Here is a 144,179-nt window from a genome sequence, read left to right as displayed (position 1 = left end):
CCTAAGGAAAAGTGTGTGGCATTTGGTAGGAAGGGAGCTGGGGAAGCAAGAGAAACCAATCTCATATATTGATTTACACTAACTAGGCGAATTGTTGACTTCAGGCCTCTAGCCAGATTAGTTGTAAAGCTGGATTCATCATCTGCCCTGAGGCTGTATCAAGGATGAGTTTGTAGGTCCAAGTGAAACACTCAGTTTGTACATGATCATTTGACCCACCTCCAGACACACATTGAAATGTGATCTACTCAAATAAACACACTCCAAACAACAAATAAACAAATAAAGAGATGGTCTCCCTGATCAGCCTCCAGACACCTTCAGTTCTCCTCAAGTACAGTCTGCCATGATTGACATTTCTATTAGCTCAGTAAGAAAAGCTTCCAACAAGATACAGAACTGTGTTTTTTTTTGTTTTTTTTCTCTGCTTTTCCAAACATAATATTTGCTCTTGCCATTTGAATAAAAAAGACTTCCTTGAAAAGAAGCCATGTTGTTTTAGTTTTTATAGTTAGGTCTTGTGCTAAATATGAACTATACTAGTAAATATTTCACACTTTTTCAGTCTTCAGAGAATTACCTTGATCTAGTTGTTATTATTCTTTACCTTTTTTCGGTTATATATTTATTACATTCCTCTCCAACCCGTTGCACTAGTTTTTCGTTTTTTTCATAGTAGTAGCCAGATAAAAAAGATGTTAACAATAATTTAGGCTGCAATTCTCAGAATACTTTCCTGAGAGTAAACTCCACTGAACAAAAGAGGTCTTACTTCCAAGTACTTCTGGTTATAATTGCTCCTTACAATGCACAAGATTTCAAAAAAGCTGGGAGGTGTTCTCTGAAAATAAATCAAAATCTTTGCTAGGATTAGTTGCTCTTGCAATATCCCCTTGTTGCTGTTTTCCATTACAATAGAGTTTGTCCTACTTCTCAGTTTACTGAGGAGTTAGAGACATTTAACTGGATAAGCAGACAGCTTGGGTAAAAGAGGAGGAAAACTCAGTGTGAGTACAAGTGAACACAAGTATTCATGAGACCCCAGCACTAAAAACAGGGCTTTCTGTCTTATGGAACCTCAGGACTCATGGACACACTGTATAGGTTGATGGTATAGGTTGTATAGGTTGATGAGAGCATAGCCTTTACGACCACCATGACCAGCCTGGCCACTGTACACTGCTGTGCCTTCTGGCACATGGCACGGAGCAGATCTCTGCCTTGGGACGTGCCACCCAAATTAAGTTGTTGACTCTGATTTGCTGAAATGACTTGTTTGGCCCTGCTTGGGAATGTGTGAGAGCCCTCATGGCCCAGGGTATCCTTACAAGAGGGAACTAGCAGAGGGCCTACCTGGAGTGGGGGCCATCATACAGGCAGTGAGACCACCCATGGTTGTTGGCACCAGCAGCATTGAGGTGTTGTGCAGTGAAAGGAGCCTGTCACCCCTCATCCCTGAAGGAGAGGCCACTCTGTCTGCTGGTCCAGGGATTGGGCCAGAGGTGACCTCAGCAGCATGGGTGGGCTGCTAGGAGATGCAGCTGCTGCTGAGCAGAGGACACCCGCAACTGCACAAACTATCCTTGACATCACCCCATGCCCCTGCCGGGGTGAGGACAACCTTTACACAATGTGGTGAGACAGCAAGGTAGACTTCCCCTGACTATGGAAGATCCACTGATTTAGCAATTGGTAATAATCTCTTTTCCTTTCTGTAAATGTATTGGGAATAGCTTGTTGCTGGGCAGGATATCTCTCTGTGTGTATGTCTGTGTGCTAAGGAATTGGGGCAAGAGTCATGGAGGGTTACAGTAAACCATAACTAGAACTGGGTGAAACTGTTACTCTACTGCTGCCTTGATGTCTGGAGTGCTATCAGCCTACCCTGAATGTTGATGGGTTGTCATATCTTGAATTTGGATAAATATCTCTCCCTCAGTACAATCAGAGAAATCTCTCCCTCAGAGATTTCTGCCCATTAGGGCCTCTGAGTCAGCAACTGCAAATAAACTGTTTTTTTGAAATAACGATCTCAGGTCTCTCTCTCCCTCCACGAACCCTTGTTTACCACATCATTTCTGGTGCCGTGACCCGTGAAGGGGGGAGAGAAGGGGTGTTGCCCCCCTCTTACCCACCCGACTCGGGGTGCTGGGTCAGGGTGCCTTTGAGTCCTTTCTGCCAGCACGACCTTTTTGGTTGAGTTACGCATGGACACCCTGGCCTCACTCACCCTGGTAGGGTGTCGTTGGAACCCAACAGGATCGCAAGAACCAGCCCAGCACCTCCGGAGGAGATCACAGTAGGCAGGCGAGAATCAGGAAAGGGGTTTTAGTTCAGTTCTGGTGCCCTCTGCAATCAGAGGAAGAAAAGTCTGATCAACTTTTACGGTCCTGCCCTATTACAGCCATCAGGTTTGGCTAGAAACCACAGAGACCTCTGTCAGGAAAAGGTTTGGAAATGGTGGGTGGCGTGTGAGAGTGAGTGAGTGATTTTGTGTTTGATTGAAGGGGTGGATTGATTGTGTGAGAGACTGTTGTGGAACACTTTTGCATACATTTGTACACATTTTGGGAGGAATGGGTGGAAAGAAAGCTCTGTAGTGACACCTCCGTGGGTGCCACGCAACTTTCCAAAAGTCTATCAGAATGTGGCCCTTCGTATATTTTGTGAACTGGACTGTGTTGCATATAGGGTCGGCTGGTCCAAAGGTAGTGGGTTATAGTTATTTCAACTGATTGTTCTCAGTCACAGACTGAGGGCATACCAATAACTGTCTTGTGTGATTTGCATTGTACAATAGTGGTGTAAAGCAATTGGTAAATGTCAGAAGTGTTGAGCTTGGTATTTACTGGGGAAGGGTTTCTCCGTTTGAATCAGGTCCCGTATATTGATGAATGGAGTGACTCTGTTACAAGAAAGTTGCCAAAATCTGCTTTTCGGGCTCATGAGAATTAGTGCCATGTCATGGTTTCATGACTCTCTTCGTCGTGCCTGAGTAAAAACAAACAAACCCAATCCTCCAAAGCCGGCTGGAGGAAAAGCAAGTCCCACGCCATGCGGCCCCTGCTATCCCTATCTCCGGGCGGCGTCCATATGCCTCCCCAAAGCCGCATCAGCCCTGTCCGTGCAGCTAGTTCCGGCTCTCCACGCCGTGCCAATGCTGTCTGTGCCTCCAGAATAAGCCCTCTCCTACCCGTTTAACATACGGGAGAGGAAGAATGTCTATTAAGCCTGTACCCAGCCGGCACATCAGTCAGGAATTTTGTTAGATCAGCCGTGCCCAAAAAGGTTGCTCTGACGCTCCGGTTTTAAAAAGTCAATTCTCAAAAGCCCCAGCAAGAAGAAGCAGATTCTTCCACTCAAGGGAAGAAAGAAAGCCTCAGAATGGTAGCTGAAAAACCTCCCCCTTTCTCCCGCCAGTCCAAGAAGCCAGCACCGTGTTTGCATACCAGAGAATGGGGAGGGGGGAGGCTGGAGGAAGAGACACAGAGAGAGAGAGAAGTAGAAAATGCCAAGTCTCAGTTTTCACAGAGACATAAAGGGTTTTCCGAGGCAGGAAAGGGAAGATGTTCACCTTCCCACCCCACAACACAGACAATTGTCTTTGTACACAAGCATCCTGAAAGTGGCAAATCTCTGCTTCTCCAAAGCAGCAGCCAAAATGCATACTGTAATCAGCAGTCCCACAGCCTGTAACTTTTCCGGGACATGCTCACTATACGATCACAGGCATCTGGGAAAGTGAAACGTAGGAACTTGAGATAAAACTCTGCCTGAGAGACATTACTCCTCCGGCTCCCACATGTACCAGGAGCAGCCTAGCCGACCAGTCTTTTCTGGAAAAGCAGATCTCCCTTCAGTCCTCCTAAGCAGCCTCCTCCGAGCCTCCGTGTGAAAGCAGGATCAGTCTCACCGGCCCGAGCTCTCCACAGACTCTTCCCATGATAGCAGCATCTCCAGTCCAGGGGGGGGGGCTACAAGAAGCCGCTCTTTTCTCTGCAGCTGAAGGCCAGGTTGGAGCTTTGTTCCCCGTGCTGCTGTCTGAAGGGGAGCCACAGGTATTCCAGTGCAGAAAGAAAAGTGTTTGAGCAGCACTCCTCCATCTAGAGGGACAAGCCCCTAAGTGTACAGGCAAATGCTGGGCAATGGGCAGACCAGATGTTCCCAGATAGGATCCATGGCAGGAAAGCCAGAAGAAGAAAGGCAGGAGCACCCTTGGGGGGAGGGGCCTTCCTGTGGACACTGACTGCCTCTCCGTAATTAGCTGGCAGAGTCACGGTTTGGGATATTGCGCTTACTACAAGGAAGAATGCCTGTCAACCAGCTGGCCCCCTCAAGTCAGGAGCTGAAAAAAGGAATGGGGCAGCCCAGATAAACTGATCCCTCTGTCTTAAGACTGAAGCTGACCCTAAGGGAAATAAACTTCCCACTGAAGATCTGCATTACTCCCCAGCTGTGCGTACCTCAGCTCCAACAGCCCCTGCTGCTTCTGGGCTAAAGTTCCACAGCCCAGTATTTCTCAGCTCAGTGCATCCATGCTTTCTGCAGCTGACAGGCACTAACCCTTGCCTGGCTTCCAGCTTCTGTAATTACCTGCCCGGTGGCCTCCCCAGTAACCACAGCGCAAAGGAATCCAGGCAGCCTGATACTGAGCTACCCACCACAAGAAGTCAGCTTTGCCTGGAGCTTAAAATGACTGAGGCTGCCCCTGGCTGCATGAATTTTAAGAAAAGTACATCCCACCCTGATAGACTGAGTGCCTACCGATGTTCCAGAGTTAACTGTACTCAGGATGCCCTGAGTAAAAGCCATCCCGACTGCGGCCGGACCTCTCTGAAATCCTCCGAAGCAGCCAACTGCTCCGTTCCAGACATTGCATCCAGCCCTGCAGTGGCCCAGCTCAACTGAAGATCAGTCCATCTTCCCCCTCTTCTAAGTCTCAACAGGTCCCCTCCAACAGCCGTTCCAAAGTTACTTTTCATCAGCTAGAGTGCCCAGCACTCAGATGTGGGAAAAATTCTGATGCAGCAAGGACAGTGGGTCAAGAACTTGGCAACGCAGATGCACGTTCAAGCCCAGCCAGTGCCAGAGAGTTTGCCCTGCATCTAGTTCAACTGTTTTCAGATACACAAGTAAAGTACTGCAGGACTTCTTCCCGGATGCAGGTTTCCTCAATTTGTGACTCTGATAGCCCCTGGAGGTGAAAACTCTGCTCAGGGACCTCCAGAGGTCATGATGACATTGCTTTTTGTCTCAGAACTTTGATTGCCACTCTCTCTGACATGGACAGCAACACGGTTGCATTAAAGGGGGGGGGGCTCTGACTTTACATACTTTTCTGACTATGGTCTAAAGGGGAAAAAAACCCTTCTGGTCCAGCTTGGAATATTTCACCGGCTGCAATTGCTTCCAAAACCCAGGGCACAGCCTATATATATCATCAGGGAATCCAGAAATACCTGAACTGTCTCTTGCTATATGCCAATCTACTTGAAATAAGTATGAAAACCAGGCTCTCGCATTTAGGACAGAATGTTATTTGTTATATAGAACTGAGTAGAACATCGACAGAAAGCTCAGATTCAAGAGAAGCATCTGGAATTTCAGATGACAAGGGGAGGAAGGTTACTGTCTGTCCCATACCCTGAACACAGGAGAATTCAAGAGTTGTTGGGAAACAGCTGGAGTCTGTTGTATGTGGATCCTGGATTTTACCCTTCCAGCTAAACCCAGCCACTTGTGGTGAAGAGAAAGCCTTTTTTTAAAAAAATGGACATGTTGTTATTGCCTAATGGATGTTAAAGAAATTATGGACTTTGAAAAATTATTGAAAGAACTGTTGTGTGAAAAATCTACTCTCCCTTGTGACCTGCAAAATTTTCCCCAGCTGCCTGTTTTACAGATGGAAAGTAAATGCTGTTGTGATTTGCAAGCGACAGGTTGAAGCACAGAAAAGCTGTCAACATTTGCACTGACCCCACGGATCCAAGAGGGAAAATTCTGACCTACTGAACTGAAATCCTGGTCAAGTTTCAATAAGGGAAAATACTGGACATTGCACCTCAGACAGCTGAGAATGCAGGGAAAGGGGGGCTGGAATAAAACACCAGCCCTGCTAAGGATGAAGAAATGAGCACAGAATTGGCATCATCAGATACAGCTGTGATTCTACAGACCCATCCATACTCATCTGGAGCCTGACAACAGGAGAAGACGCCTAAAAGAACCAGCTTACCCTGCTTGGAACAAGACAGATCCAACTGTTGCACAAAGACTGTATGCAGCAGCCCCCAGGTATTCCAAAGTGATTTGAAACAGAGCCTGAAGTATTTCAAAATGGACTGTCTGTGTTTTTATTGAAGCCGCCCACAGAGGGAAAGCAGCCTCTATTGGCTGCCTCAGCCCAGGTGGTGTGTCTGCAGTGTGTAACCTGAGTTGAGTTTAAACAGTTCAGCAAAGGACCTCGGGAGCTGCTGTGTAGAGATTGGCTTCGATAAGATGACTAGGGCACAAGAAAAGCAGTGGCTGCCGGCTTCTTTACAAAATGCAACTTGTACTGAAATGAAAAAATCTGTCAAAAATACTGCTGAAATGGATCCAGACTTTAGTTCCAGCTCTGTCTACATCACATCACTGGCCCTCTTTTGCTCCCTTCCATTGGGGTCTGTCTCTGTTTGAACTGATATATGTCTGGCCACCCCCGTTATCCAGGGCCAAAAGGGGGGATTTACAGCTTTAACCCCTACCGTCGACCAGGAGAAGCCTGAGCCCCCCTCCATCATTCAGTCCCGCTTCAATGGCTTCTAAAGGAAATTAATCAGCTTGGCTCTCCCTCTGGAAATGCTCCTGTTATGTCACAAACCCCAGGGCCCAGACGTTTGGCATCTTCCTGATGCAGACGGGAAAAGAAAAACAAAATGAAGGGAGAAAGACTGCCGCAGCTATCCAGAGGTGAGTGACAGGCACTGAATGGAAGAAAGTGAAAAAGGGGGTCCAGCCAGGAAAATCAGTGCCAGGAACAAGGGACAAGAGGGCTGAAGACAACTTTCCTAGCATCAAAGCCAGTTGTTGGAAGGTCCAGCCAGACAAAGGGGTCTTGACAGCTGCCTTCCATCCACCGATTCTGAAATGTGCAATACAGATGACCCTGGCCTTACCAGGTATGCAGTCCTGGCAACCTTTCATCTAGTTGAGCTGTTTCCAGATGCACAAAGATTGCAGACACACAAACACCCCTGCTTGGAAGCGGGCTTCCCCATTTTTCACTACAGCCTGCCAGTTTTCGGGATGGGGTCTGCCACCATCTATGCCTTCCTTGCCCCTGGTGTGAACCTAGTTTTCGTGACTTTCATTGGAGGTTTGGGAAAATGAAACTTCTGCTTGTGGACCTTCTAGATGACCTTTGGGTCCAGCTGTTTTTTGGGTCAGAACTTTGCTTGCAGTTTGTTCTGGTCTGTGCAGCACCTGGAATGTGCTTGAAAAAGGAGGAGAACACCCGTTTGAGGCTGAGGGCCTGCTTGGGGTCCCCAAAGAAGGGGAATTGCTGGGAGCTCTTGCCAACTCTGTCAGCTGCCCAGGGACTTGTGACAGGACTCAGTCCCTTTAAGGGGGTGTGCTGTGTGCTGCAGACTCTGAGCCAGCATCCCTGGCCACACCCCTTCTTGTCACTGGGCTGTGACATGCACTGGGGTAGGTGCTTCCAGGCCTACTAGCCCCTGATTGGTTGTCCCTGATCTGTCTGTCCCAGCCCAACCATTGCAACATGACACTCATATGGGACATTGCAGTGTGGTTGCTGGGGATGCTGATGCTGATGCAGCCTCAAAAATCCAGCTACGAACTCTTTTTCCTGCTGGCCACTCACTAACCAAACCTTTGAGGGAGATGATTAGTGGCTACACTAATAATTGTAATGTTTTGTTGATGTATAATTTTATTTGTTATGTGATGTGTTAATGTCCTTGGTTCTGTGAAGGGAAGGCACATAGAAAGTGCCTTGAGAGAAGGCACCCACAGTGCCTTGAGAGAAAGACGCAACGCTGTCTTGATTTGCTAAAGATTGCTCTCTCGTATATCGAGCAATCTCCCAGTTTTATTAAGCATCAGACAAAGAGAACCAAAGTTAATGAACAATAAGACAATGAGGTATTCTATTCTTATGACAGAGTTTACAGGAAAACACTCTCTGGTAAAAGGATTAGCTTAGGCAAGGACAATTATTCACAGTACTACGTGACCAGTATCCAAAGTGGACTTTGACCAGGATCCTTCCAGAGGTAAGATGCAGAGAGCTGTTGTAAGCAATGCCCTTGTGATCTGGGCGTGCCCACCAATCACGCAGTGCCTACAAGAACTCCTACATCTCACCTTTTTCTTTTTTATATTGCGAAAGCAATTTATATGCATATGGTAGGTGGTCCCTGGTCAGGTAGAGGACCTGTGGAGCAGGAAAAAATAACTGCTTGCCTTGCTGGAATAAAGCAGGTATACATTGTAGAAAACAGCAGAAGGTCACGCAAAGAAATAAGAAACAAAGGCTATGCATTAAAAGTGTGCGAATCCAGCCTCCACTGGGCAACCAGGACCATAGAGCATTCCACCAAGAAGGAAGCACATTCTGTTGAATGGGCAAGGTTATGCAACTGGGTAAGCTGATTCTTAATTAATGGCTGTTGTCTGTGAGATTAAAGCAACACATATTTTTTATTGATGATGCCTAGATGATGCCTAAGAAGTAGATAACACACTTTCCTTCTTGTTATTTTATTGTGGTGGAATTTCCACCTTATTCTGTATAGTTGCTATGGCTTTTTTTTTTTGCTAATGCAATAAAGACTTGATGATGATGATGTTATTGTTGTTATGGTTTAAGCCACCTTGAACATCTGGGAAAACAGAGTATAAATTGGTTAAATAAATTCAAAATGACAGTTAATTCAGTGTCTGATGTGAAAGGCAATCTGCACTTTAAGTTATTTTAATGAGACAACATAAGCAAACAAAAAATTTACTTGAACTTTTAAAAAATCAATTATTTGCAATTTCAATGGATGTGGCATCAAAGCACTGATGAAAATGTGACCATTAATTTATGCTAGGGACAAAAATAGTTATACTACTTTGAGCAGTGTTCACCATAATATGAAATTAGACGGATAGCTTAACATATACGTGTGTTGGCATGGTTGCTAACAACTCCTTGGATGCTCCCATCATCATCTCAGCGCTTGTAAAAATTCTGTCGATGTGGTACTTCCTAGGAATGATGTGCCTTCTACCACAAGGTGGAGGAAGTTCTTCCAGCCTAAGGGAATTTGCTCCAATTTAAGTGCCTCTTCCACCAATGGACCCCTTCAGATATAGTTAATTTATATGTTACACAAATGCATCATCAGAAAGATCCAATGTGAGTAAAAATCTGTCCATGTACCCAGACTGTCAAGGTTGCAATCATAGATGTAGTGGGAACAGCCATGTCAAGACAGCATTCTGCAAGTCTAAACATAAATAGGAAATATTATGCTCCATCAGACATCTTGTATTGAAGTCATTTAGAAGAATTACATTGTTTTTTCAAATTTATAAACAGGAGAAGCTTTCTTTTAATGGCTTGGACCTTCAAAAGCATTTGAAAACATGGCAGAAACAGCTAAATAACCTATTTATTACATACCTTAGACCAGGGATGGGGAGAATTTTAAATGTACCGACCTTTTCAGACTTGTCGGCAATCGCCTGGCAATATAAAGATCACTCCGGAGGCATAGAGTCGGTGGCTGCTGTGTAGGGACTGAATGGGAGATACAGCATTTGCTGAGGGCAGGCAGACACTGGGGCTCCTTCCACCCCCCCTCCCATTGCTAACCTAGTAGCAAAATCTCAGTTGCAGGACTTGGGCGACCCTAATGGTGTTATTTATGTTGATGGGACTTAATAAAAGCGAGTTGAAGGCTCCATAAATAACTGCAGGGTGGGGGAAATGATGGGGAAAGCAAGCTGATTTCCTGCCCCCTCTTTCTTCTCCCTTTATTTGTTTAGGTGGCTCTCAAAAGAAATCTCAATCGTTCTGTTGATATTTGGCTCTGTTGACTAATGTGTTTGCTGACCACTGCACTGGGTTATACCATACTGCCTTACCTCTCATAAGGCCCTACCCAAACTAATTTAATTGAGGTCTGGTGGTTAAGTTAATTTGATCAAGCTCCCTAAAATATCACAGGATAGGGAGAAGTAACCAAACCAGTCATTTTGATCTTTCAGACCCAAATGCCTGGGGAGGGAACTCTATCAGTGCTGAACATCAGTTACTGAACCTCTAATAGTGTCCTGCATTGGGGAATCATCTCAATGTACAGCACTTCTCAGAACAGTTTGGTGTGCAAGCAAGGATAAATAAAGAGTAGGTATGTTGTCACTCTATGCTTGGAACCAGTGTGGGATTGCCCTAATGCTGGCAAACTCATTGAGGAGCATGTTAAGGTGCCCTCACGAAAGGGGAAGTAAAGAGTGTCCCAGAAGCAGTTCAGCTGTAAAAAAATCAATAATCTCTTAGTTTAATCCAAATGTGTGTCTTGATTGTGGCAACAGAGGAGCAATATTCCTTTTGGACCACTGAATTTTAATTTTTAAGTTTAAGACTTTACTGAAGAGAAAATTACCCAACCCCTTGTCTTTATTTCCCTTGTAAATAAACAGCAATAGTGATAAAAATGAAAGTAATGCAAGGAGGAATATCTCCTCCCAGTATATTTTCCACTAAATCCTTATTCAATGTGTACAATCTTTGTAAAATAAAAATGCTGAGAAACTCTGAATGATTCTGTCCTTTAGGATTCATTAGCTGATAAACATCAATTCTGTTGAGAATTATTACAACATAGAGATAGCAAGAAATCATTTATTTTCCTTTCTGCAGAGGGTAATTTCAGCTCTAAACTTTGTTCTCTGAAATGCATTCACCAACATGAAGTAGGCGTTATTTGTTTGCTTTTTTATTTTACTCCAGGTATGCCTCGCTGTCAGGCCTGTGTCTCAGTTAGATTCGTTTTCTCACCAACTTGCCTTCAAGGATTGTTTTGCATTCTTAGTCCCTTTGAAGCCGAGTGAAATCCGTGGGAACTCTGTACCGTTTGTAATCTGTAATCTCTGAAGCTGGACTGTTGAGTGCTTTTTTCAATGCTTTTATATTATCAAGTGCAAGCTAGTTTCCCCCATTGCTGTCTTGGGTTCTTTGTGCTCTGTTTACCTATGCGACCATTAAACCAGCTTCTTTGGACAACCTCGTCTCCTGCTGTGGTTAGTGGTTCTCAATAGGGCAAGTGCTTACATTAAGACAGCAACCATCTTTTATTTCACCTGTCAGGCTGGAGCCCCGGAGGGTTCGCCTGCCACTCGGATGGGAGCAAAGGCAGTGCTCTCCGAGTGATTTTCCCGTGGCTGGAGCCCCGTGTGGTTCGCCCCGGGCCCGGCGGATCTGATCCCCGGGGGGCAGGTTCCTGCTAGGAGCCCTGGAAGGCTTCCATCCGTGGTCCCTTCCGCTGGGAACACCGACTGACGACCCTGAACTTGTACGGGACATTATAGCTGAGCTACATCGAACCGATGCTGAAGTCAATCGCTTGACTGGACTTGTTCGGGCTCATTGGCATTCCCTAGCTGCAACGGTCCCCTGGACCTCTGACATTGCGGATACCAGCGCCTGCCAAGACCTCCAGACCCTTGACCGGTTGGTGGATGATGCTCGATTGGCAGCTGAGAATTTACAACTATTGACTAGCCTTTTGGCTGGACTCACTACTTGCGATACGCAACTGACTTTGACTGCGGTCCCAATCCGTTCTGTCGACATGGCGACTCCGGTCACACCACCCCCCGAGCTCTGCCAAACGGATGCAAAAGCGGTAGCCACACGGGTGACTGCCCTCTTCCAGGGCCACACTCCGGCCACTATTTCAGTGGCGGAACTTACGAAACATCTCACCCCCGACTTCGGTGCAAATGCGGCAGCCTTGGCTGTACAGATCCAACCGCTGTTGGAACTGCCAGATCGCGCTGAGCTCCTCTACATTTTGGAACAGGAGTCCTTTCCACTCATTACCACGGCGCTGACCACCAAACTGGCATATGACCAGGTTCTGGCTGAGCACAAAAAAGCAGAGGAGCAAGCGCGGGCAGCGGCTGAAGCCACGGCAAAAGCTCGGGCAGAACAGGAGGAGAAGGAACGCTTAGCCGTCGAATGGGTGCGGAGCGGCGTGCACCCTCGACAGCCCGGGGGTTATGAATTACCCCCGTTCTCCCCGTGTTTCGTCCCGTCTCGTAGCGTTCAATGCTCCCGCATGTTGGCGGGGACTTTGCCCAAGAGACCAGGCAATTCCAACGAGGAGGACTTATATGGTGGGGAATCTCTCTGGGCCACTGATTTACGGGTCAGCCAGTCCCGCTGGACTGGTGGCACTGGCGACAAGATGTTTTTGCTATGTAACCAAAATCTGGATCTTATGGAGCAGGTAGCACGCTTGCAGGATCAACTGACCTTAGTGCTCAGGGACAACAACCAGTTACAATGGGCTCAAGCTGCACCCGTTGCCCCTGCTCCCGTGACACCGCAACAGCCTCCGCAATAACCAGCTGCTCCGGCGGTTCCTCCCGGCAGAGGCCCTGCAGCTCCTGGCGGGGGTTCCATTGCGCCGGGTGGAGGACCCGTAGTTCCAGGTGGAGGTCCTGCAGTTTTTGGTGGGGGTCCTATCGCTCCTGGCCCCACAGCGCCTGGGGGAGTGCCTGTTTCACCTGCCTTACCGGGTGCACCCTTACCAGGGGCCCCAGTTCTTGGATACCCGCCGGTGCCCCCGATGCCAGGGAAGCCACTGAAACTGAAGGTTACTTATGACGGCTCAGTTGAAACCTTACCCCGTTTGTTGGATCATGTGGAGTTATATGAGGGAGCAAAGACAATTCTTCCCTACCGAAGATAGCCGCATCCGTTTCGTCGTCTCTCTGTTAACGGAAAGTGCGGCCGACTGGATGATTCTCCAGTTTGATACGCGGTCCCGCTCCATTCATTCCCTCTACAATTTTATGTTCGCCTTGTGACAGCACTTTGAAGATCCCTTCATGGGAGAGAGAGTCAAAGCGGAACTTTTACAACTCAGGTAAGGCTCCTCTCCAGTTCGGGAATTTGCAGATGAATTCCAACGACTGTGAGCTCTTGACCCAAAGAACCAGAAATCACCACAGAGACAATTGGAATCCAAGCAGATGGCTTTTACTGGTCAAATAGGCAATACAGTGCATTGAGGATAAGATGACAGCTATGAGTGACTTGCTCGTTAGTTGGCAATATAAAGCCTGAAAACAGTGGGAGATTACAAAGCACACAAAGCATAAACAGAGCACACTTTCCCAGGAGTAGCGTTCCCAGGCTTTGGTATGTGGAGCCGTCCTTGAAGTCTGGACGGTTCAGCAGAGGAACAGAGGCAACATAGAAACCGAGATAACAGCCTGACATCCTGCTCCCCTTAAGGCCCCCTCCCATCCTGCAAGGGGGCTGGTCTGTCTGGATAGGCAAAGTGAAAGGCGTTGATGAGTTTGGGGGCGGAGACATCTCGTGCGCGAACCCATTCGTCATAGGCAGGGGGGAAGTGTTTCCAGCGGACCAAGTATTGCAAGACCCCACGGTGAATACGGGAGTCTAGGATTTTGGAGACCTCGAAATGTTCTCCCCCCCCCACCATTATGGGCTGTTCAGGAGGCAGTTCTGGATGCCATTGCTGAGAAGCAAAATGGGGTTTAAGGAGGCTGATGTGGAAAACGGGGTGCACACGCCTTAAGGTTTTTGGGAGAGATAGTTCCACCGTGACAGGATTTATGATGCGAACGATGGGGAATGGGCCAATGTACTTAGCATTGAGCTTATGGCACAGACGGGTGGAACGCAGGTTTTTAGTGGATAGGTATACCAGGTTACCCACTTGTAGATCTCCACCGGGGGACCGATGTTTATCAGCCTGAGCTTTGTATTTGCGCTTGACTCGGTCAAGGTTGCTAATCAGTTAGGGCCATGTGGTGCGGAGGGTGTGTGCCCAAGAGGCAATGTCGGTATCCCCCTCCCCCTCCAAATCTTCTACTGGGGTGATAGGACCGAAGTCCTGTCCATATATTGCATAAAACGGGCTGAAACCAGTGGACTGATGCACAGCATTATTGTAAGCATATTCTGCAAAAGGCAACAGTTCTACCCAGTTATCTTGGTGGTAATTGACATAACAGCGCAAATAACATTCAAGTACAGCATTAACACGTTCGGTTTGGCCATCCGTTTGGGGATAGTACGCACTAGACAATCCCTGCTCCACCCCCACCAATTTGAGAAAAGCTTTCCAAAACTTTGCAACAAAACTACTGCCGCGGTCGCAGATTATCTTGCGCGGAAACGAATGTAGTTTAAAGACATGTGACACGAAGAGGCGGGCCAATTTCTGAGCGGAGGGGATCCCCGCACATGGAACCAAATGTATTTGCTTTAAAATAAGTCAGTGATAACCCATAAAACAGTTTTCCCCCCGCTGAGAGGGAGATCCGTCATAAAATCCATAGCAATCACTTCCCAGGGTCTGGAGGGTGTTTCAAGTGGTTGCAGTAGTCCTGGGGGCTTGCCTTGAGACCGCTTGACCATGGCGCAAATAGGGCAGCTGCGAATAAAAGAGTCAATATCAGAACGCATCCCCCCCACCAAAATTGTCTGCGCAACAGGTGAAGGGTCTTTAGGAACCCAAAGTGTCCAGTGGTCTTTACTCCATGGGCCGAGTGTAAGACGTCTTTTCGGAGAGCTTTGGGTACATACAATTTCGAGTCTTTGTACCAAGAGCCTCCTTGTTCGATTACACCAGGAGGCAGGGTTTGATTAGAGTGTACCATAAGGCAGTGTTCCCGAAGGGACTTTAAGAAAGAATCGGAGACAGGAACCCCCCCCTTGTTTAAAGTGGCAGTAGGAGCAGTTAGGGGGGTTGACGAGGGGGAAGCGCTTACGTGCTGCGGTGCGCAGACTTCAGGCGGCTGGGCGGCCAGCTGGGTTGGAGGAGCTGGAGCGTCGGTCATTGTGGTTTTCCGTTGCGGAGGCAGCTGGGCAGCCGGTAGGGTTGGAGGAGTTTGCACACTGGTGACTGTGTGTTGTCGCTGGGGCAGCGTTTGGGATCGAGTTTGTACAGCCAATACGGGTAGGGCTTCCCGTTGTACGGGCGTAAATAAAGAGTCTGTTGGCCGATCGAGTTTCGTCGGGTATTGAGGCAATCGGGAGAGAGCATCCGCGAGAACGTTTTGTTTTCCTGGAACATGCTTCAGGACAAAACGAAACTGAGCAAAGAATTCCGCCCAACGCTGTTGTTTCGCGGATAACTTATGGGTCCCTGTGACGGCGGCTAGATTCTTGTGATCGGTCCAAACTTCGAAGGGGACTTTAGACCCTTCCAGGAATTGTCGCCATAGAGTAAGTGCATGGTGAACAGCTGAGGCTTCTTTCTCCCAAATGGGCCAGTTCAATTGGGAGTGCGCAAATTTCTTGGAGAAGTAAGCGCAGGGGTGAAGGAGACCATCTGGTCCTCTTTGCAGTAGGGCCCCCCCATAGCTACGTCGGAGGCATCGACTTGTACAATGAACATTCGGTTAGGGTCTGGGTGCCACAGCACAGGTTCCGATGTGAAAAGGCGTTTGAGGGCTACAAAGGCGCTCTGGCATTGATCAGTCCACAGTATTTTAGCGGAGGGCAATGTGGCAGAGTTTTCTTTACCTTTGGTTTTCAGAAGGTCGGTGATGGGCAGTGCTATTTGGGCGAAGTTAGGAATAAATCCGCGGTAGAAATTAGCAAAGCCTAGAAACTGTTGTACTTGCTTGCGATTGGAGGGAGGTGTCCAATCGAGGACGGAACGGACCTTTGCCGGGTCCATGCTAAGGCCATGGTGGGAGATTATATATCCCAAGAAAGTTATTTTGCTCTGGTGAAATTCGCACTTAGCCAGTTTTGCAAAGAGTTGGTGGTTGCGTAGGCGGTGTAGAACTTCTCGGACCAATGCGACGTGCTCGTCCATGGTTTTTGAATAAATAAGAATGTCGTCTAAATAAACTACCACCCCGCGGTATAGTAAATCATGAAGGATTTCATTGATGAGTTGCATGAAGACCCCCAGGGCCCCTTTTAATCCGAAGGGCATCACAAGGAATTCAAACATTCCAAAGCAGCTAGAGAAGGCAGTGAGGGGTTCGTCCCCCTCGCGGATACGGACGCGGTAGTAGGCTTCTACTAGGTCCAATTTAGAGAAAATACGTCCCTCTTGCAGTTGTCCCAAAATATCTGATATTAGTGGTATAGGATAGGCGTTGGCTTGAGTAACTGCATTGAGTTTTCTGAAGTCAATGCAGAGACGTAGGTCGCCCTCCTTTTTCCGGACGAAAAACGCGGGGGCCGAGTTGGGAGCATTCGATGGGCGAATGAACCCTCTGGCAAGGTTTTTGTCTAAAAAGTCCCGTAGTACGGTGCGCTTGGAAGCGCTCATAGGGTAGATTTTACTCTTGGTTAATGTGCAGTCCTTCACCACTTCAATTGCACAGTCAGTGGTCCGGGGGGGGGGGGTAAGGCATCACATTCTTTAATGTTGAAGACATCCGCAAAGTCCTGGTATACAGGAGGGAGGGATGGCGGTGATGGGACATCGGAGATTAATGCTGGCGCGGGTGGAGATAGCAGCGCAACTTGCTGCCGGTGCTGGTCGCATTTTGGATTGGCAAAGGAGATCGTGTTCGTCTCCCAGTCTATACTGGGACTATGACCTTTAATCCAGTTAATTCCCAGAACCACTTCAAATCGGATAGGGGCTATGGTAAAGTCTATTTGCTCCCAGTGGGAGCCAATTCCCATCGCCACCCCTATGGTGCGATGATCAACGGGGGCCCCCTTGAAATGGCTCCCGTCCATTTGGGCAAATTGGACGGGGGCTGGTAAAGCCTCGGACTCGACTTTGAGTGCTGCAAATGTGGCTTCGTTTATGAGAGTGCGACTGCAACCGGAGTCAATGAGTGCCTTAACGGGTAGTTGGGGACCACCTTCATGGTGTTGTAAAATTGCGTCCACATAAACGGTGGTTTCTACTTCCTTTACTTTAGTGGGAGCATTCGGTTTAGCAGGAGAAACTGCAGAGGTCTGTGGAGACGCTCCACTCACCACAGACCGGAGCCGTTTTTTGACAAATCAAGGGGGGATTCCAGGTTTAAAGCCGGAGAATTCCATGGGTTCTCTTCATCAGAAGAGGGAAAGTTGTCCCCCAATGGGGCACTTGTAATCCGAGACCCGGCGGGGTCATTCGATGTAGGCAGGATGGCTGAGTCTTTAGCATGAAGTGCAGAGGGTGTGGGTCTTCCCGGCGCTGCGCTGCGGGTGGCCGCGGTGCCTCTGCGTTGTGGTCGTCCTCTGGCTCTGGTTGTCGTGCTGGGACGAAAGGGTTCAGGGCGGTATGGGCAGACTGCCGCAAAGTGACCCATTTCCCCACAAATGAGGCAGGCACCTCTTTGAAATCGGGTTTCGCGATCCTGGGGTGGACGCGCAGGTTTCCGTGGAGTGGGGGGTGGTGCCTTGGGCTGGGGCTTTTGGACGCTTTTCTCCTTGTGTTTTTGCCGGACAAGGGAAATAAAGCGTCGGCGGCTTTCCACCTCTTCGGCTAATAGAATCCAATCCTCAAGAGTTTCGGGATCACCCCGCATGTACGACCAGTTCAGAACGTCAGGGTGTAAGGCTTCCCTGAAATGGTGAATTAGGGTGGCTTCGGGCCAGCCCACAATCTTGCTTGCCAGTCTTTGAAATTCATCGGCAAATTCTCGAACTGGAGTAGAGCCTTGTCTTAGTTGTAACAGTTCCGCTTTGGCTCGTTCCCCCAAAAAGGGGTCCTCAAACCTCCTCCGTAGAGCAGTCATGAAATTGTTGAGGGAACGGATAGAGCGGGATCGGGTGTCGAATTGGAGGACCATCCAGTCGGCTGCTTTACCTGTCAAAAGGGAAGCCACATAGCGCACCCGGCTGTCCTCTGTAGGGAAAAACTGTCCTTGTTCTCGCATATAGCTGTCCACTTGATGCAAGAAACAGGGTAGGGTTTCGAGAGATCCATCGTACGTAGTTTTCAATTTGAGTTGTTTCCAAGGACCGGGCATAGGCTGACCCGGTTGCACGGGTGGCCCGGGTGCAGGTAAAACGGGACCTCCGGGAGGCGGAGGTGGCGCAGGTACATTAGCGGGTGGTTTGACTGGTACCCCCTGGCCCGGTATTGGGACGGGCTGTGCCTGGGCTATCAGGGCTTGCTGTAACTGCCTGTTGTCCTGAAGCATACGTTCCATTAACTCTTGGAGCTGATCAACACGGTTGGATAGCTCTCGATTTTGGGCTCGTAAGAGGTGAACATCTTCTCCTGGGCCACCAGTACGATGAGGTTTACTTGTCCGAAAACTCGTGGCCCATTGAGAACTGTCCCCATATAGGTCCTCTTCCTCAGACTCTCCGGAGTCTTGGCGTCGGTCTGCAAGGTGGCGTGCGCGTTGGGTCGTGCGCGACGGGGCAAATACCGGGGAAAAAGACAGACCTAACGGATGGCCGCTCCTTACAGTGTCCTTGGGGCGACCGCCTGTCCGCGCCCGAACCGCAGCCAACTGTAACTCCTTATCCCTTGCGGCTTGAGCCTCGGCTGCCGCCTTAGCTGCTTCAGCAGCTTCTTTATCCGCGAGAACCTTTTCGTTTTCAAGTCTCAGGGCTGCAGCTGCGGTAACATGCGGTAAAAGTTCCGTTTCCAGGAGTGTGAGTATGGGGTCGGGTTCCCCGCCCAGCAATGGTTGTATTCAAACTGCAATCGCGGGTGCATCGGCCCCAAACATCGAGGCCAAATGTTGGGCCAAGGTGGCTACCGTGGTATCCTTTGTACAATCTGCAAAACGGAGAGCCGTATGGATAGCGACCCGCTTGGCTTCAGCTTGACAGCTAGCTGCATCGGGTATCAGGGAAAAACCTTCCGGCGCGGCTCCTGCCATGGTACCTTTTCCCAGGGTAATAGGACGCGTTAGAGCCGTGGATGGGAGAGTCTCCCGGGCAATAAGTTTGTCCAATAATCCGGTTAGTACTTGTAAGTCCTCAGTTGCCAGCCGGGCATCATCCAGCAACTGATCAAAATCTTGGAGGTCTAAACGAGTATTAGTATCCTCCGACGTTAACATCCAGAGAACTCTCACTAGAGATTGCCACTGTGTCTGTACCAGTCCCCTCAAGCGGCAAACCTCTAGGTTAGTCCGAAAGAGTTCAGCGACTATGTCCTGTAGAAGAGTAGGATCCTCAAATGAGGACTCCAGGGTTCCAAGAAGTAGTAGTCACGGTTCACTCGGAGAGCGACCTCCTAGCTCCCATCCGGGTGGCAGGCGAACCCTCCAGGGCTCCAACCTGACTAGGGAATCGTTGAAGAAGAGTTGTAAAAGGGATAGCTGTCATAATGTGAGCTCTTGACCCAAAGAACCAGAAATCACCACAGAGACAATTGGAATCCAAGCAGATGGCTTTTACTGGTCAAATAGGCAATACAGTGCATTGAGGATAAGATGACAGCTATGAGTGACTTGCTCGTTAGTTGGCAATATAAAGCATGAAAACGGCGGGAGATTACAAAGCACACAAAGCATAAACAGAGCACACTTTCCCAGGAGTAGCGTTCCCAGGCTTTGGTACGTGGAGCCGTCCTTGAAGTCTGGACGGTTCAGCAGAGGAACAGAGGCAACATAGAAACCGAGATAACAGCCTGACAACGACTCGCGAGTAAGGTAGTGGACTGGCCTGAAGCTACCCTTATCCACTACTTTCGTGAGGCATTGCACCCAGACATTTTGAACTGGTCTTATATGCGGGGTGATCCAGATACTTTTGAAGATTGGATTTTACTGGCTGAGGAGGTTGAAAGCCGCCGGCGATTCGTTTCGCTCATCCGGAATAGAGCCAAGGAGAAGGGCGGACAAAAGCCGCCCACCAAACCTTCGACTCCCAACACGCGGAGACCCGGCTCCCGACTCCCTCTGGATTGCGATACTCGATTCCAAAGAGAAGCCTGTCTCGTTTGCGGTGGAATGGGACACTTTGCAGCGGCTTGCCCTCAACACCCGGAACCCGCTCTCCCAAGCATACCGCCTCGAGCTCGAGGACGACCTCAATGCAGAGGCACCGCAGCCACCCGCAGCACAGCGCCGGGACGACCCACACCCTCTGCACTTCACGTCGGAGTATCGTCTAACCTTCCTGCACCAATCGACCCAGTAGGGTCCCAGATTACAAGTGTCCCATTGGGAGACAGCTCTCCTTCTTCTGATGAGGATGATCAATGGAATTCCCCAGCTCTAAATCTGGAATCCCCTCTTGACTTGTCAAAAAACAGATACGGTCTGTGGTGAGTGGAGCGTCCCCACAGACCTTTGCGGAATCTCCTGCAAAACCCAAGGCTCCTGTCATGGTGAGTGAAGTTGAAAACACTGTTTATGTGGACGTAGTGCTACAACAGTATAAAAAGGGCCCCTAATTACGTGTCAAGGCGCTCATAGACTCCGGCTGCGGGCGCACTTTAATCAATGAGGCCACGTTCGCAGCCCTAAAAGTCAAGTCCGAAGACCTACCGGCCCCCGTCTAATTCGCCCAAATGGACGTTAGCCATTTTAGAGGGGGGCCAGTCAACCATCACACATGGGGGGTGGCGATGGATATCGGTTCCCATTGGGAACAAATAGACTTTACCATAGCTCCCATCCGGTACGAAGTTGTTTTGGGATCAATTGGCTCAAGGGTCACAGTCCCTACATAGACTGGGAAGCTGACACGATTACTTTTACCAACCCTAGATGTGAACATCATCAGCATGAGATCGCTGTCGTATCTCCACCCGCTCCAGCCTTAACCTCTGATACTTTATTGCTGGCGCCATTACCCGAGGTGTACCAAGACTTTGCAGATGTGTTTGATATAAAAGAATGCGATGCCTTGCCCCCCCCCCCACGGACTGTGCAATTGAAGTGGTAAAAGACTGTACGATGGCTAAAAGCAAGATTTACCCTATGAGCGTTTCTGAACGTGCTGTGTTGCGAGACTTTTTGGATAAAAATCTTGCTTGAGGGTTCATTCGGCCATCAACCGCCCCCAACTCAGCCCCTGCTTTCTTTGTCCGTAAAAAGGAGGGTGACTTACGTTTGTGTATTGACTTCCGGAAACTCAACGCAGTTACCCAAACCGCCTACCCCATACCGTTGATCTCAGACATTTTGGGGCAATTACAAGAGGGGCGCATTTTCACCAAATTGGACTTGGTCGAGGCTTATTACCGGATCCGGATTCGTGATGGAGACGAACCCCTCACAGCCTTCTCTAGCTGTTTCGGAATGTATGAATTTCTTGTGATGCCTTTCAGATTAAAAGGGGCCCCGGGGGTCTTCATGCAACTCATTAACGAGATTCTCCATGATTTGTTATATCGCGGCGTAGTGGTTTATCTTGATGATATTCTTATTTATTCTAAATCCATGGACGAACACATTTCTCTGGTCAGAGAAGTATTGCAACGGCTATGCAATCATCAGCTCTATGCAAAGTTGTCTAAGTGCGAGTTTCACCAGGAACAATTAACTTTCTTGGGATACATAATTTCCCATCGGGGCCTCAGCATGGACCCTGCTAAGGTTCAAGCGGTACTTGATTGGACTCCTCCCTCCACCTGTAAACAAGTTCAACAGTTTCTAGGCTTTGCCAATTTCTACCGCGGTTTCATTCACAACTTTGCTCAAGTGGCGTTACCAATCACCGACCTTCTTAAAACGAAGGGTAAAGGAGTCTCTGCTACATTGCCTACTGCCAAAGTGCCTTGGACTGATCAATGTCAAACTGCTTTTGTAACCCTCAAGCAGCTTTTCACTTCTGAACCTATACTGCAACATCCCGACCCAAACCAAATGTTTGTTGTGCAAGTTGATGTGTCTGATATGGCCATGGGGGGGGGGCTCTTCTGCAGAGGGGGTCTGACGGTCTTCTTCATCCCTGTGCTTATTTTTCTAAAAAATTTGCGCACGCTCAACTGAACTGGCCAATTTGGGAAAAGGAGGCGGCAGCCGTCCATCATGCCCTCACTCTTTGGAGGCACTTTTTGGAGGGGTCTGGGGTCCCCTTTGAAGTCTGGACCAATCACAAAAATCTAGAAGCCCTCACGGGGACCCACAAACTGTCTGCAAAACAACAGCGTTGGGCTGACTTCTTTGCTCAATTCCGTTTTGTACTTAAACATGTGCCTGGGAAGCAAAACGTGCTTGCTGATGCTCTTTCCAGGTTACCCCACTATCCAGTAAAGATCGACCGTCCTACGGACTCTTTGTTCACCCCAGCGCATAGAGGAGCTCTGCCCGTGCTAGCTGTAAAGACTCGGTCCCAAACTCTGCTCCAGTCCCAGACCCAAGCAGTGAACAACGGAGCGCCGGGCACAAAAGAGCCGACTCCCTCACCCGCGCCACCTGTCACCAGCGCCCCACATCAACCAGTTCCCCCCCACTCCGTCGCCACCACCGACAACTCTGGATTCGCCCTCTTTGGCAAGGGGGGGGGTGATACTGTCCGACTCCTTCCTGAACTCCCTTCGTACTCAATGCCTAGCCGAACGCACCGCTCAGACTCTACCCCAAGGCTTGCTCGAACGAGGAGGTTGTTGGTACAAAGACTCAAAATTGTACGTGCCTAAAATACTTCAGAGAGAGATCCTGCAATTGGCCCATGGAGCTAAGACAGCAGGGCACTTTGTCTTCCTGAAAACCCTTCACTTGTTACGCAGGCAATTTTGGTGGGTGGGCATGCGTACAGATGTGGATTCCTTTGTTCGCAGCTGTCCCATTTGTGCCACTGTCAAACAATCCCAAGGCAAGCCCCCGGGACTGTTACAACCTCTGGAAGTTCCCAGCAGACCCTGGGAAGTAATTGCCATGGATTTCATGACCGATCCCCCACTTAGCGAGGGAAAAACTGTACTGTGGGTTGTTACTGATTTGTTTTCCAAACAGGTACATTTGGTTCCATGTGCGGGTATCCCCTCTGCCCCCAAGTTGGCCCGCCTTTTTTGTGTCACATGTTTTCCGTCTACATTCCTTTCCGCGTAAGATAATTTGCGACCGCGGAAGTACCTACATAGCTAAATTTTTGGAAGACGTTTCTCAAGTTGGTGGGGGTGGAACAGGGGTTATCTAGCGCTTATCACCCCCAAACGGATGGGCAAACTGAACGTGTCAATGCTGTATTGGAATGTTATTTACATTGTTATGTAAATTATCACCAAGATGATTGGGTTGAAGTATTGCCTTTTGCTGAATATGCTTACAACAATGCTGTACATCAATCCACAGGCTTTAGTCCTTTCTACGCTGTGTATGGTCAGGATTTCGGTCCTATTGGTCATGTCGATGTAACAGGGGAGGAGGGGAATGTCGATGTAGCCTCTTAGACTCAAGCTATCCACACCACCTGGCCCTGGGTAGTAAAAAATCTGGATAGAGCCAAACGTAAATATAAAGCTCAAGCTGATAAGCATCGCTCTCCCAGCAAAGACTTTCAGATTGGTGACTTAGTGTACCTTTCCACCAGGAACCTGCAGTCCACCCAACCTTGCCATAAGCTCAGTGCCAAGTATGTGGGGCCATATCCCATTGCCCGGATAATTAACCCCGTCACTGTGGAACTGACTCTCCCGAAGACCTTGAGGCATATACACCCTGTCTTACATGTCAGTCTCCTCTAGCCTCATGTCGCCTCCTCAGATTAGCACCCAGAATCGCCTCCTGAGCAGCCTGTGATGGTAGGGGGGAGGAGCATTTGGAAGTGTCAAAGATTTTGGACTCTCGTGTACGTCACGGCTCTCTGCAGTATCTGGTTCATTGGAAACACTTCCCCCTGCCTACGATGAATGTGTATGTGCACGGGATGTCTCTGCCCCACACTTGGTGCACGCCTTCCACACTGCCTACCCCGATAAACCATCCCCCTTGCAGAACGGGAGGGGGCCCTAAGGGGAGCAGAATGTCAGGCCTGTGTCTCAGATTCTGGTTCTCTGCAATATCTGGTTCATTGGAAACACTTCCCCCCTGCCTACAATGAATGGGTGTGGGCACGAGATGTCTCCGCCCCACACTTGGTGCACGCCTTCCACACCGCCTACCCTGATAAACCATCCCCCTTGCAGAATGGGAGGGGGCCCTAAGGGGAGCAGAATGTCAGGCCTGTGTCTCAGTTAGATTCTGGTTCTCTGCAATATCTGGTTTGTTGGAAACACTTCCCCCTGCCTATGATGAATGGGTGCGTGCACGAGATGTCTCTGCCCCACACTTGGTGCACGCCTTCCACACTGCCTACACCAATAAACCATCCCCCTTGCAGAACGGGAGGAGGCCCTAAGGGGAGCAGAATGTCAGGCCTGTATTTCAGTTAGTTTCGTTTGCTCATCAACTTGCCTTCAAGGATTGTTTTGCATTCTTGGTCTCTTTGAAGCCGACAGAGGTCCATGGGAACAGCGGCGCCTCTGTACTGCTTGTAATCTGTAATCTCCTGAAACTGTACTGTACTGTTGAGTGCTTTTTTCAATGTTTTTTTCAATGCTTTTATATTATCAAGTGCAAGCCAGTTTGCTCCATTGCTGTCTTGGGTTTTTTATGCTCTGCTTACCTATGCGACCATTAAACCAGCTTCTTTGGACAACCTCGTCTCCTGCTGTGGTTAGTGGTTCTCGATAGGGCAAGTGGTTTACAAAAATTAAAACATTAAAATACAATATGAAGAAGTGCAACAAACAGGCATTCAGAGCAGCAGAGATCCATAAAAATCCATATTAAATCAACCAACCAACTGTAAAATCAACCCAGAAAACCCCAAATCTGCACTACAGATTTAAAGCAAAATGACAAAGTTCTTTAAATAATAAAGCAATAAATTTTCAAATCACCTGAAACCAGAAAAATACTGGCCTAGTACAAAAACCAGACTAAATTCAGCATTCCTCAAAGGCCCCTGGGAAAAGAACTGTCTCCAAGAGTTCCACTAGAACTTCCTCCAGAAGACCAACTGTGAGGGCTATGACCAGGGAGGATTCTTGAGGCAAAGAATTCCTAAGTCTAGGGGCATTGCAGAAAAGTCCATATCTGTGTGCTCATCAACCTCACCTTGTTCACAGCTGGCTCTTGGAGAATGTCTCCACCAGCACACCTCAAGCTATTTGTTAGGTATGTAAGGGTCAAGGTGGTCACTCATTTAAAGGTCAACGAGAGAACCTTGAATTGGGCCAGAAAAACTCCTGAAAGCCACTGTAGTTGATGGCATAAAATTGGGGGAAATTATCACTGAGGCAAGCTTCTGTTCATATTCTACTTGCTACATGCTGCACCCACTGAACCTTTTTTCAAAAGGCAGACCCATGTAAAACACATCGCAGCTATCTAATGTGGATGTTACTAAATCATGTATGATTAAACCCCCAAAAACAGGAGCAGAGAAAACCACCAAAACCAAACAGTGCAACCTTGAAACAGCAAGCAGTGGAGAACTGGAAGCAGGGCCTCCCTCCCAAAATAATCAAATCACCCCCTCAAACTAGAAAATCCCACCCCCCACCAACCAACATGCCAAGGCCTGCTGGCTTCTAGCAAAATTTGGGGGGGGGGAAAGCCCCAAATACAACTACTTGTTTAAAAGGAAAACAATGATATCTCAAACCCTTCGATGTCTACTCTTCCAGGCAGCAAGCAGGAAGGAATCTAATCCAAGCAGCAGGTTGTAATCCAGCAGGTCAGGATTAGGACACCAGGATTCAGGATCAAAGAGGAACAATCAGGCAGCAAGCTTTGCCACCAAACTCTCTCAAACAGCCTGGTCTGAGACCTGCTTTTATAGTCTTTGGCCAAGCACAGAAAAGTTTGAAAATAATTCCAGCCAAAAAACACCTTCTGTGATTGGTGAAAGAACACTGTTCTTCCTTACCTGGGTTCCCATTGGCCACTGATAATTCCTGGCCCTCCTCCCTTCCCCTCTCTAGGTTGTACTGTGTGGCAATCCAGGTAGACTGCACCAACTGGCTTTGCAGCAATGTAAAATGCAGTGCTGTCATTGGCCACACGGGAAGCTCAAGTGAGCCTTCTTATTGGCCACACCAAGATGCCTGCTCCCTTCTTCCTGCTGCCCTGGAAACCAGCCATGGTGCAGGAATATGAAGAAAAGAGATAGCTGTCCTTTAAACACAACAAGGGCCACAAAATGGAGATTCTGAAGAACCCGAATAGCCGAAACCCCAAAAAAGATGAACATCTATTTGGCTTTTTGGGAATTGCCCATTCGGCTTTGGGCAGATTCCCATGTTTTGGTATTCGGCCAAAACTAAACCCGAATATTGCCAAAATGGCTAATTTCAGGATTATTTTCATTTCGGCTATATCAATATGCACAGCTCAAACTAGGATACAATCCTACATTCCATACACATCCCCATCAAGTTTGTTAACATGTCTCCTTACCTTATCCCAAAGGGTTTCAATCTTTCCAGACATAGTCCCCAACTTTAACCTCCAAACATCAGCATGGGCTCATAGAGCTGGTCTTCTCCACCAATATGTGACCATTCTTCAATGTCCTGCTCTTCTCTTATGTATGTGTGTTTGTACAAGCACACAAATGAAGACAGGAGGGGTGGTGGCCCCACTCTCTACACCTGTACAGTAGCAGTAATTCTTTCCAAAAAGCAGCACACAAAAATGGTGCTGGGTCAAAACTGGTGACCCAGCAGATGATGCTCTTTGACACACTTGAGGTGTGCAACCCATGAATTGCTCTACCCCCTCTAGGCAGCTGTCTTTTCTGCAGTCTTTTCTTCTTCCTGCCACAGTCCTTGTTAATTTTCCTACATCTCTTCTTTACACTGTTTTGAAGAGCTGAAAAAGCAAGTTGTAACTGAAGCCCTTTCAGGCAATGCCCAAACATTCTCAATTAACTCTTTATAAAGCTGGAGCTCCTCACAAATTCAAAAGAGTGGCAGGGAAAGGCAGCTATTAGATCCCTCCTCATTGTTAATGCTCATAGAAAGGGGTGAGCCATTTCTTTTTAATTTCATCAGAATTATTGACTGCTCGTCAACATAATAGCAGTAAGAGAGCATTGAATGCATGGAACTGCCTAAATGAACCATTTAGGACAGTTATCATCCACAACAGCTGCTGTTGTAATTTGTAGTTGCCCAGTTTGAGACATAAATTTGCATTGCTCATAATGCTCGAAATATATTCTGAGTTGAATTTCCCCATGAACTACTTATATAATTTAAAACCCAAAAATGAAATTCTGCACATCCACAGAATATACAATCAGTTTTTAGCCCAAGTACTGGATGTGAATGGTAACAATGAGAGAGCTAATCACCCCCCCAGGTTACTCCATATAACAGTGGATAAGTCCAGGGAAGATCCAGACGCTTGGGCAGAAAAAAAAGAACTTATTCAATGACTGAGTTTGTCTACCCAAGCTCTAGGAAGTTTCTCAACCTAGAAATCCAAAGACTTATTACTTTCTCTGTTCAGACTCTCTCCAGTTCCCTCCCGCTCCAGCCTTTTCTGTTTATAGCGAGGGAGCAAAATACCCTCGTCCCAGAACTAGGGCTGTTGAAAAAAAAATTCTGTAAAATTCAGATACGGCAAAATTCAGCCCGTTTTTATTCAGGAAATGCCGAAGTCCGAACTCCCCTGCTTCGGGTCCGTGCAATTCGGCATGAGATCCGGAGTTTGGGGAAAAATTCGGCCGAATAAAGCCATTAAAAACACAATACCGCCTTTCCGCGGCTCTGGGTGGGCATTTTTTGGGGAAGAGGTCCCAAACTTTCAGCGTAACTTGAGGGGACCCTTCTTGCAAGAACCCCCATGTTTTGTGAAGATTGGGTCGGGGGGGGCTGAGATATGGGCCCCGAAAGGGTTCCCCCCTCCCTAATGTGCATCTCTGACAATGGGGGTTTGCAATTAGCAGAGCTTGCCGCCCACTCCAGAAGCTCCCAGCCTAGACAAACAGCTGAGCTGGGGAGAGCAAGGGCAGGGCAGGTGCAAAGAAGTTTGCAAACCATGCAAAGCAACACGTTTGCAACCATGCAAAGCAACAAGTGACGCCTGGGAGTTTGCAAACCATGGAAAGGGACAGAGGCAAGCTAGCTAAGCATAAGGAGCAGGAGGGGGTGGAATTTCCCCTTTTGCATCAGACTCAGGACCAGGAAAATGCATTCTTTAAGTCACAATTTGAAAACCAGTTTTGAGCAAGCATCAAAATAGACCTAACCGATCTTATGAATGAGGGAAAACCTGAGGACACACAACTGAAGCCCCCCCTCAAACCAGGGAGAGAGAGACTCGAGGGGGCACACCCCCCAGGCAGAATGGGTGAAAGCCCCTGATAGCATACGGGCCTGCCTAAATCTCCAGGACTGGACCTGGCAACCTGGTATGCAAGCGTACAGACTGCTTTCTAGCCGCACGCCTGCCTCAACCGCTACTGGGCAGTCGCGGCGCGACTCATTTGAAACTGACACAGCTGCTCTTGCCAGCCCGGGCAACCAGCTACTAGGAACCAGATGCAAAGGGCTGTCTCTTGTGAACCTGAGAGGAGCCATGTTCCTGTACATCTCTGTTTTAGAAGCAGCCATTTCGCAGAGAGCTGACAGCCACGTACCCAATGCGAGCTGCTCCCCCTCCCAACTTCCTCCGTTGCTCAATGAGTCGTTAGCAGTAATCCTGATATCCAGATGAGTCATCCCTCCTGTCCAGCTGCAGAGACCCCAGGACATTTGCACAGATCGCACCTATTGTTCCGGAATGTAAATCCCATCAGCAGAAAGATTCTTGACCATCTCGGGTTGTGAAAGCCATTGGAATTATAATAGATTTCCAAATTCTCACTACCCTGCCCCGGTAGACACAGCTTAATCCTTTTGTCCACCTTTTTGCCACCTGGGAACCTGGGAGGGGTCAAACCCCTCTGCCCGCCCCCAGAAAACAGTATAATTAGGATACCCCTGGCCCATTCATAGCACCTTAGGTCTTTCCTGGCACCTTTGCCGTTACTCTGTTGGTTTGGTTTCGCGAGCCTTACCACGCTCCCTCCCGCCTTGCTGGTCAAGCCCACGGGAACCCCTACCCCCATCTCGGTCTTCCTTTTCAATCTGTTTATAGTCTGCGTGAGTTGGACAACACCTCATCTAGATAAGGTAAATATATTGGGTCTACGATATCCTGCCAAATTGGCAAATTTCTCTGTACTACTGCCTTTATTTACTAGCTTCTTGTATGCTTGTAATGCACCATTTGAATGCGTGAATACATAAACACTGTTTAATTTGGAACTCCTAGTCTCTGTCTTTATTCAAACGTCTCATTAAACGGATTCTGGTATAGTTGAGTGCGAGATCGCTATAAAAATACATAGTTACCGATTGCTCAGCTAATTTCCCCATATAAAGGAGCAATTCGGCTAACAGATTACTGGTGGAGAATGCGGGCACTCCTGCACGTCTGAATACATGCGAGTCGACACGTGTGTATTTAGCGTGTTGACGTAGGAAAAAGTTTTTGAGACGCTTTGAATTTTGACCAGTTTTTCACAAAAAATCAATTGTCACGTAAAACGACAGTGTGTGTGTGTCTGAGTGTGTGGCTCTAGTGAGCGCTATCTTGTGGGTTGGCTTCTCCCCCCTTCATTCTTTCAGCCCTAAGTCTAGCCGCCAGCTGAGCTATCTTCTCAGCAAAGCAAGGAGACTGAACGGCTTTGCCCTGGGAACCACCTCTCTTCGGAGACTCCCCATTTGAACGGCTGTCTGGGTTGGGTGTTGCAGAGTAGGGTTGCACGTAGACATCTGCACCTACACGTAGGCCAATATAATATCCCCCCCCCTCCTTGAGAAATCCCCCGAGAGGAAACGATCTCTCCTCTCCTCTCCCACATCACCATTACCAGGCTTTGCCTGCTGAATCTTATTTCACTCACCCCGGACGCGGAGTGAGGTTATTGGGCGAGTAGAAGCGCCCCAGCATAGGGTTAAAATCACCCAGAAAGACCTAGGACGGAGGAGTGGCCACTCCCGCTAGGCTGGGATACGCAGTTTTCCCTTAGGAGTTCTGCCAGGAGTATCCCCAAGTGGAACGCGCACCAGTCCCTTAGGAGCGTGCCAGGAGCGTTGCCACTAATACAGGGTCCCCAAGTGGAACGTGCACCCGTCCTTTAGGAGTGTGCCAAGAGCGTTCCCACGACAGAAGGGTTCCCGAGTGGAGCGTGCACCCATCCCTTAGGAGAGTGCCAGGAACGCTGCCGCGACTGAAGGACATTCCTCTGATAAAGGTTGTCCCCATGTGCTGAGACGAGCCCGTTTCCCTTAGGAGCGAGCCTGAACTGTCTCCCGCAAGCACCAAGCAAATGTGCTGAGACGAGCCCGTTTCCCTTAGGAGCGAGCCTGAACTGTCTCCCGCAAGCACCAAGCAAATGTGCTGAGGCGAGCCCGCTTCCCTTGTGAAGCGAGCCGGAACCGTCTCCTGTAAGCACAGAAACGTGCTCTCCTTCCTTAAAGGAGCAGCCAAGAGCGTTTCCCGGTTCTAAAACAAGCAGGTTCCCTTAGGATACCTGCCAAGAGGTTAGGGTTAGGCCCACTATGACCACATTAGAAACAAGGTACAAGAAGCAGTCCGACCTTCCCAAACTTGAGAAGTGGCTGGCAAAGAAAGGGGAGTGTCCTTGGGAGGACGGAGCCTTTCAGGGAACCTCTGACCCCCTAACAATGCTCAGAGAATCAATCGAGGAGCATTGCCAGAAAAAGAAACCGTCATCCAAGCAAAAAGACCGCCACATAGCCTGGGGTCTATACTCCGCCATTAAAGATAGCCTTTCCCTTCAGAAAAAGGCACTGGAAAAGGTAGAAGACCTCAATAATAAATTAGCAGCCACCGAGGAAGCATATCTAGGCAGGATAAGGGAAGCAGAGGAAGACATGCATTTCCTGGAGACGAGAACAACCGAACTCGCTCTGGAAAAAAACGGATCTGACTCTGGAAAAGCGAGGTTTAGCCTCCTCCCTAGAAGAAGTAACAAGAAAAAATGAAGCCCTAGTGCTTCAAATAAAACATTTGGAAAAACAATTAGAGGCGGCAGTGGCACAATCCTCTAAGGCAACCCAAGCTGCACAGTACCTAGCTGAAAAGACTAAGAAAGAAATGGAAGCTGCATCCCATGATGCATGTCAGGCAGAAATTAACTCTTTAAAGCAACAGTTGGGGCTGCAACACGCACTCATCTCTACAGTCCACCCAGAGGCTGCAATTGAGTTGCCAGCTACCCCCGCCCCACTGTACCCAATATTAACCCAAGGGACCACTAAATGCCAAGAGACTGTAAATCAACCAGTTAACCCAGTCCTGGCTAAGGTTATAAACACCAGTGCTCGAGAAGGCACCGCCGACCCGGTGCTCACTCGGAAGGTGGTCAGTGAAAGCAGGAGCTGGCACCCAGACGAACTTAAAGCTATAGCGTCCCAAGTAGGTCCTTTTACAAGGGACACCGCTGTGTCCTGGATGGCCACTGTAGCTTTAACCCATCCCACGGCCACCGGAGCCGACCTAACAGCACTAGCCCTCCGCTGCGCTCCCCCAAGCGAGCAACTCAGTTTGAATGCCATTATGGCTTCAAGGAGACTTGCATATAAAACGTGCAAGGATTGGATGGTGGAAATGCTGCAATACTTATGGGGAGGCCAGAGCGTCCAGACACTTTTTGTGCTGGAACAGCAAGGTCCAGGGGACGACCCCGACACCTATGTATCAAGGAAACAACTCCTAGCCCTGCTAGCAGGCATTGTCCAAGCAGGTGCTGTGACTCCCGAGGGAGTAGACCAGACCGACTATAATATCAGGGACTTTAAGGAACCTTTAGTACGGGGACTCAACTCCCAAACAAAGCTCGCTGCAGGGTTGATGGCTGCAGGCGACACCGAATGGGAAGACATTGAGCGGCGCATAAGAGAGGCGGCTAATGTCATGAGAGAAACCTTAGATGCAGGGCGAAACTCAAAGATGGGTAACAGAAAGGAGAGGGTCACACGGGAGCCAATTCAGCCGGTGACTTACTCTAACAATGGACCCCATTCCAAGCATGCACCTTACCAGGAGGGCACGCACTCCTCTAAGCAGGGGAATGGAAATGACTATCAACCCCGAGGCCATGACCGAGGTGGATTCCGAGGCTCGTTTAGGGGGCGAGGAGGGAGAGACACCATGCAAAGAAGTGGTTCCTTCTCTCAGCGACCTCTGAACGACCGACCGGAACACCACACGGCCCCCTCTGCCCCCCCCCTTCTCCGAGATGGGACTCTCAGGCTCGAAAAACCACACGCCTCCCCCTCCACCAGGACAAGATCCTTTGAGATGGTACACCTGGGGAAAACTCAAGGAACTGGGAGCCAATATGGAGGAATTCCATAGGCAACCCACAAAGTTCCTAATGCAAGCCCTGGCAAACTGGGAAGCCCCGCAAGGGAAAGACCCACAGCCAAACTCCGCAAGCGCCATTTCCAAGGTGCAGCCCAAAGAAAGCCCAGCGGGCACCGGTGATCCGTCTCCAGACCTGTGTTAGAGGTGCCCGGAGTCCATAGCACCCCCAGGGCAGATCATAGCCAAGTTGACTCCTGACTCATGGGGGAGGCCCACGGTAAAGGCGGACATTGGGACTCCGGGACACACAGAATCCGCCAAACTCCTTATAGACACGGGAGCAGCACTTAACGTGCTGCATCCCAAGCTCGCCAGACAGGGACATAGCACTCCCCACGAGGTCTGCCTTGCAGGCTTTGCAGGAGGCAATCAGACTGCAAAAACTTGGACAGACATCCCCTGCCAAGTAGGATCCACTCGCTCTCTCCTCACTGCATGTGAGAACAGGGGGGAAGACGACGGGATCCTGGGGGTGCCTTTTCTGAAGGGGCTACAGATCACCATTGACCTCGCCAATGGCTTCCTGTGGCGTATCCCAGGAGGACCCGATTTTGTGAACGCAGTACACAGATGCGCTGCGCTGAAGGCTCCCTTGCCTCTGGCCCCTCTTAAGGAAGATTCCTGGGTTCAGGAGTTTCCAGAGGTGTGGGTCACAGACAAGGCAGAATGCGGCTTGGTCCATGGAGCCTGTGTGCTCATAGAAGGAAAAGACCCCCCACCCCAGAGACAATACAAATACCCCGCGGATGCGGAGGAAGGTATAGGGAAAACCATTAAGGGACTTTTGGAGTGGGATGTCATTCTCCCAATGCAGTCCATCTGCAATGCCCCCTTGTGGCCAGTCTTAAAAGCAGATGGAGTCACATGGAGAATGACGGTCGACTTCAGAGCCCTTAATGCAGTCACTCCCCCGGTCGCCCCAGTAGTGGCCAAATATAATGAGATCCTTGCCGCCATCGCGGCTGGATCAAAGTTCTACTCTGTTATTGACTTGGCCAATGCTTTTCACAGCATTGAGCTCCACCCGTCCTGTTGGTACAAGTTCGCTTTTACCTTCAGGGGCCAACAGTATGCGTTTAAACGCACGCCCCAAGGATTTCATTCTTCCCCGAGCATCTGCCATGCACACGTGGTTCAGATGTGGGAAAGACTCCAGCCTGACTCGCGTCCACACGTGCTGAGTTACGTGGACGACATCCTCGTACATTCTGAGTCAGCAGAAAAGACTGCCGACATCACAAAAGAAGTTCTGAGACTTATCGGAGAAACCGGCTTCAAGGCGAGCCGCGAGAAAGCTCAGCTAGTCAAAACCAGCGTCAAATACCTAGGACTAGCACTAGGACCTGACGGGAGAACACCAGACGGTCAGCGGGTGGAAGCAATTTCAAAACTCCCCGCTCCCACTGATGTTCCCTCCCTCAGAGCCTTGCTAGGGACCTTTAATTTCTCGCGCGACTTTATTGAGTCGTTCTCCGATAAGGCCAGACCCCTGTATGCCTTACTGAAAAAGAACGCCCCTTGGAAGTGGGACTCGGAACAACAGGAAGCTTTTGCTGCCCTGAAAACCAGTCTCATGCAAGCCCCTGCGCTGGCTCATCCAGACCCAGCCAAACCCTTTCAAATTCAGCTCGCCACCTCAGAACGAAGCTTAGGGGCCACGCTGTCCCAGGAGCATGCAGGTGCCCCCCGAGTAGTGGCTTATGCCTCAAGAAACTTGACTCCCGTAGAGATGCGCTTCAGCCCATGTGAAAAGATATGCCTGGCGCTGATTTGGAGCCTGACCCACTGGGAGTTTATAATCGGAGGATCCCGAGTGGTAGTTCACACCACACATACTCCGCTTAAATACATCCTCTCTGGAAAGATCCAGGATGGACAAGTGTCCAACGCTCGGATCGCTCAATGGACCCTAGCCCTGGTAAACAAGGGAGTGGAGTTTCAGAGAGCATCCAGTGAGCCATCTTCCCCTTACGGCCTCATAGTTACAGGAGAGGAACATGAGTGCCCCCTCCCAGTAATTGAGCACGATCCCTGGCCAGCAAGAGAGGGAGTCCCCCTAGCAGAAGCAGAAGCACTTGGCTTCGAGTGCTGGTTCTGCGACGGGTCCTCCTTCTACGTTGATGGCTCTCCTCGCACCGGTTTTGCAGCCGTCAGAGTTAGGGATCACCATGTCCTGAAAGGAATAACTCGCCCCCACTCCAGCCAAGCGGCGGAAATAGATGCGCTCTTAGCCGTCTTAGACTGGGAAGACCCCAGGACCCCAATTGCCATATATTCAGACTCAGATTGGGCAGTCAGAGCTGCCACCATCTGGCTCCCAGTGTGGCAAAAGAACGACTGGAAAACGCAGGATGGCAAGGTAGTCACATACCAGCAACGCTGGATGGATGCTGCAGCCTTAATTCAGAGGCGCATAGCCATAACCCAGATAACACACGTAAAAGGGCATCAAAAAGATGACTCTGCCACTGCCTACTGGAATAATGCAGCAGACCAGGAAGCAAAAGCAGCAGCCGCTTATGACAAACCCTCCCCACCCCACTACATCAATGAGATCAGATCAGTAACTACCCGAAGGGCTGCTGCCCAAATGAAAACCTCAGAAGTCTTAGACTTGGCCACAATGCAAAGTTCAGACCAGACTATTCAAGAGCTGGCCCGAGCAGGCAAAGATGCCACAGGCAGATTCTCCATCCAAGAGAAAGACTCGATAATCTGGGCAGTAGACTCAGAGGGCAAGTTCCATTGGATTGTGCCCACTGATGTCAGAGGGGATCTTATTCAGTTTGTCCATGAACAGGGGCACCGGGGCAAAGAGCACACGCTCTCCCGGGTCCAGGAAGTTGGGTGGTGGCCACACATGCGCCAGGAAGTAGCTCAGTGGGTAGACAACTGTCTCTCCTGCGCTATGGTGAATGCGGACTCATCCGGCCCCAAAGCCCCCCTCCAGCACCAAAGAGTTAAAGGTCCCTGGGCACAAATCCAAATCGATTTTATCGGTCCTCTCCCAACCACTACCAGAGGAAATAAGCACTGCCTGACTGTCATAGATCCGTTCAGCAAGTGGGTCGAGGCTTTTCCATGTAAAAGGAACGATGCAGCCACCACAGCCCGCCTTTTATTTAATAATATTTTTAGCCGCTTTGGAATATGCGCAGTAGACAGCGACCTCGGGACACATTTCACTGGGCAGATCACCCAGGAGCTGTGCAAGGCGCTGGGCATAAAACAGAGATTCCACATCGCTGGCCACCCCCAGTCAGCGGGGACCATTGAAAGGACAAACCGAACCCTCAAGGAGGCACTTCGCAAAATGGTGAAGTCCTCAGGGAGAGATTGGGACGAGAAACTTCCTATCATACTAATGGCCCTCAGAGGCACCGTTGCCACCCACGGCTATACTCCCCATATGGTCATGACAGGCAGGAAAATGCGCCTCCCTGAATCCCTCTGGATTGACTCACAGCTACCCAATGACATGGAGACTGTAGTTATTAACGAGGAATGGGTCCGCAGCCTGGTCAAAACCATCTCAGAAGTACACCTTCAAGTGGCACGGAACCTAGGAGTCACCCAGCAAAAGATAGACAAAAAGCTAGGCTGGGTCAAAAACCCCCAACAGTGGGAAGAAGGACAGTTGGTCCTTTACAGAAAATTTTCCAAAGACGGACATCCCCTGTCCGTTAAATGGCAGGGACCTGTGCCCATCACTAAAAGAGTGAGCCCTGCCGTCTATCAGGTCGCCATCCCCCGACAGAAGGGAGACACCTGGTACAAATTCTTCCACTGCTCCCAGCTAAAAGAGTGGAAAGGCAAGCCGCCAGAAGTCCAGCCACAAATTCAACCAGCCGCGAGACCCCCCTCGCTGCCCCCAATCTCAGAAGTCAGAACTAAGCAGATCTCAGTCATGAGTATATCACACCTTCCAACAGTCTCTCTGGAAGGCACCTTCATGGAGATCTGAAACAGACTGTATATAGTTTCTATTAGTTTGCTTCTTCTGGGTTAAAAGCCCCAGAATAAGCAAGGAGGGGAAAGAGAAAGACAACCTCCTACCTCCTCACAAATTTTTTTCTGTTGAAAACCCCCCCGCATATCCTGAATCCGATCCCTCTCTGTACTTGCAGGGTCCCCAAAATGGAATGGAAAATATGGATCAGGACCTTGTGCTTCCTCGTTACCCTGCAACTTAGCAATGGCCAATCTTTGCACAATGCAATTCGCAGCATATCGGGAAAACCGCACTGGACATGTAAGGGCACAAGAGCAGAACATGAGCCCATGGTCTGTGACATTCTTAAGAGTAGTTATACACGCACAGAATATCCCTACTTTTCCCCAAGTAACAGATTTAGAAGTTGCGAAGAACAATGGGATGAAACCCCAAACTTGATTCTCATGTGTATAGAAGTTAAGACCAGCGCTCAGGTCCTCATGTGCTATTCCCATGAAGACAGACAAATTCCACTGGTTGAAGCTACTTGCATTTGGAAACAAGAGGGAGACCCCAATCTCAAAGACTGGTCCCAAGTAACTCTACCACAACCTAAGCTCAAAACCCAGTGTAAAAAGAAAACTACCCCAAAGCCAGCGACCACCTCTGTCCGTACCCCCACTCCTCCTCCTGTTACCGAGGATTGGGCTCCAGCTTGCGCAGTTTGCATGTTGTCGGCCGCAAGTTGGAAGGCAGGGGAACCCCTAAAAATTATTATCCTAATAGGCACCAGGACCAAAATGGAAGTGTCCACTAAATTAACCACCCCTACCGGGGAGGTCATCACAAACCAAGTGGGAAACTGGACAAATACCCCTTGGACAGTTAGCAACGAGGACTTGGCAAAGCAAGGACCTCCAGACTGGCTCATAAGGTCCACGGACCCCAAATGCCCCAGTCAAGCCCACTCTATCAGGTTTCACCACCTGGGAGTGATAGAAATCCGTTTGACTCATTCAGTGGGTCAATATCACTTAGAAGTGGAAGCAGGGGATTCCTTTAATTTAACATTTGACCCCCTAATTTCGGACCCACAAAAACTCATGGACAATTTTACTAAAGTCGCTGGCTCCCATGTGATCAAAACAGATATAAGGGAAACCGTTCTGATCCAGCCCCAAATGTCTCTAAAGGAGATCCGAGTTCAGCTCTCGGGTCTCAACACCACGAATAGATTACCCCAATGCGCCCCCTATCTAAAACCGGGCCAGGAAGGATGGAAAGCTTGGCTCAGGTTGTGGACAGACGCCTCTCCCTCTCCCAACAGAAGGAAAAGAGCAGCAGCCGATTGGATTGCCCCCGCAGCGGGAGGAGCAGCCCTTATAGATGCGGCAAATATAGAGGTCCTGGCTAATAAGTTTGCTTATGCTACAGCCACGATCTCAGACCTAGGCAAGCCCATCTCCAACTCCATGCAATCCATGTCTGAAGTACAGCACTCCATCAGTGAAATCTTAGTGAATTGGGAAAGCCAAATTGAAAGAGACTTTGCTCTCCTTTTAAAAGGGACCCAGTCTCTACAAGCCAATCTGTCCATTGCCATAGCTTGTACCCAAGCCCATAGTTTAAACACGGCCGTGGCCATGGGAATAATTAAAGAAGCTTCAGCGGGGCACCTCCCCCTGGAAATCAGACACCTCATAGCCCCAAAACTAACAGCCACCGAGCTGCAGTTAGAATCATGGTGGACCTTAATGAATTCCACCTTCCACCCCCAATCTCAGGAACTTTTACTGTATTTATTAACGGCTAGCAGCCGAGAATCTTTTCCCATTTTTCCTATCGTTCCCCTAGGCTTGCAAGCAGGAGAGTCAGACGTGCTCTACGCTAACAACCCCTCCCACTGGGCACGACTCTCCTCTCAAGGCATAATTTTTCTGAATACCAAGGGTTGTGTTCACAGAGACCGCCTCGGTTTCATTTGTGAGGACTATGCGTTAGAACCTCACCACCCCTGTTTAACCCCCCAAATAGATCAGGTCAGCATCTGTAAATATGACCTGAAGCAGGAGAATGGATCTGCGCTGGTATATCTGGGGAAAGGATGTGCCTGTGTAAGATCCCCCTGCCCTTTTCTCATCCTGAATTCCTTTTTATTACAACCAATGCTCCCGTTTATGAACAGATGCTTTTGCAACCTCACATCTGTACAGGGGTGTGATTTCCAGTACACCATCCCTGTATGGACCCGAGAAGAAATGATTTTGTCCCCAGAACTCTTCACCTACATTCAACCCCTCTTTTTAGGGATGGGCTTAGAAGCCATAAGTCAGCTGTTTAAACATCCCAAACTCCATTCAACCCTCCAGAAAATAAAGCAGTCCGGAGACACCAGCTCTCTAGTCGTCTCCCATAATAACAAGGAGATTGCAGATATCTCTGCCAAAATAAAGAAAGCAGGAGAGCACTCATGGTGGGAAACCCTTTTGGGATGGAGCCCCTCCGCCACCGGATTTTTGAATTTGATTCTCCACCCCATAGTTGTGATCTTGGCAGCACAAGCCTGCTTAACTGTGCTGATTATTTTTCTTGGGTGCTGGGTAAAAAGGCAGCTCAGCAAGCTGGAGATTGTCAATCGCACCACCCAACTAGCATATAAGCCGCTCTAAAAGAAAGGGAGGAGGGAAGGAGATGGAACCCTCCATTTCTCCACTCCCTCTCTCTCTCTCTCTCTCTCTCTCTCTCTCTCTCTTCTCTCTCTCTCTGGCTCGTCTAGCAATTTTATTATTATTATTGTGGCAAGTAAAAGTGTGTAACACAGATAAGCCACTCAAATGGAAAAAGGGATGAACTAGTTGTAGAAGTTTTATTGTGGAAAGGCATAAATATGAATGACCATAATGCCTAGTGCCAAGTGCAGAGGCCTCTCCACCCCCAGCGGCATGCCACGATCAATGCAGGCTGCGCGCGCACACCTAAATGAATTTCATATTGTTGTATGCATTATGTGTATTTTTATGAATTGTCCTTAAGGTCAGACACCCCCCCCCCAGCATTCCAAAGCCCCCTCTAGTTGGGAAGGAGGGAACACTCCCCCTTCCATGAATTCAATATTTATTCTTTAACATCCAAAGTGGGGTTGTTATTGGCCAAACCCCGGGCACAAAAATTTTTTTTTCTTTTCTCTCCGGAATTGAGTCCGCTGGTGGCGCGTCCTCACACCCACCGTAAAGGCGGGAGCCTCGGTGCAACGACCGATTTCAAGCTAATGAAGGACGCCCGTGCAAAGCGGACATAGTGATTGCCGGAGAAGAAGGCCTTGCGGCGGTGGGGTGTGCAAACACTCGGGCCATCCTGGTTTTGGACGGCCCACCCACCAATGCAGGAGGGCCTCCACTGCCACCGCATGGTCTCCTAAAGACACCCGCCTTGAAATCACAGGGGCCCCCTCCCACCGAAAAACAAACATTCCCCTGGAAAGCCAGCACCCTTCTCTGTGTCAAAAATCTGCAGCTGTCTCTTTAACGGACAGCACCTAGGCTGAATACCTGTCTAAACACCAGGAGCAGTCAGTTACCCATCAAGCCCCTAGACTCAAAAATTTGCATAAGCCGGACCCTTTGGTGCAGACCGAGTCTGCGCAGTTTTAGCATGAAGTCCCCTCGCCCCCTCCCCTTGGAGCGTACCAAGTCAAGTATAGGAAATGTTGTTGTATATGCTGCTTTGTTTAGTTAGAATTCTATCTTTTACCAGTATAGGAGAGGTCTCCCCCCGAGAAGGCGATTCCGGCTCCTGTAGAATCGCCCTGTTAGGAAGAGACCTCAAGGTCCTGGTTACATAGTTAGCCCGCTCAGTGGGCTGACTATCCAAAACCAGAATGATCCGCGTGCAATCCAGAAGGCCCACCTGGGCCTAGTGGTAAAGGACCGCATTTACTGGTGGGTGTGGGGACATGCCACCAGGGAAAATTAGCTTAGAGCTAATGGATTGCGTCTCGGTCTAACTTGGTCCCCTAGCCCCGGTTACCTTCTGCAGACTGTGTCCAACTAAACCTCTCATCTAGTATTTTTCTCATATGTATAAGAATAGGAAACCAGGAAAGGCCTTACAGACACCTGGATATAGAAATGTTATTGCAAAGGTTTTATTAGGAAATGTGTAAATGTATTGTGTACCATAATACCCTGCGCTTTATGCAAAATGCCTCTCCTCCCCCAAAATCGCCTCCAACGTGATATCAGTAAAGCGAAGGTCCGCAGCTCGAAAGGCCGCGAGACTAGGAATGATTGACACCTTTCCCTTACGGAGAAATCCGAGAAAGGCCGGCCTTTGCCGATAGGACCGCATCCGGGCTCTTTCCCCCATCTGTTAAGTCTGTTCTTTGACCTTCATAGGCGGGGCTACCCCTTTTCGGCTTGCCCCTTTGGAAAAATTGACTGGGAACAGTCAGGAATTTGATGGTAGTTTCACTGTGGTACTCGCGGGAATGGAACTGTCTGATCTGGCCTATGCCTTGGAAGCCACTGCCAGTTATTGTCGGGCCGGTTTTGGACCACCAGCCCACGGCCAGCACTAGGCCGGCTCGGTAAAGAGCAGGGGCTAGAAAGTCCTCCGGGTCCACGACAGCTGTAGACGCACATAGCATGGCGACCGACTCAAAATTGCAAAAAGCCCATGCTAGGAAGGTCAAAGACAGACCTAATCCCCCGCACATGCCCCTACAGGTCTCCAAACGGAGCACCCGGTGTGTAATCGCGCTAGGGGCCCCCACAGGTGCCCCTACCCAACATGCCAGTATGCCCGCCATTTGCATACGACCGCCCCTCCAACCCTAAAGCTCTAGTTATGCATATATGTTTTAATGCGTGTGTTGTGTGTATATTTTGTCTGATCTGTCTTTTACCAAGAGTATTGAGGCCCTTCCCGAGGAAGCGATTCCAGCCTGACCAAATGGAATCGCTTCGTTAGTCAGAGCCTCGACGGTTTCGCCCGGATTAACCCGCACGGCGGGATCATCCGGTCCGAAACCAGAATGGCGCAAGTGTAAGCCAACGAGGTCACCTTTGGTGACCCGCCAGATAGGCGCCACCCCCGAGAGGTACCATAGTGAAGACCGCGCAAGCGCGAGTCTTCATGATTGATGGATGGCTATGGAAGGCGAGGGCATCCACTACAATAGATCAACCCTAAAAGGATATAGTGGGCACAAAACCAGTGCGCAGAAAGGGTCCCAGACCACTTGACCCCTTGATGACAGGCAGAGGTGCCAGAGTGAAATGGTATAGTAATCTTATTGTGCCCCTAGCATGGCCCTAGATCTAACCAGAATGCCTTGCAAAGCTGTATGTAAATCACCCCACGCCCCCTTAGTCAGGCCATCCCATACCAACCCCCGAGACAGGCGAGGCCCCGAAGAGTGCTACCGAAGAAGCACGAAGATAGCCGAGCCCAGCCGATTGCCAACGGAAGAGGCAAAGAAGATTTTTTTTTAGCTCCCCCCCCCTCTCTCTACCATGGGGAGGAGCGAACTGGAAACCATTGTGTTTACGTGTACCTTCACCCTTCTACTAGGAGGGGAACGAGATTTTCCAGATCCTAAAACGAATGCTTGTAAACCAGCGGTATGTCTTTCTATCTTTGTCTATCTGTAACTTTAAAAAGGGTACAAAGTTTTTCCTTTTTACATCCGGCAGTTTTGCCTAAGGTTTTTTCTTTGTATCCTATGTATACTGTTATGACTCAATGTATATGTTTTCAGTTTGTTAGTTTAGCAATGTAAGCTTGAGTTTAGAAAACAATGTTTTATTTTGTACTGTAAGATGAACCGGATGCTTTGATACATGCAATGCATCCGCCCTGAAATATGCTTGCAAATTTAACAATGCACCCTTCTTGAGAGGTTGTCCAACTTCACTAGGCGGCCCCGTTTTTAATCTAAGGTTTTAGTATAGGACAAATGGTTCCCAAACCTCCATTGGCCAATGCAACCCGACCCCGGTGTCTCCAATCAAGACTTCAATCAACACGTGTTAGGTGTGCCGCCATTTCAGACGTTGTCTTCAGGCGGCAAGGAGGGGAATTGATAGCATACGGGCCTGCCTAAATCTCCAGGACTGGACCTGGCAACCTGGTATGCAAGCGTACAGACTGCTTTCTAGCCGCACGCCTGCCTCAACCGCTACTGGGCAGTCGCGGCGCGACTCATTTGAAACTGACACAGCTGCTCTTGCCAGCCCGGGCAACCAGCTACTAGGAACCAGATGCAAAGGGCTGTCTCTTGTGAACCTGAGAGGAGCCATGTTCCTGTACATCTCTGTTTTAGAAGCAGCCATTTCGCAGAGAGCTGACAGCCACGTACCCAATGCGAGCTGCTCCCCCTCCCAACTTCCTCCGTTGCTCAATGAGTCGTTAGCAGTAATCCTGATATCCAGATGAGTCATCCCTCCTGTCCAGCTGCAGAGACCCCAGGACATTTGCACAGATCGCACCTATTGTTCCGGAATGTAAATCCCATCAGCAGAAAGATTCTTGACCATCTCGGGTTGTGAAAGCCATTGGAATTATAATAGATTTCCAAATTCTCACTACCCTGCCCCGGTAGACACAGCTTAATCCTTTTGTCCACCTTTTTGCCACCTGGGAACCTGGGAGGGGTCAAACCCCTCTGCCCGCCCCCAGAAAACAGTATAATTAGGATACCCCTGGCCCATTCATAGCACCTTAGGTCTTTCCTGGCACCTTTGCCGTTACTCTGTTGGTTTGGTTTCGCGAGCCTTACCACGCTCCCTCCCGCCTTGCTGGTCAAGCCCACGGGAACCCCTACCCCCATCTCGGTCTTCCTTTTCAATCTGTTTATAGTCTGCGTGAGTTGGACAACACCTCATCTAGATAAGGTAAATATATTGGGTCTACGATATCCTGCCAAATTGGCAAATTTCTCTGTACTACTGCCTTTATTTACTAGCTTCTTGTATGCTTGTAATGCACCATTTGAATGCGTGAATACATAAACACTGTTTAATTTGGAACTCCTAGTCTCTGTCTTTATTCAAACGTCTCATTAAACGGATTCTGGTATAGTTGAGTGCGAGATCGCTATAAAAATACATAGTTACCGATTGCTCAGCTAATTTCCCCATATAAAGGAGCAATTCGGCTAACACCCCCTTTGGCTTCCCCCACCCACAGAAACTGCTCCCCCCCACACACAGACTCTGCTTCCCCCCCCCCACACACAGGAGAAAAATTATAGAGAAAAGCCCCAAAATGGGTCTTACTGTGGATGTCTTCTGTTCCATCTTCTTCACACCTGCCCCACCCTTGCTCCCCGCAGCTCAGCTGTTTGTCGGGGCTGGGAGCTTTGGGCGTGGGAGGCAAGCTCTGCTAATTGCAAACCCCCATTGTCAGAGACGCACATTAAGGGTGGGGGGACCCCTTCCCTGCCCCATATTCCGCTCCCCTCTGATCCAATCTTTACAAAACCTGGGGGTTCTTGTAAAAAGGGTCCTCTGAAGCTATGCTGAAAGTTTGGGGGCTCTACCCCCCAAAATGTGCTCCCTGTAGCCACGGAATGGTTTGAATGTGCACACGCACCCCCCCAAGGGGGATCTCTCTCTCACAAAAACAGATACTCTCTCTTTCTCTCCCCGGACTGCTCAGCAGCTGGGCTCATGCACTCAATCGAGACTGATTGGCCAGAAGAAGACTCAGCTTGGCCACCGATTGGCCGCGGGAGAATGCTGCTTACTAACTGACAGTTATGCTGCTGCGCTGAACCCTGAATTTGCCGAATTTATTCACTGAACACCCCGAACTCGCTGAATTGGGCTCCCCGTTTTCCCGCCTTTTTTGAGTTCGGTTCCATCCAAACTAAAAACCGCCGAATCAGGGAAAATTCAGCTGTTTTTTGGTTTGGGACGAACTGAATCGACAGCCCTACCCAGAACCCTCAGCATAAAATGTGTTCAAAGCCTTAGGTTTGCTTACCTCTCTCTGAGCTATGATGAGCTGGGTGAAGGGGCGTTCTCCTATCCTTCATGTCTGTTTGGAATTACACCACCTCTGAGGCCTCAGAGAAAAGCCATGCCCGGCCCGCCTCTCTTCCAAGCAGAGATATCAAAACCATGTGAAAGCACAACGAAGATTTCCCTATGGTGAATGTAGAACTGTGGCAGTATTTGTAAAAGGCTGATGCAAGCACCCTGTAACCCTCAGCTGCTGGCTTGCACTTTCCCAGCTGCCCAAGAAGACCATTGCATAATATGTACATAATATAGTACTCACTTTTTGCAAACATCCCTTACCACCTGCTTGCATCTTTCTACCATGATATATTATTTGCTGACAGCAACCACACCCGGGAAGAAAATATTTGTCGCTACTGTTCTGTCAAGCAATTCTGGCAAGCAATTAGGACTTGGATCAGGCCCATCAGCAGCAAGGGCCATGGATGTTCAGACTGCTTGGCTACACTGATGGAAAACTCCAGACTAGTAAATACATTAAGAATATTGTGTGTAACAGGGGATGCATTAAGTGGCCCAGCAGGTGGGCCTGCATTTTTCAAGATATCCTCACTAGAGGCCGGCGTTAGTGGCTCTTCAGTCAGCCAAGCAATTATATGACTGGCTACCATCAGACAGTACCTTATATATGCATGTAATTACTTTGTGTGCATGCCATTTCAATTAGGGAAATGTCAATTTGTGTGAGCTCCAGGCAGCTGGCCTTCAAGGTTCTGTTTCTCAGAAGTTTGTTATGTCTGCTTTCTCTCCGTTTGTGTGATAACTGTAATCTACCATGGGAACCAGGCTCGGCTTGGTAACCAACTGTGCCTTTAGTTTTCTGTATATGTTCCAACCTGTCTGTATTTCCCCCAGTAGAGTCCTCGTACCTTCCCCTGAAAGTTCCTGCTACTCACCTTATGCTTCCCAAATAAACCAGCCTCTTAGAATACCCTGTCTGGACGTTTGGTGATTGGGATTCAACAGGTGAACTCAGACCTTACATTAGGACTCTACTCAGCTTCCTTTATTCTCAAAAAACATCATTTTTTTGTTTTGGCTTTTGGGGAAAATGAGGCTGAAGCCTCTTCCCTGAGTTCTGCATGGCGGCAGCAGCTGAGTTCACCCTTTCCCCTGGAGGGAGGGATGATGGGTCATCCCTGGAGGGAGGGATGACAGGTCATCCCAGGAGGGGAGACCCGGGACAGTTACAGCCAGAGAAGTGCTTCGCCAACTCCTCCGAGAGGAGGTGAGAATACAAACCCTGCATGCCTGAGAGGAGGCTGCGAGAAAGGACTTCCAGCGACCCATCCTGGAGGGAGATTCCTTGTGTTGGGCCATGGGCTCGGGAGAGGCCGCAGGTGTGGAGGTGGATCTAAGGCGACACTGAAGCCTAGACAGGAGTTCCCGAACTTCGCAGTGGAAGGAGTCCTGCTGGCAGCACAGAGAGGTTGAGGGGCAGTAGGGACAGACTATTGGATCGGTACCGCCGTGTGAGTGAGAATGCAGCCAGGGTTAACGAATCCGAACGGCCAAACTTGAGCCCTCACCAGGAGAGTCCAGAACAGAAGGGAGGAAGCAACTGTCGGAAAGCCGCCAGCGGACGCAAGGTGCCTGCAAGGTCTCCTGCCATGGACCTCGCCGTCTCATCATTTGACCCTTCCGGGTCTCGGATTAGAAATGCTGCAATCCCAAATGAGGACAACGTGGATTCCTCGGACAAAGAGGAAACCCAAGAGGTTTTGGCCCTGAACCCAGTCCCAATGAATGACCAGTCAACTGAACGACCACCGCAGACCCTTGTACCCATACAAACAAAACCTCCATTAATGGTAAGAGATGTGGAGGACACGATGTACCTCGACATCATTCTGCAGCATTACAAGCCCCCCCCCCCAAATAACTGTTAAAGCCTTAGTAGACTCAGGGTGCGCCCGCACTTTAATTAATGAGGACACCTTCAAGGCTTTAAAAGTGAAAGCCTTTGCCCTACCCCAACCCATTCAATTTGCCCAGATGGATGGTAGTGGCTTTAAGGGGGGGCTGGTTAACCGACGGACAAGCGGAGTTGCCCCACAGAATAAAGGTGGTCAAAGGAGATATAAAATGTACAGATTCCCAGCATTATTTATGATGCTGGGTTTAGAATAATCTCCCAGCTCATTGAATCTGGAACAGTATTTCATAAACTATGAGCAGGGCCTCTCTAGGAATGTGTGACCAGCTGGCAAAGGTGCAAGTTTTCTGTGGGAGTCAGGTCTGGGCTAGAGGGCAGGCTACATCACTTTGACACAATTCACACACACACACACACACACAATTGCAGTGTCTTGAAACATCCTTTGTGACTTTCCACAACCTACATGATAGCCATTTTGTGATTATCATATCATTTTGTGATATTAGGCAAAGCTCCAGCAGGACTGGTGTGAAGTAGGAGTTACAGTGCAGGATTAGGACTTGGGATGACTGAGTCTGAATCTCTCATTCAACCATGGAAGCCTTCCAGGTGACCTTGGGTTCATCACAATGTCTCAGCCTAACCTGCCGTTGCAAGGTTGTTGTTGGGAGGACTGTGTGGAGAAGGGGGGAGATGATATGAAAAGCAGCTTTCGGTCCCCACTCAGTGAGAAAAACAGTATATAAATAAACAATAAATAAGGAATAAGCACAGGCTCAGCAAGGCTGGGGAGAAGCCAGAAGATCCCCATTTCAATAACCGACAGCTCCAGTATAAAAGATGAGGTGGTATAAAATACCTGTGCTTGAAGCCTGGGGAGCTGTCAAGAGTAGACAAAACTTTTATACGTCGGTCAGCTGACTCAATGTAAGGCAGCTTCATGTGTGTTCTTTTAAGATTTCTGAGTTTTGGAGTATATGCCTTATTTGATGTACAGTTTAATATCATCTCCAGTCTGACCTACTTTGTCTTTTTGGAAGATTTTACTTTCATATATAATGGTTGATTGTTAAATAGGGTTCAGTATCCGGCAGCTTCATGTGTACCACTAGAGTTTTTTTTTACCTGTATATGTGAACACTGGTACACTGTGTCTTTTCAAATGTCTTTTAAATGTGTAGAACCCCCCACCCCAGGAGTGATTACCACTTTCATAGTGATTTCCCCAATTAAGTCATCCCTGGGTATCTCAGGAAGTAATTCCAGAGCCCTCTCTAATTGCAGACGCCGGTAGCCCGGTAGCCCTGCTTTCCCATTTCCCCCCACGTGCCTGAAACTTACCCCCCTCTCAGACATCACATTTTGAAAAATGGCATCCAGACTGTAAAAATGTGAAGCTGTAAATTCAGCTCCAGGCAAAGCCCTGGTGGATAGCAAGCTCTGCCTTTCATTTATAATTCCCACTTCTCTACACCCACAGGAAATAAGTATGAGAAATGGGGGCATGATGAAACATTGATGGTGCTTCCTTTGCATGCAAAATTCCTTTCCCCAGATATGTGATCAGTGTGGCCATTACAGTTTTGTCTCCAATTTGAAATCACAGCATCAGGTTAAGAGAGGAGCACAATTTTAGCAATGCCCCTAGAGGGGAGGGAGACAGACCAGTCAAAGCAGTGGCAAAGGCTATCCACCATAGTGTTCCGACTACTTGCCATCTGGTTTCCATGTCACAGCCCAAACAGGCCCTGTAGCCCAGCACTCAGGGGAAAATGTTGCCTAAGGTAAGACAGAAACACACTGTGCAGAGAACACCATGCCTATGAAACTTTAGGCAAACCTTAATGCACCCCTCCTCCCAAAAAATGTTCTTTCACCACGTAAACCTGCGAAGGAATTCCATATCACCCTCCCAATCCAGCACAGATTGCCAGAACTCCTAGGAGCTGCTACCATTAGGTGAAATGAAGGGCTCAAGGAGGATCTGTAATGCTAGCCAAGCAGGGTTTTATTAAGAGAGGTAAAAAAACCGCATTCACTTCTGTGGAATTCTGGTCAGTGCCAGCCTTGGAAATAGTATGCACATTCTCTCATCCTGGCTTTGGCTTCTGATGTGTGGCTATCATGCAGTAGGAAATTCTGCTTCTAACTCTGCTTCCTAGAGCTAACCTGTCAGTGGCTGATTTTAATCTTAAGTGAAATTGGTGTAGCTTCGTGGCTAAGAGAATGAGATCTGATCTGTGAATTCTTATATTTATCACAACTGACTGAAACCAACTCTCTTTCAGCCTCAGTTAACTATATGCAATATGAGGCTAGTAATAACCTTGCAGGAATGCTGTAGTAAAGATTGCTATGCTCATGTAAGTGCTTTGGAAACTGAAAGCACTATAGGAATACTAAGTATGCTGTTGTTACTGTTATTGTTATTATTAGCTGGTTGTGTTCCGAAGGCATTTTGATCTGGAAAGGGTTAATAAATGCGATCTATTTCCATGTTTTGATTTCTAAAATATTATTCTGGAAGATGGTTAACACATGCCACTATTTTTTGCAGTACTATTTTTTGTTTAATGCCCGTTCCGGCTCGTTCCAGCCGGTTCTGGCTTTTACCCTGTTCTGGCTTTTACCCTGACCTCATCACAATTTCACAGTAAAGGAGAATTAGTATTTCTCTGTCTGAACATGAAGAATAATTTAGGCATAAAGACAATTTTCTAGAGTGTTTGGGGTCAGGAAGGGAATTTAGAGGCTTGAGTTAAGAGGTAATATTAAATGAACAAAACACGATAAAACAAAAATGAAATTTCAGATGCTATAGATTTCTCAAGGTTTTTTTTTACTGGTGCAGCAGGGACATTGCCAATAGTTCTGTTCAGTGGTGGAATTTTTCATCACAGGTGTGTTACAAAGCAGCAACTATGTGTGTGTGTGTAAAGTGCCTTCAAGTCGCAGCCGACTTATGGCGACCCCTTTTGGGGTTTTCATGGCAAGAGACTAACAGAGGTGGTTTGCCAGTGCCTTCCTCTGCACAGCAACCCTGGACCTCCTTGGTGGTCTCCCATCCAAATACTAACCAGGGCCGACCCTGCTTAGCTTCTGAGATCTGACGAGATCAGGCTAGCCTGGGCCATCCAGGTCAGGGCAGCAACTATATATATATATATATATTTGCTGCTTTGTATATTTTTTATATATATATATATATAATAGGTTAGCAGCTTGCTTTATACATATAAGCACAGGCTCAGATTTACCTATGAGCCTAGTTTGCTGGGCTATGCTAGGGAGGGTTGGGAGCTAGCACAAGGTTCAGAGACTTGTCTGGTAAGGCATGGGTCATGGGGAGTGCCAGGGGCTCAGCTGGGTGGCCAGCACACAGTCCCAAAATGGCGGCCAGTGGGGAAGCTGGGGAAGGAGCCATGGCATTTCTAACTCCAGATGAGCTTTTCCCTGCCCTGCTGCACACCTTCCTGGCCCGCCCTATATTTCAAACGGGCCAATCAATCCCTGGCTCAATAGGGGCTGACCCTGCCAGCAGTCTATATACCTGGGAAAGTGATAATGGTGAGCAAGAGGAGGAAGTAGTAATGGGGGGATTTTTTGTTTCCCCATGATTGCTTGTGATCCCCACTTGTGCATGTATGTAAGATACATGTCTCCAAGGATTCCCTTCCTTACATGAGAAGTTTTCTTTTTTTCATTTTGTAATTGGGAACAAAGATGTGGATTATACTCATAGATGACTATAATTCAGCAACATAAAGGAAGTTGGCTGCTCAACATTCTGCTGAAGAATTTCTCTTATTGCAAATTCACTTTGAAGAGAGGTAACTAAGAGTCTTGATTTGTTGCTTTTAAATTAGTTTTTTTTAACCAATCCACAAGAGATGTTAGAGTGAGCTTTAAAAGCATCACAGTGAACAGTAAAATACTGTCATTGGATGATCATACATTATGGAGAAACTTTGCAGTTGCCACCGTGACCTAATGAACATTACCATTCTGACTGCTCTATGGCAGAAATTTCATCCTCATTTTGCAAGTGAAAGACTGAATTACCAAATAAATTCCAAATTAGAAAGACCTTAAAGGTCATTGTGTCCAAAATCTTGAATGTCAGTGATTCCCTAGTCAGATGTCATTTCTGAAATATACATTAATCCATCTTCTTCTGAAGAGAAAGGAATTTCTTAGGAGGGATGATTGTAAAATATGATAGATGAACTTGCACAATCAAAACAAGGTCCTCACTCCCTTGGAGGATGCACTAGATTGAACCTCATCCCCCAATTTGTTTTGATGAGATGGCCAAACAAGTTTATGTCTGATGCTCCATCCTGACACAGTCCAAACCTAGCAATCATACTTAGCATTGTTAAGAGGAATTCTGTTAATTCTCCTTTACCCAATTTCCCCCTGAAATTGAACAATACATCCCCTTCCCCCTCTTTTTAGGGATGTGGAGTCTGTTTCAAATCATAGAAGACAGAGCCAGGATACAGGATGTTATTGACAGGCTGGAGAACTGGGCTAAAACTAATAAAATGCATTTCAACAGAGATAAATGTAAAGTTTAGGTAGGAAAAATCAAATGGATAATTATAGGATGGGGGAGACGTGTCTTAGCAGTAGTGTGTGCAATAAGGATCTTGGGGTCTTAGTAGACCAAACACTGAACATGAGTCAGCAGTGTGATGTGGTAGCTAAAAAGGCAAATGCAATCTTGGGCTGCATCAGTAGAAGTATAGTGTCCACTTTACTCTGGTATCACTTTACTCTGCTGTGGTTATACCTCACCTAGAGTATTGTGTTCAGTTTTGGGCACCACAATTTAAGAAGAATGTAAACAAGATGGAATATGTCCAGAGGAGGGCAACAAAGATCGTGAGGGGTCTGGAGACCAAGTCCTATGAGGAAAGGTTGAAGGAGCTGGGTATGTTTAGCCTGAAGAGGAGAAGACTGAGAGAGGATATGATAACCATCTTCAAGTACTTGACGGGCTGTCATATAGAGGATGCCAAGTTGTTTTCTGTTGCTCCAGAAGGTCGGACCAGAACCAACGGGTTCAAATTAAATCATAAGAGTTTCCATCTAGGCATTAGGAAGAATTTTCTAACGGTTAGAGCAGTTCCTCAGTGGAACAGGCTTCCTCGGTTTAGGTTTTTACCTGTAGGTCTACCTTCCCTGTAGGTTTTTAAGCAGAGGCTAGATGGCCATCTGTCAGCAATGCTGATTCTATGACCTTTGGCAGATGATGAGAGGGAGGACATCTTGGCCATCTTCTGGGCATGGAGTAGGGGTCATTGGGGTGTGGTGAGGGAAGTAGTTTTGAATTTCCTGCGTTATGCAGGGGGTTGGACTAGATGACCCCGGTGGTCCCTTCCAACGCTATGATTCTATGGCTATAGCTTTTAAAAAAAGAATTTCAGAAAAAGAAATTCTACTCCCCATATGAATGCAAGTCTGAAACTTCTAATCCCATTGACCATTAAATACATTTAGAAGCATTTAATTCCATTTAGGATCGCACTGTTAGAGGAGTTTCAATTATATGCCTTGCCATCTTTATGTATGGGCTCTAAGGCTTGATTCAGATGCTCAGAGACCTAACTTGCTTCTGAGAACCCAAGCAAGTACAGTTTTGGCTCTCAGAAGCTTCATTATTTAGTTTTCTAGGGCATTCAGAGCCAATATCCTATTAAGGTCATTTCTGCATATGCAAAAATGTTCTGCATCTATCATTTGAAATTTATTTAGCACCAATTGCTGGAACCTATAACTCCAAGTTAATGAAGACACATTCACCTACTTCTGCACAGCATTGGTCATATTACAGTTATGTATGTTGCTTTGCTCTCTCAGCCACCGGCATGCTTGGAACTAGATGATATAGAGTATTTTTTATTCTGAATATAAATGCTTTTCATTAGTGTTAGATGGAGAATAGGGCTGTGCATATTGGTATACCCAAACTGAACCCCCCCCCCCCAAGTCATTTTGGTAAATTTCCGGTTCGGGTTTACTGAATGCCTCAATCTGGAGAGAAAGCTGAACCCAAATTTGCAATCCCTGAAAAAGCTGGATAAATATTTGGGGTGGGGGCATTTTATGAGGTAGAGCCCCCAAATTTGCAGCACAGCTGCAAGGGACTCCCTTTGCAAGAACCCCCAAGTTTGGTTAAGATTGGGTCAGGGGATCCATGCAGAAACCTGTCAGATTCTCTGATCCTCGCCTAGATGCCTGTGCTTTTCTATGGAGAAAGGGGCGCCCCCATAAAACCAGACCCCCTTACCCAATTTTCACCAAACTTTGGTGTTCATGCAAGAAGAGTCTCTTCAAGCTACCATGAAAATTTGGGAACTCTACCTGCAAAAATACCCCCACAGGAGCTTCACAAAAAATCCCCCATAGCTTCAATGGTGGGAACTTTCAATTAGCTACTTCCTCTCCACATTGTGTTTATGTTTCAAGGAGCCGTGAAAAGCATGAAAAGTCCCCATAGGCTTTAATGGGCCAAATTTCTTCAGGAATCTGAAAAAAAGCCAAATTCCCATATTTACCGGTATGGGAATTCGGCTTATTTCGGGGCTCCCCCCCAAAATTGGATGCACGATTGGTCCTAAAATAAAAAAGGATGCATGATTGGTCCTAACATATTCACAGCTGTACCCAATTGTGTTTATTTTGCCATTGCAATTCTTTAAGGTCCATTTTGCAGGAGGTGGCCTTCACCACCCCAAGAATTCTTTTAACTTTGAGTCTCTGTTTTGCTTAGGAATTGTGCTGCTGTTGGCCCCAGGGAGATCAAAATTGCAATCATTCTTCCTTGACGGTAAATCATTGATAGTGCTTGAGACCATTTTGTAGGATTGATTCAAATCCTAAATTGCAGCAAGTTTATTAAAGAAAAAAAAGCTAGCTTAACCTTGGGGGGAAGAAAACATCTTTTTGTTGCCCTCAAATATTATCAGAAAGCCATCACAAAAGGAGCTGTGTTGATAAAAGGGAAAATAACAGACCATCAGTGTTTTTTTAGATGTCATAGAAAATCTATGCCAACATAGACATATTGGGAGTTGCTTAAAGTAGGGAAAAATAAAAGCCATGCAAAAAAAGCAAAAAGAAGGTTGGATCCCTCAGATCAGTTCTTCTGACAGCAGCCCCTTCTTTCAGGGCAAGACACCACCCCCTGGTGCAAGAGTCTCTTCACAGAGAAACATATGGTATTTAGCAAAACAAATCCATGGGAACCAACCCAAAAAAAGGGATGATAAAAAGAGTATTCTAAAACTACAACATCCCATGTTATTAATAACATTAAAATGCCATACAACTCCAAAACAACAGCAGATGGCTAATGCATGGCCGAACAGTATTGGCATCACCTGATAAGAAACCAAGGGCATTGGTTTTACAGATTCCCAAAGGAGATGCCTTTTGCACAGGTTCAATTCTCTCCACTGATTCCTATTGGGGGAAAGAGTTCTGCTTACAAAAATTAACAATAAAATTGTCTGCATTCATTTCATTTTCCTGCTCTTACAGTGACTGAGTGACAATAAAAAAAAATGTCTGCCTGCTTAAAGCTCTGCATTTGCCTGCTTCCTTGTTGTGGTCTGTTGGAGGGAGGAGATTGGAAGCTTTTCCATTATTCCATAAGGGGAATGGGGGGAATGGAGTAGCTGGTTTTCAACCAAATGACACCAAAATTGCAGGGGACTGATAACTGCCTTTCCCCTCAAACCCATCAAAGTTTCAAAGGAATCGGAACAAGGGTTTCGATTCTATAGGCCCTCAAACATGGTGCCACAGCTATCCTACTTGCACAGGGGAAATGGGCCCTGTCTCCACAAATGAGAGAGAAGAGAGTAGCAGCTCTCTGCAGTTTGTCTCCAAAGGTGACTGGCTGGGATTGTTCAGTTCAGATACCTTTATTGGCATATCCAACATTCATCCAAGTACAGTAAGGACATAACATAACTTATTAAAAGGAAGAGCGAATTGCCATCACACCAACAAAAAAATTAGCCACAATTTCTATGATTTTAGGGTCCTGGTTATTAAGAAGGGTGAGAACCTTTGAACAGTTAGAAAATCCCTCCAACTGAATCAGACTAGTATTTAAGAGTTTTAATCATAATCTGTGATACAGAGGGCACCAAAGAAGAACATGTTGAATAGTTTCCATCTCTTCCATAGAGCAAGAACACAGTCTATCGGGAAGGGGGACACCAGTATAACAGCCAGTTAGTAAGGCTGATGGTAATACATTAAGTCTGGCTAGAGAAAAAGCCCTGCACATTTCTGGAGTATACAGTTGATATAAATACATGGCAGTTTCACCAGATTTAGGGAATATTCCATGGTGGAGAAGTGAGCATGTCTTAGTAGCAGACTCATATAATAAATGGAGCTCATGTTGAAGTAAATTGGCTCTTATAATTGAAAAGGCCACAGATTCAGTAAGTAGAAAAAGGGAATCTATGGTGATGCTGATGGACCTTATTTTTGATTCTATATAAGAGATCCAGTTCGAGTCGTTAGAGTCTAAGAGGAATTAAAACACATAACTATAAGGATTTGAGTGGAACAGAAGGCGAAGCCAGTATTTAATAGTAATAAGCCACATTTTAGTGACACTCCAAAGGTGACTGGCTGGGATTGTGTTATTCTCCTCCCTTGCAAAGATCTGGTTGGAAGGGGGACATGCCATTGCCCAGAAAATCAGTGAAATCAAAGAACATGACAAGCATGTGCTGTATTGCTGGTGAGCACCCCAACACAAGAAAAAACATTGATGTTTTAGGGAAGGGGGTTACATTATACCAACAACCCCAGATTTGTATTACTCTTCCGAGAAATCACTGTACCAATGTGAATGAATGATTTCTGTGTATATCTTTGGCTTGGAAATTTCATTATGTGCACCCCTACTTAGGACACTGACTCTTACTTAGGTTGATGAGTTGCTGGACAGCTCTTGACTGTTGAAGACTACTCTTGCTAACTGAGCAGGACCGCATCAGGCCTGACTTGGCTGGCAGGAAACAATGTACTATGTAGTTATGAGATGTGTGAATGTTGCATCGCATTGCCTACCACCACAAGAAGCAGAGGGAGATCCATGAAATGACATCATGCATTTTCTTAATCATACAGGGAAATGGAGGTTACTCAACCCAGAGTTACCATTTGCAACAGTGAGAGAAAAACCAAACTAGCCATATGCTGAGATTAGAGAAGAAGCTGATGCAAGAAGCTTGCTTTCCCTCCCTTGCCAGAATGAAAAGTCTGCTCAAACTGCTAGTTGCCCTAAGACTGAAGAAGGGATGGGAAGAATGCTCTGGCCTCTGCCACCAGCTGAAGGAAACAGGACCACAGACTAGTAGGGCTGTTGAATTAAAAAAAATTCGGTATAGTTCGGATTCGGCTGAATTTGGCCCGTTTAGATTTGGGATATGCCGAAGTCCGAACTCCCCCACTTCGGGTCCGTGAAATTCGGCGGGAATTCAAAGTTCGGGAAAAAAATTAGGCCGAATAAAGCCATTAAAAACACAACCGCACCTTTCCGCGGCTCTGGGGGGGCATTTTTGGAGTTAGAGGTCACAAACTTTCAGCGGAGCTTCAAAGGACCCTTCTTGCCAGACCCCCCAAGTTTTGTAAAGATTGGGTCGGGGGGGCTGAGATATGGGCCCCGAAAGGGGTCCCCCCACCCTTAATGTGCATCTCTGAGCAGAGCTTGCCGCCCACGCACAAAGCTCCCAGCCCTGACAAACAGCTGAGAAGTTTGCAAAGCAACACAGCTGCAAAGCAACATTGCAAAGCAACACAACCCTGAAAAGCAACACCTTTGCAACCGTGCAAAGCATGGAAAGGGACAGAGGCTATGCATAAGGAGCAGGAGGGGGTGGAATTTCCCCTTTTGCATTGGACTCGGGACCAGGCAAATGCATTCTTTAAGTCACCATTTGAAAACCAGTTTTGAGCAAGCATCAAAATAGACCTAACAGTCGTATGAATGAGGGAAAACCTGAGGACAGCCCCCCCTCAAACCAGGGAGAGAGAGACTCGAGGGGGCACACCCCCCCAGGCAGAACGGGCAAAAGCCCCCTTTGGCTTCCCCCCACCCACTCACAGAAACTGCTCCCTCCCCACACACACACAGACTCTGCTTTCCCCCCCACACACACAGAGGAGAAAAAGTATAGATTAAAGCCCCCAAAGGGGTCTTACTGTGGCTGTCTTCTGTTCCATTAGGAGGGGCTGGGAGGAGGACTGGGTAATCCAAGACGATTCCATTTAAGCACGGGATGTTTTGCTCTGGAGATGCATACAGGATGGGGTGATCTATTCATCCCAATAGGGAAAAGGGAAAAGGGGAAAGCCCATATCTCGGGGGGCCCTGACCCAATGTTTACAAAACTTGGGGGGTCTCTTAAAAATCCTTGTCTGAAGCTCCGCTGAAAGTTTGGGGTCTGTACCCCCAAAAATGCACCCCCTGCAGCCACGGAAAGAGAAAAGGGGGGGAGCCGATATTTCTGCCCCCACTGAACCCATCTTTACAAAACTTGGGGGGTCTCTTAAGAAGGTTTGGGGTCTGTACCCCCAAAAATGTGCCCCCTGCAGCCACAGAAATGGAAAAGGTGGAAGGGAAAAGGGGTGGAGCCCATATCTCAGGACCCCCTGACCCAAAGACTACAAAATTTGGGGGTCTCTTAAGAAGGCTTGTCTAAAGCTCCGCTGAAAGTTTGGGGTCTGTACCCCCAAAAATGTGCCCCCTGCAGCCACGGAAAGAGAAAAGGGGGGAGCCCATATCTCGGGACCCCCTGACCCAATGTTTACAAAACTTCGGGGGTCTCTTAAGAAGACTTGTATGAAGCTCCACTGAAATTTTGGGGTCTGTACCCCCAAAAATGCACCCCTGCAGCCACAGAAAGGAGCAAATGTGCACAAGCACCCCCCCCCCCACACACACACAAGGATTTCTCTCACTCTCTCTCTCCCCAGCCGGGCCGCACATCAGCTGATTCCTCCAGTACTCAATCCTGACTGATTAGCCAGAAGAAGACCCAGCTTGGCCACCGATTGGCTGGGAGAATGCTGCTTACTGACGGTTATGCTGCTTACTGACGGCCCCGAATTTGCCGGATTTATTTGTGAACTCCCGATGTAGCTGAATTCGGCTCCCCCGGTTTCCCGCCATTTTTGAGTTTGGTTTGTCCCAAACTAAAAACCGCTGAATCAGGGGAAATTCGGCTGTTTTTCGGTTCAGGCCGAACCGAATTGACAGCCCTACAGACTAGGCCCACCACTTTCCTCAAACCAAGACTACCAACAAAGGAAGATTCGCCTGACCCAATGTGTGTAACGGATCTCTCTCCCCTAAAAAAGAGAGAACCAGAGAGAGAGAAAAAGAAAGAAAGAGACCGAGGGAAAGAGGGAGAAAGGGAGAGAGAGAGAAAGAGAAAAAGAGAGAGATCCATCCTGGTATACAAAGACTAAAAACCCCCCAGTAAAGGTCCCCTGTGGAAGAACCAGGTCATTCCTGATCCATGGGGTGACGTCACATCCCAACGTTTACCAGGCAGACTTTGTTTGCGGGGTGGTTTGCCAGTGCCTTCCCCAGTCATCTTCCCTTTACCCCCAGCAAGCTGGGTCCTCATTTTACCAACCTCGGAAGGATGGAAGGCTGAGTCAACCTTGAACCGGCTACCTGAAACCGACTTCCATTGGGAATACAAAGTCTACAAGATCTTATATTAATTCTTTCTGGAACCCTTTTAAGGCTAATTGCCCCTTCTCTAGTAAAAGTTTGGATAACAAAGTGACACTATTGCACCAGTGACACTGATTGCCCCACCACAACCAGTAAGTCCATGCCTTTCCCATCTTCTGCCAGTTGCCAGGCCGTGCCAGGCAACCATGATATGGGCCTATGGCTGTGGAGACATCAGGAGCAGAGCAACAGTAGGCAAGGAAAAAATGAAGTGTACACATATAATCTCCAACTTAAATCCCTCACCCATACACCTCAAAAGCAGCCTTTCCATAGGAAATGTTAGCTCACCCATCAACCTGGGCGAGTAGGGGATATTTTTGTTCTGGCTCCTCGAAAGAAAATGAGTTTGAAGCTCATTTTATCCATCTGTTAATTTAAAATATTAATTACCTGCCTTTCTCCCTTGAAAAACTCAAGGTGGCTTACAATAGAAATAAAACATTATTTTTAAAAGCACAATAAAAACAACCCATAAAAAGTCATAGTTTAAATCAGGGGCATCAAACTCAATTGTTTCAAGGGCCATATATGACCATGCTTCACCAGCCCAGATTGAGAGTAGGGGGTGGCTGCCTCGGCTGGTTCGTGGGCCAGATAAGAGCTCTCAAGGGGCCGGATCCAACCCCTGGGCCTTATGTTTGACAGCACTGATTTAAATACTCCAATTAGGATGCCCAATAACAAAAGCTAAATCAATCAAATGCAGTCCTCCATAAAACTGTCTTCAACTGCCTCTTCAAGATTAACAATGAGGGGACAAGGCACACCTCCCTAGGGGGGCTGTTCCATAATTGTGGGATTGCCATTGAAAAGTCCCTCTCTCATGTATCTCCCATATGAGCTTCTTTGATTGGTGGAACAGTCAGGAGAGCATTTCCCTACAATCTTAACTCCTGGGCAAGAACATATGGGAAAAGTGGGTCCTTCCTTTTTGTTCCTTAGCTCCTCATTGAGTTCTCTGTTCATCCACATTGGCTTCTTGGATACCTTACCATGTTTCCATTTTGTTGGAATAGTGATGGCTTGAGCTTGCAAGAGGTCTTGCTTTAGGAGAGCCCTGGTGGGAGGAAGGAGCGGGGACAGCTTGCATCGTTCAGAGAGTCCTGGTGGGAGGAAGGAGCGGGGACAGCTTGCATAGTTCAGAGCAATAAAACAAAAATATAACACTTGCACAGAAATGGGCCTAACTCATGTCAAGAGCCTGGTAGGCTGAACAGCCAAAACCATTACATACACTTGAACAGAAATAAGCATGACTCCAGAAAGCATAACACTGGGGAACAGACAGAAGCATGACTCTGACATTCTGCCCCCCTTAAGCCCCCCCTCCCAGGTCTGGGATGGGTCAAGGGTTTTGGGGGTAGGCGTCATGGAATTGCCATACCAGACGGGGGGTGGCTACATGTGGGGCTGCCACCCATTCATCATGTGCTGGTCCCAGATGTTTCCAACACACCAAATAGAACAACTTTCCTTTTTCAGTTTGGAATCAACGATCTTAGAGACTTCCAGATGCACCTCCCCTCCCACCATGGTTGGCACCTCGGGTTTGGGTTCTAGGTGGAATTGGGGAGCAGCTACATAGGGCTTGAGAAGACTGATGTGAAACACTGGGTGGATTCCCCTGAGGGCTTTGGGAAGTGCCAGCTCTACAGTTACTTTGTTGATCACCCATGTAATGGGATAGGGACCTACATACTTGTCACTGAGTTTCTTACAAGGTCGTAGAGTCCAAAGGTTCTTGGTGGAAAGGTAGACTTGATCCCCCACCTTAAAGTCCCACCCTGGGGAATGATGTTTATCTGCCTGCTCTTTGTATTTGTGTTTAACTAGCTCCAGATTTTTCTGGAGCCAAGGCCATGTGTCCTGAACCACTTGCACCCAATCTCCCACTTCGCCCTTTATTCCCTCCTCCTGGAGTAGTTCTACATTTCCAAAAGGTCCGAAATCCTTGCCATACACCACCTGAAAGGGACTGTACCCCATAGACGAATGAGGAGCATTATTGTAAGCATATTCAGCAAACGGCAGTAAATCCACCCAATCATCCTGGTGATAGTTCACGTAGCAGCACAAATAACATTCTAACACAGAATTCACTCATTCCATCTGTCCATCCGTCTGAGGATGGTGTGTTGAAGACAAACCTTGTTCCACCCCCATGAGTTTCAAAAAAGCTTTCCAGAACTTAGCCACGAATTGGGGGGTCCTATCAGAGACTATCTTGCATGGGAACGAGTGATGTTTCATCACATGTGTAACAAACATGCGTGCCAACTTCTGGGCTGTCAGTAAGCCCTTACAAGGGATAAAATGCACTTAATGTAAGCCCTTGGCCCAAATCTGAACCCAAAAACCACCTCAGAGACAGTCAGGTCCAAAGAAGCTGGTTTTTACAGGTCAAAATAGGTTAACAGAGCATAAAGGAAAAGGTGACAGCAATGACCCTTGCTGGCTTGAACTTGGTAATATAAAAGCATGAAAAAATGCAAGAGATTATAGAACACAAACAGTACTGTGGTTCACACAGCTTCAAAGGCACTTAGGTATGCATAACAGTCCTTGAGTTCTTGAGCCTGATCAGTGAGAATCGAAAGGGAATGAAAGCAACTGGGATACAAGCCTGACACTTGCTTAGAAAATAAGTCCGTGACCACCCACAACTTGCTGTGGACCCAGAAAAGGTTCGAGCTGTGGTGGAGTGGGAAGTCCCCACTACTCACAAGCAATTGCAGCAATTTCTTGGTTTTGCCAATTTCTACCGCAATTTTATTAGTGACTTTGCGCAAGTAGCCTTGCCTCTCACCTCTCTACTGCGAACGAAAGGAAAGGGGTCTGCAGCCATGCTGCCGTCCGCCATGTTACTTTGGTCTCCTGAATGTCAACAATCTTCCCTCGGCTGGGGGGAAGACCCATAATAAAGTCCATGGCAATGACCTCCCAGGGAACGGACGGGACTTCCAAGGGCTTGAGGAGTCCTGGGGGCTTCCCCATAAGTCTTTTAGAGGTTGTGCAGGTGGGGCAACTGCGCACGAAAAGGTCCACATCAGCTCTCATGCCCGGCCACCAAAATGCAAAGATTTGACGAACCCAAAATTTCCTGCAGTTTTTGCTCCATGAGCCATTTCCAACACCTCCCTTCGAACCGTTTCCGGGACACACAGTTTCACCCCATGAAACCACAACTCCCCCCAGCGAGTGAGAGCTTGAGGAAGCTTTTGGTCCCCTTCTTCCTGGCCGCAGCTTCGGCCACCCTCGCACAGAAAGCTTCCGGGAGTCCGCTTGCCGGGTCTGAATCTACTGCTCGGCTCTGAGCCCGAGTGACCATGGCCAAACCCAGTACTTCCCCCCGTTGTTCTGGTGTGAATAAGGAATCTATGGGGCGGTCGATTTGACAGCAGTGTTGGGGGAGTCGGGACAGTGCATCAGCCAGACAATTTTCTTTCCCTGGAACATGTTTCAGCACGAATCGAAACTTGGCAAAGAACTCTGCCCAACGAACCTGTTTGGCTGACAATTTTCTAGACCCTTTTAGCGCCTCCAAATTTTTGTGATCGGTCCAAACCTTAAAAGGGACGTCAACCCCTTCCAAAACATGTCTCCAAACCGTGAGGGATTGTTTCACGGCCTCTGCCTCCTTTTCCCAAATAGCCCAGTTTAGTTCAGCTTGAGAGAATTTCTTTGAAAAATATGCTCACGGTTGCAATTGACCACCCTCACCCATTTGTAAGAGTGCCCCTCCCATGGCAACATCTGAAGCATCTACTTGAACAATGAAAGGTTTGTCACAATCAGGGTGTTTCAATACTGGCTCAGACGTGAACAACCGCTTTAGCATATCAAACGCTTGTTGACATTCAGGAGACCAAAGTAACCTGGTGGATGGCAGCATGGCTGCAGACCCCATTCCTTTCGTTTGCAGTAGAGAGGTGAGAGGCAAGGCTACTTGCGCAAAGTCACTAATAAAATTGCGGTAGAAATTGGCAAAACCAAGAAATTGCTGCAATTGCTTGTGAGTAGTGGGGACTTCCCACTCCACCACAGCTCAAACCTTTTCTGGGTCCATAGCAAGTCCCTGTTGTGGCACAATATAACCCAGAAACGTTATGGAAGACTGATGGAAGTCACACTTGGAAACCTTGGCGTACAACTTGTGGGCACGCAACCGACTTAACACTTCTTTCACTAGAGCCACATGCTCGTCCATGGTTTTGGTATATATTAAAATGTCATCCAAATAAACAATAACTCCCTTGAATAATAAATCATGCAACACCTCATTAATCATTTGCATGAAGACACTCGGAGCCCCCGTCAATCCAAACGGCATTACTAAATATTCAAACATTCCAAAGCAACTAAAGAAGGCAGTCTTATGTTCATCTCCTTCCCTGATCCAAATGCGATGGTACGCTTCCACTAAATCAAGCTTAGTAAAAATCCGACCTTCCTTCAATTGCGCGAGCAGATCTGGAATGAGAGGAAGGGGGTAGGCATTAGTCTGTGTGACCGCATTGAGTCTGCGGAAATCTATACAGAGTCGCAAATCACCAGTCTTTTTCTTCACAAAGAAAGCGGGTGCCGAGTGAGGCTCTGAGAACGGACGTATGAACCCCCTTGCCAAATTAGTGTCCAAATAGTCTCTTAACACTGCCTTTTCCTTAGGGCTCATGGGGTAGATTTTCCCTTTCGAGAGTTTGCCTTCCCCCACCACTTCGATTGCACAGTCAATGGCATGATGGGGGGGGGCAATTCATCACACTCACGCACATCAAATACATCGGCAAACTGTGCATATTCCTTGGGGAGTTGAGGTGGCGGAGCCTCTGCTGGCGGCTGCTCTTGCAATGCGGCTGCTTGTTCTCTGAAAGCCACCTCCCTCCTGTGTTGGTCACACTGAGCTTGCAAAAACATAACAGTAATTTCTTTCCAGTCTATGGTAGGACTATGTCCACGTAGCCAGTTCATTCCCAACACTATGGGGTACTGAATAGTGGGGGCTATGGTAAAATGGAGCTGTTCCCAATGCTCCCCAACTCCCAAGGTGACCCGGGCAGTTCTATGCATGACCGCCCCCCCCCAAAGTCACTACCGTCCATCTGGGCAAACTGAATGGGTTCGGCCAACTCAACCCTCTTCACTTGCAATTCACATGCAGTCTCTTCATTAATCAAAGTCCGAGCACAGCCTGAGTCAACTAGCGCTGATCCTCGCAACACGGCCCCCCCCTAGGTAACGCAAGGGTGACCTTAATGAACACATTGTCCTCATGATCACTTACCATCACCGGAGCTCCCTGCTCAAGGTCCGGGGCGGCCTGCTGTGGAGCTCCCTTTACAGCAGACTGACGGTGTTTTTTGCCGGTGGGCTCCACTCATCCCCCTCACTGGAGGAAGAAGAGTCTTGGTTTGTAATCCGCGGCTCCGATGAGCCGGTAGCTTTCGGCGGTTCTTGGGCGGGTTGAAGCTGGAGAGCTGGGGGTGTTCCCCGTCATCCCAGCAGGGCGCTTCTGTGGCAGGCCTTTCACTCAGTGCATGCCTTCTCTGGCTCCACAGCTGTGGGTTGGACTGGGACCGGTCTTGTGGTCCGGGATGGGCAACGAGAGGCAAAATGCCCCAAGCCTCTGCAAACGAGACAGGCACCACTCTGGAAACGTTTACTTCGTTCCGCCACTGACAGAACCCCTCCTCGCAAGGACCGAAGGTCTTTAGGGGCGCCACCTGGCCTGTCTCCACGGGGCTTGGTCTCCCGCACGGTGCGTTGTTTCGAGAGCTGTAACAGTTGCCTACTATTCTTGATATCGGCTGCATGCCGCACCCATCCCTCCACATCTGAAGGATTCCCTTGCATGAAGGCCCAGTGCTGCAATTCAGGACTGAGCCCCTCCCGAAAATACTATACACGGGTGGCCTTGCTCCAGTCCAGAATCTTACTTGAGAGCAATTGAAACTTACTGGCATACTGCACCACCGACTTAGTCCCTTGGCGCAGTTGCAAAAGAGCCGTCTTGGCCCGTTCCCCCCCAATACGGGTCTTCAAACCGGTTACTGAGGGCTATCATAAAGTCATCCAAACTTCTCAAAACTCGGGAGCGCAGTTCGTACTGTTGCACCATCCACGCCGCCGCTTCCCCCTGAAGCAGCGATGCAATGTATTGAACCCGGCTTTCGTCCGAGGCAAAGGTTGCACCCTGTTCACGCATGAACACATCCACTTGGTTCAGGAAACATGACAAAAGGTCGCTCAACCCATCAAACGTCACCTTCAACTCAAGTTGGGTTGGAGGCGCTGGACCCGGCTGCCCCAGAGGGAGCGGTGGTGGCGGTGGTGGCTGGACCGGCTGGTTACCAGGAGCCACCGGCTGGTTGCCGGGAGGCTGCTGAGGCTGCTGTTGCCGTAATTCATTCAACTCTTGCCACATTTCGTGCATCAAGGTCTGCATGGCATCCATCCTTTCCTCCATCTCCTGCTTCTCAAAGCGGAGCTGCTGGTGTTCCTCCTCCCACTAATGCCGCCAGAACGATTCCCCACGGGACGGTTCATCTCCAAACCCCTCAAGCATCCCAGAAATCACTGGCCTCCGGCGCCTACTGTCCGCCCCCAACCCCATCCAAGGCCGGGGAGAATCCAACCAGGACCGAAGATGAGAAACCTTGGGTACCGCACCCTTCCCAGTGCCGTGTGGTTTCTCGTCCCCTGACTTGTCTCGCGTCGAGCTAAGGTCGGGCTCGGTCGGAGGCACCGTCTTGTCCTCTTCATTGTTACTGTCCCCATCCCTCACCATAGCCACCCTCGCGTTGGGTTGGGAGCGGGCAACGGAGAAAAAAACAGATTAGCAACCTAATGTGAGGTTCTCCAGCCAACTTCGGCAATCCCAAAAAATCACTCGCTCAGACAGGCAGGTAAACATTTATTCAGGAGCCGCAGGATACAGCATAAGCAGTCCACAGTTTCAAAGCTGATAATGGCGAACCAAACTACAAAGCATAACTTTAAGCATAGAGTCATCCCAGGTGCAAACCCAAAAGGCCTGGGAATCAGGAGATAACGGTGCCTGGCAGGAAGGAGGGAGTGAGCCGACCATAATACTGAAGTTGCCTGCTAGAAGCTCAAGGTCAGAGCAGAGGTGGGAGGAAGGAGCGGGGACAGCTTGCATCGTTCAGAGCATTAAAACAAAAGAATAACAAAAGGAAGGATAACAAAACAATAACAAAAGGATAAGTGTTACTCCTCTGAAGATGCCTGCCAAAGCTGCTGGCGAAACGTCAGGAAAGAAAATACCAAGACCACGGTCACACAGCCCGGATAACCTACAAGAACCAATGAACTCTGAACGTGAAAGCCTTCAACAATATTTTGAAAGGATAACACTTGCACAGAAATGGGCCTAACTCATGTCAAGAGCCTGGTAGGCTGAACAGCCAAAACCATTACATACACTTGTACAGAAATAAGCATGACTCCAGAAAGCATAACACCGGGGAACAGACAGAAGCATGACTCTGACAACTTGCTCCTTTCCCTTCCAGCATTCTTACTCATGGAATGACTTTGATCATGCCTCTGAGTTCATTAAAGTCTGCCCTACTAAAATCTAATGTACACATCTGGCTATAAACTTCCTTGGTCTCACATAGCAAAAGGAATTCTAGCAGGACATGGTCACTTCCCCCTAAGGTCCCCAGCACCTTCATCCCCCTCTATTGGTTAATATTAAATTGAGTATGGCTGAGCCCCTTGTAGCTTTGTCTATCATTTGAAAAAGGAAGTTTTTGGCCAGGCAGGTGTGACGGATAAGGGGTTAATCTGCTGCAAGAGCTGACAGAGCAAGAGTGGGTGGAGCCAGAGAGCTGACACTCTGAGAGACAGAAAGCATTCAGAGCTGGGTGAAGGGATGAAGAAGAAGCCAGACTGTACTCTGTGAAGCTGAGGGTTCTGTGAAAGCCAAAGCTATTGACACACACAACCTGTGGGAGTGACAGGAGTGAGAACTGGGTTAGAGAGGGCCCATTCTCAAGTCACAAGGGGAATTAGACTCTGAGGTAGAGCTATTCCAGTAGCAGGAAGGTGTGGAGAATTACAGCCACTAAGGTGGGGTGGTCAGAGAGAGCTAGGCTGGAAACAGAGTGAGAGTCTGAAGCTGAATGACACTGAGAGTCTGAACGTCTGAATAGTAGTTCTAAGGGATAGAACTAAAGCTGAAGCTGAATGTGTATAATAGTTCTGAGAGATAGAACTAAGCTTGAGAACTGAGAACTGAAGGAACTTGTGTGAAGGAAACATCTAAGCTATATCTCTGAAGTAATCTTGCTTGTATCAATCTAACTCTGAGTTTTCCCTCCAATATTCTGCCTTTGCCTTGAAAACCAATCCCTGTGAGTTCTCTTTAATAAACTTCCCTGTTTTCTCTGTTTAAGTTGAAAAGCCTCTTGTCTCCTATTTCTCACTGAGGTAAATACGGGTGTGGGACTGGAGGAGAAGAAGGAAAATAATTGTCCTTACAAATATAGTCAGGCCAACGCCTTTTCCCCTCAGCATATACTGCCGGGCTGAGTGAGTGGGATATTGAAGTGGTTGGAAGGGGGGTGCGTCATAGCAGGTTAGAAGTTGCATGACTGTGGATGTCTAGCAGAGTTTGTCTCCCAGCACACATCAGGGAAATTGGACTCACTCATAACTACAAGGTCATGTTGCTTGGATACATTATTAAGCTGCTCAAAGAGGACGGCATAAACCTCTTCACCCTGGTCAGGCAGTCTATAGCAGACTCCATCCACAACACTATTTGTCCTTCCTTTCCTTATCCTCACCCAGATACTTTCCACTAGGCTGTCACCCACCTCCTCCAGTATTTCTTGACAAGCAAACCTCTCTTCACATACAGCACCACCCACCTCCTCTTCAACCCTTTCAGTTTTTCTTGAACAACCTATATCCATCCACTACTACATTCCAGTCATGGGACTCATCCCACCAAGTCGCTGTAATGCCTACTAAATCATATCCCTCTGTCTGCAAGCTCCAGGTCAAGCTCTTCTTATTGCCCAAGATATAGGCATTGGTACATAGGCATCTGAAGCCCTGTACCTTCCTTTCCATTTGACCTGGTCATCCCAGGTGGGGCTCTGCAGTTTGTTTTCCTTCACTGAAACCCCTATATTGGTCATCTCCTTTCCCTTGTGGTGGCCATTTAAAGCCTCCTGTTGAATTTCCCCAGGTTTCTGCCAAGCATATTTTTCCTCAACCTTTATAGGTGAAGTCCATAGTGTGCTAGTAGGTTATCTTCCAGAAAACCCGGGTGCTAGAGCATCCTCGGTGCTTCCGGAGTAAACCCGGAAGTGACATCATCTTGGCCTGCATGTGGATCACTTCCCTCCTTCAGTGGGTCTGCTTCCACCCACTGACGAGCTGAGGGGTGGCAGGCAGCCGGGTTAATTGCAGGGCAATTTCCCCCCATAACTGGGCAAAAGAGAAGCCTATCAATCAACAACGATCAATAACAAATCAGAGCAAAGAACCAAACAGAACCCACTCTCCAGCAGGCTGAAAACAACCAATCACCCCGAAACACTGTCCTCTCACACAGCAACCTCAGTTAACACTTCCCAGACATTTAGGAAAGGCAAAAGGTCAGGCAACCATTGAGCTTTTGTTTCATGTATATGACTGCAGTTCAGGCACAAACCATTATTAAGCTTCTCCTTCTGCCATTCTGGGTTGTACTGTATATAAGTAAATAGTGTTCTAAACAGCTCTTCCTGGACAGGCTGGAATACAACCCCACATCAAAATGGCTCCTTCTGGTTGCCTCAAGTACACACATTAAAGGAGAGAGAGACTTATACTTCGAAAGATCTTTTCTAAAAGTATTCGTCCTTTCTAAAAGTATCTTTTCTAAAACTATTTGCCAAGTTTTCTTCATAATGTTTTGTTTGATAGCAGCTTTCAGAAGTAGCATCCCAGAATCTACATCTCACTAATAACTCCTCCAGCAAAAATGCAGCTCTTTTTTATTGATATTATTTTATGGAGTTCTTCTCAGCACATTATCCTACAGAATCCTCCATCAGGGACTCTGAATGACTGTCAGCTAGAAAAATGATCAATTAAGGGAAGTTTTTCTTTCCCTCCCAACTTCTCATTAGTGAAAGGAACAAAATAGTAACCTCGGGCCTCAAAGACACAGTTATTGGAAGACCCATTCAACTTAACTGAGCTTGTGTCAGCATAGTCCTTGAAAACTTGAGAGTTGCTAAAGATTTATCAAGCTGAAGAAGCCAAACATAATTTAAAAAAGGATGTGACAAACTTCCTTCCGATATGGCCTGTTAATTAAGGATTTTATAAGACCAATGCAGACTTCGATAAACACCAACTACAAGATTCTGAAGGTATTGTTAAGCCTGAAGACTGTGTGTGCATGTATACATGTGTGTGTGGTGTGATATCACACCAGTATTTACCATTAATTTAAGACATTTTTGCAATGTTTACACATCCTTTCTTCTATCGTGGTCAACCAAACTTACTTTTTCAGTAGAAAACTGGGTAAGTCCAAGAATCCAAAAAGAGCTCCACAATGAGAAAACCCCAAGAAACAAAGCAGGGGCCATGGCGCAGTGGTAGAGCAGCTGTGGGCACCCCTGGAGCTGCCCTCTGTGAGGAGAACAAACACTCTGTAGCTGCGGGGGGACAGAAAGAGATGCCTGAGAGAGAAGGGGTTGAGATGTCAGCACCCTGGAGTGCACCTCTTCCTCTTGCACCACCTCTGGCCTCCCCTCCTGTCCCTTCTCAGACTGCCTTCTGGGCTCTGGAGGAACCAGAGAAGAGGCTGGGGCATTCAGTCTCTCCTCTTGCTCCTCCAGCAGCTGAGTATCAAAAACAGCTGGAGAAGGGGCAGTCTGAGCAACAGACCTCAGGCTGGTAGTTGACAGATGAGACAGGTCTCTCCCTCAACTGATCTGGTGCCTACACAACTGGCACAGTGCAAACCGGGGATCCTCCATCAGAAAAAAATGCCTAAGGGAGAAGGGGTGCTCCTTCATCTCTTCCTCTTGCACCACCTCTGGCCTCCCCTCCTGTCTCTCCTCAGAAGGCCTTCTTGGCTGTGGAAGAACTGGAGAAGGGGCTGGGGCACCCAGTCTCTTCGCTCGCTCCTCCAGCAGCCTCTGGGTTCCTGGGATCAGCTCCAGAGCCGAAACACTCTCATCCCCCAAGCTCACCCCAAAACACAGCTCAGCTTGTTCCTCCTCCTGCTGCCCAGTCTCAAGAAAAGCCAGAGGAGGGGCAACCTGAGCAGCAGATCCCTGCCCAGTGTCAACATCTGCAGGCAACTCTGCAGGTGGCATTCCAGCAGCTGCCTCAATTCAAAGGGCTTTCTGAGGCCTCTTCATTGTACCACCCCAGCCAGAGCTTGATTTTTAGGAATCTGATTAATTCATAGAAAAGATTGGCTTCACACTGCTTTGGTATTCTTAAACTCTGTTGGCAGATTACATTGTATCATTGCAATCTGGCAAAACAAGTCATGTCATGCCCAGTTTAATACTAGATAGATAAACATGATTATAGATGGGCGTCTAAACTTAATATTATTATGGAGGCAAAAACATATTAGTACGGTAAATTATCTCTCTATGATCATCATGTAAAGTGCAAATACTTCCCCCCACCCTTGCATTTAAGATGTGCTTTATGCCAGCTTCAAGGCCACAATTTACCTTCAGCCACTTAAAGAGGGTTTCTTCAGTGACTGCACAGCAAGCTGCTAAATGTATTTTTATTGCTTTTCTTCTCAGATGAGATAAACACAAAACGATTGTCCGGGTATGCTTAGCGATGGTCGTCAACATATTCTCTACGCTAATTAATTTTATTGGTAGCTTCACTCAGCTTGAAAACAGAAATGAGCCACCCCTAATTAGCTTTGTGATATCAGCAGGGGCAAATTGACAGACTCAAGTAAAAACCTTCACAGACCTGATTCTAAAGAACTTAGATAAGCAGTTTAATTCAAGGAGCTCTTTGCATCCCCACCCCCAGGATATTAAAATGCGAGCAGGCGAGTGGTAGGATGATGAAAACAGAGACATGTCAGCAAGCAGCTGTATGCCGATGTTTAACAAAATGATGGAAGGCACAGGGAGAAATCCTTAGCATGTCTACTCAGAAGTAAATCTTATGTTATTTAGTGTGGCTTAATCCCAGGCAAGGGTCCTTAGAAATGCAAAATAAAACAAAAGTCCACTGGCAAATAAATAAATAATAACTATAGCTGCAGATGGAAGGTAGGTGGAAAATAGCTGTGAAGGAGAGAATGAGGCTGGGAAAGAAGCTAGGAGAGGGGGGGTTGCCAGTGAGAGGGAAAGAGGAAATAGTATGGAGATGAGTATACAGGGGGAAGTGAGGCACCCACTTGGGTATTCTCTACCGTGCAATGGGACCCGGCCCAGTGGCTGGCACCACACAACTGGGCCATCGTTTTCTTAGGTAGAGGCTGCCAGAGGAAGTGAGGAGGGAAAGCTTAAGACAGAGGGGCAGATAAAGGTAGGTTGACAGGTGGGAAGGAGATGGGGTTGCTAACTCCAGGTTAGGAAATTCCTAGAGATTTGGGAGGATAATCCTGGGGATGGTGGGGTGTGAGGAGCGTAGGGAATTCATAAGGTTATAATGCCATAGACTCCATCTTCCAAAGTAACCGTTCCCTCCATGGGAACTAGCGTTGCCAACCTCCAGTTGGGGGCTGGAGATCACTCAAGACAACTCAAGCCTCACCCTCTGAACTGGGGGATAGGCCTATGGGAGTGGCGAGACTTAGGCCCAATGGGCTGCTGTCTGTCTGAGATCCGATTTCCCCTCCCCCTCCCCCTTGGGAAGCCTTATAGGTCAGGATGCGCCCGAAGAGCTCCAGCTCAGCCAGCCCCTCGTCCGGCACGGCACCGGGGCCCGGCTTTCCAAAGGCTGGCTCCCTGAGCCAGGGCTCCCCTGGCGCCTCACTGCAGCCGCACTCCTGGTGGCAGTGCACCTAGCTGTCATGCAGCAGGCGGTGGAGGCGCAGGCTGGCCTCCAGGGCGCGGACGCTCTCCTTCCAGCCCTCACCCTTGTACTGCTCCAGCACGTAGGTGTAGGCACGCCGCAGCTGCAGCAGCTCGGCTGCTGGGAAGCTGCAGAAGCTGTACTTCTCATACTGTGCACCGGCCAGGGCGGTCAGCGGCAGCAGCAGCCCCCAGCTTTGCCGTTCCATGCCCGCCTATGAGCACTTGTCCCCGTGGTAGTCCCATAAACAACATCCACAGACGAGTAGTCCAAAAGAGAGTTGATTTATTAGAAAACCTACAGGTATACAGAGCCAACAGGTAAATTGGAACGAATGAGAACTAAAGGCATGGCTAAGGCCTATATGGAAGAGCATAGGTCATAGCAGATAGTGAAGGCAGCCATGGCAACCCCCCCCCCAAGAGAGTGGTTCCCACATAGGAATGGAATTTGGCAGTTACCAGGCTTGGCCTTGGGTCCGCACCTGCGGAGTCATAATGATACCTAAAAGCTCCAGCCCTGGAGATGGCACCCATAACAGAGACTCACTGAACTGTTTGAAACATTGCTGCCTTCACCTTAATAGCCTGCTGCTCTGGGCTAGCTCTCCCCAGCTTTGTACAAGCCAGACTTTCCAGGACAAGAGGTCGGATCACCTGCAGAACCTGCAAAAGAATTGCCATGATCCCTGATTGCCTCTTGACCCAAAGGGAAGCCATTATGCCGAAGCGAGAGCATCACGTAGCCCTTCTATGCATATTTCCCCCCCTTCCTGTATCCTGTGGGAAAACATCCTCAGCTATCTACATTGAAGGATTCCCCCTGCTGCCTCCCTGGAATGTGAAGATTTACAACCTCCGGAGAAGGACCATCTCAGGATGTATAAATCAAGGATGCCAGCTTAGTACACAAATTGCCACCTCACCCTATCTCTGACCCTTAAGTCTTTTTGATCTCTTTTTGTTGTTGAAAGGAGCCATCTGGAGAATCTCACTCCCCCCCCACCCCCAGAAAAGGGTATATTTTGCCCTACCCAACAAGGCTCAGTGCAGATCTTCCCTTTTCAATCTGCCCTGTCTCCCTCGTGTGTTAAGTTCCATACACCCCCCCCCCCGCTGTATTCTGTCTACCTCTATGCCACGGATTTTGGAACATCTCCACTTCTAGAAATTGGTAAAGTATCCTAATTAATAACTCCCTCAATGTCTCTAGCTTACCTCCTTTATCTTTATTCCTAGTTTCTTGTATGTGTGTTATTTGTAACATTGAATGAATGAATATATATATATAAACCTTTTAATTTGGAATTCCTGAGTCTGTCTTTATTTGGGGAGTCACTGAGAAAAACCCTCGTAGACATAGGGCGATCCCGGCTTAATAAATACATAGTTACCGATTGCTCGAGCTAATTCCCCATCCAAAGAGCAATTTTGGTAACAATAACACACACACACAGTCTGGCTGTCTCAGCGGAGAGCAGGCCTGACATTCTGCTCCCCTTAAGGCCCCCCTCCCCCAGTTCCGTGTATGGGCGCTGGTTTGTGAGGGTAAGCCGTATGGAATTGACGGATCAAACGAGGTGCAGAAACACCACGTGCACGCACCCACTCGTCGTGCACAGAACCAAAGTGCTTCCAACGAACCAAATACTGTAGGGACCCATGATGGAGACGCGAGTCTAGGATTTTCGGTCCAACCGCCCGTGTAACAAACTCAGTGCCAAGTACGTGGGACCCTTTCCCATTTCTCGAGTCATCAACCCAGTAACTGTGGAGCTCTCGCTCCCGAAGTCTTTGAGACGGATCCATCCCGTATTCCATATCAGTTTACTGAAACACCACTCATTTTCAATTGTGAACAAATCTTCCGTATGAGCATATGGAGTGCTCAGCTTGAGGCAAAACAGGCACTGCAACCAAGGTAAATTTGATTTTTGAGCACTTATTTGAAAAGATTACAACTTCACTAATACTTATCCAGCTGTCCCTCTCTTCATTACTATCCCATGAGAAGGACAGTATGATAAATATTTGGGAGGTTGTACGCCAGCCTCCCATAAAATGTAAATGCCAGCAGACTACTGTGTACAAGTATCTGAAAGTCGGCAGTGCCAAATAGGGGAGAAGAATAGGCTTCGTTGAGACCAACTGTGATTCTTCTCCATGGATGTAGTTGCAGCCAAAAGGAATCAGATATGTATTGTTCCCTTGGAAAATGCCTATGTGTTTAACATGCAATGAAATTTGTATCTTACTCCTATAGCTGTGGCTAGGTAAGATCAAATGAGTTCAAAGAAATATTAAGCTATGTGAAAATAAAAATAAATAAAACACTCCTCTAAAATAAAATACAATATATGCAATTGTGAGCTCTTGACCCATCGAACCAGAAATCACCACAGAGACAATCAGATTCCAAGCAGATGGCTTTACTGGTCAAATAGGCAATACAGTGCATTGAAGGCAAGATGACAGCTATGGTTTGTCTTGCCCGTTATTTGGAAATATAAGGCAGAGAAACGGCGGAAGATTACAAAGCATAAACAGAGCATTATTTCCCAGGAGTGGCGTTCCCAGGCTTTGGTATGTGTAGCCGTCCTTGAAGTCTGGACGGTTCAGCAGAGAAACGAAAGGAAACATCTAAACCGAGATAACAGCCTGACAGCAATAAAACACTATTTAAATATATATATATATATATATATATGCTGGGCCATCTTTCTGGGTGATTGGTTGCAGCACCCCCTTTAGATGAGGACTCCGTGACACTGTGGCAACATCAGTTCCCAGCCTGCCAGAGGTCTGCCATCCCTTGAGAGCCCCCCAGGCTATTACTTTCTAGGCCTCACGGAGGGACTGGTCTCTCTAAGCTTCAAGGCCAGTGTTTCCCGCCAACACCCAGACTCTAGCCTCATCAGGCCTCTGCAGCCTCCTCATCAGCCTCAGATGTGGCCCTTTTATATCTGGTAAGCTCCCCTTTGCTCCCCTTTTCCCATTAACCCTGCCCCTTTCCAACCCAACATAGCCCCCTATTGGGCGACCTGCTAGGGCCATCGCATGTGCTCTCCCAAGCCTCGCCCAGGTAAAGGATGGCTGTGTCTGGGGCTTGTCTTTCCTGCCCTTGTTGCCTGAGGGCTTCAGCTGATCCATGGTGGGTTGGCTGTTCAGGTGGGGCTCTCCTGCCTTCCCTCTCACCAGGCTGACTCTCTTTGGGCTGGTCTTTTGAACACCGGTCACTTCCTTGGTTGAGGTTGGGGTGGGAGGCAGGTTGATGGCTTGGTGTCTCCCTGCTTCTAGGCCTCCCCCGGCACCTTGCTGGTGTCACCAGGCTGGTGTTTTGTAAGCCACTGTGATGGGGTGGAGGCATGAATCCTGGGGCATGGGAACACATCTCGGGACATGAACCAACTATCTTCCTCCATTGGAGTAGGAGGCAGCCCGTACACTCTGAGTCAGCAGACCACTTAGTGAAGATGTGCCTTGATTCCCAGCTGCTGAACAACCTAGGCAGGTTCTATCCACAGCAGTACCAACTTGGTTCAACATTCTGTTTTGTGTTTTAATAAAATTATTCTAAGAATAGAGCTCAATTTATTATTCTGTTACAGGTCATGTCTCTAGAGGAATCTCCCCTTGTGTAAAAAAAAATTAAGAGATCAATAATATAGTTCTTTCTCCATGGTTAATTATGCCTTCTTAACCTCTCTGCAATTTAATTTGTTAACTTATTATCATTGCTCTCTCTGGCCTCTTTTACATTGTTCTATTAGTATTGATTTTTATGGCTAAGGTCTAATTGTTCTTCTTTCACTAAACATAACTTAAACGTATTAGAGCACTGTATTATATAATTAAGTAAACTAGAGCTGAGATGTTGGCATCTGGAAATCCCAAATTTTCACTCAAGCCTCCTAGGGATCATAGCATCATTTTATATGAAAGTCAAGGTTCAATCCCTGACATCTCCAACTAAAAAGGCTTGAGGCCTTTAAGAGCTGCTCCCAGTTTATTCTGACAAAACCAGGAAGAGATGGTTTGCCTCAGTATAAACATCAGTAAGTAGTATAAAATTAAAGCAATTAATTTCTTATAATATTCGGGTCCATTATAGTCTATGGGGTTTCTTATAATATACAAAGCTTAACGTCTGTTCCAGGTAAATTGATGGAACACATTATTAAAGTTAGAATTGTCAAGCAGATAGAAGGGCAAACTCTGCTGAGCAAAACCCAACATGGCTTCTGTAAAGGTAAGTCCTGTCTCACTAACCTTTTAGAGTTTTTTTGAAAGTGTCAGTAAGCATGTGGACAGAGTGACCCTGCAGACATTGTGCATTTGGATTTCCAAAAGGCTTTTGACAAAGTCCCCCACCAAAGACTGCTAAGGTAACTTCACACTCATGTGTTTTGAGTCTGCCTGAACCTGATGCTTCTCAGCTCCTGTCAGCTTTCCCTCCAGGTTCAGTTTAAAAGTGGTGTGAGCAGTGGGGTCCCTCAAGGATCTGTGTTGGGTCCGGTGTTTTTCAACCTGTTCATCAATGATCTGGAGTTGGAGGAGAACAGCGAAGTGGCCAAGTTTACAGATGACACCAAATTATCTACGGTTGTTAAGACAAAGACAGACTGTGAAGAGCTCCAAAAGGATCTCTTCAAACTGGAGGAATGGACATTAAAATGGCAAATGAGATTCAATGTGAGCAAGTGTAAAGTGATGCCTATTAGGGCAAAAAATCCCAACTTCACATACACTGATGGGATCTGTGCTGGCAGCGACAGACCAAGAAAGGGATCTTGGGGTGGTAGTGGATCGCTCAATGAAGATGTCAACTCACTGTGTGGTTGCTGTGAAAAAGGCAAATTCCATTCTGGCCATAATTAGATGAGGAATAGAGACTAAAACTGCTGCTATCGTACTGCCCTTGTACAAATCTATGGTGAGACCACACTTGGAATAGTGTGCACAGTTCTGGTCACCACACCTAAAAAAGGATATTGCAGAGCTTGAGAAGGTACAGAAAAGAGCAACCAAATGATCATGAGACTAGAGCAACAGCCCTATGAGGAGCGGTTAAAATGCTCTGGGCTGTTTAGCTTGGAAAGAAGGCGGTTAAGGGGAGAAATGATAGAGGTCTATAAAATTATGCATGGTATGGAGAGGATGGGCAGGGAGAAGCTTTTCTCCCTCTCTCATAATACTAGAATGCAGGGTCATCTGCTGAAACTGGAGGGTGAGAGATTCAAAACAGATGAAAGAGATTCAAAACAGTTAAATTATGGAATTCCCTGCCCCAGGATGTGGGGATGGCTACCAATTTGGAAGACTTTAAGAGGGGAGTGGACCTGTTCATGGCGGAGAGGGCTATTCATGGCGACTAGTAAAAATGGATACATATAATTAGGAAAACTGGATTAGATTTAGATGAAGGTGGAGTGAAAATTGGAGGGAGGAACATTAATAATTTGAGATATGCCGATGACACTACATTATTGGCAGAAAACAGTGAAGATTTGAAATGACTACTGCTGAATGTTAAAAGAGAAAGTGCCAAAGCAGGACTACAGCTGAACATCAAGAAAACAAAAGTAATGACTACAGCAGAATTACACAACTTTAAGGTTGACAATGAGGAAATTGTTGAAGACTTTCTATTCCTTAGCTCCACCATCAACCAAAATGGAGACTGCAGCCAAGAAATCAGAAGGAGATTGAGACTAGGAAGGGTAGCCATGAAGGAGCTAGAAAAGATTTTGAAGTGTAAGGATGTGTCACTGGCCACCAAGGCTAGATTAATTCATGCCATCGTATTTCCTATTACTATGTATGGGTGTGAAAGATGGACAGTGAAGAAAGCTGATAGGAAGAAAATAGATTCCTTTGAAATGTGGTGTTGGAGGAGAGTGTTACGGATACCTTGGACTGCCAAAAAAAAACAAATCAGTGGGTTATGGATCAAATCAAGCCTGAACTGACCCTAGAAGCTAAAATGACTAAACTATCGTATTTTGGTCACATCATGAGACGACAAGAGTCACTGGAAAAGACAGTTATGCTAGGAAAAGTTGAGGGCAGCAGGAAAAGAGGAAGACCCAACAAGAGATGGACTGACTCAATAAAGGAAGCTACAGCCCTCAATTTGCAGGATCTGAGCAAGGCTGTCAAAGATAGGACATTTTGGAGGACTTTCATTCATAGGGTAGCCATGAGTCGGAAGCAACTTGACGGCACTTAACACACAAACTCTCTCCTGGATCAGAAAAGCATGCCCATTATATTAGGTGCTTTGGAACTCAGGCATGATGCTGCTGCTGCTGCAGTCATCTTGTTTGTGGGCTTCCTAGAGGCCCCTGGTTGGCCACTGTGTGAACAGACTGCTGGACTTGATATTTAATTTTGGCAGTATGGTAAGAACATAAGACCCCTGCTGGTCAGAGCAGTGGTCCATCTAGTCCAGCATCCTGTTTCTGACAGTAGCCAACCAGCTGCCTTGGAGGGGCAACAAACAATATAGAGGCCTAGGTCTTCTCCTAATGTTGCCTCCTAGCATTGGTATTGAGAAGACACAGCACCTGCATTTTTTGAGTGGGCAAGGGACTAGTTTGATTACCTTCTGTAGACGCATTCAGGCTGCTCCCCTTTTATCATGCTTGAAAGTGCTGTCACATTGAGTGGAATTTTCCTTGAACCCCATCTTAATTTTCTGCATGCACTGCCCATGAACACTGGGGAGAACTTGAAGTATGAATTAGACACATATCTAAATATGGGGTTCCCTATAGACATCCTATTGTACATTCAGAATGATTTATGTGTATCTAAGGCACATTTTCAACTCTGGCCCACACACATAGGTTTTATATTTAGCAATGAAACCAAACTGCTCATGGACAACATAGCTGGTGTAGTTGAGGCGCATGATTTTCTAAACATGAGGGAGTAAAGTGGCTTAATGTTAAATGTATGTGCCTAGGCCTTCAGTCGTTTAAAACATCAGCAATTGCATGTAGCTTTCAAATTGTCACATTTATTCATTGACAGTAAGGTTCCTCACAGCTGAGTTGATCATCAGAATGTTACTGCTTAGGACGGACACGCTGATGACTACAGCTGTAATCCTAAGAACACTTTCTTTGGACTAAGCCCCATTGAGTAAAATGGGACTTATTTCTGAGTAGACATGCTTAGGATTGCTCCCTCTGTCAAACAAATGCTACTTATCCACTATGCTGGTATTACAGGAATGGCTGTGTTCTGAACACAATTGTGTGCTACAATATGATATGCAGCCAGAGGCAGTGGCTGTGGGATGTGCGTTCACATCAGTACTATAACCTGGATGAAACTGTGTGCTCTTGTGAATATCTTTTAATACCACTGGAGACCAGACTGGATGCTTCCCATCCAAATGGATATCTATGTACATTCCATATCAGGAAATAGTGATCCTGCAAGAGAATCAATGCATCAGCATATTTGTGCATGTTGATTGTCCTTGCTGAATTGGGGCAAAGTTTTGAGCAGAGATCTCCATGCCAGTAATTAAACTGTCTGTAGATATTTAGTCAATCCCATATTATCTTCTCTGTTTTAGTGGAGTGGGAGCTTTTTCCAAATACTTCTTTTTCTAAAGAGGTTGACTTTCAGTTCAATGACTTAGTGCATAATACTAGCAAGGAGAAAATGGAGATTGCAAAATGGCTTGAAAGGAGAAAAACCCCAAGAGAAGAGAAGACTCCGTCTGAGGAATTTGATAAAGATATGCTGGAGAGAACACTATCTCCTCATTTGTTCAAACAGCATAAAGGAAATGCTGAACAACAATGAGCTTCCTCTTTCTAATTAACTTTTTGGCCATCATTTTTATCCAACTAAGAATCACTTCAAAAGGTAATGCTCACAATACTATTGTGCAAGCAGACAGCAAAAAATTAATGCTTCAGTTAAAGTATCATTGTATTTTAGTAATATGCATACTGTCATTATATACTAAAAATTAAGATAATCTTCTGAGGCCCTCCTCTGACTGCACTCACTTTGGGTGACTGTAGGGACATGGCCAATTCTGTGTGGCACCAGGATTATGGGCTACCTAGGCACACTCATTGGGCAGATATATTACTAGCTTTTATAAACCTACTGGTTTGTTTTTATTGTTGTTGTTTTTAAAATGCCAGGCATATAGCAGTATTTAGTTTTCACTTTTAAAAAATGCTTTCCCTAAAAGTATTGTATGGGATCTTGTTTCAGCTGGGAACCAGTATAGAGTAAGAGGCACAGTGCATTCCTGAGGCCGCAGGCGCGGCGCCACGATGGGGCGAGGCACAGCAGTGGTGCAGCCAGGAGGCCTCCTAAGGGGCTTCGCGGTGGTGTGCATCACCAAGAAAAAAGTAAAAAGTAAAAAAAGGGAGAGGGCGAGGAGTGGGGCGGTGGCGGTGCAGGGCTGCCGAAGTGCAGGCCGAGGCCAAGCTGGCCTGTCAGAATCTGCAGGGCGACTTCTGAAGGAGGGGCATTGGTTGGGGAGCCGGGCCACGAATCGGGGATGGGAGGGAGAGGCCGTGAAGTGGGAGGGCCCCCTCAGGGAGCGGAGGGCAGGGGGAAGGGCAGGGGCCATGAGGGAGGGAGGGAGAGCAGGGTGGCAGAAGAAGGCCCAGAGATCTCCTGGAGGGGCCGGGAGAATGGCAAAAGGATGGCCCTGAGGGCTTGGAGAAATGTTGCCATGGTTCAGAAGTGCCATCTTTATAGGTCCCCACAACCCTCCAAGCTGCACCCAACCATTACTCTCTCCCTTGACATTAGCTCTGGGGTGGGGTGGGGTCTGGCTCCGGCACGCCGCCTGACCGAAAGAAGGTCTGGGAAGCCTACTGTTGGCTGTGCCATCCAGGGGCTCGGCCCCATCCATGGCTGCGAGTGGATGGGGGCCAGGGGGGGCCCAGCAGGAATGGGCTGACCCTCTCACAATGGGCAGTCATGTGCTCTGTCTTTACACTATGGAAAAGGTTGTCCCCCTGAAGGGGGAGGGGGAAAGGGGAGTGTGAGGGGGGAACACAGCCAGCGGCATGGTGAGGACCAGGGGTCGGAGATCAGCTACAGTGCTTGGATGCGGCAGCAGTGGTCCCTTGCCGAACTGCTTCTGTCCTTGTGACAGCATGTGTGTGGGTGTGTAAGCTCTTGACCCATCAAACCAGAAATCACCACAGAGACAATCAGATTCCAAGCAGATGGCTTTACTGGTCAAATAGGCAATACAGTGCTTTGAAGGCAAGATGACAGCTATGAGTTGTCTTGCCCGTTATTTGGAAATATAAGGCAGAGAAACGGCGGGAGATTACAAAGCATAAACAGAGCATTATTTCCCAGGAGTGGCGTTCCCAGGCTTTGGTATGTGTAGCCGTCCTTGAAGTCTGGACGGTTCAGCAGAGAAACGAAAGGAAACATCTAAACCGAGATAACAGCCTGACATTCTGCTCCCCTTAAGACCCCCTCCCATCCGGCAAGGGGGCTGGTCTGTCCGGGTAGGTATTGTGAAAGGCGTTGACAAGTTTGGGGGCGGAGACATCCCGTGCGCGAACCCATTCATCATAGGCAGGGGGGAAGTGTTTCCAGCGGATCAGGTATTGCAAGGCCCCATGGTGTATGCGGGAATCCAGGATTTTGGAGACTTCGAAATGTTCTTCCCCCCCACCATTATGGGCTGTTCAGGAGGCGGCTCCGGGTGCCATTGCGGGGAAGCAACATGGGGCTTTAGAAGGCTGATATGGAAAACGGGGTGCACACGCCTCAGAGTTTTGGGGAGAGACAGTTCCACCGTGACAGGATTTATGATGCGGATGATGGGAAATGGGCCAATGTATTTAGCATTGAGCTTATGGCACGGACGGGTGGAGCGCAGGTTCTTGGTGGAAAGGTATACCAAGTTACCCACTTGCAGGTCCCCACCGGGGGAACGATGCTTGTCAGCCTGCGCCTTGTATTTGCGCTTGGCTCGGTCTAGGTTGCTAACCAGCCAGGGCCATGTTGTACGGAGGGTGTGTGCCCAAGAGGCAATGTCGGCATCCCCCTCCCCCTCTAATCCTTCTATTGGGGTGATAGGACCGAAGTCCTGTCCATACACCGCATAAAACGGGCTGAAACCTGTGGACTGATGTACAACATTATTGTAGGCATATTCTGCAAAAGGCAACAGTTCCACCCAGTCATCTTGGTGGTAATTGACATAACAGCGCAAATAGCATTCAGCATTGACACGTTCGGTTTGACCATCTGTTTGGGGATGGTATGCACTAGACAACCCCTGCTCCACCCCCACCAATTTGAGAAAAGCTTTCCAAAACTTAGCAACGAAACTACTTCCGCGGTCGCAGATTATCTTGCGCGGAAACGAATGTAGTCTAAAGACATGTGACACGAAGAGGCGGGGCAACGTCTGAGCGGAGGGGATCCCCGCACATGGAACCAAATGTATTTGCTTAGAAAATAAGTCAGTGATAACCCATAACACAATTTTTCCCCCGCTGAGAGGGAGATCCGTCATAAAATCCATAGCAATCACTTCCCAGGGTTTGCTGGGTATTTCAAGTGGTTGCAGTAGTCCTGGGGGCTTGCCTTGAGATCGTTTGACTGTGGCGCAAACAGGACAGCTGCGAATAAAAGAGTCAATGTCAGAACGCATTCCCCCCCACCAAAATTGTCTGCGCAACAGGTGAAGGGTCTTTAGGAACCCAAAGTGTCCAGCTGTTTTTACTCCATGAGCCAAGTGTAAGACGTCTTTTCGGAGCGCTTTGGGCACATATAATTTCGAGTCTTTGTACCAAGAGCCTCCTTGTTCGATTACACCAGGAGGCAGGGTTTGAGCAGAGCGTTCCATAAGGCATTGTTCCCAAAGGGAATTTAAGAAAGACTCGGAGACGGGAACCCCCCCTTAATTACGGTGGTAGTAGGAGCAGTTATGGGGGTTGACGAGGGGGAAGCGCTTACGTGCGGTCGTGTGCAGACTGCAGGCGGCTGGGCGGCCGGTTGGGTTGGAGGAGCTGGAGCGCCGGCTATCGTGTGTTTCCGTTGTGGGGGCAGCTGGGCGGTCGGTAGGGCTGGAGGAGCTTGCGCGCCGGCTACCGTGTGCTTCCGCTGGGGCAGCGTCTGGGATCGAGTTTGTACAGCCAGTACGGGCAGGGCTTCTCTTTGAGCGGGCGTAAATAAAGAGTTTGTTGGCCGATCGAGTTTCGCCGGGTATTGAGGCAACTGGGAGAGAGCATCTGCGAGAACGTTTTGTTTTCCAGGGACATGCTTCAGGACAAAACTAAACTGAGCAAAGAATTCCGCCCAATGCTGTTTTTTCGCGGATAACTTATGGGTTCCCGTGAGGGCGGCTAGATTCTTGTGATCGGTCCATACTTCGAAGGGGACTTTAGACCCTTCCAGGAATTGTCGCCATAGAGTAAGCGCATGGTGAACGGCTGAGGCTTCTTTCTCCCAAATGGGCCAGTTCAATTGGGAGTGCGCAAATTTCTTTGAGAAATAAGCGCAGGGGTGAAGGAGACCATCTGGTCCTCTTTGGAGCAGGGCCCCTCCCATAGCCACGTCAGAGGCATCGACTTGTACAATGAACATTCGATTTGGGTCTGGGTGCCGTAGCACAGGTTCCGACGTGAAAAGGCGTTTGAGGGCTACAAAGGCGGTCAGTCCACAGTATCTTAGCGGAGGGTAATGTAGCAGAGCTTCCTTTACCCTTGGTTTTCAGAAGGTCGGTGATGGGCAGCGCTATTTGGGCGAAGTTAGGGATAAATCTGCGGTAGAAATTAGCAAAGCCCAGAAACTGTTGTACTTGTTTGCGGTTGGAGGGAGGAGTCCAATCGAGGACGGATTGGACCTTGGCCGGGTCCATGCTAAGGCCATGGTGGGAGATTATATATCCCAAGAAAGTTATTTTGCTCTGGTGAAATTCGCATTTAGCCAACTTTGCAAAGAGTTGGTGATTGCGCAGGCGGTGCAGAACTTCTCGGACCAAAGTGACGTGCTTGTCCATGGTTTTTGAATAAATAAGAATGTCATCCAAATAAACTACCACCCCGCGGTACAGTAAATCATGGAGGATTTCGTTGATGAGTTGCATGAAGACCCCCGGGGCACCTTTTAACCCGAAGGGCATCACAAGGAATTCAAACATTCCAAAACAGCTAGAGAAGGCAGTGAGGGGTTCGTCCCCCTCGGGGATACAGACGCGGTAGTAGGCTTCCACTAGGTCCAATTTGGAGAATATACGTCCTTCTTGTAGTTGTCCCAAAATATCTGAAATTAGCGGTATAGGATAGGCGTTGGCTTGAGTAAATGCATTGAGTTTTCGGAAGTCAATGCAGAGGCATAGGTCGCCCTCCTTTTTTCGGATGTAAAACGCGGGGGCTGAGTTGGAAGCATTCGATGGGCGAATGAACCCTCTGGCAAGGTTTTTGTCCAAAAAGTCCCGTAGTACAGTGCGCTCGGAAGTGCTCATAGGGTAAATCTTACTCTTGGTTAATGTGCAGTCCTTCACCACCTCAATTGCACAGTCAGTGGCCCGGTGGGGGGGTAAGGCATCACATTCTTTAATGTTAAAGACATCTGCAAAGTCCTGGTATACATCAGGTAGGGACGGCGGTGATGGGACATCGGAGATTAATGCCGGAGCGGGTAGAGACAGCACCGCAACTTGCTGTCGGTGCTGGTCGCATTTGGGGTTAGCAAAGGAGATAGTGTTCGTCTCCCAGTCTATACTGGGACTATGACCTTTAATCCAGTTAATTCCCAGGACCACTTCAAATCGGATAGGGGCTATGGTAAAGTCTATTTGCTCCCAGTGGGAACCAATACCCATCGCTACTCCCCGTGTGCGATGATCGACTGGTCCCCCCTTAAAAGGGCTCCCATCCATCTGGGCAAATTGGACGGGAGCTGGTAAAGCCTCGGACTTGACTTTGAGGGCTGCAAACGTGGCCTCACTGATTAAAGTGCGGCTGCAGCCAGAGTCAATAAGTGCCTTGACAGGCAGTTGGGGACCCCCTTTATAGTGTTGAAACACTGCGTCCACATACACCGTACTTTCTACTTCTTTCACCGTCGTCGGTTTCGTAGGTTTTGCAGGAGAAACTGCGGGGGTCTGCGGGGACGTTCCATTCACCGCAGACTGTGACCGGTTATTAGACAGGTCAAGAGGCGAGTCCAGGTTTAGCGCTGGGGTATCCCGGAGATGATCCCCGTCCGAAGATGGAGAATTGTCCCCCACTGGGGCACTTGTAATCCAGGACCCGGAGGGGTCTGCAGAATTAGGAAGTGCAGAGGGTGTGGGCCGTCCCGGTGCTGTACTGCGGGTGGCCGCGGTGCCTCTGCGTTGAGGTCGTCCCCGAGCTCGGGGCAATGCATTCGGTCGAGGGAGTTCCAGGCGTTGAGGACATGCTGAAACAAAGTGGTTCATCGCGCCGCAAACGAGGCAAGCTCCCCTTTGGAATCGGGATTCGCGATCTTGAGGGGGCCGTGCTAATCTCTGCGGGCAGGGAACGGAAGCTTCGGGGAGAGGCTTCTGGCTTCCCCTCACCTTGGGTCGCTGACAAGGTAGTATCTCTGCCGAGCTGGCAAAAGAGATCTTCAGTTTGGGTGGTCTCCATGGAACTGGAGGTAGTACGGGTGCTGGTGTAGATCCAAGGAACGGGGCCCCTGGACTTCCTGGCGGTGGCAGGACGGGAGCTCTGGGGTCTCCTGGCGCCACAGGCACTGCTGGAGTTACTGGCAACATGGGCGCTCCGCCCAGAGGTGCCGCAGGTTGCTGCGGTTGAGCCTGATCAGGAGACCCTGGTTGTGGAGCTGGGGCCGAGCCATCCGGTTCGGCTTGTATCTGCTGCAAGCAGTCATTGTCGTGAAGCAAAAAGTGCATTTGACCCTGCAAGTGGGCCACCCGGTCTATGTGTTCCCGACGGGGCTGGCTGATTCGGAGGTTTGCAGTCCAGAGAGTTTCCTCATAGTGCAAGTCCTCTTTGGTCCCCTTACGATCCGCTAAAACTTGATCCGCTTCAAGTTTGGTGGTCAGGGTCGTGGTCACTAGTGGCAGAGCTTCCTGCTCCCATGCCGAAATAGGTCCGGCTTGATCCGGAAGATCTAGTCGCGGCTGGACCTGAACCGCTAAGGTCGCTGCGCTGACACCAAAGACAGGGGTTGACAGCTTAGCAATCCCGGCCATTGAAGCGGTGGTCGAGGTCATTCCGTGGAAGAGCGCAACCATCCATTTTGCCAGTGCTTTTAACCCGGCTCCGCACACCCGGGCCAGTTGAGCATCCTCCACTAGACAATCTGACACTAGGAGGTCGTGGCGGGCGCTGGCTTCCACGCTGCGCCCGTACAAGTCCAGTCAGGCGGCTACGTTCCACTTCTGCCCGATGAACGTTGTCTAGGGCATCCTCAAAGGAAGGTGTCAAGGATGAGACCCTTCCAGGGCTCCGGCTCCGGGGAACAGATCTACCGGGATCGGGGCGAACCACACCGGGCTCACTCGGAGAGCTCTGTCGTAGCTCCCATCCGAGTGGCAGGCGAACCACACGGGGCTCCAGCCACGGTAAACTCACTCGGAGAGCTCTGTCTTAGCTCCCATCCGAGTGGCAGGCGAACCCTCTTGGGCTCCAGCCTGACTGATGAAAAGGGTGATGGGATAGCTGTCATAATGTAAGCTCTTGACCCATCGAACCAGAAATCACCACAGAGACAATCAGATTCCAAGCAGATGACTTTACTGGTCAAATAGGCAATACAGTGCTTTGAAGGCAAGATGACAGCTATGAGTTGTCTTGCCCGTTATTTGGAAATATAAGGCAGAGAAACGGCGGGAGATTGCAAAGCATAAACAGAGCATTATTTCCCAGGAGTGGCATTCCCATGCTTTGGTATGTGTAGCCGTTTTTGAAGTCTGGACGGTTCAGCAGAGAAACGAAAGGAAACATCTAAACCGAGATAAGGGCAGCCATCGGAGAGACCTGCAACAAGAAAGACGGGTCTGAGGGGAGACAGGAAGCAGACCTCTGCCCAGCAAAGTCCCCGCAGAGAGGGGAGTCAGAATGAGAAAAAAGCCAAGTCCCGACCCCCTGGCACAGACCGGCAGCATGCCAGCCCATGCGAGGCTTACCTGTCAAGTGAGTGCCGGCTTCGAAGTGCCACTTATGGGGGAAATTTCTGCCTCCGGGGCCCCTCCCCTGGGGGGGTGCTGTTATTTCCTGGCCTGGCCCCATTGGTCAGGCTCCTAGTTGGGTTCCACAGGCACCAGGCTGGAGATGTGTGGTGCTTAGGCGTGGTGGAGAGACGAGGGTCCGGAGTGCTTGCATGGCGGTCAATGTTTTCGGTGATAAAAGTGGGTGTTCCTGGCCTGAAAGGGCCTCCTAGCCAGTGGAACGCCCCCAGGAATGCCCCCGTGGCTGCTGCCGGTCGCTTCTGCCACTCGGGTACTGCCGCGGCCCTTGCAGTGGCTGTGCCGTCCCCCTCTGCTGCCTGCCACCGCTGGAGTAACTCAACTTATGCAAGTGCCCATGCCGTTTGCACCACCACAAGTGCCTTTTGTGCCGGTGCAAGGCTCCATGTGCCTTCTAAGCACTTTCACGACCAAAGCTCAGGAATGCGCTGTTAGAGTGGTGGCCCAGGACTGTGGAAATCCAAATACCTGCTGTTTCTTTAAACTTGCTGGGTAATTTTACACCAGTTGGTCTCTCTCAGTCAAATCTGTCTCCTTGGGTTGTTGTAAGGATAAAAGGGAGGAGGAGGTAGCCAAATATGTTTCTCTGAGCTCCTTGAAGGAACATAAAATATGGGGGACAGATAGACCTGGTTTTGTGCACTGCCTTTTTCCTTCATTTGACAGAAAGGAGTTCTACAAAATATTTAAAAAGAAACAAATAATTGTTTTCAACATACATTTAAAATGACAAAACCCACCAAATTATACCATTCAAATGTGTATGTTCTAGTATCCAACCTTCACACTGTTTAATCTTTGTACACCAACCCCATACATTTATAAAATGCTTTAAAAGAATGTATTCAATTATTCTTTTCCTTGTGGTAATCTACTTTGTTTCCTTCATTACTACTAAATCCCACCATTCCTTCAGCCAGAAAAATACTGTAGGTATACTGTCAACCTGCATACTCCCACAGCCATAATTTCGGTTGTCATAATATTTGATCCCCAGTCCAAAATCAAGTCAATAGTTTTCCAGTAACAAAATCCATACGAAATCTGGTGCAGTTGAGCAAAGTTCAGCTGATTTCTGAAGATACCAAACAACAGTTTGTTTCAAAATTGGTTGACAGCTGGCACTAGGGTTGTCAGCACAAGGTTGGGAAATTCCTGGAGATTTTGGGGGTGGAATTTGGGAAGAGTGAGTTTGGGAGAGGGGAGGAATTTCAGTGGGGCATCTCTGCTGCCATCTCCCAATGCTCTTCAGTAAGGGCACCACATCCCTTTCATTCTTCAGTGGCACTCCATGGCGGGAAGGAGAATCTCCCTTGGGACTCCCCACCAATTCATCCCATCACCACCCCTACAGACACTCATGTGGAAAGATAATTAGAGAAGTTTCTCAGAAGTGTTTGGGGGTGGGTGGGAATGAAACTTAATTGAGTTGCTTGAGAAAACCTTCAATATAAGGTAGGAGATGAAGAGCCCCGTTGAAGCAGACTGAGTCTATTAACTTATGCATACATGTAAAGAAGAATAAAATGGGAAGAAACCAATTATATTGAGACTTCATAATTATTCCGTTAAGAATAGAATATTACAAAAGCCCAGACTCCTTGTGAAGAGAGAAAAAAGCACACTTTAATTATCTGTTATTACAGACATTGAAAGAGAAAAATCATCCTGAGATGAAATAATTAGTATATCTTTGCACCAGTACACTCTGTCACATCTCTTTACTTTTCCATTCATCCCTCATTTGTGTCTGAGCATCCCAGTTCTACTCTTCCCATGTTTCTAGCAATGGATCAGTTTTCACAAGTGCCTTCCCTGTTGGCATTCTAAGAACACAGTGGGACATTTTTCACAGAGATTTGCTGCAGTTTCAATTCTGATTTGCGTTGGTGCAAATTTTCGGTTATTCATTGCAGCTCTGGATTTTTCCAGATTGAGAAATAAAAGCCGCATTATAACGAAACCACTTTTGAGCCGTTCTTTCCTGTTGGTGCGCATTTTGTGGTTCAGATCCCCATGAAGAACCGTTTGCTTCGGTTCATTAGTCCCTGCCCATGACGGCCTCTTTCCACTCCCCCAAGAACGGCGATTGGCTGGGTGAGGTCCGTGCTTTGTTGTCAGCACCGCCCCTTTTGCTGAAATTTGTGCGTCGGCCACCAGGTGTCGCTTCCTTTCAGTCTTCCACAGCATCGTGATTGGTTAGCGTTGTGTGACTACTTTCGGGTGTTGCCTGGTGTTTTCAAATTATCCCGCTTGATTGCTGGTGGGCTAGAGCCAATCACATCAAGCGGCAAGGTCACATGCCCCCCTTTTCAAAGCGACCCGGTTTTGGAATGATCCATTCATTTCATTACCTCGGAGTCCAGCAGGCAGATTACCTGAGCACAGTGTCCTCTTCAGCCATGCCCGGGAGCCAGAAATCGACGGGTGTTCGTGGTGTATCATGGAGGGAGCGAAAAACACTTGATTTACTGAACATATGGGGCGAGCATACAATGCAGCGGGCACTACACAGTTTGCGTCAAAACATCGTTGTTTTTGAGAAGATAGCCTCAGAGATGGCACTGAAGGGCCATCACCGCTCTGCACTTGAGTGCCGTACAAAAACAAAAGCTCTTCAGCGAGATTACAAGAGAAGCGTGGTGCATAATAACATCTCGGGCAATAGCTTGAAAAGATGCCTCTATTACGACCAACTGCTCATCATTCAGGGCGCGGACGAAACCATTCGCCCACTACGAGTTGCCCGGAGCATGAACATTGTGCTCGTCACAGAGGAGCGTGCAAACGACGCCACAGTTTTCCCCGGCTCTAAGGATCTCTTTGGAGACACCCTTCCCACCATCAACCCTGAAGATATACGAGCCTCCTCTCCCATATCTCCTGGTGAGTATTGCACTTAATATCTCCTCCTCCACATTTTTAGTGATTGTTCCATGCTGTTCCCTTGGTGGTAATTCAAATTCCCTTTTCCAGACTGTTCACAGGTTGCTGTGGGTGTCACCACTCCCCCGGGGAGCCAGGATCCAGACCCGGACGAAACACAGCTTTCTTTAGACCAGGGAGCCAATGATACTGCACCAGGTACTCTTTCGGGTGTGTTTGTGGCCTCCCAATCAGAAGGTGTCTGTTACTCTTTCTGGGTCTTTGTTGCATCATGCGCCCATGCGGAAGCCTCCCTGCCACCCCAGTAGGACATCGCCAGTGCACTAATAGGTAGCGCACTATGGCCCTAGGAAGGAGTACTATACGACCGGTGGGGTGGGGTGGCCTAAGCTTGCAAGGCGGTAGAGGAGTTACGGGGCAAAATATCGGCTTGCGGAGCAGGGCACTGGGTGATCAAAGGTGGACCCCTGTGGTAGCGTGGAGAGGCCACAATGGGCATTTGTGCTGTGTGAGTCTTGCCTGGGGTTTGCTGCTACCTGGATTTAGCGGTACCATGCTGATTGCTTGTCTACATGACGAGCTGCATCTCGCCACTGTTCCACTCCAGGCGCCTCCAGAGCTGAAAGCACGGTAAGCTGAACAGGACCCGCTTGCGGCCCTGCCTCTGGGAGAACGAGGAGGTGCACAAGCTCTCCAATTGCCGTGAGGGGAAGTGCCCGGTGTTTGGTTCCAACAGCCCACTCTTCAGCTGGCAAGCCGGGGTTGCCTCCGGAGCTCACACCGCCCAGTTTACGAGTCGCCATTGCGGTCACAATGGCTGGCGTTCCCCAGTACTGAAACTTGTGGTGGTGTTTGCGGACAAGAGCTCAGCTAGGCTGGTGGGCTGTGGAGAGCCACGACGGAGGTGCACAATTCCTTAATGTTCACAAGCACGTACAGGCGCAAGCCCCAGAGGTAGCGGTACACCGGTGGGGAGGGGGGTTAAGCTTCCTCGAGGAGAGCGTGCCTAAGAAAGGGAGCCCTTGCCTCGAGGCCAGTGCTCGCGGTGCGGGGGGAAAGAGCTGGTGCAGTTATAAAGCGCAGCCATCATTGTATACCTGGCCTCAGGAAACCATTTGAAGCAATTTGATATTGCTTCAATCTTTCTCTCCTCAGAGGGCATGTGTACTAACTATTTTTGTCAACATATGTCTAAGTTTAGCTAGTCTGCAGTTTGTTAGATAGATCATTCTGATCAGATTTACAGCCTGAGTCAGGTGATTATGCTGATCTGAGCTAGTTTGTACAGCCAGAAATGGGGATTTCCAGAATGACTCATCTCAGGTGAAATGTGATTGGTAATGAATGTATATATAAGTCCATGTATATATAAATCCAGGCATAGTTAGTGATGGGGTGAGGGGACACTTTCATGGATAACGGCAGAAGACAGGGTTGATGAGAGGTTTGGAAACAGAGTTTTGGAGTAGCATGACGAACCTTTATGGGAACAAGGGATGAGTCCAGGTTACAACCTTTATCTGGAAACTACAGCCAGGGAAAGCCCCTGGGCCTGACGTGGTCACAGCTGCAGTTCTTCTTTATGAAACTGGATGCTGTGCCCCCATTTTTACACTGCAAAACAACTCAGGCAAAATGCTTACACCCTTGCACCAAGCCCTTGTTATATTCATCCATAAAAACCCGGAAAATATTTATTCCATAGAGTTGGCAACGTCCAATTGTGGAAGTCAGAACTTTCAGACAGAGCATTATGATGTAAATGCCGGGGGGGGGGGGGGGAAGCCGGAACTCGGGATCGTTGCCATTTAAAAATCACACATTGGCCCCTTATAACTCGGTCTGTGGCAACATCACAGATTACAAGGGACAATCTGAAATAGCGATCAGTGTAGGAGTTGACCCATTCCTTCCCACCCACCCCCGCCGGTCTTTGGAAGCTCATCCAGAATTGATTTAAAAAACAAGGAATTGCTCAATTTCTGATGCGCTGTTACACTCTCTTGCCACAAACAACTACTTCCAAGGTTTTGTAATAGTTTTTTAAAGAAATCTTTTGGCAGAGTTATAAGGGGAAAGCGTCAAGATTCACATTTCACTTATAGCTCCACAGTGACAAGTGCTTCACACTTGCATTACCAAAAATAAAGTAGGGAAGTAGTCAATAATGGAAACAGATGGTTTGCAAGTTGAGGAGAACCCACAGCTCCCAAACATACAAGGATTTGATCCAGTTCAAAAGGAAATTTAAAGAAGTGTTCTTAGCAAAACCATGCATGAATACATTAGTAGGGGATGAGATTCTGTATACAGTGGCAAGTCACAAGCGGATGCAGGTTATAAGGTGCCAGCCATTGGCTCAAGACCCAAGAGGGCCTCCTCGGTGATTGTGGAAGGCAGAACTTGCCGCCAGAGCATTACGATGTAAATGCCTCATATTGAATGCTGGAGTTAACTTTCTGACCAAGGGATAGTTGTCATTTAAAAAACACAAATTGGCCCCTTGGCTCTTAGTAACTCAGACTACAAAGGACACCGTGAAATACACATTAGCTTAGGAGTTGACCTATTCCTTCACTCCCCCCCCCCCGTGATTTTGGGAAGCTCATCTAGTAACAGTGAAATCATATGTGAACCGCGATGTTTGTCAACTGACACTGTCACTAATAACCCATGAACTGCGACGGGGAAATGCAAAACTCAATAAAACGAACTTCTCAAAAGTAGGCCTGCACTGCTGTTTTCTGTTCTGCTTACAATTTAAATGTGCACGTACCGACTGCCATAGTAACGGAAATGGGGGAGGGGTGCAACAATTACGAGTCAGTGCCCCTGCATGCCAGGAGAGTGTTGTCACATCGCCATTGAACGAGCAACATCTAGAGGTGAGACGGAGCGAAGCAGCATCATGGACAAAGTGGGCATGGTTGGGCGGAGGGGGGGCGGTGAGTCATGAGATGAGTGAAGGGGGAAGAACGAGAGGACAGAGGTAAGCGGTGCATACTGCACGGTTTTTCCCATGAAAAAACAGGATCACTTAGGGATTTGGGGGGAAGGTCCGCAGCCATGAAAAATTAATTTAAATCGGGGTTTTTTTATCCACAGCAAAACAGAAGCAAAATCTACCGTGAAAAATGCCCCAGTGTGTTTGCTCATGTTGTCCACTTTCTATTCAAGTTGAGCACCCAGATGACCACCTTGCTGCTCTGTTTGCAAATTTAGAATAAGCAGTATCTTGACACTATGTACCAGTTTTGCATCTTTGCCGTTGGCAAAATTTAACATCACATTAGATGCAAGCACATGCTCAAATTTCACCAATCAACTGCAAGGTCATTGTGGGCATCTACATTTCAAATGGATGTGCTGCTTTTGTGGATCTCTGTGTGTGTTAAGTGCTGTCGAGTTGATTCCGACTCATGGCGACCCTATGAATGAAAGTTCTCCAAAATGTCCTATCTGTGACAGCCTTGCTCAGATCTTGCAAATTGAGGGCTGTGGGTTCCTTTATTGAGTCCATCCATCTCTTGTTGGGTCCTCCTCTTTTCCTGCTGCCCTCAACTTTTCCTAGCATGACTGTCTTTTCCAGTGACTCTTGTCATCTCATGATGTGACCAAAATATGATAGCCTCAGTTTAGTCATTTTAGCTTCTAGGGTCAGTTCAGGCTTGATTTGATCTATAACCCACTGATTTGTTTTTTTGGCAGTCCATGGTATCCGTAACACTCTCCTCCAACACCACATTTTAAAGGAATCTATTTTCTTCCTATTTGTGGCTCTGCAGGTGGTTATAACTGACATGTTAGTGAATACTCAGAACATAGTGCCTCAAACTACCATTCCCAGATGGCACGGCAGTGCAAGAACCTGAAACCCAATTTAGAACCCTTGATAAATACACTTGGCTGTGGGAGTCAGGTAAAATGGGAAAGGCAGAAATGCAGAGAGACAGTTTGCCCTGCTTCCACAGCAGGTGGTTTGGGAGGAAGAGGGGTGGATGGGGGAAAGCAATGGCAGGATATGAAGGCACAACACAGTTACAATTCAGCATAACATTTTTTAGGAACTTGATAAAAAGCAAAACTTTTCCTGCTTGTCTGAGTGTGCTATCTGCAATTGAGACTAAATTGAGATTTGGTCAGAGGAATTATTAAACTTCACTATGCATTTTCTTTGCTTACATGACTTTTCCTTCCAGGAATCTGCACTGCTCTGGGGGTTAGCTCACCTTTATACGCTCTAAGACCCTGGAGGCTCCACTCACAGCCCACTTCCTTGAGAAGGGCCACTCCGACACAGATCTGCGTTTTTTTGAATTATGGCAATACAGACCACGTAGGTTTCAACAAGAGGACATAACAAAGATTCTCCATAGACGTGAAATGCAGTTTATATATTTATTCAAAACTCTCTCTCCCACAGGTCTAAACAATGAATTTGATCTAAGTTGTTTCCTATAAGGCATCTCTTTAAGACTCACTAGTTCTCATTCCTGCTCTTTCCTTCTCCGCTTGCCTCTGCAATTAGTTTCAGCTGGTTTCTGTCTATAATTAGTGTTTACTTTTGAGCCAACACTACCAGCATTAAGCTAGGAGAGCCCATGGGGCCGCTGGTCATTGGTATGTATATATATGTGGTTCTTTATTAATAATAATTTTCTTAATTGGAATTTGGATACAATATGGTTCTGTTGGATATATTTATTTATTACAGAGGTCGTTGTACCCTTATGAAAATTGATTAATCAACTGAAGAAGTTGAGGTCGTTATACCCTTATGAAAATTGATTAATCAACTGAAGAAGCTCTTTCCAGGCGAAACACACTCAAATCCGGAGGTGTTGTCTTGGATTTGTTGGACTTTGGACCTTGATGAACACTGTTATTATTGCAAGTTGCATACCAGATTGTTTCTGGATCTTCCCGGAACCAGTTCATTTTCTCTCAAGAGGACTCAGTATTGGACTTTGATTTGAACTCGAATTGTACATTTTGGACTCTATTTCATTTCAATACTTTTATTTTTCATGGGTGGGGTAACCTGTGACACCTTGGTTGTGACTGTTTTGATTATATCATTGACAAATGTACAGAATAGTACACCAAAGTGTCCTGCCGTTTTAGTTCCATGGGCCAATTGCAGGATCTCTCTCCGAAGTATCTTAGGCACGTACAATTTCGAGTCTTTGTACCAACAACCACCCTGTTCAAGCAGGCCTGAAGGTAGTGCCTGAGCAGTGCGCTCGGCTAGGCACTGAGTATGAAGGGAGTCCAGGAAGGAGTCGGGCAGTAGCACCCCCCTGCAGAGGGTGAAACAGGAGTCAGTGGCAGTGGCGACTAGGTGGGGGGGGCTCGGGTGATATGGAGCGCTGGCAATAGGTGGCGCGGGTGGGTCTGGTGAGGGAGTCGGTTCCCCTTGGACAGATGCTCTGCTGTCCGCTGCATGGGTTTGGGACTGGAGTTTGGGACCGAGTTTTTACAGCTAGAACTGGTAGAGCTCCCCTGTGTGCTGGGGTGAATAAGGAGACCGTAGGACGGTCGATTTTCACTGGATATTGGGGAAGCCTGGAAAGAGCATCAGCTAGCACCTTTTGCTTTCCAGGTACATGTTTGAGCACAAAACGGAATTGAGCGAAGAAGTCAGCCCAACGTTGTTGTTTTGCGGATAGTTTGTGGGTTCCCGTGAGGGTATACCCTCCGCCCCCAAGTTGGCCCGCCTCTTTGTGTCACATGTTTTCCGTTTACATTCCTTCCCGCGTAAGATAATTTGCGACCGTGGAAGTACCTACATAGCTAAATTTTGGAAAACCTTTCCCAAGGTGGTGGGGTGGAACAGGGTTTGTCTAGTGCTTATCACCCCCAAACGGATGGGCAAACTGAACGTGTAAATGCTGTACTAGAGTGTTATTTACATTGTTATGTCAATTATCACCAAGATGATTGGGTTGAACTATTGCCTTTTGCTGAATATGCTTACAATAATGCTGTGCAGGCTTTAGTCCTTTCTATGCTGTGTATGGTCAGGATTTCGGTCCTATTGGTCATGTAGATATGGCGGGGGAGGAGGCAAAGACTTTCCAGGTTGGTGACTCCCAGCAAAGACTTTCAGGTTGGTGACTTAGTGTACCTTTCCACCAGGAATCTGCGGTCCACCCGACCATGTAATAAGCTCAGTGCCAAGTACATGGGGCCATATCCCATTGCCCGGATAATTAACCCAGTCACTGTGGAACTGACTCTCCCTAAAACCTTGAGGCGTATCCACCCTGTCTTCCATGTCAGCCTCCTCAAGGCTCATGTTGCCGCCTCAGATTGGCACCCGGAGCCGCCTCCTGAGCAGCCTGTGATGGTGGGGGGAGGAGCATTTTGAAGTGTCAAAGATCCTGGACTCTCGTGTGCGTCACGGCTCTCTGCAGTACCTGGTTCGTTGGAAACACTTCCCCCCTGCCTACGATGAATGGGTTCGTGCACGAGATGTCTCCGCCCCACACTTAGTGCGCGCCTTCCACACCGCCTACCCCCATAAACCGTACCCCTTGCAGAATGAGAGGGGGCCCTAAGGGGAGCAGAATGTCAGGCCTGTGTCTCAGATAGTTTCGTTTTCTCACAGACTCCCCTTCAAGGACTGTTTTCCCAAAACTGCATTCCTGTTCCCTTTGAAGCTTGCAGATGTCCGTGGAAGCAGCGGCGCCTCTGTGCTGTTTGTAATGTGTTCGAAATAATCTCATGAGACTGCTGAGTGCTTTTTTCAATGCTTTTATATTATCAAGTGCATGCCAGTTTCCTCCATTGCTGTCTTGGGTTCTCTATGCTCTGTTTGCCTATGTTACCATTAAACCAACTTCTTTGGGCAACTACGTCTCCTGCTGTGGCTAGTGGTTCTCGATAGGGCAAGTGCTTACATTCTGTTACAACTGATCTCCAGCCAATAGAGACCAGTTCACCTGGAGAAAATGGCCACTTTGGCAATTATTCTCTATGGCATTGAAGTCCCTTCCCCAAACCCTGCCCTCCTCAGGCTCTGCCCCAAAAACCTCCTGCCAGTGGCGAAGGGGGCCTGGCAACCCTAACCTCTAAGCAAATATGTCTTTGCTTAGTGATCTCTACATCTCTCCACTGTTTGTTAACACCTCTTAAAACTTCCTCATTACCAGAGCAATTATAATTTTAGTATTTGTTTCACTAGAAGTTTTATAAAATATTAATTTCCTGCCATGCATTTGTGTAACGCTCAGTGGCTTTGCCTGTTATGCATGAGATATAAAGCCAACCCATCCAAATCAATATCCGGAACATATCACATCTTTAAAACAAATTAACTTATGTAGGAACAGTTAATCCTTAGTGTCAAGCCATGCTACCTTTTACATTTTTTTCTTAAGTAATTTAAAAGATTTTAATTTCCCTCTGGAATTTTTTTTTTTAAAAAGAACACCGAGCTTTTTGCTTGCATGCAACAGAATTTGTTCTGCCTGGGAAAACTTCACAAACCTTTAAAATAAGTTGGTATAGAATGTGTTATAGTCCTGTTTGATTATTTATCCCTCTCATGCTGATTTGTTTGACTCAGGGGGTGGGAGGAAATTTAATTCAAAAAGACAAAATATCCCAGCCAAAAAAATCCACACACATACAAAAAAACACCAACCTACAAACATAGCCATTTCAGTGATTTTGTGGCTCAGTGGGTAGAGCTCCTGCTTTCTATGCAGAAAGTCACCTCTTTTCTCCCATTAAACTATCTCAGGTGGTAGGAAAGACCTTTCTCTGTCCGAGTACTTGAAGGCTACCTCTGGTCAGAGAAGACTGAGCAAGATGGACCAGTGGCCTAACTGGGAATAGGCCAGCTTCACATGTTTGAGGGCCGGAAGATATAAATGACTCAGACAACAAATTCCACAGCATCTCCCATTAGGCTGAATTAAAGGAGTAATTCCTGTATGTGCCTAACATTGTGTGTAGTAAGTGGTTGATTGTGCTTTCAGTATCTATATTTAGAGGGAGTGGGAATACATTGATAGGCTCATTTCATTCATTCAACATCTGTTTAAAGCAGTGACAGCCAATCTTTGTGTCATGTCTTCCACAACTCAATTCCGAAATAAAATATGGTGCTATTCTAGTGACTACTTGTGAGGAAATCAACCCTCATATATGTATTTGTATATTTATAATAGTAAACAGAAAGGTATATGTATTAGAATGGGTTTAAGGTCTGTATGTGTAGTAGAAAGCTGAACAATCATGCAATCAGTGTTAGCTAATGTATTAGAGAAGAAGGAAGGACAATAGAGCTGTTTTATTGATCCCTTAGCCTGGTAAGAAAAGATCCAATCAGGCAACAGAGAGAATGTAGGACTCTTATTGGCCCTTTTAGCAAAATGTGATAAGAGCCAATTACCGGTTAGAGTTTTCATGTGCATACAGAGTCATAGAAACATACAGTTGGAAGGGATCACCAGGTCATCTAGTCCAACCCCCTGCACAATGCAGGTAATTCACAACTACCCCCCACACCCCTAGTGACACCTACTCCATGCCCAGAAGATGACCAAGATGCCCTCCCTCTCATGAGGGGAGGGGCCATGGCTCAGTGGTAGAGCATCTGCTTGGCATGCAGAAGGTCCCAGGTTCAATTCCCGGCATCTCCAGTTAAAGGGACTAGGCAAGCTGGTGATGTGAAAGACCCCTGCGTAAGACCCTGTCTACTGCATTCCCCTCATCCAGCAAGGTAGTAACTTTCTCAAAAAGGATTAGTCTAACATGACTTTTTCAATTTCCTTTCAAAATATAAGTAGAACTAGCTTAGTCAGCCAAAAAGCACAGACTGAATTCTGAAGGACCTCAGAAGAGAGGAACAGAGCGTAACCCTAGACAACTGCAGGAAAGAATTCCCTCAAGAGGTGGAGAGCTGAGGAAACTATAGATCACAGAGGACTGAATAGCTGTGGAGAGAGCTATGCCCAGCAGCCTAACTATAGCCAGTGTAGGGTTGCCAACCTTCAGGTACCAGCTGGAGTTCTCCTGCTATTACAACTGATCTCCAGCTGATAGAGATCAGTTCACCTGGAGAAAATGGCCACTTTGGCAATTGGACTCTATGGCACTGAAGTCCCTCCCCTCCCCAAACCCTCCCCTCCTCAGGCTCTGCCCCTAAAACCTCCCGCCAGTGGCGAAGAGGAACCTGGCAACTCTAAGCCAGCATCAAGGAATTCCACGAAGGAAGCTGCTACACTGAAGTACAGGGAAGAGAGGAGATTCTCATGAGAATGCTGGTAGAGAAGCTTGACAGGATTGTAAATTTGAATTAATATATAGTATAAGAACAAGGACAATTCTTTTATATGCAGTTCTACATTTTTCTACTGTTATCAAGTTGGTGTTATGTATTAAAGAATTCTGTTGTTTGGATCTGAAAAGTAATCAGTTGTTCTTTTACTTGGGAAGCAAGCTCCTCAGGACTAACTACATTAACCAACCCCGAGTAACCTGACACTATTAAAAAAAAACTATTCCTTGCTATGATTTTGCCTCTAATCTACTTGGTTGGGAATCATGCAGGCTTCACCTGTGCGGTTTCAGGAAACCAGACAAGAGTGCAGGCCCAACTTACATTGAAAACTAAGCCCATGGAAATGTCAGTTTACAGCTATCTGGATTAGAGTCATGCTGAGCCCCCCCCTCCCCCAGAGACTGGATGAGGCAGAGACTTACCCAAACAGTTTCTTGCAATGTCACTTCTGGCTGTGTGGCCAGAAGTGATGTAACTGCATCACAGAATGCTCTTCGATTCCAGTGAAACTCTATGGTTTTTACCATAGAGTTTTTGGAGAAATCCTAAATAGTCCCACTCACAGTGATGCTTCTTACAGTTATGCAGCCAGAAGTGACATTGCAGCTTCACAGGATGCCCCTTCCCCAGCTGCCACATTTTCCCCAAGCTGCCCTATTGAGCAGTAACTGGGGACTGAAGTCAAAGCCACCAAACCCAGGCAAGTCACTCAGTCTTCAGAGGAGCATGAACCTATCTAATTCTTCTTTTAAAAAATGCAAAGCAGGCCTGTGTCTCAGTTGATGTTTACTTTCGCTTTCCCACTGACCAGACTCAAGGACTGTTGTGCCTACTGAACTCCGTTTGAAGCTCTGGGAACTCAACTTTGTTTGTCATTTGTAATCTCTTGCCTTTTCTGTGCTTTTATATTACCAAGTTCAAGCCAGCAGGTTTCATTGCTGTCACCCTTTTCTTTATGCTCTGTTAACCTATTTTGACCAGTAAAACCAGCTTCTTTGGACCTGACTGTCTCTGATGTGGTTTTTGGTTCAATTGGGCCAAGGGCTTACACTTATACTAAAGGATTAACCACAGTTTAAAGTATATATTGTGTAAGGTAACTGCAGTTCTTAGCCCCCCACCCTCAGCAGAGTTACTAAAAATATCGCTATCATATATGTATGGACCAGGCTAGCCCTATCTCATCAAATCTCAGAAGCTAAGCAGGGTCGGCCTGGGTAAGTGCTTTGATGGGAGACCACAAAACAATACCAGGGTCATGAAGCAGAGGCAGGCAATGGTAAACCACCTCTGAGCGTCTCTTGTCTTGAAAACCACACAGAGTTAGCTGTAACGTGATGGCAAAAAAAAAAAAGTATGGGATTACATAACATAAGAACATAAGATTAGCTGTGATGTATTGAACTAGTCCCACATCCTTTTTCCAACAGTGACTAATAGGGTTGCCAAGTGCCAGGTGATGGCGGGCAAACCCCTGCCAATCCACCTGGCTGCCCGCCGACCAGCTGAGGGTTGGCGGGCAAAGTGTGCACGTGCGCCTGCCTGAGGTGCCACATCACTTCTGGTTTACACCCAGAAGTGCTGCATCGCAACGGGGCCTTTACCACTCAAACTCCCAGTTTGAGTGGTAAAAGGCCCCTTACAATGTGGTACTTCCGGGTGTAAATGCATCGCAAGGAGCCTTTTGCCACTCAAACTGGGAGTTTGAGCAGTAAAAGGCCCCGTTGCGATGCAGCACTTCCAGGTGTAAACCGGAAGTGTTGCGATCGCGTCGGCACGGCCGCATGCACAATCGCACCTCACCTCCACCCCAAAAACCTCCCACCAGAGGAGAGGAGGGACCTGGTAAGCCTAGTGACTAGACAGATGCCACAGGAAAGCCCTCAAATAAGGCCCTCTGGCAACAGCCCTCACCTGTTAAATACTCCCAACACTTGACAATCAGAATGTCTCTGAAGCCAGAGGCCTCATTGAGCTATCATGGCTAATAGCCAGTGGTAAATCTATCCTCCATAAATCTGTTCACCCTGCTTTTATAGCCATCCTATTGGCAATTTCCACATCTTATAGCAATAGGTTCCACAAGTCAACTAATTTTTGTCTTTCTTAAATGATGAGAAAGCAAGACAAGTTTCTCTTAACTCACTTAACTTAGCTAGACACTCTTTCATTTTGGATCCAGATATTCAAGGTAGAAATCAAATGTAAAATTCACAAACATCATCATTAAAACTTGGCACGACAAAACCATCAGTTCACTGACCATAAGTCAGTGACCATAAGCAGCATCCACCAGTACCAACTGCTGCATCAGTTGAAAACTTCAGTGCAGGAACAACAACTGAGGCCAATACAATAAGTGGCTCAGTAGCCAGCAAATGCATTTCCTTCCTATGAAAGTCTGATGCTATCCTGTCACATACAGGAAAAGGAACTGGGTTTTAATATCCTTATTCTTCATCTTTCTTGCATGTCACAAATATCACAAGGACTGATTGTACATGAATCTGGGAAAAAAATCAAGGCAGGATTTTTAATAGCACCTAAGACTAGTTGATATATCTACTGAATATGAAAGCTGGCAGAAAAAACCTCCATGGGAATCTATTTTTGCAAGACAAATTGATAAAGACAGATTGATCCTTGTACTCTTTTGACAGTAATCAGAGATCAAATAAATGTGACCAACTTGTACTTAAGCTTCCTGCCATTTTTTAACAGAATTCTCATAATTGTAGCCAGGCAGAAATCCAGTAGATGAAACTTTTCCCTGCCATTATCTTAATGTTTGGAAAAGTTCTATTAGTTGAATTTCTACCTAACGTAAAGCTGATTAAAGGCATGTGAGAGATGCCAGTAAAGAGAAGCAATAACCCTGCTTGTACTTCTAGAAGTCTATAGGCGCCTGTGCAGAGAACCATCCACCAGGGCCTTTTGCAGCACTGTGATTGGGTAAGAGCTTTTCAAGCCATATGTAGTTGCTGTTCCAAGCACAACACACTTCCTCCCCCCAAAAGCGGGAATTAATAGGGTTGCCAGGTCCCTCTTCACCACCGGAGGGAGATTTTTGAGGTGGAGCCTGAGGAGGGTGGGGTTTGGGGAGGGGAGGGATTTCAATGCCATAGAGTTGAATTGCCAAAGCAGCCATTTTCTCCAAGGGAACTGATCTATATCGGCTGGAGGTCCATTGTAATAGCAGGAGATCCCCAGCTAGTACCTGGAGGTTGACAACTCTAGGAATTAAGAGCAGTGGTTCCTAATTTGTTTGCACATCTAAAGTTTTCCATTGGATCTTCAAGATAGTTTCTTATAAATAAATAACTTCTAGGTAAGCACAGATATGTCTTATTGATGATGTGTGTGTGTGTTAAGTGCCGTCAGGTCGCTTCCGACTCATGGCGACCCTATGAATGAAAGTCCTCCAAAATGTCCTATCTTTGACAGCCTTGCTCAGATCCTGCAAATTGAAGACTGTGGCTTCCTTTATTGAGTCAATCCATCTCTTGTTGTGTCTTCCTCTTTTCCTGCTGCCCTCAACGTTTCCTAGCATGACTGTCTTTTCCAGTGACTCTTGTTGTCTCATGACGTCACCAAAATACGATAGCCTCAGTTTAGTCATTTTAGCTTCTAGGATCAGTTCAGGCTTGATTTGATCTATAACCCACTGATTTGTTTTTTTGGCAGTCCTTATTGATGATATTTTCACATATAGGCATAAGAGTTAAATATCCGGCTGATAATATTATAACTCCGCTTCTTCATTTGCCTATAAAGGAGAACACAATGAGAGGGATGAATCCAATGAATGTTCCACCAACAGAAATAGATCTTTCTTCACCTTCCCATTCCCCATGACACCCCAAAAGTCAATGTTGGGAACTGAAGGTTCCTCACACACAAACACCATGTAGGTCAGGGGAGAGGAGGGGAACTGGGCAATAATGCTCTTCTTTCAGTTAAATATATGCAGGATTTCAGTGCCAGGATTGGCCTTCCAAACTGACTCCAAAGCAACACAAATGCTAGCACTGCAATGGATTAAGATGAAATATCTTTCAATGGCAAGGCATGCAGAACACACAATAGTTTACCAAGAGGAATTGCCTTATTATTTTAGATATGGCATGCTGCATCAGGCAGCAGCCTATTTTATTTCCATTTAATATAATATGCTGTTTAGCACCTTGAGTCTATAGAAGAAGGAGACCCACAGTGAAGCATAATCAAAGTTGCCCACCTGGAAAATTGTAGTACTTGTTCAGTGTTAACACAATAAGGGCTCATTCACCATGAAGAAAATAGACTTGGATTAAAAAAAAATATCACCTTGATATTGCAACTCTTTGACTGTAGCTTTAAAATATAGCGATCACAGTTAGAGAGATTGGTAGGCAGTATAACGCCTCTAGATTGGACAGGTTTCTTATAAATAAGATGGGAGCCTGCAAGGAATTGGGGCAGGAGGGAATAAATTGGAAACCCCCCCCCCAAACTCTCCCCCTCCAGAAATCTCTACTTTCTCATGGGGCTGAACTAAGTGATTTTTGTCCCTTTCCCTTCTCTCCTTTAACTTGTTTTGCCCTTTAAATTCATGTCTTTTTCTATGATTGTTCATTGATACAAATAAATGACATACATTGTATGTATAAGTAGTGTGTGTGTGTTATAAAAGAAACAAATGAATTATCTATACTGCAATGGGTTGGAGCCTACTAGCTTTTCCCCTAGTGGAAGAGGGAACGGGGCTCCTTTTGACCACTGAAAAGGCTATGCAATGGATCATGTGATCCACATACATAGAAACTATGTGGGCTGTGGGTTGCAATGAGGCAATATTTAGCAGAAAAGCTGGTAGGATCCAACCCAAATGGGAAGACCAAAACCATTCATGACGACATTATCCAGAAAGAAAAATGAAACAACAAAGATCCTATTTGTCCATCTCTATCTGATATCCTTCCTCCTTCTCACACATAATTCTATGAGAACCAGGCCCAGTCTGTAGCAGTAGTTACTAGGTTGTTCCCCCTTTAGTTGGGGAAATCTGCAGTTTTATTTTTATTACCTGTACAGGAAAGGGAAATCAAAAGAAGTGTGAAAAATAAGTAACAAGTTAATGTGTTCCTGCCTATGCCACTCCACCTCTTCTGGTGCTTTACAAGGTTCTGTAAGAGATACCAGACTGACTGTTTACTCACAACAAATGAGCCATTAAGTTGAGCCTTAGAAAGAGCTAACAAGAGACTCTTCTCCAATTGACTTTATTGCTGGAGTAATTAATGGCATCCAAGTTTCTCTCTTTAGATAAGATATGGGTCTGTGCTGTTTGCTCAGCTTTCAGAACATTTTCCTCATGAATGCCTGATTCTATTGAAAATCTGCTTAGAGGGAAATATATGCCATCTCTGCACTGATGTGGTGTGTTCACAGATGTTTCCATGCATGTACAGTCCTCAACAGCCTAATCCTATTCCTCAGCTTCAGTGGCTTCAAGACAAATGGTATTGCATACTGCCAAAAGCAAATGTTGCATCCCATGGTTCATAAGTGAGCAAATGAAGCCCCCCCCCTCAAAGTCCCACTTGCCTTAAATACACAATAAACAAATGTAATAAATGTACAAAGTTTTGTTTGGGAATTATGGTGCAAGGCTGTTCATGGCTTCTGGGCTGCCGTTTAAGGGATGACTCAGCTCCCCACCCCAGTACAGAAAATTGCAGAAGCTGTTACCCCATGCTTGCCATCTCCCGGACTGGATACATGGCAACCCCAGACGCTACGTGTAGCCACTGTTTCAGATGTGCAGCAAGCCCCAAATGCCATGGAAAGGGCTCCTGCACCATCCCACGAAACAGGCATGAAGGAACTAAGGGCAGGACGGCCCCTCCGAGTGAACCAGAGGGAATCTATTTTCCTGTGACACCGTTCGAGTGTCCAGTAGAAGCCATTTCACAAGGAATAACCAGACACATAGCCAGCATCGACCCAGCCATCTGCATGATTAACGACCCATCGGAAGCCTCCCTGATATCAGCAATGAAAGATCGCTCCTCCGGCATTGTGAAAGTGACTCGCCTGGGCGCAACTGTTTGGGCCTTTGTATCCAGCCAGATAAATTCATCAGTGATCGTCTCCTGACCCTCCCAGAATTGCGCAAGCCATAGATTTTAGTTAGCCTGTCTCAGTTGTCCCTCTGTCACACCTTAGCAGCTGACCATTAAGGTTTCATTCACCTTTTGTTCACCATGAGAACCACGAGGGGATAATCCCATCATCCCCCACCCCAAAAAGAGTATAATTGGGATCGCTCTCATCCATAAGCTAGCTCTCTTCCTCCCGTACTTGCTGTTACTCTGTCGGTGTAGGCAGCGATGCTCGAACATGCAGGGGACCCCCTGCCCCCTTTTCACTCCTCTCTGCTGCATGGAACCTCGGACGTCCCCTTCTAGATCAGGTGAAGTATTGCCCCTCTGCAAAAGGGAAACTGCCACATTGGCGAACATCTCTATCCTACTACCTTTATTTCTTAGCCTCTGTATGTGTGTGTATATGTAATTTTGTGTGCGTGTGTATATATTATTAAGTAAATCTTTTAAAAGCAAAACCACTGCTTCCACTTTATTCATTGAAACACGGTTTGGACTCTGGTAGACACAGGTTAGATCCTGCAGTTACGTCATTTGCCAGCTATTGATTTGCTAATTCCCCCATATAAATATTCATAACTGAGCAATTTGGCTAACAAAGCCAGCTATATTATCACCCTGGTCTGGATCTCCTGTAATGATGAGGTTTATTATTTTGCAGACAATACAAGACAAAGAGCTACAGTCAGGTTTTCAAATCAAAATTACAATATAGGTGGATGTTCGGGAAACTGCACTGTTTGTTCTGTAAGGATATGTAGTGTTGTCAGGTCTGCTTTCCACTGCTTTCCACTGCAGCCTGTCAGACTGAGAATGTTTTGGTTTTGGTTCCACCAGGTGCATCTCAAGGCCGAGCCTGCTAACTGTTGAATTCCTGTTCCAGCGCTATCTCCCGTGGGAACGGCTCCTCGTTAGGAGGGGGGTTGCCATGACTCGTTGTGACTAATGCTTTCCCATATAGGCCCTGTACTGTGCTACCAGTTCCCATTCGTGCCAATTTACCTGTTAGCTCTGTATACCTGTAGGTTTTCTAATAAATCAATTCTCTTTTGGACTCCTCGTCTGTGGATGTTGTTTATGGGATTACCACGGGGACAAGTGCTCACAAGTGTTTTGAAATAAAATAAGATTGGTGATTTATTGTTGCAAAAAAAAATATCCATGGGCCCAAAGAATAATTAAGGGAGCATATTAGAAACTCATCAATGCAAGCTCAGTGCAAGTAAAATAGTTACAGTGAATATTATATATCTAATTCCATGGAGATCAAAAGGCCTACACAATGTGGCCATGTACAGACTTTTCAATAAACCTAGGGCGTATCTGAAAAGAGTAAAAAGGGGAAGGGGTTAAACTGACTAAAAGTAACATCTGTATAGATGTCACCCCCCCCCCCCAAATCTGGTCACAGGTAGCCAGAGATTTTGTGATGAGGTGGCATTAGTACACTATGGAAGTAGCTTGAAGACCTCACCATGACCATCCTAAACTCTAACATTCATTGGACAGGGTCTCTTAATATCATATCTGGAGTCCAGGGATGAAATGGGGGGCTTGGTGATGTCACATTAAACAGTAGTACTTCCTAGGGCTGTGCACCATTTTCTCAGTATTTTTCAAGTTTAATAAACCCAGAAATTTTCAAAAAATCTGAAAAAGATACATATAAGTATTCTGCTTTTTCAAATAATTGAAAATTTATGGGTTTATTAAACCTGAACCTGAAAAATGCTTGGTGCAGAGCTAGACGCTGGACTTGGCAGAGCTCAGAGTTCAGTTCTGCATTGCCTGCCAACTCGGAATTCCACATGAACTTTGGAGGCAGCAGTGTGAGGCAATCTGAATACTGGGCCACCTTGGAGGTCCATGTCGACTTCTGAAGCAGTGGCGGTGAGGACTCAGCCAGCAGGTAATTGGGGGGGGGGGAATGGTGGCAGGGCCAAAGTGGCCCCAAATAATGTCAATAAAATCAGCATTATTTGGGATCTGCTTTTTCAGCTTCCTTTAATTGCTGCCATTTTTTACCAGTAACCCCCCCAAAACCAAAATGGGGGGTTATTTATTTATTTGCATTTATAGCCCACCCTCATTCCCGGCAAGGTGGGCTCAAAGCAGGTCAGTTTGGCTTACCCGAGTACACACCCTTGTTTTATTTGATCGACTGCTCAATAAAGGTATTGAAATTTGAGTGCACACCCCTAGCACCTCCACATACCACTCGGTATGTACCATGTGGTATCTGTGTGTAGTTTCAGTCTTGTGGCTTTAAAGAGATGGGCTACTTACCAGCCTAAAAAAAATAAAAACAACAAAAAATATAATTATATGTTAAAATTTAAAATGTAGCTGAGTTTTTAATGCCAATTATTTCCTCACACCCCCAATTTATATGTGCGGTCATTATCACAAGCAGGCATGCGTAGAAGTCTTGGAAGAAGCCAATACAGCAAACCATCAGCTATGGGGAAAGTGATTTGCTTATGATAGTACTATGTCAATTTAATTAGTGCACCTGCGTTCTCCTCTCAGGAGATGTTGTAAGGCATATAACTGCAGGGTATGATTTCAGATTTGTGTTGAGAAAGCTGGAAGTATGTGAGTGGGGGAGATTGCAATTAATCAGCGCCTTAATTACTAAAATGGGTAGTTCCTAAGTTACACTCTCTAGCAAATCACTTCTTCCAACCTAGAAATTATCCCGTAATACCAGGTAGTAGATGTACATGACTACTTGTCTCATGAGGGAAAAGCAACCTAAACATATGGGGAGTGTTAGCAGTCTTGGTGTTCAGAGAATTGGGCACAGGAGAAACTGACAAAGGCACAAATTTATTCCAGTTCTCCCAAAGACCTGATTTTTCTGCCATGAGATATGACAGCTTTTAAGATTATGGAGATTATGCCCTCTCAGCCCTTTGGCCTTCTGTAGTAAAGTACTTTTTCTCTGTAGTGAAAGGTTCTGGATAGGGTTGTCAGCTCTGGGTTGGGAAATACCTGGAAAGTTTTGGGGTGGAGCCTGGGGAGAGTGGAGTTTGGGAAGGGAGCTTAGCATGGTATAATGCCCTAAAGTCCATCCTCCAAAGCAGCCATTTTCTCCAGGGGAACTGATCTTGATATTGTAATATTGTATTAGTGATATTGTAATAGTGGGAGATCTCCGGTTGCCACATAAGAAGAAAGGCCCTGCTGGATCAGACCAAGGCCCATCAAGTCCAGCAGTCTGTTCACACAGTGGCCAACCAGGTGCCTCTAGGAAGCCACTAACAATAAGATGAGAGCAGCAGCACCATCCTGCCTGTGTTCCACCGCACCCAAACCAAACACATGCCTGTGTTCCACCACATGCTCCTCTGATACTAGAGAGAATAGGTATGCAGCGTGACTAGTATCCATTCTAACTAACAGCCATGAATACCCCTCTCCTCCATGAATATGTCCACTCCCCTCTTAAAGCCCTCCAAGCTGGCAGCCACCACCACATCCTGGGGCAGGGAGTTCCACAATTTAACAATGCGTTGTGTGAAAAAATACTTCCTTTTATCTGTTTTGAATCTTTCAACCTCCAGTTTTAGCAGATGACCTAGTATTATGGGAGAGGGAGAAAAACCTCTCCCTGAACTTAGCAACTTAGAAAGGCATACATTCTTTCACACAGGCAAGTTACAGCATAGTGATTTGCAATTAATTATTCAAGCCAGATACCAGGCTGTGTGAAACTCAGCATTCATTTCTCTATTCCTGCTTCCCCTTCAATGGCCCTTCTACTTCTGAAGCAAATATCCCACTGTAAACAGAGAAAGCACCCTAAAAACAGTATCATTCTCACTCCCATGGGAGATGAACTCTTTTCCAGGGTATTATGTTCACAGTATCCTTACCAAATCATTTTAGAACTATAAAGCTTCCTGGAAGGGGAAGCACTAACTATGGATTTGAAGGTTCTGATTGTCTGTTATTTATACCTTTGAAGCAAGTACAGCAAAGTGCCTTAAAATATGAAATATGCATATTTAAGTAAAATTCCATATTCACAATACAGGAATATCTCAGTTTCTGAGCACAGTCACTACAGTGCATCTCCTAGAGATAAGGTACTTAATAATGTATTGAATGGCTGATATATGAAATAAGTCATTGTGTATTTCCAGGGTTTCAGATCCATTTGCTCTACAGAACCCTTTGTTTTAATATTTATAAAATGTCACAGCAAAAATATGTATTACAGGAAGGCATTCAAAGCACAGCAGTCATTTGTGAAGAAACCATCGCTGTGGAAATATTTTTGAAGGGCCAGTCCTAGGTTCTGAGAGACCCTGGGCAGAGAGTGCTCAGGGGACCCCCTTCCTTCCTCCTCCCACCCCCTGCTCACTCTTCCCTTCTTTCCCTCCACACATATCTCCACTTGCATCTGCACTAGGGCTGTTGAATTTTTAAAAATTCGGTATAGTTCAGATTCGGCTGAATTCGGCCCGTTTAGATTCAGGATATGCCGAAGTCAGAACTCCCATACTTCGGGTCCGTGCAATTCGTCGGGAATTCAAAGTTCGGGGAAAAAATTCGGCCGAATAAAGCCATTAAAAACACAACCGTGCCTTTCCGCGGCTCTGGGGGGGCATTTTTGGGGGTAGAGGTCTCAAACTTTCAGCGGAGCTTCAAAGGACTCTTCTTGCCAGACTCCCCAAGTTTTGTAAAGATTGGGTCAGAGGGGGCTGAGATATGCCCCCCGAAAGGGGTCCCCCCACCCTTAATGTGCATCTCTGAGCAGAGCTTGCCGCCCATGCACAAAGCTCCCAGCCCCGACAAACAGCTGAGAAGTTTGCAAAGCAACACAACTGCAAAGCAACACAACCCTGCAAAGCAACACAACCCTGCAAAGCAACACCTTTGCAACCGTGCAAAGCATGGAAAGGGACAGAGGCAGCTAGCTATGCATAATGAGAAGGAGGGGGTGGAATTTCCCCTTTTGCATGGGACTCGGGACCAGGCAAATGCATTCTTTAAGTCACCATTTGAAAACCAGTTTTGAGCAAGCATCAAAATAGACCTTATGAATGAGGGAAAACCTGAGGACACACTGAAGCCCCCCCCCTCAAACCAGGGAGAGAGAGACTCAAGGGGGCACACACCCCCAGGCAGAATGGGCGAAAGCCCCCTTTGGCTTCCCCCCCACCCACAGAAACTGCTCCCTCCCCCCACACACACAGACTCTGCTTCCCCCCCCCCCACACACACACACAGGAGAAAAAGTATAGATTAAAGCCCCCAAAGGGGTCTTACTGTGGCTGTCTTCTGTTCCATCAGGAGGGGCTGGGAGGAGGACTGGGTAATCCAAGACGATTCCATTTAAGCACGGGACGTTTTGCTCTGGAGATGCATACAGGATCGGGTGATCCATTCATCCCAATAGGGAAAATGGGAAAGGGGAAAGCCCATATCTTGGGGGGGCCCTGACCCAATGTTTACGAAACCTGGGGGGTCTCTTAAGAAGGCTTTTCTGAAGCTCCACTGAAACTTTGGGGTCTGTACCCCCAAAAATGCACTCCCTGCAGCCACAGAAAGAGAAAAGGGGCGGAGCCAATATTTTTGCCCCCACTGATCCCATCTTTACAAAACTTGGGGGGTCTCTTAAGAAGGCTCGTCTGACGATATCCTGAAGGTTTGGGGGCTGCACCCCCCAAAAAGCGCCCCCTGCAGCCACAGAAATGGAAAAGGGGGGAGGGAAAAGGGGTGGAGCCCATATCTCGGGACCCCCTGACCAAAAGTCTACAAAACTTGGGGGGTCTCTTAACAAGGCTTGTCTAAAGCTACGCTGAAAGTTTGGGGTCTGTACCCCCAAAAATGCATCCCCTGCAGCCACAGAAGGGAGCGAATGTGCACAAGAACCCCCCCATGAGGATTTCTCTCACTCTCTCTCTCCCCGGCCCGGCCGCGCAGCAGCTGATTCCTCCAGTACTCAATCCTGACTGATTGGCCAGAAGAAGACCCAGCTTGGCCACCGATTGGCCGGGGGAGGTCAATGCTGCTTACTGACGGCCCCGAATTTGCCGGATTTATTCGTGAACTCCCGAACTCGCTGAATTCGGCTCCCCCGGTTTCCCACCATTTTTGAGTTCGGTTTGTCCTGAACTAAAAACCGCTGATTCAGGGGAAATTCGGCTGTTTTTAGGTTCGGGCCAAACCGAATCGACAGCCCTACTCTGCACCCTTCCTTCTCTGTTCTCAGACCCTCTCCCCACCACCCATGCTCGCAGCCACCTACAGCCTGGGGTACCAGCGTGGTGTAGTGGTTAAGAGTGGTGGACTCTAATCTGGAGAACTGGGTTTGAATCCCCACTCCTACAAATGAAGCCTGCTGGGTGACCTTGGGCTAGCCGCAGTTCTCTCTGAACTCTCTCAGTCCCACCTACTTCGTGGCCTGGTTGAGGACAGCCAGATACTTTTTAGTCCTATCTATAACTCCTAACACTATTCCCCTTAGTGCAACATCCTCTTAGCAGGAGTAAGGAGCCCGTTTGGGTCTTGAGCCGTGTCAGGTCCATTACTATGAGGGTAAGACTGCATATTTAATATTGTATATTTATGAATGTGATAATGACGTTATTACATGTTTGATGTATTTTGATATGTATTTTGATATATATTTTTATAGAGGCTGCATGCCCATACTACATATAAAAAGAATTTTCTTTAAAGCTCAACTGAAGAAGCCGGATTGGCGAAACGACCACTTATCTAGAAGTGTCGTCTTTATTATTTGGAACATCTGTTTATGATTTGGAACGTCTGTTTTATGATTCGGTGGAACATCTGTTTAAGATTTGGAACGTCTGTTTATCCCCTGGAGGACATTGGGGAAACGCCATAGGGGGAATTCACCTTGACGGTCGGGTGTGACCTATACTTGATTTGGACTCTTTCCTATGGTTTGGGAATGAACTTTAATTCCTTCTGAATTTATTTTGTATGTCCTTAGAAGTCTATTGCTTTGGTAATACAGAAATATGTATTGAATTATACTTTATATACTTTAATTGTTATATAAATATCAGCATTACAAACTATTTTTTGTTTTTTATAAATTTATTACATGTTCAACTTTTGAGCCGCATGCTGTTGTTCTCATACATCCAGTTCATTTTCAGCATAGGTATCTTGTTCTTTCAGATAGTCTAAACTATGGCTCATAAACTTACCTTATTTAGCTATTCCAGCTCGGATAAAGACAGAATATTTAAACTATTGCCTAAGAAACCAACAGCAAATAAAGCACCCAATAGGGACATGTCTAAAGTTTGGAATTCTTTAAAACGGAGTGTCAGAGCGGAGTCACATGCAGTAACCCTGTCAGAATACATTGAAAACAATATTATTCCTAGAGGCTTAAGAATCCAAAAATCACCAGCTTTATACAAAACAGATAAAGAGTTCAATGAAAAATGGATGTCCATATTGAACAAATGCTCAGTGGATCTTATGATGTTAGTCATTGAGAGATCTCTTAAGGAGGCAGAAACATCAAAAGAAGAAGCTGACAGTTTAAAAACAGAACTTAAAGACTCTATTACTGAAGAGACGTATGAGTCCCAGTTAAACCAATTGGAGAAGGATTTGGAAAAATATGCTACTGACATTGAGGTATATAAAAACCGGAAATTCCAACGAGATCAGGATGATTATGCCAATAATAGAGTGTATTTTTGGCATGGCCAGGGACAACAGCGCAATTATAGGGGCAGAATGGGGGGGGCTAGAGGCTCGGAATCTGAAGCTTCTTCCTCTGAACAAGGCAATTCCAGCATCTCGAGTGGTGGGTCTTATAGCTCCTCCTACCAACTCCGCTCTGGCCGCAGAGATTTCTCTTATGCCTCCAAACCGCAACGGGATCCTTCTCGGGCTCCCCGCAGAAAACAAACCCAACCTCAGTAGCAATCAGAACTGCCACCAGAAACTACAAACCTCATTGTTAATTTATCATCCAGGACACTGACTCTGGAGGAGCGAAAAGTCATAAATTTAGGCTTAGGATTTGTACCTACTCCGCGTTATTCAGCTTTTAAAACAAGGGTGGACCTTTATAAATTTTTCAGAATCATTAAGTTAAAAGAATTTTTTAAGGGGCAATCCTCGGAGATCCGCACTTTTCAGCCAAAATCTACGTTCATTCCAAGAAATGTTAGTCACCACATTAACACTTTTCAATCTGTTGTTCTCCGTGATGTTGAAAAACTCGAAAAACGTAAGGCTTGGAAGAATCATTCTCCACCTAATTTCAGCATGGAGGAAATGTCCGTTTTGAAACGTCTCTCTCAAGATAAATCCATTGTCTGTCGGCCCGCTGACAAGGGAGGGGCCATAGTGATCTTGGACTCTCAAAATTATGACAATGAGAACTTGAGACAATTGCAGGACACAAGGTTCTACAAACGTATCTCCAAAGATCCAACGGAGAGAATCTCCAATATAATTAAAACGGTTCTTTATGAAGGCTTGGCTCTCAACTACATAGACAAACCTACAGCGGATTTTTTGTTTGTAAAATATCCCCGAGTTCCGATCTTTTACTCCTTACCCAAAATTCATAAAACTTTGAACAATCCCCCCGGTAGACCCATCATATCTGCAACTGGCAGTCTATTGGAACCTATTTCGCAATACATAGAATTCTTTCTCCAACCAATGGTAAAAACCTCTCCTTCCTATATCAAAGATACTAGGGATTTCATCACCAAAACTGAGCATCTGGAAATTCCTTTAGAAGCTGTGTTTGCTACTCTAGACGTCTCAGCACTCTACACAAACATTCCATTGGAGAATGCCAGAGTCATTCTAGAAGAGGAATTGAATCATCGCGAGAATCCATTGCCACCCACGCACTTCTTATTAAGTTTGATTGACATTTTATTTGAAAACAATTTTTTTAGGTATAAGAATCAGTTTTTCATCCAAACTCAGGGGGTGGCCATGGGCGCAGCCTGCGCTCCATCGATTGCCAACTTGTATATGACGTCCTTTGAGCAACGGCACTTATACAAAAATGATTTTTTTCTGGCACATGTTAGATGTTACTTTAGATTTATTGATGACTTATTTTTTATTTTAAATTCAGCAGACAGCTTTTCACCGTTTCATGCATGGATGAATTCTCTTGACGAGCATTTACAGTTTTCAGGCTCCTCCAACCAGCAGTCGATTTCCTTCCTAGACGTGACGGTCTTTAGGACCAAGCACAACACAGTTGCAGTAAAACCTTTTCAGAAACCCACAGACTTAGGGGCAGGTTTGCACTTTCATTCACATCATCCCCTTCATCTTAAACTCAATCTACCATATAGTCAGCTATTAAGATTGAAACGTAATTCCACTTTCAACTATGACTATAACAAAGCATCTGTGGACTTAGTGAATAAATTGCACGCTAGGGGCTATGCGGAAACTGACATCAGAAAAGCGCAAGATCGAGCGAAGCAAGCTGAAAGGAATTCCCTTCTTTGCAGTGAGAGAAGGAAATGTGCCACTACCCCTAGAGTTTATGGCTCTTTAGAGTTCAATCATTTAACATATGACATCAAGAAAATCATCAATCGTCATTGGCACATTGTGCAGGATGTACCTGGATGCCAACAACTTCCTTTATTTGGTTTAAGAAAAACTCAGTCACTTAAAAATTATATGATCAAAACTGACTTCTTAGATCCCAAACCGGGGCCGATCACTGCTGGGCATCACAAGTGTGGGACCTGTTCGGTCTGTTCGCTCAGTTTGCCAGTTAAGGAGGTGAGCTCCTCTGCATTTAACTTCAAATACCAACTGAAACACTTTACCAATTGTGCATCACGCAACACTGTTTACGCAATTTCGTGCCCATGCTCTCTTTTATACATTGGTTCATGTACCAGACAATTGAAACTTAGGGTCGGTGAGCACCGGGCGCGCTTGCGCGCGAAGGTACTAGATGCTCCCCTCACGCAGCATTATCTGGAGAAAGGACATTCCGAAAATGACATTTTATTTTTTGCCCTCTGGAAGTATATGCCGTGTCCTTTTCACCAACAGGACATTGCAACCATTTTACACAGACAAGAAACTAAACTCATTTTTCTGTTCAAAACGATGCATCCAGCAGGACTCAATCATGAATTTGACCTGTCGAGTTTCCTTTAAGCAGGACAGGGGTTTGGGTTGACTGCACAGCTGACTCCTATCTATAACTCCTAACACTATTCCCCTTAGTGCAACATCCTCTTAGCAGGAGTAAGGAGCCCGTTTGGGTCTGGAGCCGTGTCAGGTCCATTACTATGAGGGTAAGACTGCATATTTAATATTGTATATTTATGAATGTGATAATGACGTTATTACATGTTTGATGTATTTTGATATGTATTTTGATATATATTTTTATAGAGGCTGCATGCCCATACTACATATAAAAAGAATTTTCTTTAAAGCTCAACTGAAGAAGCCGGATTGGCGAAACGATCACTTATCTAGAAGTGTCGTCTTTATGATTTGGAACATCTGTTTATGATTTGGAACGTCTGTTTTATGATTCGGTGGAACATCTGTTTAAGATTTGGAACGTCTGTTTATCCCCTGGAGGACATTGGGGAAACGCCATAGGGGGAATTCACCTTGACGGTCGGGTGTGACCTATACTTGATTTGGACTCTTTCCTATGGTTTGGGAATGAACTTTAATTCCTTCTGAATTTATTTTGTATGTCCTTAGAAGTCTATTGCTTTGGTAATACAGAAATATGTATTGAATTATACTTTATATACTTTAATTGTTATATAAATATCAGCATTACAAACTATTTTTTGTTTTTTATAAATTTATTACATGTTCAACTTTTGAGCCGCATGCTGTTGTTCTCATACATCCAGTTCATTTTCAGCATAGGTATCTTGTTCTTTCAGATAGTCTAAACTATCTGGAGGTTGGCAACCCTAGGTAGCATCCTTGTGCTGCATATTTTATGTGTCTCTAGTCCCAACATCTATCAGTCCCTATCAGTCCAACTCTGTAATGTTCCCCTTTTAAGGCACCCAGCATTAGGCAAGAGTACTCACTTCTGTACAGCAACAACTCCAACAAGCCCCAGCTATAGCCCACAGCAACATCAACTAAGAACTAGAACCAGGTTACAAGAGCTCCACGCTGTGGAACCTAACCAACTCCCATGGATAATGGGGAAGGAGCAGGCTGTACCATTATACACATATATCACAGTAAATATACCACAAACACAACCATAAACCTTGGAATTCCACAAACAAAACCAACTAGATTAATGGAACCGCTAACTCCAAAATAGAGCTGTTTATGGGGGGGAAAAGGAGCTGTTTATGAAAAAGAAGGAGGCGTTCATTTTTAGTACTGAAAAAATTATGGACTAAGTAAAAAAATAAATGATGGTCATCCCACCTGTTGTGTTCTACGGTTTTATTTGCACAAACTGTCATCCACATGCTATTAATGAGAAGAGGGACTGATTTCATTAAATAAAATGAGAAGAAATGCATTCTAGATATAATCAAATGGCAAAACCTGACTATGGCTAATTGTTTACTGCTACAGATCAAATTTTGTATTAAAGGGCTTTTCCCCTTTCCTTTTGCTTTGTTTTGAAGAGGATGGGAAAGAATCTAGCACAGAAAGGTGCAAAATCTGGGTAGAAACATTGTTTGTGGGAAAGACAAATCCTTAAAAATACAGCAGGAGATGGGGAAAAGGGTTATTAAGGTACAACTGGTGTATTAAGGTACAACTGGTGTTTCTGTTTTGTAGTGCTTTTTGGAAAAGTGATGGGAGAAAGCAATAGGATAGCTTCAGAGAAGAACCGAGGTGGAGAACCCAATGCATTATGTTAATTGAATCAAGGAAGATGAAGACAAAGAAGCAGGAAGCAAGTTGACATGGTAGGCCAGTAGCAAAGAAAAAATCCCTCCAGATTCCACCCTGACAATTCTAAATATTTGTAGGAAATTCCATTTTGGTCTCCTAGTTTTTTCTGCTGAATCAATTGCCTGAAACCACAGAAAGGGACAATGGTTCAAAGCACAATTGCAAAGAAGATTCTAGAAGGTGCAGAGAAAATGTTTTGAACTGAGCAAATAGAGTCTCAGTAGGTTTGAAGGCAAGCCATCCCTTGTTCAACGTTCTTTGATGTACCTGCATTTGACATATCCTTGTTTTCCAAATATATTGGGACACTGGCCAAACTTTTTGGAATAATCTTTCACCACGTATATTTAGGTAGAGCCTGCAAGGAAAATGAATTCGCATATCTAATTTTATGTCAAGATTAAGATTCAAATAGGGTTGCTATCTCTGGTTTGGGAAATTCCTGGAGATCTGGGGGTGGAGTCTGGGGATGTTGAGGTTTGGTCTGGGGTGGACTTTATCAGGGTCTAATGCCATAGAGTCCACCATCCAAAGCACCATTTTCTCCAGGGGAATTGAACTTTGTAGTCTGGGGATTATTTGAATTCTAGGAGAATCCCAGGACCCACTTGGAGGTTGGCAACTTTAGATTCAAATCAGAGAGATTGCTTGGGCCCCAATTTACATAGATTCATCAGAGTTTGCAGAAGAAAACGTCCAGGTCTTCCCCTTCCTATCACAGCCTGCCTCCCCCACCCCCCATTCTGCTCCTGTGGGTATGGGACCCTCCAGGAATAGTAAGTGTGTAGGTGAAACATTTCATTTCCTCATGACCGCACTATTATCCCTTCCTTTGGTAGTGCAAACATTTTGCAAGTGTTTAATGCCCGTGTTATCAACAAGCGCTTATGGAATAATGTATTTCTTTATTCCATTTCCAAGACTCCCCCGAGGTGCAGACAGGATGGAGATAGCATTCATTTCTCCACCCATCTCACTCCCATTTCTCCTCCCCTTCCCTCCCCGTCTCTCCTTCCATCAGCCTTTTCTCAGCACTTGAATTTTGAAAAAATGTATTCCATTAAGTCTAATGATGTCACGAAATAACAAAGTTAAGAAATAATGTTTGAATTACCCTCTCTGTCGATTTGCGTGTTGTTAGGTATTATTGTGTGTGTAGGACTGGAAAGGGATGGGGGAGACAAGGCACACACACTGCCTCCTCCTGACTGGGGGGGAGGGAGAGATTACATCCTTCCTTTTAAGGCTCAGGGAGCTTTTTTTTAAACTCACAGTCTCCCCCCACAGACACACACACACACCAGCCCGCTTCTTCGAAGCCGCTCCTCCCCCTTCCCTCCTCAGTCTCCTCACAGCTGGCAGGGCAAAGTGGCCTGATTAGAAGAGAGTGGGGCTCAGTGTGGCCACTCTCACAGGACTGGGAGAGGGCTGCTGCTTTGGGGAAAGGGGGGTGATAATAGCCCAGGACCCCCCCAAGGTCGCTCTTCTCTCCCCACTGTTGCTTTGCCCACCATTTGGCCCCTGCAGTGGATGGGTGAAATTGGAAGGAATAGTTTTGTGCAAGGCTGATCCTGATTTTGGGAGCCTTCTCCCCCACCCCACTTTCTCTTTTAGCTTCTAGCTAAGAAACTGCTTGTTTGCAGGTCCGTGCACTCCCTCCATCCTCTCTCCCCACTCTCTCGCTCTTTTTTGTTTATGTTTGCCCATTCAAACACACTCAGGGTGTGGTGGGGGGGAAGGGAGCCAGGTGCTGCAACCAATCCCAGTGCACCATTGCTGCAACACATGCTCAGAAACAAAAACAAAAATGGGCCAATGGGGACAGCATCTGCAGTGCCACAAACATCACACTCCACCGCAGAACATATTGTTCCTTCTTTGAAAAGTGCAGACAGGAAAAAAACATTCTTAGGTAGCCATATACAATGATGAAAGAGGCAAAATGCAGACAGAAATGTTGAAAACGCAGCCAGACCTCAAATCAACCACAGAGATATTATGCAGTAAGTGAATGGTGCAGTAACAATCATAAGTCTGCAGCAGGAAGGGGTTAATCACAAGATATAACTTTTTTGGGGAAGAAAGAGTTGATTTTCTTTTTTTCAAGTTGTAATTGCCTTCCTCAAGTGGAAAAGGAGTATGGAATCTGAATCCTTATTCTATTTTTCCTACAGGAAATGCAGTTTATGGAAGCTCTTTTTTACTGTTTACATATATGAGAATACCCTGAGTGGGTGGATTTTTAAAACAGTACTTATTTATTATTTAACCTATATTTCTTGCTGTTTGTCCCAAAAAAGGGTACTCAAGGTAGCTTGCAATAAAACCATTAAAACAAGACAAAGATACCTCTGGTTGTATACATAATCCAGGAAGAACTTGTGTATGGATCAAAAGGAGATAAGAGTCTGCGATTCCCATGGTTTCTAAGTTCTAAGTCTAACGACTTGTCTGTGAATTCAGGCAGAAATTGTAATGGATAATTAGATAGCTGAGTTCTCTTGGATGGTGAATAATGATGTTTTTGATTTGTGCTAGAATTGTTTGTTTATTGTGATGTCAACATCTGTCTCAGTTAAACTAGTTGGCTAACTGATATGATTGACTGGATACAGTAATGAATGTATTAACCAATTGTTCTTTGGAATTGATTTAAATATTATATTTTTATAATAATAAAAATACATAAAAATCCATTACAATCATGTCATGAAGAATGAAAAATTGGAAGAAAATCTTACACCTTTAAATAAGTGTCTAATTTGGACATAATTTTGTAAATGGATGTGCAGGTTTCAGACCAGACTTGTGAACATGATTCTAAATCTGAACTCAGGATATTTGTCTATGATGCTTCTGAGATGTGCAACACTTATAGTGCACCATTAAGAAAAGTGGGTCAAATATACATTCAAGCCAAACAGGTTTCTTTTTACCATACATAAATGATCCAGAGCAATAGTAGCATCAAAATAGAAAGTATAGGCAAAAGAACCATGATAATTGCTAGCAAGGAAGCTTTGTGTTAATGTTAACATATAGAGGTTTTGGTGCATTCTAGAGCATTGTGCTGATCTGATGATGTCACTTCCTGTTTGTACTGGAAGTGATGTTGAAGTATTAGCATAACACTGAATCTCTCCCACCCCACCCATTTTTTCCTGCTGCTGCCCTATCAAGCAGCTACAATGAATGGGGGTCCAGATTGCTGTCTTACGTTTATAGGAATGGGAACAGAATTTCAGGGGGCATTTAAAGCTGTGAGGAGGGGAGACAATAAATTCACCTTCCATGGGAGCCCACAAAAAGATGAGTCCGGATCCAAGCCTCTGCCAATCACAAATTTGCATGAAGCACTGCACTTAACTGATGGCCACAGAGTCATCTTCTCTCCTCGCCCAACCGTTTTTTGGGCATCTAATTTACTAGCATGCATTTCATTCCTCCACTATAATCAAAAAACAGTTGGCTTTCCTGTTATATAATCTTCAAGAAAAGTTATCTTGAAGAAAGTAGGAATTCAGTCAAAAGGGAGAAGCAAAGGGCCGTAGGTGTGATGCTGATCAGGTAGGTCTTTGTATCCCACAATTTCCAGCTGGGTGCCAACCCTTGGCTGGCAACCTTACTCCATTTTCACATTAGCCAAAAGGGCACAGGACTTTTGGGCCCTACAAAGTACCTCCGCAAACACCAAAGGTCCCTGAATCCTCAGTTGAAAAATGCTATCCTGGGACATTCTCCTTGACTGGTTAGGGTTGTATATGAAGGGCCTATTTATTTTGAGTGTTTATACCCTATCTTTCTACCAATATTGCACACAAACAAGCTTATAGGCTTCTACAAAACAGTTCAAAAGAAAGAAAAATAGAGAAAACAAAATAAATACATACATTTAATGTGAGGAAATACTTAAGTGATCTCCATAGGCAGTCTGTAATATTCCAGCTCAAAAACACAAATAGATTAGAGAGTTAATTTTTGCTTGTCTCTTTTAACTCTCTGACTGTAACCAGCTTACAATTACACTCTTAATTTTTGAAAAAGAACGAAAGCTTTCCCTTGCTAATTCCATACTCTCTACTCCATAACTGAAGCCAATTATAACAGTTGAGTTGTCAATTCCCTCACTTGAAGTGGAGGGACGTTTGGCAGCTCTCTCATCTCAGGCCAGTGCATGGGGCTCAACCCCTTTTGCTAGGGCTATAGAAATAAATGCAGACAACATTCCCAGCTTAACCTACCTTAACATACAGTTGTTGTAAGGGGAAAATGAAGGAGAGAAGAACAACATATACCATCCTGAGCTCCTTGGAGAAAGGGAGAGATTGAAATTAAATAAACAAAGACTTTCTTACAAAAGCATTCTGGCAGAATACATTACCAGCCTTGGTGGTTTCCTTTACAATAGGGATGATGGGAAACAGGATGTATCAATAGTGGGATAAACAGCATGACACAGGCTCAGAAAACAAGATCATAGCTGGAAACTATATTGCTTCAGAATACATGATAAGCTCTCTTTAATATGAATTTGGCAAACTGAAAAATGAAGCCTCTGAGGGCAGGTTATTGTTTTATTATATCCACAGCTTTAATGCAGCAAAATATTAAACCCCTGCAAGACAATGAATTTCAGATACTGTTGACTGCTGTTTATCCCCCCCCCCCCATATAGCAACAGCTGTTATAATAATTACAGCTTTGGGGGTAAAGGACAAAGGACAAAAACAGCAAGGTTCTTTGTTTTGTTTTTTTTGCTGTCATGTCATTGCTGACTTATGGCAACCCCATGGGGTTCTCAAGGCAAGAGATTAACAGAGGTGGTTTGCCATTGGCTTCCTCTGCATAGTGACCCTCAAATTCCTTGGTGCTCTCCCATCCTCCCAGGGCCAACCCTGCTTAGCGGACAAGATCTGACTAGATCAGGCTAGCCAGGCCAGGGCAGAAACAACAGTGGAGCCCAATAAATCACAGGACCAGGTGGACTGGAGGAAGAGTCAGTGTTGTATAGTGGTTTGAGTGTGTGTGTTAAGTGCCGTCAAGTCGCTTCAGACTCATGGTGACCCTATGAATCAATGTCCTATCTTTAACAGCCTTGCTCAGATCTTGCAAATTGAGGGCCGTGGCTTCCTTTATTGAGTCAATCCATCTCTTGTTGGGTCTTCCTCTTTTCTTGCTGTCCTCAACTTTTCCTAGCATGATTGTCTTTTCCAGTGACTCTTGTCTTCTCATAATATGACCAAAGTACAATAGCCTCAGTTTAGTCATTTTAGCTTCTAGGGTCAGTTCAGGCTTGATTGGATCTATAACCCACTGATTTGTTTTTTTGGCAGTCTACACTATCAGTAACACTCTCCTCCAACACCACATTTCAAAGGAATCTACTTTCTTCCTATCAGCTTTCTTCATTGTCCAGCTTTCGCACCCATACATAGTAATAGGGAAAACAATGGCATGTATTAACCTGATCTTGGTTGCCAGTGACACATCCTTACACTTAAGAATCTTTTCTAGCTCCTTCATGGCTATCCTTCCCAGTCTCAATCTCCTTCTGATTTCTTGGCTGCAGTCTCCCTTTTGGTTGATGATGGAGCCAAGGAATAGAAAGTCTTCAACAATTTCAATTTACTCATTGTCAACCTTAAAGTTGAGTGAATCTCCTGTAGTCATTACTTTTGTCTTCTTGATGTTCAGCTGTAGTCATGCTTTGGCACTTTCTCTTTTAACTTTCAGCAGTAGTAGTTTCAAGTCTTTGCTGTTTTCTGCTAGTAATGTAGTATCATTGGCTTGCTTACTTACTTATTAATTTATTTATTGTGTTTCTATCCCGCCCTCATTCCCAGCAAGCCGGGCTCAGAGCAGGTCACAACAGGATAAAAACATAGGTTAAAACATATATTAAAACATACTATAAAATCAGTCTTTATTATACATTAAAACAATAGAACAAGATGCCATTCTCTTTTGTTTGCGCCACTAGACCCTAAACAGGCCTGAAGAACAGTGGACCCTCAGATCTAGTTGTGGGAGGATGGGGAGGCCAGCAAATGATGAAAATGGAGAACAGCTTAAAAAAGGCTTGCGGCTGCCCTCAGATGTAGGCCTGGCGGAACAGTTCTGTTTTGCAGACCCTACGAAACTCCTTTAGATCCCACAGGGCCCTGATGTTACTTGGAAGACTGTTCTACCAGGCCGGTTTCAGGGCTGAAAACGCCCTGGCTCTTGTCAAGGACAGCCGCACACTCTTCAGACTGGAGATCTCGGCTGTGACCTGGGTGTGAGAGTTCCCGACCTCCCTGTGCAAATTCCATAAAACCACTTGCTCAGACTGTCATGCAGAAACAAGGATCTTTATTGAAAGCTTCAGGTGGTACAAGTCTTACACTGGAAAAGTTGCAAGTGAATTCAAATTCACAAAGACAGAATTATAACCCCTACAGGGAAGCAGATGTCAAACGTGTATTATGGGAACCTACAAGATAATCGTGCATGGTACAAAACATCAAAAGAACTCAGAGCTTGTTAGTACTATCTACCCACCAAGGCCACAGTGGTGGAAGGGAGTCAGTTAGAGCGAGGGAGGGATGTGGGAAGAGGGAGAGACATTCCAATCGGGCCCGTCAGACGCTGCGCCTAAACCAAGGAACATCAAGAGACCTGGACTGCTTTTACGAGTCCAGGGGGGGGGGGAAAGCATACAAGGTAAAGGCCTACCAAAGGCCAGGCATACAGACCCTCACATTCTGCCCCCTTAAGGCCCCCCTCCCCCGAGTCCGGGCGGACGAGGCTTGTCAGGATAGGCAGAGTGAAACTCTCGAACCAGACGGGGAGCCGCCACATGGGGAGCAGCCACCCACTCATCCTGGGCGGACCCCAGGTGTTTCCAACGGATCAAATAGAACAGCTTTCCCCTTTTCAGTTTAGAGTCCAACACTTTAGAAACTTCAAGATGCGATTCCCTCCCACAACTGTAGGGACTTCAGACTTAGGGAGAGGGTGGAACTGAGGGGCAGCGACGTACGGCTTAAGCAGGCTGATATGGAATACCGGATGCACCCCACGAAGAGACTTGGGGAGTTCCAATTCCACCGTGACGTCATTGATCACCCGGGTGATGGGGAAAGGATCTACATACTTGTCACTCAACTTTTTGCAAAGCTGAAGTGACCGTAGGTTCTTGGTGGAAAGGTAAACCTGCCCTCCCACCTTGAGTTCCCACCCCGGAGACCGATGTTTATCGGCCTGGTCTTTGTACTTGCGCTTGGCCCTCTCCAGGTTCTTTTGCAGCCAGGGCCAAGTGGTCTGCACTACTTGTATCCAATCCTGAACCTCCTGCACCCCCTCAAGCTCAGGAGTGATGTTAGGAGAACCAAAGGGTCCAAAGTCCTTTCCATAAACCACGTGAAAAGGACTGAAACCTGTGGAGGAATGGGGGGTGTTATTGTAGGCATATTCAGCAAAAGGCAGTAGGTCCACCCAATCGTCCTGGTGGTAATTGACATAACACCTTAGATAGCATTCTACAATAGCATTGACCCGTTCGGTCTGACCATCGGTCTGGGGGTGGTAGGCTGAAGAGAGTCCTTGTTCTTCCACCCCCATGACTTTTAGGAAGGCCCTCCAAAATTTGGCTACGAACTGAGCCCCTCTGTCGGAGAGGACCTTCCTCGGAATCGAATGATGCTTCACCACGTGATTAATAAACAGTTTAGCCAACTTCTGGGCCGATGGTAGTCCCGCACAAGGAACAAAATGATCCTGTTTGGAGAATAAGTCTGTTATCACCCACAGCACAGTTTTTCCCCGACTAGGGGGCAAATCCGTGATGAAATCCATGGCGATCACTTTCCAGGGCATGGTCGGGGTTTCCAGAGGCTTTAAGAGTCCGGGTGGCTTTCCCATCTGTTTTTTGGCCGTGGCGCAAATGGGGCAGCTGCGCACGTACAACTCCACATCGGCCCTCATACCTGGCCACCAAAATTGACGCCGCAATAAATGCAAAGTCTTTACAAACCCAAAATGCCCCGCAAGTTTGGCCCCATGAACCAGTCCCAGCACCTCTTTACGGAGTACCTCGGGGACGTAAAGCTTACCCCCCTGCAACCACAAGGAGCCTTGTTGGTCGAGCTGTGCGGGGAGAACCTGCTGATCCGCCTCCTTCAGAGTGGTGTCCCGGAGTCGCTGTTGGAAGGCCTCCGGGATTCCTTTGAGGGGAGAAACATCCTGGCGGTGGGACTGGGATCGGGTGGTTACTGCGAGTCCCGAGACTTCCCCTCTCTGTTCAGGGGTAAACAGGGAATCCACCGGCCGATCAAAGTCATTGCGGTACTGGGGAAGCATGGAAAGAGCATCCGCTAACACATTGTCCTTCCCTGGCACATGTTTCAGGACAAAGCGGAATTTGGCAAAAAACTGTGCCCAACGAATCTGTTTTGTGGTGAGCTTTCTAGCCCCCTTTAAAGCCTCTAGATTCTTGTGATCGCTGCAAACCTCAAAAGGGGTCTCCGCCCCTTCCAGAAAATGCCTCCAAATGGTGAGGGCATGTTTAACAGCAGCGGCTTCTTTCTCCCAAATGGCCCAGTTGATTTCGGATTGGGAGAATTTTTTAGAAAAATAGGCACAAGGTTTCAGCTGACCGTTCTCGTCCCGTTGCAAGAGAGCCCACCCCATGGCTACGTCAGAGGCATCGACCTGAACCACGAAAGGTTTTTCACAATCAGGGTGCGCAAGAACGGGTTCGGACGAAAAAAGCAGCTTGAGCGTATCGAAAGCCTGCTGGCAGTCCGAAGTCCATTGCAACCGAGCCGAGGGCAGGGCGGCCCCCGCCCCTTTCCCTTTCGTGCGCAGGAGCGAAGTGAGGGGGAGCACAACTTGGGCAAAATTGGGGATGAAATTCCTGTAAAAGTTAGCAAAGCCCAAAAATTGCTGCAAATGTCTGCGCGTGGTGGGGGGGTCCCATTCCATTACCACCCGAACCTTTTCGGGATCCATTTCTAAGCCTTGATGGGAAATCACGTACCCCAAGAAGGTGATGGAGGGTTGGTGGAAATCACATTTAGAAACCTTGGCAAACAGTTTGTGCTCGTGCAACCGCTGCAGCACTTCTCGCACCAATTGTACATGCTCCTCCATAGTTTTCGTATAAATGAGAATATCGTCCAAGAAAACCACCACCCCGCGAAACAATAAATCATGAAGCACTTCATTAATGAATTGCATGAACACACTCGGAGCCCCCGAAAGTCCGAACGGCATCACTAGATACTCAAACATTCCAAAACAACTGGAAAAGGCAGTCTTTGGTTCGTCCCCTTCTCGTATGCGGATTCGGTGGTAGGCCTCCACCAAATCCAATTTGGTGAAGATTTGGCCCTCTTTCAACTGTGCGAGAAGGTCTGGAATGAGAGGGAGGGGGTATGCATTAGACTGAGTGACTGCATTCAGTCTACGAAAATCAATACACAGTCTCAAGTCTCCCGTCTTTTTCTTGACAAAGAAGGCGGGGGCCGAGTATGGAGCCTTAGACGGGGCGGATAAAGCCCCGTGCCAAATTGACGTCCAAATAGTCTCGCAACACTGCCTTTTCATTAGGACTCATGGGGTAGACCTTCCCCTTGGACAGTTTGCCATCCCCCACTATCTCGATAGCACAGTCCGTTTCCCGGTGGGGGGGGTAGTTCGTTGCATTCCCGCACGTCAAACACATCGGCAAACTGGGAATACTCTTTGGGAAGCTGGGGCAATGGAAGTCCGATAGAAGGGGCCACTACGAGGGCGGCCGCGGGGGTGTGCAGTACTCGGTCTTTATCATGAAGTTCACACAGGTTGCGGGGAAAGGTGAGCGTTCGCTCAACCCAGTCTATGGAGGGATTGTGCCCTAGCAACCAATTCATCCCTAACACAATAGGTGCGACGATGGGGGCAACGGTAAAATAAAGGCGTTCCCAATGCTCCCCTATAGCCATGACGACTGCTGCGGTGCGGTGAGTTACAGGTCCCTTTTTAAAGTCACTGCCATCCATCTGGGAAAAACGGATGGGTTCGGGTAACCGCTTTCGCTTAACGCGCAATAGTTGGACGGCCTCTTCGCTCATCATGGTGCGGGCACAACCCGAGTCAACTAGGGCCGTAAATTCTAACGTGGGCCCCCCTTTTGGCAGTGAGAGATTGACTTTTACATACACATTGTCCTCTTGAGCGCTTACCATTAGTGGAGCTCCGTGTACAACGTTCGGAGCGGTCTGCTGAGGAGCCCCCCTTACAGCAGACCAACGGCGTTTTTTGCTGGCAGGTCCCAGTCCTCCTCTTCGCTGGAGGAAGCGGCTGTGGTATTTGTAATCCGTGACTCCGATGAGTCAAAGGCTTCCTTTGTAATCCGTGACCCCGATGGGCCGGCAGAGTCCGAGGCTTCGACCTCGGTGCGGGAGTGCAAGGCTGAGGGCGCGCTGTGTTGGCTCGGTGTCGGTGCACTGCTCCGGCGGCGAGGTTGCCCCTCGGGAGGGGGCTTCTCAGGTTCGGTCGTAGCCGGACGAGTCGGTCCCGGACGTCCGGGTCGTGAAGGGCATTGAGAAGCAAAGTGTCCTTTCCCCCCGCAAACGAGACAGACCCCGCTCTCAAAGCGTTTGCGGCGTTCGGCCATGGAGGGTCCTCCCCCCGAGGGGGGTTGAGAGTCCTTCGGACCGCCGGGTCTGTCTCCACGGGTCTTGGTTTCTCGGCTGGTGCGTTGTCGGGACAGGAGCAGCAGTTGCTTTCGGTTTTCGATGTCAGCGGCATGGCGAACCCAACCTTCAACATCGGGAGGGTTGCCCTGCATGAAAGCCCAGTGTTGCAATTCCGGATTCAAACCTTCGCGGAAACACTGCACCCTGGTAGCTTCGCTCCAATCCAAAATTCGACTAGAGAGCGACTAGAACTCGCTTGCATACTGCGTGACAGATTTAGTCCCTTGGCGCAGTTGTTGCAAGGCAGTCTTCGCTCGCTCACCCAAATGCGGGTCCTCAAAGCGGTGTCGAAGGGCGACCATGAAGTCATCGAGGCTTCGCAAGACCGGGGAGCGGAGCTCATACTGCTGTACCATCCAGGCGGCCGCCTCCCCTTGTAGGAGAGAAGCCACGTATTGGACCCGGGAGTCTTCCGAAGTAAAAGTCCGGGCCTGTTCGCGCATAAAAACGTCCACTTGCACCATAAAAAACGTTAGCTGGTCACTCGACCCGTCATACGTGATTTTCAAATCTCTGCGAGCCGGTGGAGCGGGACGGATGGGAGGTGCGGGGGCCGCGGGTGGCTGTCGTCCTCCGTCCGGCGGAGCCGCGGGTGGAGCCTGAACTTTCAGTTCATCCATGGCTTGGGCCATCTCCAGCATCACTGCTTGCATAGTATCCATCCGTTCCAGTAAATCCTGTCGCTCTGTCTGCCAGTGCAGCCGCTCCTCATCCATCTGGTGAAGCAGCAGGGCTTCCTTTCGGGCGGGATCGTCCTCGAACCCAAACCCGTGAACCACAGTCCATCTTGACTGCACGTCGCTCTTCGAGAGCGACCAATGCTTGGGAGTTTCCAGCCAGCTCTCCAAGCGAGTTTGCTTGGACTTTGTTCCCAAACCTGACCTGGAGTCGGCTCCACTGGGCGTCTTCCCAGTTGACTTCCCTTCCGAAGGGGGTAGATCAGGCTTTTTGGGCACAGCATCGTCCTTCTTGTCGTCGTCATTCGGCTTGCCATTGTCATCCCCGTTGCCTGCCATAGCTGTCCAGGAACGGTACAGGAGCAGGTCAACGCAGCAAAGACTTGCAACTTAATGTGAGAGTTCCCGACCTCCCTGTGCAAATTCCATAAAACCACTTGCTCACTGTCATGCAGAAACAAGGATCTTTATTGAAAGCTTCAGGTGGTACAAGTCTTACACTGGAAAAGTTGCAAGTGAATTCAAATTCACAAAGACAGAATTATAACCCCTACAGGGAAGCAGATGTCAAACGTGTATTATGGGAACCTACAAGATAATCGTGCATGGTACAAAACATCAAAAGAACTCAGAGCTTGTTAGTACTATCTACCCACCAAGGCCACAGTGGTGGAAGGGAGTCAGTTAGAGCGAGGGAGGGATGTGGGAAGAGGGAGAGACATTCCAATCAGGGGCCAGTCAGACGCTGCGCCTAAACCAAGGAACATCAAGAGACCTGGACTGCTTTTACGAGTCTGGGGGGGGGGGAAGCATACAAGGTAAAGGCCTACCAAAGGCCAGGCATACAGACCCTCACACTGGGCTTCCATAGATAAGGAGGCATCCAGAATCACACCCAGACTCCTTATGGTGGACAAAGGTGTAAAATTCACACCATCAAGAGCTGAGAGCCAGCACCCCCCCCCCCGCTCAGGCCACCCCTGCGGAGCCACAGGACCACACCCCGTGGCTCCTCTCACACCATGGGATGCTGCTGCAAAACCTCTACTCCTAGTGCCACTCTCTGTCCCCGACCCTAGAGAAAGGAGTGCAGCCATTGAAGGGCTACTCCCCGGATCCCAATATCTTAAATTGTTAATGTTTCTCCATCCAATTTCCATTCCACCTTCATCTAAATGAAATCCAGCTTTCCTAATGATATGTTCTGCATACAGATTGAAGAGACAGGGAGATAAAGTGCATCCTTGTGTAACACCTTTGCCAACTGGAAACCATTCTGTTTCTCCATATTCTGTCCTAACCGTGGCCTCTTGTCCAGAGTACAGGTTGCTCATCAAAACAATCAGATGTTGTGGCACACCAGGTCTGAATCCTGGCACCAAACCACCTGAATGCCAGCTCAATAGATTTTTATTGGATTTTTGCAAAACAACACATAGGCAAAAACACTAGTGATTCAAACAGATCGGCACCCATTAATGTCAAAAAGGACTAGTTAGATGAACATCAAATGGTCCATTTTTTTGAATGCAGCATTTATTTATGACTGATTTAACTCTATTTAAACAATTTCTTGCTGAGTGGCATAACAAGGAGACGAGAGCTGAACTTCATTGGGCTGTGTGAGAAGATGCACTGTATTGCACTATCCTGTCCTGTTAGGGAGGAATAGTTGAAGCATTGTACTAAACAGCCATGAACCAGGTCACCGAAAAATCAGCCCCACATTCATGACTCATGCACAAGATGTGAGCTGAACTGGTGGGTTCTTGAACAGCCATCATTTTAAGATAGTAAGCATGGTGGCTAGGATGCTGGACTTACACCCAGGAGATCTTAATTCTAAACTCTGTTTAACTATGAAGTTCTCTTGGGGCCCCATGGCTTGTCAATATCTCTGACTGTAACCTATCTCACAGAAGATAATATGGGGAAAACATTATGTATTGCATGCCACCTGGAGTTCCTCGAAGGAAGGATAAAAAGATGTTGAATGATAAATTGTTAACCTAGCATGCCTCAAATGTAGATATTTTGCAATACAAAAATGGTATAATCTTATTTTGTAGCTCAGCGCATGCGCTACTTGAAAATTCAGAGAAAGGAAGTTACTATAGTGACAACAAAAATCCTATAATAACTTTGTTTCATCTTAATTCTTTTGTATTGATACAAAACCACTGAACAGCATGTTTCAATTTGCTTTGAAGCTTTGAAGCTAAAGAGAGATCTTTGGATGTGTATCCTTGGCAATAGCCAAAAAATAAAATGTGTTCTCTCTCATGTGGGTATGTATGGATTATGGTAGAATCCTGGACTTCTAGAGGATACAAATAATGTTTTCATCTGCCTTGCATGATGGTTTTCAAATATCCTTAAATGCACATATAACAACAGAGAAGAATATGTTATGTTCACAGCAACATCAATATAAAAATAATGTTAGCAATAATACCACATAATAAAATGAAACTTCAATGCAACTAGAAAATATTGCTGCAGCATAAGGAAAGAGGAGACTGCTCCCACCATTGAAGTTCTGTTTGTATCCTTTTTAAGCAGTGGCAGCTGGGGGTGCTCCCTAGGGCTGTTGGAAATTTTTTTTGGGAAACGTTCGTCTTCGGCAAAATTCGGCCCATTTAAATTTGGGACGTGCCGAAGTCCAACTCCCCGCTTCGGATCCACGAACTTCGGCGCGAGATCCGGAGTTGGGGGGAAATTCGGTCCCCCCGCGCACCTTCACGGGGCTTCCCTGAAGGCGGGCGGGGGGCTCTTTACAGAGATCCGGCCGGGAGGCACATATCTGTTTAAAGAGCCCCCCGCACGCCTTCAGGGAAGCCCTGTGAAGGCGCGCGCGGGGGGGGACAGATATCTGCCTCTGGCCGGGAGGCACAAATCTGTTTAAAGGGCCCCCTGCGTGCCTTCAGGGGGCTTCCATGAAGGCGCGCAGGGGGCTCTTTAAAGAGATTAAAGGGCCCCCGTGTGTCTTCACGGGGCTTCCATGAAGGCACGTGGGGGGCTCTTTAAAGAGATCTGTGCCTCCCAGCCGGGAGCCCTTCATGGAAGCCTTGTGAAGGCGCACGGGGGGGGGGCAGATCTCCGCCTCCCAGCTGGGAGGTGCAGATCTGTTTAAAGAACCCCCCGTGCGCCTTCAGGGAAGCCCCCTGAAGGCGCGCGTGGGGGGGAACAGATCTGCGCCTTTCAACTGGAAGGGGCAGATCTGTTTAAAGGGCCTGAATTTGCCGAATTTATTCACGAACACCCCAAACTCGCCGAATTCGGCTCCCCATTTTCCCGCCTTTTTTGAGTTCGGTTCAATTTGAACCGAAAACTACCGAATCGGTGGAAATTCGGCTGTTTTTCAGTTCAGGACGAACCGAATCGACAGCTCTAGTGCTCCCACCCCCACCAAACACACAAAAAAACTTGGAAGTGCTTCAGGTTCCACCCATCTGCCCTGCCCATCTCTTCCACCCAAGATTATGCTGAACTCAGGATGGATTTTTTTCTGGAGTGTGGCCACTTGTATCAGGCTTAAGTGATACTGGGGGGGATACTCCTTCCTCTGTTATGACTTTGAGAATTGCTGAGTACTTATAACAGGTAAGGGATAACAGGTAGCTTAAGGAAATTATTATTTATTTAAGAAAAGAGATCACTAACAGCAGTTGAAATTCTGAGCTTAAAAACCACTGTTGCTAATAATCACGTGCATTTCTAATGCTAACAAATGATACCATTAAACTGCAGACTCTTGGGCTTGTTGTCAGAGTTAAAGAAGTATATTAGTCCTATCATCACTGATTTTGCAAACATTTCTTTGAAGACTCATCTGGCAATATGGCCACTCCATCTCCAACCCTGGGGTTTCATTGAAAGATGGTAGATCCAGAATAGTGGAAGGAATCCTGGAAAAAGGAAGAAGGAGTAGTAGTAGTTGGTTTTTATATGCTAACTTTCTCTACCACTTAAGGAAGACTCAAACTAGCTTACAATCACCTTCCCTTCCCCTCCCCACAACAAACACCCTGTGAAGTAGGTGGGGCTGAGAGAGCTCTAACAGAGCTGTAACTTGCCCAAGGTCACCCAGCTGGCTTTGTGTGTGGGGAAACAAATCCAGTTTACCAGATTAGCCTCCACCACTCATGCGGAGGATTGGGGAATCAAATTCAGTTCTCCAGATCAGACTCCACTGCTCCATACCACCGCTCTTAACCACTAAACTACGCTGGCACCATTACCCATTAGTTGCCCTGACCCAAGAGGAAAGGTGGGGTATAAATATTTTAATAAATAAAACATGTGCAGGAAGAGGTTGGTGATATGCAGCTCTACCTTCTGGGAAAGGTTGCACATCTTACTAAAAGTCTTTTCAATTTCCTCAACTTTATTTGGATAGGTCTTCTATCCAAATAAAGTTAATCCTTGCTCTAAAACAGGGATGGGGAACCTCAGGCCCGGGGGCCGTATGCGGGCCCCGAGGACATTTTCTGCGGCCCTTGGGAGCTCCGGGGCCGGGGGTGTGGGGGGGAGGCATGGAGGTTGGGGCCTGGTCGCGTGGGGCCAGCTTGCACAGGTGTGTGTTCTGTCACTCTCCTTTCTCTCCCCCTCTCCCTCTTTTTCTGTCTCTTTGTCTGTCTCCCTCCGTCCTTTTCTTTCTCCCCCTCCCTCCATTTCTTTCTCCCTTTCTCTCTCTTTTCCCCTCCCTCCCTTTTCCTCTTTCTCTGTTTTCTTTCCTTCCTCCCTTCCTTGCCTGTGGATCGGCTGCCTCCTGGCGCCTCGTTACTCAGGCCTACCGCTGGCTGCCCTCCCGCCTGGGAGGGGGGAGGACAAGGGAGCAGGGGCGCCCTCCAGGCCTTCTCTGCGTGGTCTCCCCTGGGGTTGCCAACCTCCAGGTGGTGGCTGGAGACCTGGAAACCATAGTCTCCCCCCTGGAGATCTACACCTGGTTATGGTCCCCAAATAATGTTATAAATGCGCAAATGGCCTTTGGCAGGAAAAAGGTTCCCCATCCCTGCTCTAAAACAAAAATCTGGTGTACATGAATATATCATTAGCAACAGACATCTCTTTCATGTTTCACATACAAAATAGAGAACAGCTCAATCCTAGGCAAGTTCATTCACAAATAAGCACCATTGTGTTCAATGGGACTTAACTACAGGTACATGTGCATAGGATTGCCACCTTTTAGTAATAGTCCTGAAATACTGTTTATGGTTCCTCTTTAGTAACAGTCCCCAAATACAGTGTGTGTCCATATTTCTCAATTTAAAACAACAACTTTTCTTATCAATATCAAGAGAGACTATCTAGAGTTCTCATCACGAGCATTTCCAACTAATACATGATGAAAGAAAAGCTTCTAATTAAACACTCAGAAATGGTGCCAAAGAGTAAGAACCATGCAAATAATCATTTTTTAAAAAGAAAAGAAAGCCTTCTTGGGTAATTTAATTCATCTGAGTAAATAATATAATAGCTTAGAGCAAGATAGAAAGAATGGGATGGCTAGAATTAATGAACTGTAGGGCACACGGGTGATCGGAGGTAAAGAGTAATTGATGAGACATTTCATAGGCAAGATTGCATGAAAATGGCCTTTTGTTAACACAAAGCTTTGCATTGTTTGTTCAAACAGTAAAATGGCTCTGAGTTGTTAGAGATGTATGGAATAAATTAGCACACAACAAATGTTGTGGCGGTGTGCAAACATAGTTTTTAGTGGGAGTTTGACCTGTAATCTTAATGGAGAGTTACAATCTTCAGAGCAAAAAGCATGAAATAAATTGTGGGTGCTATAAATGATCTCTGCATAGAAAAGCTGCAATCTGGGAGATGGGAAGTAGGGTTGCCAACCTCCAGGTACTAACTGGAGATCTCCTGCTATTACAAGTGATCTCCAGCCGATAGAGATCAGTTCACCTGAAGAAAATGGCTGCTTTGCCAATTGGACTCTATGGCATTGAAGCCCCCCCTCTCCTCAAACCCTCTCTCCTCAGGCTTCACCCCAAAAATCTTGAGAGGCTGGGTTTGATATCTTGGGGTGGTGGGACAAAGAAGGAACATGGTTTTGAATGTTGGCAAACATGCTCTCATGCATGTGAGAAAACATAAACCCAGGGTGGGATTCTGACAGCAGTTACCTTAATCAGTCAGCCCAGCATGATCATAGTAGGTTCTAGACTTAGGGTTAACAGCCCCTGGTGGGGACAGGAGATTCCCCAGCCTGCAGCTCATTTTCTGCTACCACTTAGAGCAGCAGCAGAATATTTTTTTTCAAAAAATGACAGTTGAGCCAATGAACATTCTGCCATCTCTAATTACCATGAAATGTGGGGAAGAGAATTGCAGTCCTAGCAGATTTTTTACAAGACAGGGCAGTATTTCATTACCCCTAGAAAGCAGTTGGAATTAGAAAGACTGATTAACACATTCACAGTCTATACAGAGGAGATAAGGGCTGCCAAGAGACATGGTGTATGTAGAGCTGCCAGGCTCCCTTAGGGTTGCCAAATCCAGCTTGGGAAATTCTTGGAGATTTTGGGGGTGGAGTCTGAGGAGGCAGGTGTGAGAGATCCCCTCTCTCTGAGTTTACTTCTCCAAATCAAATGTTCAGACGTTGATAAAGAAACAAAGGATTTATTGAAGACATCAGGAGATGAGAAAGGCACAGGTAGAAAGTTGCAAGTTCAAAATGACCCGCCAACCTGGCACCATGTACAAGTCCCAATACCTCTTTACGAAGGGAGGACGGGACATATAGTTTTCCCCCTTGCACCCACCAGGTGTTGGTTCGTTCCAAGCCCGTGGGGAGGAGATGGTGCTCCTCCTCCTGTAAGGAGGCGTCCCGGAGCCGCTGTTGAAAGGCTTCCGGGATACCTTTGAGCGTAGGGGGGGTGTCAGGTTGTTGGGCTTGGGACCGGGTAGTGACGGCTAAGCTAGGAACCTCCCCTCGCTGCTCGGGAGTGAACAGGGAGTCGACTGGGCGATCGAAATCGTTGCGATACTGGGGAAGTCGTGACAAAGCGTCGGCTAGGGCATTCTCTTTGCCGGGGACATGCTTGAGGGTGAACCGGAATTTTGCGAAGAATTGGGCCCACCGAATTTGTTTGGCGTTGAGCTTTCTAGCTCCTTTGAGAGCCTCGAGATTCTTGTGATCGGTACACACTTCAAACGGCAGCTCGGCACCTTCTAAAAAGTGCCTCCATATGGTGAGGGCATGTTTGACCGCCGCCGCCTCCTTCTCCCAAATTGCCTAGTTGATTTCGGACTGGGAAAACTTCTTGGAGAAGTAGGCGCATGGTCTCAACCGCCCCCCTTCATCCCTCTGCAATAGGGCCCCGCCCATGGCCACATCCGAGGCATCCACTTGCACCACAAAAGGCTTGGTGCAATCCGGGTGAGCCAAAACAGGTTCGGATGAAAAAAGCAGCTTTAAACGTTCAAAAGCTTGCTGGCACTGGGGGGACCATTGCAAACGGGCTGAGGGAAGCGCGCCGCTAGCCCCCTTGTCCTTGGTACGCAACAGGGCAGTGAGGGGAAGCGCAACTTGGGCAAAGTTGGGAATGAAGTTGCGGTAAAAGTTAGCGAATCCCAAAAACTGCTGAAGCTGGCGGCGGGTAGTGGGGGGTTCCCAATCTCGCACCGCCTGGACCTTTGCGGGGTCCATTTCTAACCCTTGGTGGGAAATCACGTACCCAAGAAATGTAATGGAAGGTTGGTGGAAATCACATTTGGACACCTTAGCATATAGTTTGTGCTCCCGCAGCCGCTGGAGCACTTCTCGCACTAGGCGCACATGTTCTTCCATGGTTTCAGAGTAAATAAGGATGTCATCGAGAAATACCACCACCCCCCGAAACAGCAAATCATGTAAAACCTCATTAATTAATTGCATAAACACACTGGGAGCCCCCGAAAGTCCGAAAGGCATGACTAGGTATTCAAACATTCCAAAACAGCTGGAAAAGGCTGTTTTGGGTTCGTCTCCTTCTTTAATGCGAATGCGGTGGTATGCTTCCACTAAGTCCAGTTTGGTGAAGATTCGGCCCTCCTTTAATTGTGCTAGAAGATCGGGAATAAGAGGGAGAGGGTAAGCGTTAGACTGGGTGACGGCGTTTAGCCTACGAAAGTCAATGCACAGTCTTAAATCTCCCGTCTTTTTCTTCACAAAGAAGGCTGGGGCCGAATAAGGAGCCTTGGAAGGGCGTATGAAACCCCTCGCCAAGTTGGCATCCAGATAGTCTCGTAACACCGCCTTTTCACTAGGGCTCATGGGGTAGACCTTCCCTTTAGACAGTTTGCCTTCCCCCACAATTTCGATGGCGCAGTCCGTCTCTCTGTGGGGGGGTAGTTCGTCACATTCCCTAACATCAAAGACGTCCGCAAACTGTGAGTATTCAGTGGGCAGTTGAGGAGGAACGGTGGCTGGGGGGGGGACCCTACCACAGCGGCGGCCGGAGATCGGACAACCCGTTCCTTGTCATGTAATCTACAGGGGTTTTCGGGAAACGAGAGCACCCGTTCAACCCAGTCGATGGACGGGTTGTGTCCCCGTAGCCAGTTCATCCCTAACACCACAGGGGTTACTATAGGGGCGATGGTAAAATACAAGCGTTCCCAATGTTCCCCCACGGACATAATCACGGCTGCAGTTCTGTGGGTCACCGGGCCCCGTTTAAAATCACTCCCGTCCATTTGGGAAAAGCGGAGGGGTCCCGGAAGCCGCTTGCGCCGGACTCCCAGTTTCTTGGCAGTGTCCTCACTAATCATGGTGCGGGCACACCCCGAGTCAACCAAAGCGGGGAATTCTAAACTGGGACCCCCTTTTGGTAGGGAAAGGTGAACACGCACATATACATTGTCCTCTTGGGCGCTTACCATCGGTGGAGCTCCTTGCACAACAACAGGGGCGGTCTGCTGCGGAGCCCCCTCTACAGCAGACCGACGGCGTTTTTTGCCGGCTGTTCCCACTCCTCCTCCTCGCTGGAAGAGGGGGAAAGAGTGGTGGCGGTCGGGGACCCGTCCGAATCAAAAGTAGTACTTGTAATCCGGGACCCCGTTGGGCCAGTAGAAGTGGAGACCCCGTCCTGGGGGCGCGCATGGAGAGCAGAGGGTGCGCCGGAACGTCGGCCCGGTGGTCCGCTCCTGCGGCGGGGCTGGTCCTCGGCAGCCGCCTTCTGTGGTTCAGTCGGGGCTTGGCGTGGGGGGTTGGGACGGCCCGAACGAGAGGGGCATTGTGACGCAAAGTGTCCCTTACCTCCGCAGGTCAGGCAGACACCGGTCTCAAAACGCTTGCGGCGTTCAGCGGCCGAGGGACCCCCGCTGCCCCCCAGTCGGAAGTCTCGGCCCCGGTCGCTCCGGGGTCTCGGGTCTCGTCCAATGCGTTGTTTGGACAAGGTCAAAAGTTGTTTGCGATTCTCGATGTCGGCAGCGTGGCGGACCCAACCTTCCACATCCGGGGGGTTCCCTTGCATAAAGGCCCAATGTTGGAGGTCCGGGTTGAGGCCCTCCCTGAAACACTGTACCAAAGTGGCCTCACTCCAGTCCAGGATTCGGCTGGCCAGTGACTGGAACTCACTTGCATACTGCGCTACCGACTTGGTCCCTTGGCGCAGTTGCACCAGGGAGGCTTTAGCCCGCTCCCCCAGAGTCGGGTCCTCAAAGCGGTTTCGGAGTGCTACCATAAACTCGTCCAGGGTTCGCAGCACCGGCGAGCGGAGTTCATACTGCAGCACCATCCAGGCGGCCGCCTCCCCTTGCAGTAAGGAAGCCACGTACTGCACCCGGGACTCCTCGGAAGTGAAGGTTCGGCCTTGTTCTCGCATAAAAATGTCCACTTGGACCATGAAAAAGGTCAGCTGGTCCCCTGAACCGTCATACGTGACTTTCAGGTCCCGACGGGACGGGAGGCTAGGAGGCGCGGGAGGGGCTGCCGGTGCTCCGTCCGGGAGATTGCCGACGGGCGGTTGCACTTTCAGCGCGTCCAGGGCCGCTGCCATCTCACCCATCACACGCTGCATGGTCTTCATCTGCTCCTGCATAGCTTGGCGATCCTCCTGCCACTGCTTGCGTTCTTCCTCCATCAGGGCCTCCTTGCGTGCCGGGTCCCCTTCGAGTCCCGTGCTGGGGAAGGCCAACCGGCGATCCTTCGCCGCGGTTCGGGAGAGAGACCAACCCTTGGGGGAGTCCAGCCAATTGTTAAAAAGTCCTCGGGGACGTCCGTCCCGGCCTTGGTCGGGGATGGGATCCCTAGGCTTCTTTGGCTTGGCACCCTCCTCCTTGGGGTCCGGTTTCTCCGGCACCACCGGTTCATTCGGTGCGTCAGGGGTAGTAGGGGTGTTCTCCTCGTCGCCTTGCATTCTGTCCCAAAAGGTACAGCAGCAGTCCGAGAGGCAAGGACTTGCAACTTAATGTGAGAGATCCCCTCTCTCTGAGTTTACTTCTCCAAATCAAATGTTCAGACGTTGATAAAGAAACAAAGGATTTATTGAAGACATCAGGAGATGAGACAGGCACAGGTAGAAAGTTGCAAGTGAGGGGCTATTCGGGTTTACAGAATATATTGACTCCAGGGCACTGGGGCACTGGGGTTCACACTTATTGTTATGGGAAGTTACAAGTTTGGCATAATACAAAACATCAGACGAGTCCCAGGAAGTCTGGTGAAGCTATCACACTTCCAAGGCCGCATCGGCCTGAGGGAGTACTGACAGGAAGAACAGCGGGGGGGGGAAGATACTAGGGGCAATCAGGCCTGGCGCCTGAGACCAGAAGGTGTGAACTGCTTTTACGAGTTCACTGATAACAAAGCAGGTGATGGGAAGCAGAGACACATAGACAGAGACCCTCACAGCAGGGTTTGGGGAGGGAAAAGACTTCAGTGGGGTACAGTGTCATAGAGTCCACCTCCCAAAGCAGCCATTTTCTCCATGTGAACTGATCTCTTCCCCCTAGAGGTCAGATAAAATAGCGGGAGATCTCCACCCACAACCTGGAGGTTGGCAACCCTAGTCCCACCTATACAGGGTAACCCCACTCCCAGGTCCTGTTTCCCAATGTCACTCTGGCAGCTGGCAGGGGAAAAAATATCTGTAGTGACATCAGTCGCTCTGTAGTGACATCAGTCGCCAGAAACACTATCAGAAAACCATGTGAAGTGGCGTAGTGCATTGGCCAATGGTGCCTCCCAATGCTGGGACTATATCAAGGGTCTTTTTTGTGCTCTTCATGTGCTTTACTTATACACATTAATGCAGAACCAGTAACTTGGCTAGAAATGTAAACTCCCATGAAGAAAAAACATTTAGAACTTCTGATAGACCATTGTATTTATATATTCACATTTAGCTTCAAAGTTTGAATTAATAGATGCTAATCTATATCACAGGTAGTTCATTTAGAGCATTACACAAATATTGGTAATAACGTCCACTCATATATAGGATTTCTGTCAGTAGAAAAATAGTTTTGCACATACCCCACTGCAATCCCAGTTCTCCCAAAGTGCTTCTTCTGGAAAACAGGAGACCTTCAGGAACAGAATGAGGGTGAATTGGGGGTGGTCTCTCAGGCCTCTTTCCTATGATTTTAGGAGGGAACTGCCAACCTATCCTCATCAGCCTTTTCCCTCACTTTTTGAAGGTAACCTTACAGGTTGGATATTCCCCATAATGCACCCTGGCCTATCTCAGGAGGTGAACATCCCAATATTAGGTGGGTGCCCATTTCCAGGTGCTGCTGCTCCAACAACCCATCCTCACCCTGCCTCCATTATCACCCATGGGAAATCTTTGCTGGACTCTGGGTGTGTGTGTTTTTTTAGGGTACAGGCACCAAATTTGCAGCATATCTGCTAGTTATTCTCCTTACAAGAACCCTTGGATTTGGTAAAGATTGGGTCTGAGGGCCCAATTTTATTGGCCTCTATTTTTTCCCTCCATTTGGGAGCCAATAAAACTGGCAGGAAAAGTTTAACACAGTTCCTTCACACTTTTTAAAAAGTTTTCAAATTCCATCTTGAGAGTAGTTTCAATTAAAACTTGGTCAGGTTGTGGAACAGTTCTATAGTCACTAGTTCTTTAAAAATAGCCACTAGTTCTTTAAATAGTCACTAGGTCTTTAAAAAAATACACTGATGTAAGATTAGGTTAGGGTTACTAAAAAGGTTTCAGAGTCTATTAGGTTGTATTGCTGGTACCTAGGTACCTAACTTTCCTCAAGTAGTTAAGAGTTTGGCCCAGGGACAGAATAAGCAGCAGAAAGAGAATGCAGCAGGACCCTGAGGGGAAGGCGGGGAAGGGGGAGGGGAGGCGAGGGGGAGGGGAGGCAAGGGGGAGGGCTGCGGCTTTCCCCTCACCTGTGTGGAGGGCTGCTCCACAGCTGCATTCCTCCCCCTCGCCCAACCTCTGGCTGGGGTGGTGCAATGAAGAGAGCTGTGCAAAACTTTTTTTTTTGTTAAATTTCAGGTTCGGGTTTATTGGGCCAGATTTTTTTCAGGAAATCTGATATAAGCCGAATACCCATACCAGTAAGTATGGGCACTTGGCTTATTACCGGGTTTCCTGAAAAATCTTTGCCCTGGGGGGGGGGTCATTATTTGAGGTAGAGCCCCCAAATTCGAAGCGTTAACATGGCAAAAGTGAGTGTTCCCAGACGAAAAGGGCTTTAGGAGGTCTCCTAGACAGCGGAATGCCCCCAGGAATGTCCCTGCAGCTGCCGGCGACTGTTTCTGCGCTACTCGGGTGCTAGAGCGGCCCTTGTGCTGGCACGGCCCTTGTTCTGGCGTGGCCGCGCCGTCCCCCTCCATCACCTAGTGCCACTGGAGTAACTCGCTTGACACCGGTGCCCAGGCCATTTGCGCTGGTGTAAGTGCCTTTTACACTGGCACGAGGCCCTTCGGGCCTCCTAAGCAATGTTAAGCCTTTGCCATGATGCACAGTGCTGGGAAGCTATATGTGCGTGGATACTTATTATTTTCCCTGTTCACTATTTCTGAACCAAATTCCTTCCAAGTAACTTTTCACATCATAGGGTTTACAATGCATATGCAAACATGGACTGTGAAAAGGTGTCACATTCGCAGTGATCGTCCTCTGAAACTGCTTTTAAACACACAAAAAATGGTATTGGAGCTGTCTTACATGTATGCTTATACATTATGTGTACATAAAAGTCCTCACCATGCTTGCAAAAGGATTTAGAAGGATTTGTCAATGTGATGCTCAGGGATAGGTAAGGTATAAAGGAAGCTTTGACAGGTTTCCACTAGCAGCCTGAGCTAGTTACTTATTAGATGCTCACTCATTTTCATCATCTCTATCTAACATCATGTAATTTTATTCTCAGTTCTCCTGATATTCCATATTCTTGCTATGGGAGGCAGATTGCATTGTACAATCACTACAAAGATCACTACAGACTGCCTGTTCATTTCACAGGTTTCACACGCCCTGTTTGCAGACATTTATAATGAACAAGACATATTTATTCTTAAAGTTCCCCCAGTATCCCACAGACATACACTATAAATCAAACAGGCACCCGTTAGCATGTTGAGCATTTTACAACCAATGGGATTTGAGTAATATTAGCTCAAGCTTCCTTTATCTCATTTTCAGTGTTCTTTCTTTTCCTTTTCCTCCCCATCAAGCACCAAAGGCGGGATCAAAGGCTCCTCAAAATCAGTAGGAGTTCTCTTTCCAATGACAATGTGTTTTGGACCAGTCTTCAAGAGACTGACAAATTTACTGTGCCATCCTAAGCAGAGTATGAGCCTTTTAAACTTAGACATCAGTAAACTCAGAAGGGTGCAACTCTGCTTAGGATTGCGCTGTCAGGTACCCTATGACTTCAATATCACAAAGTATGGCTCAGAGAACATTTCAGACTCTTTCTGGGGAGGGGAGGGGGCTGCCAGTCTAAATAGACAATACTGACTTTGATGGACCAAGGATCTGATTCAGTATAAGGCAGTTTCATGTGTTCATTTTTTTTAGAAATGAAATATGCTCGTGGTATCATGAAGGACTAACCAGGGGGATTTCACTGAGTGACTCCATACTATTTGAATTCCACCTCCATGTTCTCTGTGGGTGCACTAAGATATCCCAGATTCTCTTGTAGAAAGGGATATCACTGCTACCACCATCTTGAATTTCATAGATGATTAATATTGCAGTCCTTGGGTCTCATATCTATTCTCTCCAGTGCATTTTTAAGAAACATGAAGCCTGTACAGCTGCCATCTGAAATGGATTGTCATCATTTCTCACAAATACCCCTGGAATATGTATCAGTCCATACAAAAATCCTTGTGTTCAGAATATTGTTGAGCCACAGAGCTGTGAATTTATAATTTAAGCAAAAATGAAATAGTTGGCATGATAACATGAGCATCCCATTCCTTGGTAACTTGAAAAAAAATGCTCTGGAAGGTTCCACTTCTCAAAGAATAATTTCAGTTTCCTTCAGATGGTAAGCAGTTTTTATAGGCCAACACCATGTTTTCAATATTTCCTTGTTTAGCAACATGGTTGCGTGTGCATGCGCTACAACTATAACCTGTGTATCACATCAAAAGATATCTTGACTAGCCATAAAATATGACACTCCTTTAAAAGCCTTTTAAATCCCACATAAGACCTGTAGCGGAAAACAGGGGTTCGGGGGGGGGGGGCGAGAGAGACCCGGAGACCATTGTCAAGAAAAAAAGTTTTATTTGCAGCTGGACCCAGCTGCCTTAGCAAGCAAATATCACTGGGCCCCGATTGTATTGGGGAAGAGACATTTATCCCAAATCCATGCTCTGACAAGGCATGACAACATTCAGTGCTTTTATCTGGTTGTTTTACATAGTCTGGAGCCTAAGAGCTTCAGCGGTTCCATCCAGTTATGTTATCGTTCACTCTGACTTCTCCATGACACTTACCCTACTCACTTAACAGAGAGAGAGAGCTCATACTGAAGCAGACATTTTCCCCCTCCTGCATCAGACCTTATCCTGATGTTAGGAAAACCTACTACTTTTATCACAATTGTGCTACCCTTTCCCTCTGTTGGTGCAACAACCTATCAAGGTCAATGAAGGTCAATGAAACTTCTCTGTCCTTCTCAATGGCACAGCTCTGCCATATGGGATTGGTCTTTAGATGGTAACACAAACATGTGTGCAAGACTGAACCAGGACTCTGCAGAAGGCATACAGCACAGAACTGGAACAGAACCCCACAGCAAGCACACAGTTCTGTGCACCCAGGAATGGAAGTGACTTGAACTCCATCTTGGACAAAGTCCCAAACCTGTGGTATTATTTACTGTGATATATATGTATAATGTTATAGTCTGCTCCTCCCCCCATTATTTGTAGGAGTTAGTTAGGTCCCACAGCGCGGAGTTCTTATCAGTTTCTAGTTTAGTCGATGTTGCTGTGAGCTATAGCTGGGGCCTGTTGGAGTTGATGTTGTACAAATAAAAGCTGTTGGAAGGACCTGAAAGTGAGTACTTTTGCCTGATGCTGTATGCCTTAAAAGGGGATCATTACAAAACTGCTGGGAGGAAGAATGTTTCCAGCCTCTGTGTCATGGGTCAGTCTCGGGGGAATGAGTCATCCTCGGAGAAAGAGTTCTACCAGGAGGAGCCAGCCCCACTGGACCTGCATCAGGCCTCACAGCCTGAAGTGGTATCAGAGTCATCCTAGCTGCGGCAAGGTCAAACAGCAGTGGCAGATTACACTTCTGAATTTCGTTTACTGGCACAGGAGCTCGATTGGAATGAAAGGGCCCCGAGAGATCAGTATCTAGAGGGCCAAAATGATGATGTGCTGGATGAAGTGGCCAGGGTGGAGCGACCCACCTCGTTGGAAGAGCTAATCCAACTCTTTCTCCAGATAGATGGGCACCTGGAAGACTGCAGACAGGCCCTGCATGGAAGGCATGGCCAGTCTTTGGGGTGTACCTCCTGCCCAGTCCCCAGATTCAATCCTGCTCATGAGGGTACTGAAGAAGAGGTGGGGGAGCCCATGCAGGTGGGAACTGCATGCCCTTGTCTTACCAAGGAAGAAAAGGAATGTCATCGGGCTGCGAACCTCTGGCTATAATGTGGGGGGCCCAGGCACTAAGCCAGTACCTGCCCTGAGAAAC

This window comes from Euleptes europaea, chromosome 1 (genome assembly GCF_029931775.1).
Source record: "Euleptes europaea isolate rEulEur1 chromosome 1, rEulEur1.hap1, whole genome shotgun sequence".
NCBI classification, from domain to species: domain Eukaryota; kingdom Metazoa; phylum Chordata; class Lepidosauria; order Squamata; family Sphaerodactylidae; genus Euleptes; species Euleptes europaea.
Note: the sequence above shows the minus strand (reverse complement) of the source record.